The following is a 144179-nucleotide window of genomic DNA, read 5'->3' as shown; positions in this document are numbered from 1 at the left end:
GAAATCGACAACTTTCACAAGAGAGAAATATCTGAAAAATCTACTCGGCTAAAAAAAAAAGAGCAATTTCCCAAATCCATGTGTTTTTAATATTAAACCATACCCCCCCAAAAAAAAAATTAATAATAATAACAATAAAAGAAAATCCCACATTTAATGGCCGCGGCCGCAGATTAAGTCGTTTTAGTTCAGATTTCGGGGATGGCGCGGCTGACGAGGACGGTTGCTTGATATTTTATATTATTTTTTTTCCTTTCTTTTGCACGTTTCCATCCCGGTGGCGCGGCCGCCGTGCCCAGGCGGTAACGCTCCGGCGGCCCTGACTCTTCCGATCGTGTAAATTTATCGGTGCTCGGAAGGGCCGGGCTATTAAAACATTAGAGCAGCCATTACGCTCGCCCGCTCGCCGGCTTCCGCCGCCGACTAACATATGCTTCCACGCCGATGCCTAAACTCTTATTTATGGATTTAATTTAATATGCGGAAAGAATTCCGAATTGAATTTTGTGTCTGCCTCCAGAGAGTGTCGGCGTATAATAACATGCTAATTTTTACACATCTTTATGAGAAATGGGAAAATTAATTCTTTCTGACAACTTGTAATTATTCGTCTTGGAAGGGCTTGCAGCTGAGCGCTTTTTAGCGTCTGTTGTCTGGTGTTGCGTTCGGAGGGGAAGACGCGGGACGGAGATATATTCCGCGTCGGGGGGGGGTTATATAATAACTCGTGACATATCGGCCCTGGAAGCCGATCGGCCCTGGAAGGGGTCTTCCTTAAAACATACGTAAGCGGAGGAGCCCCGACGCGCCTCGCGAGGCTCCTACAAGCGGACTCTCCGCGGAATTCACGCCTTTCACGGATGTCTTCGCTTCTCAGGCTTTGGAGGGGAAATAAATTCTGAAATCGCGAATAACGTTATTTTTTCTATTTACAGAAAGAGTGGTGGACGCCAGCATCAACCTCCCAGGGGTTGGTCTTGAGAAATAAGGGGGTATCTGGCATGAGGATTTGGGTGATATACAGATACATTGTTACCGATTACATTACATTTATTGATATGGCGCCCGCAGGTTCCGTAGCGCTGTTACAAGTAAAGTTACTTATATCTTAGAGCCCAATGAGGTGTCCGCTACGGCCCCCAACATGCATTACACGCCTGTGAATTCTCGTTGTGACTACCAGGGGCAGCTCTAGGCTCTTGGGGCAATAAATACAAATATTCTTCTTAACTCCTCGTCTTTAACACAAGATATAAAACTCAGTTGTAGGGCTTTTCCTGAGTTCCATGGGAGCCCCGGGGGGCAGTTGATTTGCCCCCTGACCCCGTCCTGCCCATTTCGTTCTGTCCCAGTTAACACCTGGTTAACTGCTTTGGATAATAAAGATACAGCGATGCCAGAGATCCAGCTCGGCCACCGTGAGTTTGGATTTGCCCCAGGAGGTGACTGCGAGCATTCCAACCCAGCTGGATCCTTTTTGTGCTCCCTCTCCGGGCTTCCTCCATCGCCGTACGAGCCGCTGCCACCATGTGCTTTACAGAGTTAATCGGGGAGATCTCCAAGTCCCTAAAGCTGATGAGGTCCTGGTTCCATCCTGGGCTCCCCCCCCCCCGTGCTGCCTTCGGCCTGGAGTAGTGGGAGTTATGAAGAAAGTGCCAGGAAAACAGGCTGCTCATTAAAAAGATTTCTCCGCAGAACCTGAGAAATGATGTCACAGCCCGGCCTTCTAGAATAACAAGTTACTGCACTTCTCAAGCAGTTGAGGAGATTTGACGTCCCAATTATCAGCTCGTCGGGGGATTATTTATTGCGTCATTTTGTGACATCGCCGGGCATCGCGGGGAGTCGTGAAAAGACTCATTTTCCTCGCCTCTGACATCTTTCCCCGCTTGGCTCAGTTTTTCCAGCGGATCGGGTTATTTGTGTGTTTATCGTTCCGTTATGACATCGTCCGATGTAAACGCTCCGCTTCCCTCGCGCAGGTGCAGAGGGGCGAGGAAGCGGCTCAGGCGCCCGGTGACAGCGAGGACGTTCGGATTCAGGGTAACGCCAAGTGAATTATGATGGTTATTTTGCGAGGGCGACTCGGCTGCCATGTTCCTGGCACTCAGACCCCCGATCACCCCGCGGGGCGGCGGCTCAAGCGCTCGCCGTATTTTACGAGCTTTCAGGTGTTTTTTACGTTTTTTATGGGTGAGAATTTCCGATGTCGGGGGAGGAGGAACGAGAGGAACCCAAGGGCCACTGGTCGGGTTTGTCTTGTAAGGTTACGTGGCTCCGTGGCAAATTGTAGTTAAGATAGGGCTCCGCGCACAGTCAGAGGTGGAAGGGAGTATGGGGGGGGGCTGGATCGGAGGGAGAGTCCGTGTCCCGGTTGGGATGGAAGATTCGCCGTGTTTTTTTGCCTAAATCTGAATTTTCGCACCGGTTCAGACGGAGAAAGCGTCAGGTGAAAGTGTTGCTCGATGCGCGGGTTTTAAATAAACTCAGGTGAAAATGATAAACGCTTCCTCCTCATTCACGCCGATTTAATTCTGTTGACAGATAACAAAGTAACGAGCAGTCGGCATAAATTCACTCGCCGAAGCACTCATCTCTGCGCCGTTTGGAAGCTCGCGATCCGCGTTTTATTAAATATTTGTGCTTTTGGGGGCCGAGGTGGTGGGTTTTTATTCCAAGTGCGAGGTTCTAGATCCTTCTTAATATCGGGGCGACAAATAAGCCATTATGGATGGGTAATAAATGGGACAAAGTGGGGGGATGGGGCTAAAGTGTCGCAGTATCTGCCTATCTCCCTGCCCAACGCGCCAATCCCGACCTTGGCTCTGCCATCATGGACGCTGCGGGACAGATCTCCAGGCGGACAATACGGCCCTACTGGACCCCTGAACAAGGATAAACCTCGAGAAGCCTCTGCCCGTGGCCGGCGCTGTAACTTTTTTGCTCTGCGCTGTTCACATGCGCGCTGAATGAAGACGCCATCGCGGTTTAATGTAGGTCGTGGGAGCCGCCGAGCCCCGTCCCCACCGCTCAGTGCCGGATTCGGGTCATTACTCTCTAAACGCTGCGTTGGCCTAATGGATCCACCAGGCACCCCGTTAAAGAGGCTTGAAATTGGACAGACTTTCCTCGAACCGTTTGGAGCGGCTCTGCGGCAGATTGGGTAACGTCTCCTGCCCCCCCGACGGGGACCCGGCGCATCCCCCAAAGCCCCGCCGCGGCGCTCTATCCGCCATCGCAGGTTTCCGCGCCGTCTCTCTCTCTCCAGCTCGCTGTCTTCCTTTAATGAGTTTCTCAGACATTTAGTTAACGCAGCGTCCTTTAGACCTCCCCGGTGGCTGCGTCTCCATTTTGGTCGCCGGCCGGGAATCTCCAGCTCTGGCTTGCAGCGAGGTGAAGGTCATGCGCAAACGGTTTTCCTTTCAATCCTTTGGCTCCTTGGCGTGACCTCCCCGGCATTGTCTCGCTCCCTCTCTCCCTCCTGCGCTTTGAAGTGGCTGCACACCAGGTGTTCCTGTTCTAAATTACACATAAAAGGGCCTCATCCCCGCGCTAATTAACCGCTGAAACCCCCCCCCGCCGCCTCACGCTGAACCCCCCCCCCCGCCGCCTCACGCTGAACCCCCCCCCGCCGCCTCACGCTGATCCCACACTCAGAAAGCCTTCCTCACCGAGGGCATCGCCGGCGCGTCAAAAAAGAGAGATCCAAAAAGCGGAAGAGACAGATTATCCGCCCGGAACGCGGGACCGGGGTCGGAACGGGACCGCCGAGCGCCCTCCCCGCTCACAAGCTCGATACATTGGTACTGATACGTCGGGGGTTAATGCTTTTTAGTAACAGAATTCTGTAAACGTTACAATGTTTCAGAATCTCTCACGCGTATTGCTGCGTGTGTGTTTTGTCAGCTGATCGGAATGTGAAACACGTGAACACGAGAACATGTGAACACGAGAACATGAGAACACGAGAACACGAGAACATTATAACACAAGAACACGTGAACACGTGAACACGTGAACACGAGAACATGAGAACATGAGAACAAGAGAAAGTGAGAACATGAGAACATGTGAACACGAGAACACGAGAACCCGAGAACACGTATGATCATGCAGCTGAATGCCGGGGATCAAGGAGCCGTCGCAGGGAATGATATCTCCGCTGTGAACGCTCCCCGCCGGGTCATCGCTTCTGTGGGGCAATCGGCTCGTGTTGATACAGAGGATCCCCGCAGTAGAATTGCCCCATCTAACTGCCCCCTCTGTGTTACCCACAACACACCCCGCCCAGCTAATTACCATACAGAGGTTTTCACATGTTGACAAAACATAGACATGCGCGTCTACACCCGGCGTCTCCCAACACCCCAATGGCATCGGATCAGGAAGCGAAAATACGACCTGGTTTCACTATTCATATACTATACAGAAACCCCCCAGATCGGCCCCATTCGGCCCCCGTCTACTCGCCTGTTTCTCTTGCTGTAAAGATTCAAACCTTAATCAGTCGTTGGTCTCGTCTTAGATTCAGGAGCCGTATGTCTATCCCATGCATGTTTAATCCCCTCACTGTATTACCCTCTACCACTTCTGCTGGGAGGCTGCTCCACTCATCTACTACCCTCTGTAAAAAGTTACAATAAGGGTCAGTGAAAATATTTAAAACTTTGGCACGCATTAAGAAGAGGGTCTTGCTCTCGTGAGCTTACAATCTATTGGATACCTGCTCCCTCTGCAGACGGTCGGCGTGGGCTGAGGGTTCTGTAAGGGAAAGCGGGTGACGCGGTGTCCGGACGGCCGCATTGTCCACGTAGCCGACACACACATGCGAAGTGTTCAACGTCCAGATCATCCTGAATGGAGACTTATGTGTCTAAAAGACTCGCCATGGAACAAAAGAGGCATTGACTCCGCACACGGTGTCAGAGAAAATGATTTCAGACGCATGGATCAGGGGCCACGGCTACCGGGTGCCCCCTGTCTGCAATTAACCCTCCAGGGAAGCCGAAAACTACAAAAATAAACAGCGCTTTTAGTCTGAATTAGAAATAATATATATTTTATTTATTTTTCTGCATTTTGTATTATTTTACTATTATATTATTATTTATTTATTAGATTTATTATATATTTCGCAGTTTTAATGGTTTTTTTGGCGATGGAGCGACGGCTGCGTCATCAGCGTCTCGTTTCTGTATCTTCTACGAAGGAAGGAAGCGGGGTTTTGTTCCCCCGAGGGGGTCCGGGAGGTGGGGGAAGGGTCTGTTATTCCTGCTGAGAACCCTTAATGCCCCGATAGAGGATAATATCTTAAAAGTATCTCCCCTTCAGGGTGCAAATGTAACAAATTAACACCTACATCGGGGGCACATGTGCTGCCGGCCGCAACCCCCCCCCCGGCACTGTCCTTTCTGCTGCCCGTCGGGGTATGACATCATACTCCAGAAGGAAACGATGGAGGGCACCCCGATCTCTGGGTCCGGAAGTCTCTATCTCTCGCGGACAGAAGTCCTTTCCTCTGAGGCAGGGGTCCCGATCTCTGGGGCCGGGGTCCCGATCTCTGGGGCCGGGGTCCTAAATATTGTCTCGGCCCCCGGTGTGAGACGTCATATCTGGGTGAGAAGTGATGGATGGAGTAAGAAAAGATCTCATGATCGCTGGTGATCCACGATGCGGTATCCTGACCTCTCCGTGCGACCCCCCCTTGATAATGTGGCCCTTATACCTGCGCGGATTCACAGAACATCAGAAATGTGTTTGTTTTTCCCAATATTGGGCTTTTCTCCCCGTTTTTGGTGATGGCTGCGCTTTTCTGCCTCATTCTGCTGCTTCTCGATGGTTCGGCAAAGTTTTTTTTGTTTTGTTTTTTTTAGAAAAAGAGCGTTTAAAGCGGCCGATTTATCACCACAGAGAATATAAAAGAGAAAAACAATTCCGAGATCAAACGAAGAAGACAAAACAAATTATTCATAATGAGGAGAGGACGGCGCTAATCAGAAACCCGAAAGGGAATAATTCATGTTGTGACATTTCAATAAATAATAGATATAGGTTCAGAACATGAAAAGGACGGGGAGGGGGTCCTTAGAAACCAACATGGGGGGCAGGTGAGTCCGGGGGGGGGGGGAGGGGGCCGGGAGGCAGCTGCTGATCGCACCTTGGTGGGGAAATTATCACCCACGGGGATGGCGGACGAAGAATTAACCCCACGCGGTAACATCGAATATTCTCATTTTTACAAATAAAACCTCTTTACAATTTAGGGGGAAAAAACAAAAAAACAGAACAAATCCGGTGCGAAGAAATCGGAAACTGGAGACACGTTTTTTGGAAAGATTCCTCTGGTTGCTATGGTGATTGCTCCAAATTGTCGTGAAAAGGGGAACCAATATGGGTAACAAGTGCCGGTTTTTCTATCCCGCCCATAATTTACAATAAACGCGCCCGGCAGAAACTGCTAAAAAAACAAAAAAACTGACAAAAACTCTCAAATTATAAAAATGATAACAAACTGACTTTTGCAGGAGTTCCCTTTCTTTTTTATACATTTTTAGGACGATGTAACAAAGACCATTTTGTGCCGAAATTGTACAAATTGAGGGTTTATTGGCCGTTCTATAAGGTTAACCCGTTCTCTGCTGGTTTACTTCCAAGCTATTAGCACAACTGATCACGTCGCGGTAACGCGGGGGGAGTTAAATGATTTCGTTCGTATAAAACAAACTTTCAACATTGTTTAGTTTTGAAAGAAACCGAATAGAAATCTGTATTTTGGGTTAAATATCGAGGAACAGGAGCAGTAAAATTCACGAATTCGATACTCATGCTAACGGCGGGAGCCGATTCAGACTCCGTAGATCTCCGGCCGCGGAGGGACGGGGTCCGCCGGTTTCGCGGTTTATTTTCGTTCAGTAGCCGCTGTAATTAATTGAATTTGCACAGAATGCGCAGCTATTTTGCATTTTCCCAAACGGCGCCGTTTAAAACCCGTAGTGCTTGGAAATGAAAATAATTCCTAAAAGCGATAATGCAAACGAAGGCGCAACGGCGCTAAATAAAGAAAAATCGCATTAGGTGTAAAAAAACATCAGAGCTGGGAGCCGCCAATCATCGTGAGATTCATTTTTTATTTAATGTTCCATTTCTACGTTTTTCTGATTTATATTTTTCAGCTTTGACTCCCAATTAGGGGATTTTATAAAAAAAAAATTCCCATGATGCCTCAGTGCAGAGTATATCGGAATCCTCCTGTCAGCCTGAGCAGGAAGTTAGAAGCCACTTCCTGTTCTCTTCCGTCAGCCCGAGCAGGAAGTTGGAAGCCGCTTCCTGTTCTCTCCCTGCGTTGTTTTAGTGGAGGACGCAGGAGCCTCTAGCGCTAGAGATTGTTTCCAGCCGCGCAGGCAGTGGTGGATTCTGGCCTAAGCCGACAGCCCGCTGGTCCAATGGGTGGCAGCCCCTATGCCACATAACAGGGAGCCATTTGCCCTATTGGGTGACCAATTAAAATTGGGGGGCTTACGGTTTTCTGAATTTAACACAGTTGATGTTTTTAGAATTTATTTTAATGTTAAAGTGAAAATTCCGAAGCCCAAAGGATAAGAAAGACGCGGAGACCCCGCAGCCCGAGCTCATTTTTAAAACTTCGTAATGCAAACTATTTACGACTTCTCCGGGTCCGACAGCCACAATTCCAACAAGAAAATCATTCAGCGTAACGCGCGGCAAACAATAGCAATCTTTTATGGCTCGGCCTGGTTTCGCGGGTCTGTTGCTGGGGTAATAAAGTGAGGAATATAAGGCCCGACTGTTGAGGCCGCATGCCGAGGTCTGTCTGCGGAGAATCCCGGGCCTCGCACACAAAGCCGTCTTGGACGACACGGATCCCAAAGGCCACGGCTTCTGGCCACGAAACCAGAAATGGCAGACGCAGCTGTCCCCCGGCTTCTGTGTCCGGAGGAATGCCATTGTCTCCGCGTCTTCCATTCCCTCACTAATTATGCACAGAATTAACAACAATGTTGCTATTTTGGACCCGACCGGAGTTATCATTTTTCCTTTTTCCGTCCCCGGGAAGAAAATAGAGACTCTGTTTCCCAAATTCAAGTCCGGCGTGAGTGAGTGTGCGCTCAGAACCAAACCAACGCTCATCGGGACGATCCTCTGTGGAGATGTCTAATAATCTGTATATGATGTAATGCTGAGGATTCTAAACGCTTTTGCTGTCTAACCTTCTTGAACCGCCTGCTGACGTGAAGACGTGTGTAAGAGGGAGTATCATACGTGATCCGTGTGCTAAAGACTTACAGAGCCACCAACATCCTATCTCAGACCCCCTGTTGAGATTAAAACTCACCAAGGAACCAAACTATCCCATAGCGCCGCTCGTTCGCATAGCAAATGACAATAATAAGGAGACCGTTTACCCTGCGGACTCCGACGAAGCTCCGCGGGGGAGGGACTGGATTCAGGGGCGGTAACGTTTTTAAAGGAGTAACGCGGAATAAAATGTATGGCTGAGTAACCCAAATCTTATAAACTGGCGCTGAAAGCAAAGAGCGAAAAGGATCATCCGGGAAAACGTGGCGCGGTCTGTACAGAAAAGTTCCCCTCGCTTGAAACTGGAAGGTAATATGCGGAATTAGGGAATGAGATATTCTAACATTTTAAGAAATTCACAAATATTTGAAACTAAGCGTCTGTCTGGCTCCAGGAGTCCTTTAATTTCTCGACCCCCCCCAAACCCCACATTTTCTCTCTGCGCTCCGAGCCCCCGTGATATTATTTGTTATTACTGTACATCGGAATATTATATTTACTCTCCGCAGCCTTAAGCCTGTTTTGGGGTTCGCTCGCCGTTCGTGGGGGGGGTTCTCGCTCATTTTCTTTATTAGTCTGTAATTCGGGACGCAGAAATCCGTCTCTGTGCCTTTAACGGCGTTTCTAAATAATGAAATGATAACATGGAAACGTATCTTCCAGCGCAGTAATTTAGTAAACAAACAGCGGTTGCCATGGAAACGTACACAGAGGCCAGAAATAGAAAATGTTCAATATTGTGATCCGTGGTTAGGAGCATAAATTTTATGAAATATACAAAATATCTGGTGGCTGTTCGGAGGCGGCTGGGGCTTCGGGCCGTCGCTGGTTTTTTTCCATGTATCCGGGTAAAACGCGCGGGTCGTAGGCGGATTTACAAATAACATGCGCTGGGATCGCAGGAGCGACCGAGACGCGACGGGTTAGTAATGATTAATGAAATATCCAAAATGGAAAAAAAAAATGTGTTATGATATAAACAATTTTATTGGAAACGCTGCTACGTCTTGAGAGGTCGGACAGGGAAGACGCGGCGTCTGCTCTCTATAAGCCGCGGATCTGCCGGTAGTGAATATGGAGGGAGGGAAGACTGCGCATGTACTCATAGTACGCAACCACGGCGGAAAACACTTAATCTCCACCCTTTGGGATTAGAAGCAATTTGGGTGAAAACTCACTAAATTTATAAATATGCCACCGTTTGCTTATTTTTGATCCAGCAGTAAACTTCTAGATTGTAAGCTCTTTGAGCCGAGCCCTCCTCGTCTTTTGTTTCTGGAGGTAAAATGATTATGTGTTGCGTTAATTGTTATGTCCTGTTTACCCATTGTACAGCGCTGCGGAATATGATGGTGCTATATCAATCAATCAATAATTATGTCTGGACTGGGGGTGGATTTCTCTGTAGCCGAGGACTGACGCCGATGGATTCTAATCAAATAGAATAATATATAGTATATGAAACCCCCATAATTTAAAAGTAAAAAGATAATAAAAATGAGGTTAAAATCACCTATTTTTACCAAGAGGCCAGAGTTTGCACGGACGCCTACGAGGATTTTAAACCTGCTGTTCCACTTCTAGCCACATGGGGCGCTGCAGAGCGTGGTGCAGTCTTTGCTATGTTCTTTCTGAATGGTTAAGGAAAGTTGCTCCGTCCTTAGAAGTGGCTTCCTGTTACAGATGTGATGTTGGTGTCATTAATACCCCCCGGGCCACCCCACGGGCTCTATAAGAACCCCGAGGGCTCTTTGGGAGTCCACTCTTCCCTACACAGAAATGGCAAATCCTTCTGTTTATTACAAAGACTTGCGTTGGGACCCCTGGTTGTACTGTTTGCCAAATCCCATCACGCCAGCCGACCCTCCCTTCCAGCGACACGCATTCTTACGATAAAGGAGACGAGTGAGCGGCCGATAGGTAAATGTTTATGGAAATGGCTTTACCGATTCTCCGATTCTCCATTGTCTGTTCCGAGTTGAAAGAAACGCATAAAAGATGTAAAAAACCCATCTGGGAATAATAGATAAAAGGAGTATCGCCCGTGAGCGGTCACGCTGGGCACAGCCGCCACTGTTCGCTCCGTATCCCCCCGGGGGGTAAGTAGTAGGTAAGGGGGGGGGTGACATTTGGAAGTGTTTAGAGAGGTTGAGAAATAGTGAAAAAAGATCCCGTTTTGGGCGCGCGAGCGGAGGAGAACAGACTGCGTTTATCCGCTAAGTCCTGTAATTGCATAATTTGATGAAGTGCAGCGGCTCGTCTTATTCACAATGCGCGGCAGCTGGTTGCAATCTTCAAATACCTCGACCATGGGTGGGCACATCGGGGTTCCTCAAAGCTCTCTGGACTTTAACGTCTATCAGATGGGCAGTGGATGGTGTCAAAGTACAGCCTAACGAGCTTAGACTGCTATCCTCAAAACACATCACGCCTCAAAGCCCCCCGCGGGCTGCGTCCTCTACTTATCCGGGGTCTTCCTTTCAGGGTTCTGTCTCTGAACTCCAGAGTTCTAGATTAGAACTTCGCATTAGAACCCTGTCTGTTCGCCTTCTAACATCAGCTTCTCCGCCAGGGCCACTCGAGGACGGGTTGATTGAAGCGACTGGGTCTTCCGGGGCGATCTTTCAGATGCTTATTCACTAAGCAGAGCATCGGCCGGTCCGTCAGATAATACCGCGTCATGTTCTGTGTTAAAACCCCCTGATTGATTAATCTTTGTGTCTGCGTAGCTGCCGGGGAGATGGCCTCACCCCTGACATTTCGTGACCCAGACGTGTGTCTTTTCCACTTACAAGCCATCAATGTCTTCACGCTGTTCCTGCGCGGTGAGCCGTCGGCTCCGGTCGGGATGCAGTCGCTTCGACCTGCATTTAAGTTTTCTTTAAAAGCGTACCTGCCGGATTCAAACTGTGCGAGAGGCGGAAGTCCCGGAACGTGCGCGGCTTTTAGGTGGGTTTGAAAAATCGCTATCCGCAAAAAAAAAAAAAAGTTTCCTCTAAAGAAACGCGGAAAAGGGGCCACCACCACCGACACAAGACGACAATCAACGGACACAATGTACCCGACACCCAACATCTTCTCTACTCCGGAACCGCCATGTCCCGGCTTCTGGGGCTGCGGACGGCGAGCGAGGAGCCCCCATCCGCTGATTATCGCTAAAAAATATCAATATCAATAAATATCGATTCACAATAGTTTGGGGGCTTGAAGGGGCGTGAAATATTGCGAAATTATTTTATTGAGATCTCAGCAAAACGCGAAGCGACATCCGCGGGCGCGAAAGCCTCGGCATTCCTCTCTTTACAAAACACGGACTTTAGCTTACAAAACATTTCCAGCGAGAGATTTATTTGCTGATAACATCGCGAAGAATCCCAAGCGGGACCCGTCGAGGCCTGCGGGGCCAGGCCATTGTTTTCCCCTAACAATGCGACTTATAATCACACTGCGGCCGCAGACGATCGCGCAGGGACGGAGGCTTTTATCTTCCGCTTTTGTCCCGGATCACACCGGTTGACATTGAGAAATCCGATCCCGGATGGCGAGGGTTCCCTCGGACCTCCGTCATTCCCTCCCGGCAAATTCCCTTTATCCTAAAATTCATTTGAACGCGCCGGCGGTGGGAACGTTTACTCCGAATCTATTCTTTTAAGGGGGGAACGATACAAAAAAAAACAAAAAAAAAAAAAACAACAAAAACAGGAAGAATGGACTTTGTCATGTGCAAATATGGTGGCCGCCAATGGCGCTGAAGGCTTTTCCCATTGTCTGGCAAGTTGGGCGCTTAGAGAAAGCCGCGGAGAGCGGAGAGAAAGGCACATTTGATAAAGTTGTGAAGAATGTTTGAATGGCGATTGCGTGTTGGGAATTGTCTCGCCGTGACCTCGATTTGGTACTGTAGGGACCCTTGAAAGCACTGTCTGAAGTCACAATACCCCCATTCTTCTCCGTTTAGAAAGAGGGATTAGTTAAGAGGGTGACATTCCGTGCATGGAGTTCCAAGCGTTCGAAGAAACAAAGGATTCCCAAATGTTTTTGAAGTTATTTTTAATTGAGTTGAACTAATTTAATAAAAGGTCCCAAGGAAGGAGAAGAAGAAGAAAAGAAGAAGAAAGAGAGAGAATGCGATTGTTTTCTGATTTCTTGCAGATGGAGTCGCCGTACAGAGAGCCGTCCGCGTTTCCTTTTCACCAGAACAGTAGGAGCATTTAGAGGCCCCGCGAGCGAATTCAAACTGCTCCCAAATGAAGTCTTTCAAGGGGCTGACAGCTTCTAAATAAATCTGTCCGGAAAAAAAACGGGAAAAAAATAAAAAAAACACGGCATCTGCGGCTACTTTGCCAAAACGAATGCATCTTTTAATTGAATGTAGCAGCCGAACATATTTAATAAAGAATGGCCGTCTCCTGGTATTAATCAAATCACCGGGAACGCCGCGGAAACGCGTTTCATCCGGAGATTAAATGGCCTCGTCCGTGTGATGTAGAAAGGCCGTGAAACAAACAGGTAGAGATCAGGCGGAGCGCGGGCGGCGCGTTTCATGTCGAAATAATTAACGGTGTCGGCGAGGATTTGTCGGGAGATAAGGCGAAGGGGGGAAGCGGAACGAGGATGGGGTTAAATCTGGCCGCACGAAGGGCGGAAAGGCGCGTGTGTTCAGTGCTTTATTTGACGAAAGAGGGGTTAGGGTTACAGATCTGCCCCCCCCGGGTGTCTCCTCCATCTGGCTTTGGAGCCCCGACGCGTTCCGCTTTCCGACTAGAACATCGGTGGGAGGCTCATGTCTCCTGGTATCCAATCAGAATATTATTATCATTTATTGCTTCGTATAGCACCGTCGTATTCCGTAGCGATGTACACCGGGCAACAGGACATAAGAAGTAGTGCATCACATAATAACAAAAGGTAAGGAGGAGCCGCAGTGTACCCCAGGGCCAGACTGACTAAACAGCACACCGGGCCGGCGGCGGACAGCTCCACACACTCACCCAATCTGCCGATCCCGCTATATATGGCGGCCGCTGCGCTACGTGATTGTGAGAACATTGTGTGCATGCGCGCATATTCATTGGCTGCAGCTGCATCATCAGGCGGCCGCTAGCTTTAAAGTGCCAGCCCCCCTGACGTCGCTAGTACCCCAAATCCATCAAAACCCCCCCATAACACTCTAAACAACCCCCCCTCTTTGTTCTCTTTGCCCCGGCCGGTGGCAGAACCAGAGTCTGTTTTGGTGTGCCGGCAGCCGGGTTATTTATAACGTTTTCCTCTCATTAGTTTGACGCTCGGTGAATGATTCCCGCTGAACCAAATTTAACATTTTTCAGACATTATCTCGTCAAAGTGACGGTCGGACGCGTCGGTCATTAATTCTTAAAATGGTCTTTTTCAAGCTGAGTTTGAGATTTCCTCCCCGCTAAACGTTTGTCTGAATTTGGAGAGAAAAAGTTCTGAAATTCCCAATTTAGACGCTCGCCCCCCTCACCCCCCCGTTACAAACGTATCAATTAAAGTTCACTTTTTGTTTAGAATCTGTCGTTAATCTCGTCCGTGATAAACACCCTCAGCCGACGAGTCCAGCCCAGATATAACTACTTATTAATATATCACTGTCATACTCCGCAGCGCTGTACAATGTGTATTATTATTATTTATATATCGCCGTCATACTCCGCAGCGCTGTACAATGTGTGTTATTATTATTTATATATCGCTGTCATACTCCGCAGCGCTGTACAATGTGTATTATTATTATTTATATATCGCCGTCATACTCCGCAGCGCTGTACAATGTGTTATTATTATTATTTATATATCGCCGTCATACTCCGCAGCGCTGTACAATGTGTTATTATTATTTATATATCGCCGTCATACTCCGCAGCGCTGTACAATGTGTTATTATTATTTATATATCGCCGTCATACTCCGCAGCGCTGTACAATGTGTGTTATTATTATTATTTATATATCGCCGTCATACTCCGCAGCGCTGTACAATGTGTGTTATTATTATTTATATATCGCCGTCATACTCCGCAGCGCTGTACAATGTGTTATGTGGGGTAAAAACCCTGAGAATCTGCCTTTTTACCCCAAAAAAACAGGGGTAAAACAAAAACAGAGACGCGGTTTTCCTCAGTTATTTCCGAGCTTTCTCGTGTGGAGTTTGTGGCTCGTTGTATCTATTTTGGTTAGTAACTGGTGCAGGACTCTGGACTCCCCACAGACACACGGTTACTATTATATGTGATATGTGAACATGTTACAGATGTCAATTTCTCTGCCGAGGGATCGAACGCGTTGTTGGGGAGGAATAATGCGGCTGTTAATACTTTTTTACCCAAAACCCCGGCCAGGGAGGGTCCTTTTAAAAAGGAAATTATTGAGATAATCCTAAAAAATGTCTTTCCAGCGCAGAGATTAGAAGAAAGCGAGGGAAGCGTGCAGGGAAGGATTCGGGAGGAAGCAGATTAGTGATAAAGATGGGATTAGAGATGTAAGTAGCGCTCAGAGAGCAGAAAGGCACGACGCGGCGACGGCACGGAGACAGGAATACGCGGAATTATCAAAATTCATAAAAAAGACATCAACATCCGTAGAAATACCCGGGGAAATGAGAAGGAATTTGGGTGAATTCATCAAAATCCCAGGAAGATTCCCCAGAATAACCAGCAAAACCTGGCACGAGATATCATTTCTAATATAACGCGGAACGCGTGGAACCCCAAGGCTGCCGCCGCTGCGATCCTTCACAGAACGAGATTATTTTATTTCACTTTATCATGTATTATTCCTTTTTAAGGCCTTTTACTTTGCCGAGATGAAGTGGAACAGCCTCCCAGCAGAGGTGGTAGAGGGTAATACAGTGAGGGTATTAAACATGCATGGGATAGACATACGGCTCCTGAATCTAAGACGAGACCAACGACTGAGCAGGACTGCCCCAGGTATCACAGGGATGCAGGGAGTCCAGCACCCGGCCCGTCTTCCAGTTACATGTTTGGTGTAACGGGGGGGGGTGTTTTTATTTGGGTTGATTTATGCGGCTTTTGGTCTCTCTGTGCACCCCTCGCTCTGCCAGTTTCTGTTATGATCCACTGCCTGCCAGAGACTTCCTCGATAAATCCTTGGCGCTCGGCCATTTTCCCACAGAGGACATCGCGGATCCACCGACTAATGCTCTGTCTGTACGTCTGATCCGGAACGCACCCCCCCCGGCCGCTCCGCGTCTTCCTAACGCCGTACCTCGTATAAAACACTTCCAGATACTGGGAGAATATCGACCCTTTATATTGTATAGGCAGGTTGCTATGGTAACTATAAACACGATAACGCCAGCTGTGTACGGACACTAAAAAGTCCCAATCTCACACGTTCTCCCCTGAGATCCCAGGAGGTGCCCCCCAATCGGCAAAGTGTCCGCGGATTCGGATTAAGCGCGGCGTCTCTTTCCCGTCTAGAAGCCGCGGCTGATTCTCCGGCTTCGCCTGCGGCCGATACGTTTTCCGAGAAAGAAGAAACTCGTGTGTGGTGTCTGGCGATTCGGTTCTTATTCTCCGATACAAAGTAACCGCAGATTCGATACAGTGGCTTCTAATCTCATGTATAGCACAGTTCGGCAGAGTCTAGAACCTCTAGAACATCTAGAATGTATACATCGTAGGAAAAGGAGTGATATTAGAGCATGGGGAGCGTCTGTTCTGCCTCCGCCGCGGGGTTCTTCCTCTATATAAGGCAGGATCGTATCCGGAGCCTCGCGCACGACTCACCGAGGGAACGGATTTGGATGTAAAGTGAATCCGTTCCGTTCGGGATAATGCGATGTTTTGTTATATAGAATATGCTGAACATATGTTACGTTCAGACACAAATACTAAAGCAAGCGCAAACCCAACGCGGGCTTATAAATTACCGAAAACAATCTGCCAGATCAGCCGTATATTTTTTTTTGTCCCGTTCATTGTAAATATTGTACAATTATCATATTTTCACACTCTGTCAAACTTTCTTTTTTTTTTTTTTTGTCGTCTTTATGATTGTTCCGGGATGATTTTAAAGTCGTTTTTTTTCTAAGGTATTTGAGCGCATTTGTCGTCCACGTTGACTGCATTTAAATTACAGGAATTTAGAGATTACCCCCCCCCCAAAAAAAGAAAATTTATGATTGTATTACTTACCTAAATCATAGCATTTCAAATTTATTCTTACTTTTTAATAGTTTTTCTTTGTTTTTGTTTTTTTTGTTTTTTTTTATGATTTCTTTTCACCCCTTTTGATTTTTTTTTAAATATTTGTTTTGCTCTATGATATTTTTGAAATTATTCTTTTTTTTATTTTTGCTGCTGGATTTATTTTGGAATATTTGTTTTTCTCTTAGGATATTTTTTCAATTTATTATTTTTTTATTTTCAGATATTTTTGAATTTTTTTTTTTTTTGCTTTTTGGATATTTTTGAAATGATTATTATTATTTTTTTTGGGGGGGGGGGATTTGTCGGAATGTCTGTCCGTGGCCGCGTGGATTCAGCGACAATGAGCCGGGCCTCACGGTTTAAATCTCCATTTCTGCAGAAAAGTCCTGCGTTGATTGTCTTGTGATTCATTCCAGACAAGTCTTTGACTGCAGAGGAAGTGGGTGAGGGGACGCAGAGTAAACATATATACAGCGGCCCACGCCATAAAGAAAGGCATCTTTTGTTGGAGGCAGCGGCTGTAGACGCCCCTTGTTGCTGGAGATAGTTTGGGTAGATTAGGGAAGCCGTAGCGAGGCTGACAAAGGCGTGTTGTATAAAGCAGGGTATAAAGTAACCCCGCAGATTGATCCAGTGCAGGGGTTAATTCTGAGCACTTTTGACAGGTGGTAATAGCTGTTTTTGGTAAATGCTGCCTTTTCTCCAGTCTCTGATTTGTTTGGATAATTTAGGGTGATTTAAGGAGAATGGACGGGTCTTGTTGTAGAGCAATTACAGCGAAGAAGGGACCTCTGTGGTCCCGGCGGCTCACGGCGCGTCTATGAATCCGTATCACTTCCCGCTAAGGGCGCCCAGTAACAATTCCGCGTTCTAGATGTAGAATTTAGGGGCCAAAAACCGACAGCTCGGAACGTTAGCCGCGCGCGGTGATACCTTTGTGTGACATCGCTCCTGTGCATAATGATGTCATAGTAATAAAAATACTAATTTTACACTTTAAAAAAAAAATTGAGGTTTCATGACTTAACATTAATGATTTCGAGTTTTCTTTTTGTTATTTTATTGCTACGTTTATACTTTTAATACTTAGCAGTGAGTCGAGTGAGAATTGATGTCGAAGGGACAGACATGAAAACAAACTTTGCTTCCCCGGCGTGTCAGCCGAAGGGCCGAGCGCTTTGACCGATCTGCGTGGAGTCCGGGCCAGAAAAACATTTATTTTAGTTTTGCAGATAATCCGGGCTGGCGAGGATCGGGCGATTTGCCAAACGGTAAAACATGAAATGATTTATCGTCGTTTTCCCGGGACCCCCGGAGGAAGACAGAACTGCATTTTTCCATAATTTTAGTATTTTACATTCTTAAATTGTTGTTTTTTGATGTCAAAAGGAATAGACGTCAAACGTCGCCCTTAATGCACAATGAAGTCAAAATTCTATCTGTCAGAAAGACGGCTCTCAAAAAATATACATTTTCCCAAAACGCTTTAAAAAGAAACGTCTTGAGCTCAGGAAGCAGGACCGGCCAACCGGCCCATCGGGCAAACGCCGACACCGCTCCGTACACACCGGATCCGCCACTCCAGCGGCAGGTCGGGTGATTCGTTGTCCCGTCACCGGCTGGACCCTGCCGAAGTTATGTCTTCGGTAGCTGCTGGTCTTAAAGTGCCACGGCCGCCACGCTGTCCCCAGTCTGGCCCTGTCAGGATGAATCGGCCTCGGAACCCAAACCCCGCGTATCGTTTAGTTGACATGACCCCATGTTTCTTCTTGTGGCCTGAAGCAGGACCCCCACATTCTCGGGGCGCTCAGCAGACCCTGAAATCTTCACCTTTTCCCCCAATGCCCACCGGCCCCTCGCACCCGAGACTCTAAAACATCGGGACGCGGGGAGACGCTGTGTTGCTCTGCGGCTGATAAGCGCATTGTGAGCTGCAAATGCCTCACGAGTGGATGATTTGTAGCTCTCGATATTATCAAGAGATGAATAAACGCGGAGATTCGGCTGCACCGCGGATTCCAAACGGAATTTCTGGAGAGCGAGAATCGGGGAAAATATTTCAAAATATTAAAGGGAAATCTGAAAAAACCCACAGCGCACGTCTCGGGGGTCTGTCGGGGGGTCTGTCGGGGAGAGAGAGGCATCAGTGAGGACAGAGGGGCTTCAGGGGAGGACAGAGGGGCATCAGGGGTTAGGGTACCTCAAAAGAACCCTTAAAATGTCTTGTATTGCCGAGTTCGCTGTTACCTAATAAATGGAAAACGCTTGAATGTTAAAGTTACTTCCGCTTGGATAATAATAATTACTCCAGAATAATGCTCACATCCCTCCTTTATTCATCCCCATCCATTCCACGAAGAGTTAAACTCACATATTGGAATCTCAAGTTTGTCATTCGGTTTGTAAAATTATGCGAGCATCTGTCAGGAAAATGCGGGAAAAGAGCGTTTTAATTACCGAAAATCACATATATATTCCGGAGCGAATCTCCCGCCAAGAACTTCTCCTCACAAGATGAACCGGACCGGGTCCACGGAGGAAGAACTTTCTACCGGCCGCGCCTGACGGAGGAGTCCACATTACCGTCATCCGGGACACAGGCCAGATGTGGCCCCTGGGTGTTCACAGGGCCCCCAATCTCCCCGAACCCCCCGAGATTATAAAGCAGAAAATCATCCACTTAAAAGGCAGGTGGCCCTGAGATTAAACCCCCTCCTTGTTCTATATCATTACAGGTACCGGGGAACCGGGTTCTAGACTGTTCTAGAATTTCTCACCCGGGAATCCGTTATTATTTCATTTACTTCGTTATCCTTGGGAAGAAGATCTGAGATTTGCGACGATCTCCTGGCGATATCCATCCCTGCTTCCAATTCAGGATATAAAGAATTGCCCCAAACCAGGGCAACTCTCGGCATGTTACAACAATAGATGGATGCTGACCAAGCCTCCCAACATACAATGACTGCAGAGAGGGAGCACAGAAAGGATACTGCAAAAAGGAGCAATTCCTCAAGGTCTAAAGACCTCTAATGGGGGTAGTTAGTGGGGTTATAGCCCCGTAATCATCCTAGAGAGGCTGTGGGGGTAAAAAGTCTTTGCGTTGGTGTAAAACCCTAAATTAGCGCACAAGATGCCACCGACTCCAGGTCTCACAGCTGTTATTCTGTTTATAGATCCAGAATCTTAATGACTCTCCCGACGACTTTTAATCTCTAAATGACACCTGAAAGGTTTGTCGAGCTAAATATAATAAACCCATTTAAATCAACATCACACGATCCCCTTCCTTATCCGGCTGTCGTTTATAGAATTTCCAGTAATAAATTCAGTCAATATGGGTGTATTTTTTTATCATTATTCCTCCCCGCAATCAGAATTTAATATGCATAATTGCTCATTTCATTTGCCTTGTGGAACACAGAATAATGGGAATATTAATTCCTGGTTTTCTGGATGGGGGAAGCAATTCTCCGGTGCGCCCCTTATTTCCTGTTGTGTTCAGGAATTGCCCCCCCCCCACTCCAGCATGTAAACAAAAACCATGCATTTCTTAAGATTATCTAATTCCTTTTTTTAATCACAAATAATTTAAAAATAATGATTTATTTGTCAGATTTGACTGAAGACACAAAATGATTTTTCATAGAACGATTTCACCCCAAAATGATTCAAATATAACAGAATATACTGATTGTGGTGGCCGGCGCGCGGCGTTCGGAGACTCGGAGCGCGGCACCTAATGGTGTTCAGTAAACGTCAGTCTCGCGTGAGACGGGGGGCCTGGCCGAGATATCCGATGTTCACAAATTATATAGGAAGTCTCAAATTAAAGACTATGGTGCTCGCGTCTGGCTGCGTTAAGATGGGGATTTTCAAAGGTTAACCCCGTGTGAAGTCTATGCCCCTCCCCCCCGGGGGTATCCAGAACACCGATGACCCATAATCCGTGGTGCCTGATACTCACGCTGACCCATAGGGCGATGCTATGTTCTTCTACCTATCAGAACCCACTGAGAATGTGATAAAAAGGGGTTAATAGTTATATAGTTTCTAAAATTCCCAATAATTTAAAGTTTTTTTTGTAAAAAAAGGAGCCTGAAATTGCCGTTTATCTGTCGGGTTGCTCGCCGGAATCCATTGCGACCGGCAGCTCCTTGTCCCCTGAGTGACTCCGGCGCCGGGCGTGAAGTGGGCTCCATTACTTATCTCCAGTTAGAAGAACGGCGTAATTAAGGGCTCCGTGACATCTTCAAGCGATTGTCTGCGAGTCTCGCAGCTGCAGCGCATTTAAATACCCGCCGGCTTCGTGTTTTTCCCATATTCACCGTTTTCCAGCAAAACGAAACCTAAATACAGAGCGGCGTCTGTTTATTCGGCTCCCGCATCAAACATAACATTAATTAATAAAGATTGTGTCGGGAACGCGGTTTATTCCAGAGACTCACCCCAAACATACGCATGCAGCCCTCCCCCTCCCCCCAAACATACACGCGCAGCCTCCCCCCAAACATACGCACGCAGCCTCCCCCAAACATACGCACGCAGCCTCCCCCAAACATACGCACTCAGCCTCCCCCAAACATACGCACGCAGCCTCCCCCAAACATACGCACACAGCCTCCCCCAAACATACGCACTCAGCCTCCCCCAAACATACGCCCGCAGCCTCCCCCCAAACATACGCACTCAGCCTCCCCCAAACATACGCACGCAGCCTCCCCCAAACATACACGCGCAGCCTCCCCCCAAACATACGCACTCAGCCTCCCCCAAACATACGCACTCAGCCTCCCCCAAACATACGCACGCAGCCTCCCCCAAACATACGCGCGCAGCCTCCCCCAAACATACACGCGCAGCCTCCCCCCAAACATACACACTCAGCCTCCCCCAAACATACGCACGCAGCCTCCCCCATACATACGCACGCAGCCTCCCCCAAACATACGCGCGCAGCCTCCCCCCAAACATACGCACGCAGCCTCCCCCCAAACATACGCGCGCAGCCTCCCCCCAAACATACGCGCGCAGCCTCCCCCCAAACATACGCGCGCAGCCTCCCCCCAAACATACGCGCGCAGCCTCCCCCAAACATTCGCAGACAGCCTCCCCCAAACATACGCGCGCAGCCTCCCCCCAAACATACGCGCGCAGCCTCCCCCAAACATACGCACGCAGATATCTTCCTCTTATCCAGCTTTTGGGTCCCTCTATGATTCAGGTAGCCATTTTTTTATTTTAGTTTTTGGACTCCCAGGGGCCCCTCTCTGGCCTACTCCCCCCAGGGGTCTCTGGTAGCTCAATTTACAAAGATTTTATGGGTTAAAAAGTCAAACATGTCCTCCACTTATAGTTGAGAGTCTCGGGGCTGTCATGTCGGACTTACACTCAGCGACGCAATTATCTTCTGCACCGCCCTGGGGCTTTTAGGGCTGTTGAAACCTGCGATCCCCTCATACCCCGCAAACATTCTGACCTCCTAGAAAAGAGGGGCATCAGGGGGGAGAGAGGGGCATCATGGGATGGAAAAGGGGCATCAGAGGAGGAAATAGGGGGACAGGTGTTTGGGAACCGGAGAAGGACTGGCCGGGGACACTTGGCAGTTATGCACAACTAGGTCTCAAGACACAGATTTCAGGTCACTTCCACCCCATGAGGCTCCCGCTATTTACCCCTGGGGTATATTTACAGGTCCCGGTGAAGTATAACGCAGGGGGCGCCCCATGAGGCTCCCGCTATTTACCCCTGGGGTATATTTACAGATCTCGGTGAAGTATAACGCAGGGGGCGCCCCATGAGGCTCCCGCGATTTACCCCTCGGGTTTGTGGGAGTTAAATCCACATAAAGTTCCGTCTGCAAACTTCCTCCGTTGCATTTCTGTGTATTTCTAGTGGACGATTATTTTGGGGGTTCGCAAACTCGTTGATTCGCAGCTTTTTTTTTCCCCTCCGCAGCAGTTTGCTGGTAACCTTCGCAGAGTCACCAAAATTCATCGCATCCCAAACAGCAAGTGCCGCGCTCAGCAAGTCCAATCAGAAGCGATTGTGTCCGGGCAGCGCCGGCGCTCAGCGCTTTCGCCTGCGTTCGCCGCAGATGTTGCAGTCGAAGGTCACAACTGCAAGAGGGAACGGGGAGGAAAAAAAAGACGGAGCGGCTTTTCCGATGTATAGCGCAGAAATAAGACACAATGCTAAATAATGACAGACGCACAAAGACGGTGATTTCTAAATATACTTCAATCAGCCGACCCAAAACAAAGTTTATTTGCCGAGAGGCATTCGGTTCCCCGCAGAAAGACATCTGCGCCGCGGGCGGCTTAAAATACTTTCCGTGGAATGGCTTTTTTCTTAAAATGTTAAGGGAATCGATCGGCTTATTAGAAGTTTTTGTAAATGAAAGGAAAAAACGGGAACTTAAGCGCTGACTCTAACTCACATAATGCTCAGCCGGCTGACCAGAGAGTGACTCCCCGGATGTTAAAGAGGATCTCCTACCGCTTTTTTTTTATTCCATAATACGTTTTCTGGCAGCTGCATAGTTATATACTCCGTGTTATCTCTACCCATTGTACCGCGCCACGGAGTATGGCGGCGCTATATAAAACGTATAATGATAATATATGGGTAAGGAACCAGAATAGTGCGTTTTATGGGGGGGGGTTGGAGGAGAGAGTCAGCTCAGAGGGTTTAAATGCCACATGCGGTGTATACTATCGCCCCGTCGGACAGCGAATGAAAGAAGGACTCCGGCGCGGTTCCTCCGCTCAGCATCCACATCTGTAATTGTCATCAAAGAACGGCCGGGGAGTGCGTTTCTCGGAAGGTGCCGGAAACAAAGGGAGATTTCATCCGACTCGTCTTTCGGGCTCCGCCGCCCGCTCCCATCGCCCGTCTCCGTTTAATTACGAGAGGTGAGATGTGGAGGGATCAAGTCCGGGAGGATATTGTTCGGATCTGTTGACATTCGGGGTCTTTTTGCTGGGGAATGAGTTACCCACCTGGAGAGGATTCTTTTTTGGGACTCAAAGTTCCCGAATTCTGCGCTAAAATATTATATATTTTTCTATCTGTTCTTTAAAAAAAAAAACGTTAGTTACCCCTCGGCTCGTTGGCCAAAACGGAATCGTCTAAACCCAGAAAGGAGACGTTGTGGAGAAATCCTCGCCGCTGCTTCTCTTGGGTGTGGTAAGAAAAATACTTTTCACACAAATGGAACAATCGCAGTCATTTTAAGTCAGAAAACCTTGGAAAAAGGCAGAATCACGAGTCTTTCTGGTGTGAAAATGGCAAACGTTGCGTTCCTGCGGGTTTGTGAGTCAACGCGGAGCGCTGTTCAGCAGCTCGGGCCCCGCAGAGCTCGGAGACGCGATAACGCCGACCTGCTTTGGTCGGATGAAACTTTCTGCTGAGATGCACCGTGTAGGTTTGATGTTTTTTGGTACGTTTTTCTGGTATTTAGAGGTTTTATGGCATTTTAGGTGGATCGCCTTTAGAACGCGTCGTCCCCGTGATTAGATCGGAAGCGGCAACAAAGTAACCAGAAATGACATCATCAAAAAAAGCACAGGCGTAAGAAAAACGCCGTTATCAATGTAGGAAGAGAAATATTTCTGCTGTAGAGTGGAATTCTGAAGCGTTCTGCAGACCGGCCGCTGGGCAGAGAAGGGAGAGTTTGAGACTCGGGACTGGCTGGCAGAACAAGGGCAAACACGTAGCTTACACTCGGAGCTCCATTTCTGGTCTCATACAGTCGTTGCACATTTTATTCCATTCCTTTGTGCCGGGGTCTTTACTAATATATTAACATAATAACAATAATGGAACGTCTTATCGTCATAGTAACGGGGGCGTCTGTTACATTGTATCCATCCCATGAGGAATCTACCATCTGACGATTACACGAGGGGGTTCTGGATTCAGTTTAATTTACTTCAGGGACATGAATGAAGATCCTTAGAGCAGTATGGCTGGTGCTGGAACCCTCTGGGGTCCCTCGCTTGTCCCACGGGGGTCCTGCTTGACCGTCGTAGAGCAGAAGACCGCCGAAGCCCCACATCTATTGTTTATATCCGCCGCGGTGGCTTCCGGCTCGAAGCCGCTGGAACCCGTGCCAATAAACTCCAAAAATGAAAGTCGACTTGAACTTTTTTATCCGGCGCTGGGGATCGGAATAATTATTTTAAAAGCAATTAGTATAACGAGGCTGGAGGGGGCTCGGGAGACTCGGTTACTTCGGAGCAGGTGGTGTCGAAGTGCATCATAAAGTAGAAATATCTCCGTCCTGCGAGGTTGGGACTGGAAGTGGCCGCTTGGCTGTTAAAGACGACTCCGGTTAAATTCTTTTCTAATGATGTAATCAGTGTCTGTCTTCTTTATTTATCCTTCACGCCGGTGATAAAACTCAATGAACTGCACGGCTTGGTTTCCCAGGATATATCACGGAACGGCGGATGGAAATACGGACCGCGCGCGGAGGTAATTTTTATGCCGCTCCGGGGCGGCCGTAGGTTTTTTGGGGGTCCCATCCTGAACGCGAGTAATTAAAAAGAATAATTAACGCGAACACTGAGGAGAGCATTAAAGAAGCCGTTCCCGGTGATAGAACTTTCCAAAAAGAAACATATTATATTTATTTACATCGCACCGACAGATTCCGGAGCGCTGTACGGCCGGAGGGGGCCGATCTGCCGGCAGGTTCTGTGTTTCTATATAAGAGTGAATGTCCATTTACGGCCTCTGTAAATCCCTGATATTCTGCTGCTATGGCTAGGACCAATCACCATCCGATGCATGAGTATGGAAATCGAGGGTCACAGGTTCTTTGGAGCAGAAGCGTCCGCCGGTCCTCCAGGGTCAGAGTTTTCAATCAGCCGATGGACTGGAAAGAGCCGTTTGTCGTAAAATGATTTAGAAACGTCGACAGCGCAGGGGAGGTCGACGGGGAAAAGGATCCGAGAGCTTCGCACCCCCATTCATTATAAACAGTAAAAAAAGCCAAGAAAAATGCCCGACGTTAATCACTTCTTAATGCGTGAATCGCGATGGCAAATCTATTAATCACTTCCGATAAAATAAGCAAACGTATCGGGGGGGGGGGGATTCCTTCCGTCCCGGGCCATCCCTTTTCCATTAGATTCAAAATACAAACGAAACGCATTCTGATTTTCCCACTTTTTTGCTGCAACCAAAAAAATGGAATAATGGAAGAATTGAGGATTTTGGGCAAATAACCGGATTTGCGATGGATGACTGAGGTTTCGCAGACACAATGAAGGTCAGTGTTCGGCATCCCGGGAGGCAAGCGGTTACGGTAAGAGTAAAGCGTATGACCGCGCAACAAAGAGATGCATTTACCGGCGAGACACGGCGAGGGCGTGTGTCCACATCTATGTTACACGTGTGTAGAAGACGTGATCATTCAGGACCTGCGCTAACCGCCCCGAAGGACTCACGCTGCGTGTTAAATAATTTACCTGATTGTTTTTTATGTTTTTTTTCTCTTTTGTCTGTTTTTGGTATGAAATTAGGATTTGAAATTTTTCTGATTATTGAATCATAGAACGTGTCACCTTTGCTCACCTTTCTGCACCTCTAAAGCTGCGTGAACGCGTCAGCCAAACCCGGGGACTGAAATGAAAGGTTCAGCACAGAGTGATGCCTTGTGGGAAGGTCGTGGAACAGCCTCCCGGCAGAGGTGGTAGAGGGTAATACAGTGAGGGGATTAAACATGCATGGGATACACATACGGCTCCTGAATCTAAGACAAGACCAACGACTGATTAAGGTTTGAGTCTTTACATCAGGGGAAACGGGCGACTAGACGGGGGCCGGATGGGGGCCGATCTGCTGGCGGACCCTGATTTGAAATCTATACTTCATACCACGCTTACACCTCAGAAGGAAGGCAGACCTTTAGTCTTCGTGGTTTAGCCCTCCAAACAGAGAGGATCCGATGTACATTTAGGATCCGCAGGGGTTGGACCCCAGTGGGATGGACTTTCATCCAAGGGGTGTGTCTTATTTAGCCACACCCACAAGCCTAAGCTGTAAGACTATTAGGAGGTCAGAGTTGTTTAATGGATGTAGGTATGAAGATTCATTCCACTGACCTAAAAGGGAGACCCTGACAACTTCTCACCTAAAACTGCAACAGCAGGACTGGCTTTTAGAGGTTTGTCGGTAAAAGAGACATTCCGCGCTGGATTACCGTCAGGAGAAATGGGCGTCATCCCTGTAACCGAGACCCAAATAATACTCGACAAATGAGTCTTTTTAGAGCGTTACCAAGGCCGGTCTCCGTGGGACCGTTTACAACAACATTCTGAACATGTGACGCGAGACGCGCATCTGACTCCCGGCCTTCATTGTATCAGAGAGAGATCGGAGCATGTGATGCCACCGAGTCTAAAACCTTCACCATCGCATATAGCGGTGCCGAGTATCTCTCTGCACTCTCCTTATTATCACTTAGGCGCTAACATATTCCACAGCGCTGTACAATTTAACTACGAGGGGTTAACAAACACATAAACTGTACGTTTACAGATACAGCAGGAGGCGAGCACCGGCCCAGTGAGCTCACAATCTAACCTTGTTCTCGTACAAAATGATGGGTTTCTGAGGACCCCGCTCGTGAGCTTCCAATCTACCATCGTGTTACAGAATGCTTTAACAGCGCTGTACACCGCCTGAAAGCGTAACACAGACAACCCGGGCAAGCAACGGTTAAAGATATTAGAGAAAACTTAAATATTTCCCCCAAAATGCTCATTAATACAGAGTTCCCCTTAAAAGAGAAAGTGTGTCAGCTTTCCGGTTGTCAGCAGACATGGCCCTTTATCTGCTTGGAAGCTTTCAGGTTGTAACGGATGGGATTTTTTTACATTGGGGGCAATTTGTACTCCTGGTCGGGGGGGTGGGGCAGATTCCGGTCGTCAGTTTTTAGAAGGGGGTAAAAGCGGTAATTGTTTCGGGGTTCCTTGGCGTACAGAGACTCGGTATCGGGGGATATGATGGAAGCGCTTGATGTGTTTGGGGATTATGAGATGCAGCACTCGGGGGGTAATTATGGATCTTTATACCCCGCCTGTGGTCTGACAGCTCCAACGCGGCACTTAACCACAAAGCAAGCTGTCCCCGGGGTCTCTTTATACCCCAGCTGCTCGCAGTCCCTGGGGCCGGCCGTTCAGTTGCCCTTTTATTGCTCTCTGAAGGACGGTCCAGATCTGCAGAACAGATAATAGCGAGAATGCGCGGCCGCGGAGCCCAGACATCGGGATTCTTATTCGCTATCGCAGCCGGCCGTCACGTCCAATGGAAACGAACGAGGAGAGGACGCCTTTACTGCAGAAAGAGACAGTCGGAAAGAGACACTTCTGCTCTGTCTTTGAGCATGGGGGGTCTCTTAAAGCATGGAGCTGTGGGGGTCCGTGTGCGTCATGTGACCAGGGGTGGTTGATTAGAAATCTAGCAGGAAATCCGAATGACCGGAATCTCGCGCAAGTTTGTGTCTTTTATTGTAAGGTCTGTAACTGGTCTGTAACTGGTCATGTGACCGCCAATCCAGAGCGCGAAGAGTTAAACTCAAGAAACAGAAAAAATCCCATAAAAATGTGAAGTTTGATGACATTCATCTCTCTCGCCCTCTGTCTCTCGCTTTCTATGTCTCTCACCCTCTCTATCTCTCTCCCTCTGTGTCTCTCGCCCTCTGTGTCTCTCGCCCTCTCTGTGTCTCTCTCGCCCTCTGTGTCTCTCGCTTTCTATGTCTCTGACCCTCTGTGTCTCTCGCCCTCTGTGTCTCTCGCCCTCTGTGTCTCTCGCCCTCTGTATCTCTCTCGCCCTCTGTATCTCTCTTGCCCTCTGTGTCTCTCTCGCCCTCTGTGTTTTTCTCACCCTCTGTGTCTCTCTCGCTCTCTGTGTATCTCTCGCCCTCTGTGTCTCTCTCGCCCTCTGTGTCTCTCGCCCTCTGTGTGTCTCTCGCCTCTGTATCTCTCTTGCTCTCTGTGTCTCTCGCCCTCTGTGTCTCTCTCGCCCTCTGTATCTCTCGCCCTCTGTATCTCTCTCGCTCTCTGTGTCTCTCGCCCTCTGTGTCTCTCGCCCTCTCTGTCTCTCGCCCTCTGTGTCTCTCTTTTAGAGCGGCGGATTGGCTGAACGTGTTGACGGTCAGCAGCTCGCTGGGCAATTGCCCGATGTGCCAGATGGCCAGTCCGGGTTTGTGTCCGGCCACCAACTTATCCTCCTGTCTCATCCCCTCTTAACCTCCTTATAGATTGTAAGCTCCTGGGAACAGAGCCCTCTTCTCCTCCTGCCCCAGTCTGTCTTATTGTCATTTGTAATGTTATTGTTAATTTTCACAATCGTAACAGCGCTACGGCATCTGTTGGCGCCATATAAATAAATGCCATACAATGTAACACCGGCCCCCGGCCCACGGACCTTCGGCTGCCACTCAACAAACCTTCTAGAAGGAATGGATTATTGCGGCGGAGCAGTCGCCGGGAGAGGTGGAAGGCAGCCACAGATAATTGTTACCCCCCCCCAGTAAAGCGTTTATTAATACCTACCCCACATGGTTACCAGATGTGATGGGAACGGGGGTCCGAAGGCACGGGGGGGGTAAAGGGCCAGTGCGTTTTTAACCTAATAATCTCCCTTTTGTTTCCGAAGCTATTGTGTTTGAGGAAGGGGGGCAATGCTTGGGGGGCCGCTGGAGCTAAAGTTCAGCCATTATACCAAAAAAGATGAATGGAACGCTTTGTCTTTCCAGAAAACAATAGCGGCTGTTGATGGCGAAGGTTTTTTCTGTTTTTACGGCAGCGACTTGTAACGCTATTGGACTTAATTGACTGTCCTAGGAAATTTAGAGACTAAAACAATGACTTTTCAGACGGTCGCTTTTCATCTGAACTCCCAGCCCGCCGAGATAAGAGCATCCATTTCAAATGAGTGTCCGTGGGCCCGGCGGCCCTCCGCGTTCACAGAGCGCGTATTGTTATCCCGAAGAGCTGACAGTTTTTTTCTGTCTCTTCAAACAGAAGATGAAAGAATTCTCCCCGGGAAATCGCTTTGTTTCGCGTTAAAACGTTCCGAATCTCCCGTCTTTTTTGTATTTTTTGAAAAAAGAAAATCTGGAAATGGGATTTCATCCGACGGCAAAGAGAGAAAAAAATTCCACCAAATGTATTGTAAAGATTTCGGATTTTCGGAAAGACCCAAGAATGTTACTTTTTTTTTTGGAGCCTTTAAAAAGTGAATAGAATTCAGTGAAATAGAATGGAAATAACGAAAATCCCAGGATAGGGGGCCGGTGATAAATCTCTGGATTTCTGGATTATATCTTCCTGGAAATGGCCACAAATCTTGGAGAAATGGCAGAAAAGCTCGGATTCGCTCGCTTTTATATATCGATTGGAAACTCAGAATTAAAAATAAACCCAATCAGACTCCAGAATTACCCTCATTGTTTTCCATTTCCCGAGCTGGGTTGGCCGCTGACCAACAGTTGCCTCTCGCCGTGCCCAATTTGATCGAGGAGCCGCCGAAAGGGTCACGTCTGAGTGTTGGCGTAACTACAGGAGTGCAGCTGCCCCCCGTGCCTTCTCTTTGGTTAGATATAAGTGCCCATTGGCACCAGCGTGTCCTCCGCTACCCCTCTGTGTCCTTCACAGACTATACCCAACTTTCAGGACTTTTGAGAAACATGAAGAGAACGTTTCCTCCTCCATCACACGGACAGAATAAACAAATTATTCACAAGTAGACCACCAAAAGACAAGAAAAATGGGAGGATGTCAGGGATGGCAGGAGAAGATCATTACCCAGTAAACAGGAAAAATGTCAGGGCCGGCGGCACAGGATCAGTACCCAGTAAATGTGGAGAAGGTCAGGGCCGGCCGCACAGGATCATTACCCAGTAAACATTGAGAAGGTCAGGGAAGGCTGCACAGGATCATTACCAAGTAAACAGGGAGAAGGTCAGGGCAGGCAGCACAGGACCACTGCCCCATAACTCGGGTAAATTAAAGGCAGGCAGGATTACTACACAGTAAACAGGAGAAGGTCAGGGCAGGCAGCACAGGATCATTACCCTATAACTAGGGCATATTCAAGACAGGCAGCTCAGGATTATTACACATTAAACAGGAGAAGGTCAGGGTAGGCAGCACAGGATCATTACCCTATAACTAGGGTAAATTAAAGGTAGGCAGCTCAGGATTATTACACATTAAACAGGAGAAGGTCAGGGCAGGCAGCACAGGATGATTACCCAGTCAGGATGAGAAGCAGGCAGGCCATGCGTTGTTTGAGCCTCCTGATATCACAGAACAGTAGGAAGCCGTCAGCCCCCCGTCCTCGCCATATTCTCAGGGGGTCGGCCTCCCCCTGCGGCTTTCACTGCAAACCGACTTTCTGTTTTCTTACATGAAATCTGTCAGATCGTCCCAATTAAGGTGATGACATCAGTGAGACGTTTGCAGGTAAAACCCATCTGCACCTGCTAAATTCTTAATCTACTTACTTTTCTCTCCAGAACGCGCATGAATATTTCATCTCGGCAGCCTCTTTACTAAAGTGATTTGTACACAAACGCAACCGAAGGACGCTTTCTGCCTGTTTTAGAATTAAAGCAACAATCAAACTGTCTAACGCGTCCTAGCAAGCCTAGAATTACCCGGCAAACAACGTCTGATCCGTTCTCCCGCAGAAGAAATCTAGATCATCTAGAACACCGGTTCTATGTTCAACTGTTAGAGAAATATATTTTAGAACAGAAGGACGTCTTTTTACCAGCGGAATAATAGCGGTTATTATTTGACTTCTTATTATTGGCTTCTATTTTCTGAGCATAATGAACATTTCATCCTTCTCCAGAAAAGCACCAAGAAAACCTTGTATCCGACGCGTTTACCCCCGTGACAAATCGCTCTCCACGTATCCTGCGCTGGAGCCGCCTAATTTCTAAGTCAATAAGAAAGGACTCTACAGAAGTCTCCGTCGCCCTGGATTGTTGCAGCCGCGTTACTCAATCTCTGAGTCAATATTTATATATCTACCATATCCCCCCCCCAGTGAACATACGCGACTCCTGTTCACATGTCATTTTGTCTGACGAGGCCCTTGACGCCGCACCCGAGACCGCAGCCAGCAGCAGACAATGGCCCCTGAACAATCTACAAAATGTTTTTGGCCCCCCGCTCATTCTGCTGATTGGGGTCAACAAGTCTGTTCTAACTTTTTCCAGATGTAAAGTTCTCGCAAAACTAACGGTTTCCAGGTACAAAAAGAAAACAAATATCTCGGCTACTGAAGAGAAACGGCAAAGAGGGTCTGGTGGAAGAGCGACGGACCGGTCCTCTTTAGACGGCTCCATGTTGGGTTTGTAGGGATATCGGCTGCTGCTTGTTTTTGGACAGCTCAGCGTGTTTCTGGGTAAATCCGACGCACGCGACGCATCTTATCGGCCAATAAAGTCGCATCTCAGGCGTTTGCCGTAGAGGTGTCGTCTTCTAATTCGACCTCCGCTGTGATTGGGTATTTGGTGCGGCAACCAGGACCGCCGTAAAGTTTTCGCGCCACCAAGACTTTTCCCGAAGTTGGTGCAAGTTTGGTGGAATTTATTTAAAGATCTTCATAGAACTTTCTGTCTATTTTGGATACATTTTGCTCGATACGTCATTGGTTAGCGAATCACCTCGATAAAACAATCTGAATTTACATGGAACTGTTTGGATAAACGCAGGGCAGGATCAGAAATGGAAACGTAAGAATTTCCACCCAAAGACCACCGAGAAGCTAAATATATTTGGAATCCTATTCCCTGTTTGTGGATCAATCAATCTGGAAATTGTTTTCCTTGCTGCTTCCTAATCGGGAAGGCACTTTCTGACCAATCAGGAGACAGGAATGGCAGATCGGTAAGAGTTACCCGGCCGGATGAGACTCAATGACCAAAGACAAGTCCGATGAGGACGTTTTTCACCCAAGTTATATTTCTAGAGATATTAAAATCTAGATCTTAAACCGGCCAATGGGAATCGCTTCATGGATATGATTTATGCCGTTCCCAATGTCCGCAGTTACATTTCCATGAGAGTCACTGAATTTCCCATTATTTAGCAAGCGCTATTTTGGAAGGCATCTGTCCAAAGCAAATTCCGTCGGTGCCATTTTTAAAACAGATTATAATGGGGCCGTCAGATATTTGACCGTATATGGCGTTAAAAACACGAAACTCCCCAGCGTGCCTACCCCAGTGATCAGAATGTCTGTATTTTGGCCAAAACAAGCATAACAATGGTCATCGTTTTGTGTGATTCACTGGACTGGGGGGAGTCATGGCCCCCTATGAGAGAATTTGAGGGTTAAAGTTACCCCCACTGAATTGGCTTTACCCCCAATCACCCCCTCTAACCCCAAACAGGTGTACGGGGCAGCAGAATCTACGTCTAACGCAAAGTGTTAATTAATACAAACATTTTGCCCAGGAAATGCAGATCTTACTGACTTTTTATTGTTCTTTTTTTGGAGCTTTCACATTTTTTTTAAAGTTATTTTCTGAATATATTCTGCGCCTTTTATTTGGAATTACGGGTAAAATCTGCTGGTTTTTTTTTTTTTTTTTTTTCACGTTAATATTTTCTAAATGACCCGGACTGTTTAATTAAAATGTAATTTATCCCAGAATGCACCAGGACTCTTCTCCCTGATTGGCTGATCAATTTTTAACAATGTAACAAAGCGATGAGTGTTTTTTATTTTATTTTTTTTAGGACGGTAAAAATCTATAAAAATATTATATTCTAGCTCAGGAGAGGCTCCGCTGCAGTAAATACAAATACAATATTTTTTTTATCTGTTATTTTAACGGAAATAATATTTTCTATTATTAAAATAAATGTAACCGATCCGTGAGCGGGAATTTCACTTTCTGATCTCCCCTTTTTCTTTGTAATTCTTTTTATTAAATTATAGTTTTTTTGCCTTAATTAACCGGATTTTACCCCAGAATAATACGCAAGATACAGTCACAAAGGGGAGTGAAGAATTTCTAGGAAAAGCTATTTCCGCGTAAGAACCTGCAAATTCTCCCAGCATCCCATAAACATTCCATCTGGCGTGAAAGCCGCCTCGGCTATTGTGCGGCCGCGTGACATTCGATGTTTTATTGTTGATAAGAGAGATCAGATAATGTCGCTTTATTGGTTGTTTGAGCACAAGGTCCCGCTTTATGCTCCAGTAAAAAAAAAATACTCGGCAAAAAACATTCCAGGAACAATAAGCTGTAAAGCGGGTAAAGTCAAAGTATCTGAAACTCGTGGCGGAATATTTGGTGAGCGGCGCGTGCGATCGAAGCCGCCGGCCGAGACGGTCATCGCACGCCGCGGGGGTTTTAGACCGCCGGGAATTCAGGGAGCTCTCCTCCGGTGGAATGAAGAATTCTGATTGGGTATCGGCCTCGTTGGCAGTCACTTTACGCTCCGAGTCACCGCGCTTTGGAAGGTTCTGGAACCGGGAACCTCTTGTCTGTTCCTTTACCGACCGTTTTAATCAGTAGAATATGGAATCACCGGCCCTCCCGAAAACATCGACGGAGAGCGGCTGAGAGCCCTGGGAAGCGGCCTTTCCGGGGGGAATCTCTCCTTAAATTAACAAATCATTTATTTTTTCAAATATGTTCATTATTAAAAACTTTGGGAAATCCATAAATTCCGTGACGGCCCCCCGGACCCAGAGCGTGTCTTTCCTTACATTCCAGCTCCTTGGGGTGCTTCGTATGTTTGGGTCCAAATCTACGTAATTATTTGTTTCTAATTCACTGAAATTAATAGTTTTTTACCACTAAAACCATCATTATTCTGCAGAAAACACTCCGGCTTCTTTTTTGGAAATATTCCCTGTTTAAGTCTTTGGGGATTTTATATTTTTGGGGGGTTTTGCATTATTTCTGCTCTTTTCACATTAAAATGACGGGTAAAAGGTACTCGTACAAACTCAGCAAAAGTGCAAAGTTCAGAAAGTGTTATTTTTCAAAGTGAACAGGGGACCCAAACCGTTCTATTGTCTGATCTTAGCAACCTTATCAGTAAATAATGCTAAAAGTCACATTCCTGCGCAGGAGCTCGGCCTCCACATCCAACATCCGCGTTTTACCCCCGGGGGGGGGTAATGAATTCATTCTTCCAGAATAAACCCCCCCCCTTATTATCGTTACGCGGTTTTCTATGAGTTTACGGCTCGATCGCGATCCGCGGTGAAGAATAAATGAAACATTATGAACGCCGGACGAGTTTGGCTGAAAATCCCAGGTTCTAGAAGGAAAACAGGCCACAGACTGCACGCTATTGATTAACCGGGGCGCGGGGGCGCGGGGGCTACGGAAGAATCTGTTTTACTGACAAACCCAAAGCAACAGGAGCTGAATGGGGGCCTTTCATACCCCGGAGGGGCCGTGAACACAATCAAAGCTATTCGCAATTTACACAGGTTTACCCCCAAAATAACACGGAGCCGCCTGGAAGCCCCAACAGAATCTATCGGAATGTTCTGACTTGGCACCGTATGTTTGAGCAGGGCGTACGGGGCGGTGAGCGGTGCATTGTGGGTATACGGGGTAACCGGGCGGTCATTATATTTTCACAGGATACGTTTCAAATGTGATTTGATTTGTTCGCTGCTCGGTGGCGGGATGTTTGGGTCGAATTTAACGCGTTTTTTCATGGCAGGTTCAGGAACACATATTCCGGGGCAGAGGGGGAGATCCCTGCTCTCCGTGACGCTGCGGGAGAGCCTTGGAGGAGATTTACATAGAAACCTACAGCCCCCCCGTCTAGTCTCCCGTTTCTCCTGCTGTAACAACTCAAACCTTAATCAGTCGTTGGTCTCGTCTTAGATTCAGGAGCCGTATGTCTATCCCATGCATGTTTAATACCCTCACTGTATTACCCTCTACCACCTCTGCTGGGAGGCTGTTCCACTCATCTACCACCCTCTCAGTAAAGTAAAACTTCCTTCCGTTCCATCGCAGTCTCTGACTCTCTAGTGTTAGATTCCGGTCTCTTGTTGTAATTTTTCTCCTCCTTTGGAATAAACGTCTCTCCTGTCCTTTGTTTGCTTCCTTTTTGCGTTCGCGTCTGTTTTATAGAGCGATACAGTGGAGCTAAAACCAGAAACCGGAAACAAACTGGCAACATTTGGCTACAAGGGGACGATTTATACATAAGAGCCGTGATAGATTGCAAGCTCCTGGGAGCAGGGCCCTCTTCTCTGTCTGTCTCAATGTTAACCTTATTGTCACATTTATTTATTTATTTTGTGTATTTTAATGTTATTATCATTCATTTCCACTCTCTGTTGTTGTTACAGCGCTACGGCATCTGCTGGCGCTATATAATGTATGAAATTGGTGCGCTGTGCTAGGCGTCCACAGCCAATAGGAGCTGTCCTAGGGGTCCGTAAACACCCCCCTGAATATATACGCGTCATGGCGCACGTTTCCAGAGCCGCTCCCCGCTTACAGGTCGTCTGATCTGACACGATTCGGCCATTAGCGCTAATGAGGTCGTCCCATTAAACGGCAGAAGGAGACGGCGATGGCCGGGATTACCGCGAAGCTCTCTCGCTGCTTCAGAGGCCGGGACGCGAAGCTGTGAGAGCTGCGGATGCTCTTCCTTCAGGGAGAGTTGATTAAGCGACTCCGGATGAAATTGAAATCCTGTGATTTGACCTTTGGGTGGCCGGGGAGGACGGCTTTTCGCATAACAATTTCCTTTTGTTCTTGTTTGGAGTTATTAATCCAGCATGAGCCTCGAATTAATCAGCCCGCGGAGTTTGGTATCTCTCTAATTCATGGCTGCGCCGCTCGTGCCTTTTTTAATTAAGGTCGAACGATAGCAGAGCCTTTAGTAGCGATTGCAGACATGGAGGGATAAAGAGGCTGAACGAGCCCCGAATGAGATTACCCCGCGCTCTCCCGTAATTGTTTTCCTCCTTTAGGTAAAGAGGCCGAGCGAGGCGGCTAATTCCGGAGGCTCCGCGGCTATCTGCCCGCTTCCCAAGGCAAATACTTTATGAATGAGGACGAGGGACACTCTGTTACTCTGTGTATCGATTTAAACGCCCGTCCTGCCTCCTCATGAAATAAATAACCGCCCGGACCTGCCTGAGTCTCCTCCGGCCGCTTAATGGAAAGGAAAGGATACTTTGTTGCCGATGTAACTGTCCGGCGTCTGGCGGTTGAGGCGTAGGAATGAGGATCTCTTATGATTATTGTGATTCATTCGTTTCGCGCAAATAAAATGAAAGACTTGGAGGCAGAAGGAGTTTCTGCTGCTTAGAGCTAAAAAGCAAATAATATGTTTTTCATGAGCATAAAAAACACAATTAAATACATTATTGAATTAATGAGTGTTTATTAATTAATGGAGTTGGTGGCACGTGGAACGCCGGCGTTTCTGCCCGGCACGTGGGTTTTTGCCCCCCCCGACTCCAACATCTGATGAGACCCGTTATACAGAGACTCACAAAAGAAGCCAATAACCCTGTGATAGCTGACTGCCTTTGGGGGTATTAGCAGTGTTTAGGAGAAGTCGATACTTTATATAGGGCTGACATACATAAAGTTATATAAGCTTTAGGGACCTCCAAGGTCTCTTCTTCAGATGGAATGGCCGACTAAGGAGTCTCAAATAAACATGGATGCAGGGGATAAACGTAAGTGGTGCCTCTAGTGGAAGTGGATCACGCCGGACGTGTTCTGGGGATGGTTTTTTTGGTCTCGTGTGTCTGTTATACGTGCCGTCCATTCGTCGTCTGCTGTCGTCTTCCATGTTGATGATCCGTTGCGCTCCTCCTTCATCTGCTGGCCGCGTTCATGGTCTCCGTTAGAATGGAGATGGCTTTCTTTTCCTGGTGCTGAGGTTGTGGGTTTTCTTCTCGTGAGCTTTCCCAAGGATCTCCGACCGCGGCCGTTAGCGGAGTCAATCTATGCGACTGTCTAGGCTGGCGTTGGGTCCATGGGTGGTGTCCAGTTTTGGGGGTCTTGTTTTGTAGAGCACCGGATGTTTACTTCTTTGTCGGAGGAGAAGTATTTGGGACGCGGTCTCCTAAAGCAATCTCCAACCTCACCGATGAGCCGAATTCTATCCGCTCTCCGCGTGGGGTAAATGATGAACGATAGTCCATTAGCCGGAGCAGATGTCTCTGCCGGTGAGAGGCGCTGCGCGGATGCATTGAGGATAGATGCTCGGTGTAGGGGTTTTTCGTGTTGTGAGGGGGGTACCATGTCGGAAGGCGTAACATTGTTACCTCGGGGGTATTGGCAAAGCCACGGCCATTTATTTACCTTCATTGGATCCATCAGAAAAAAAAAATAGGAAAAGCCGATGCTGGAGGACCTTCAGCCTCATTACCCAACACCACAAATTAGTTAAACGCTGATGACGATGGCCATTGTTCATTTGATGATGTCATAGCTCACGTCTGTAGAACACTTTTAGCGATGGCGGAACTTTGAGAGGAAACTGGCTGCGGGTCTTTATTTTATTTAACGCCGGATCCCGCGCCCGACCGCTTTGCCCTGGCCGGGGTAAACAGCTGTTTATTGACAAACACGCGACCCCTGCTCTGCCGTGGACACGAAGCACAGATAATGGCTCCTTGTTCCATCTCGGCGGCTCCCCGTCTTATCACATTGCTTTTTCTCCCCCGGCGGATAATAGCCTTTGATGTAACACAAGAGCGTATTGTTGGATAACAGCGAGGGTCCGGCCGCCGCTACATGATAACAAACGATGCCCGTCGTGCTTTATCAGCTACCTAACCGGTACCGGACTCTCTGTGCCCGCCGGCCGACGGCGTGAATTAATAAAAAAACAAAAAAAACATAAAAACAAAAAAGATAAGCGCGGGGAAGCAGAAGTAAAGGCTCCTTCGCTTTTCCCCCTTTCTACGGATTTTTGCCCCATTGTCTTGTAAATGCCCTTTTCTTCCTGGGCCTGTTCCGCCGCCAGGCTGCCGGCTTCGGCTCGGCTACGTTTTTCCCAACTCCGTATAGATTAGCGCAATAGAGATCATTATGTGGTCTGTATTTGAGTCATTTTTATTTAAGATGCCAAACAATACTCCGTTGATTGGGGGAACAAGGGGGGGACAATACCGTCCCCCGTCTCATAATACGCCACCATTTCCAGCTTTCCTGTAAAAGGGCTTCCTTTATTGTTTTTCTATAAAAATGGTTCTTAGGAGGAGGAATATTTTGCTGAGGTATGTCATTATTTTGCAAATTTCTATTATCTCATCATGTTGTCTTCATTGTAAATTGCAGCTAATTAGGAACCTAGTTAGAACCCTTAGCTTTGAGGCTGGCTTTTTTGTGAAAAGAGTCCACCGATTACCGCACTACAAGAGAGGAAAAGGATAGAAAAGGGAGATTAATATGGTTACCTTGGCGACACCAGCTTCCATCTGCGAGGAACAATGCATTTTTGTTTCGTTGGCTCGGTTCAGATCTGTTTTGTTTAGAGGAGAGAAGAAGAAGAAGAAAAAAATCAAGAAAAAGAACACAATCCGCGAAACAATACCGAATCGCGTCTAGTCCCGGCTTACCGGCTCCCATTGGCGGGGAGGATCGGGGGTCTCCGGGGAACAGAGACATGAAAGGGGCCACCGGCGCCATTGTCACGAGTCTTGACCTTGCCGTACAAAGCCGGCGGGGTTTCTGCCTAAATCCCCCTCGCTCTAAAAGTACTTAATGAAATAATATACTGCGGCTCGCCGCACCTCCTGCCTTTATTGGCCATACGGACCCCCAGATTGGAGGTTTTAGGGGGTCTTTGAGCGCTTCTGGTGGAGCCGTCAGGGTTTAAGGGTTTGTATTCTTTATCCTGGTGTATGTACACGTAAGGAGCGTCGGCACTGGAGTTACAGGCGGCGGACCACAGGGTCGGATGATTTTGGGGGGCATCACAAATATTGCTCTAAAGTCTGAAGTCACATGAGTTTAATGTGTTCAAAAATGGGGGGATAAATCAGAAAAAGCTACTGATAGATATAATACTGCAGAGGGGTTTAGGCGGTGGGTGCCCGGCTTTATCTGCACATGGGGGGTAGATGGAGTAACTTTACATACACCGGGGGCATTGGAATTATTACTCCCCCCTCAATCCTAAAGATATTTCTGTAGCCTTTCCCGCGGGGCGGAATAAATGTTTTATTAAAATGAGCTGATTCTGGAAGCAGACGTTGGTTCTTTCCTCACTTAGGTTCTGGACGTTGGCCCCAATCGGGACACCAAAGGAAGCCAATTATCCAAGGGACCCCGAGAGTGGACCATGAGGGGTCTACGAGTTCGTCACAAGTCCCATAAAGACTTTCCCCAAACTCACTAAACCGAACTCACTTCGCTTCTGCTGGACCCAGCGGCTGAATCCGGATCGATGCTTTGGCCGCTCCTGAGTCCGGTGTCCGGGACCCCCTGATCCCAGCAGGAGTTCGCAGCTCCTGGAGACCTTAGATTTATCTCAGTGGCTTAGTAAATAGAGATCCCTCTAAACGGTTGTTTCGGTGTCCAGGATCTACATGATTATTCCTCCCCATTACGTTATAGCTCGGCTGTTGTTAGGTTGCTGCTCGTCTGTAACGCTGCTATCACAAGTATTACAGGGCGAGTTATACCCTGTGATGGGGCAGCAAGGACAGCGGCTCCCGGACAGAGCCCAAAGGGGGTAACAGAGGGGTTTGGAGAATAATTGCCCCGGAAACATGATTACCATGACGGAAATGGGTGCAGGAATGCGGCGGCTCTGCGGAGATTTCTTTTGGAAAGGGACCTGCGTTTTCTGGGAGTTCCGGAATATTTTGGGCGCCGGCAGCTGAAAGATGAAATCTGGCAATTAGTCCCGACGCGCTATCCATTTATGTCATTTTTAGATTTTAATAAATGCTTAATCGCTAAATGCGTCTCTCCGGCCGCGGCAGGCAAGCAGCTCCGAAAAAAGCATCTGAAATGTTTCCATTTAATATGCATTTCACACTAAAAAACGTGACCTGCTTTCTACCGGCAGTGCAGACTCTGTTACCCCCATAACGAGCGGGGTATCACCTCTGCCCCGAGGAAGGGGTAATATGATAGCGGCCGCCGCGTTACATCCCGCTGTGTTTCTGGTAAAAATTATTCCGTCCTCATCCGGCAAAACCCCCCGATTTCCAAAGCGGACAATTTTGTTTTAGGGGGTGTGGTTGGGGGTTAGAGGGGGAGGTATTTGTGTAACTGGGCGGGGCATTTAGAAGAAGAATAATGGGGTTTCTTAACCCATTTAATTTATAAAGCCATTTCCTGCTGTTTTTAGAAAACATTCTGAGCTCCGACAAAAGAGGGGAATCAGGTGAGGAAAGAGGGGAAGAAGAGGAGGAAAGCGGGAAAGAAGAAGAGGAAAGGGAGTCAACAGCGGAGGAAAAAGGGGAAGACAGGGAGGAAAGCGGGAAAGAAGAGGAGGAAAGGGAGTCAACAGGGGAGGAAAAAGGGGAAGACGGGGAGGAAAGCGGGAAAGAAGAGGAGGAAAGGGAGTCAACAGGGGAGGAAAGAGGGGAAGACGGGGAGGAAAGCGGGAAAGAAGAGGAGGAAAGGGAGTCAACAGGGGAGGAAAGAGGGGAAGACGGGGAGGAAAGCGGGAAAGAAGAGGAGGAAAGGGAGTCAACAGGGGAGGAAAGAGGGGAAGACGGGGAGGAAAGCGGGAAAGAAGGGGAGGAAAGGGACTCAACAGAGGAAGAAAGAGGGGAAGACGGTGAGGAAAGCGGGAAAGAAGAGGAGGAAAGGGAGTCAACAGCGGAGGAAAGAGGGGAAGACAGGGAGGAAAGCGGGAAAGAAAAAGAGGAAACGGAATCAACAGGGGAGGAAAGAGGGGAAGACGGGGAGGAAAGCAGGAAAGAAGAGGAGGAAAGGGAGTCAACAGGGGAGGACGAAAGAGCCCCACACGGAACACTCACAGGTCCTGATACTACTGCATAGAATGCGCCCCTCGCACCAACTACCACTCACACTAGCAGCGGCACGTGGCACTCGCTAACTCAATGTATTCCTTTGCGTGTGAATGACAGCGTTTGTCTTGACAATAAACATGTTTTGCCTTTATGTGGGTCAAATCAAACGATTCTCCGCGTCGGGGACGCTCGAGGATATCTGAAATCTCATTAACCCCGCGTAGATTTATCACATTCTATTCCTGTCTCATTGAAATGCTCAGAATCTCCAAAGTGAGACAGCTGAGAGAATTTAACTATACAGTATACAGGGGGCCGGCTCGCTGATTTATCTATACATTATACAGGGGGCCGGTTCGCTTATTTAACTATACAGTATACAGGGGCCGGTCACTGATTTATGTATACATTATACAGGGGGCCGGTTCGCTTATTTAACTATACATTATACAGGGGGCCGGCTCGCTGATTTAACTATACATTACACAGGGGCCGGTCACTGATTTATCTATACATTATACAGGAGAAGGAGAAGCTCATGGGGGGGGGGGCTCATCATCATGGGTGGTGGAGTCACATTCTGCAGACTCCCTGTTTAGTGAATAGGCTCAGGGTCAGTCACACGCGAGATATTTTTCACCTGGGGCGTTATTATCAGGTAGGGAGCAGAGACGTCAAGTGATTGGGCAGCAAGAAACGCAGCAGAAGATTGTAAACTCTTTAATATCGCGTTTATAATTAGAATAAATATGACGTTCGCAGCAGATGGACTATTTTTATAAAAAGTTTTATGAAGCGCATTGAGTAGCCGCAGAGTTGCGCGTCCGCCATGAATAACGTGTTATGTGACAGCAGCTAATTATCTGCGGACGCCATGTTTGCGGTGCTCCGTGTAAAGCGCCGGGATTACGTGTCGTCGTCGCCGCGCAGAGTGTGACTTTAAACCTAAATTTAAAAAAGCAATTAAACACATTTGCGTTAATAAAACAAAGGACTGAGAGCATGCGTTAGAATCATTAGCAAAGTGTCATTATACGGCCGGCGGCCTGAAACCAGCACCCAACCGATAAACAGAATGCATTTATTCCCAGCGCTGACACGGAGCATCCGCCGAGCATCCGCCGAGCGCTCTTACATTATTAATGACATCACGGCATTGGTCTCCGGGGCCGTTTGGCGACACGGACTTCTCTATGGGCTGACGTTAGATTTTTCATTGAAAAGGTAAAATATGTCAACTCTTTAGAGGTTATTTTAAGAAACCGATTTCTACATGAACGGCCCCGTTATTCTTTCGTGTTACCGGCCAGGCACCAAGAGGGGGTTTAACCCTCGACGAGCCCCCCCATTCAGAAGTTTGGCAGTACATTTTAGAGATGAAGCTTCACCAAATCATCAATACTGACTGAGCGAATGAGAAGCAGTCCCAGGAACACCGATTCAGTGCGGGATAGAGCCCAAAGAGTTCAGTGTCAGTGCAGGATACTCCCCAAAGAGCTCCAAGTCAGTGCAGGATACTCCCCAAACAGTTCAGTGTCAGTGCAGGATACAGCCCAAAGAGTTCAGTGTCAGTGTAGGATACTCCCCAAAGAGCTCCAAGTCAGTGCAGGATACTCCCCAAACAGTTCAGTGTCAGTGCAGGATGCAGCCCAAAGTGCTATGAGTCAGTGCAGGATGCAGCCCAAAGAGTTCCGTGCCAGTGCAGAATACAGCCTAAAGAGTTCAGTGTCAGTACAGGATACTCCCCAAACAGTTCAGTGTCAGTGCAGGATGCAGCCCAAAGAGCTCAGTGTCAGTGCAGGATGCAGCCCAAAGAGCTCAGTGTCAGTGCAGGATGCAGCCCAAAGAGCTCAGTGTCAGTGCAGGATACAGCCCAAAGAGTTCAGTGTCAGTGCAGGATACAGCCCAAAGAGTTCAGTGTCAGTGCAGGATACAGCCCAAAGAGTTCAGTGTCAGTGCAGGATACAGCCCAAAGAGCTCAGTGTCAGTGCAGGATACAGCCCAAAGAGCTCCGAGTCAGTGCAGGATACACTGTGAGCCTCATATAAAGAAGCTGTTGTTCGCGGGGATCATATGCTTCCTTAAAATGTGATTTGAATTGGGTCCCGGCCGGACAGCATTCTTTTTATTCTCTATTAGATCACAAGCTCTTCTGTACGCTCTAGATTTGCGTTCTTTGCTGTTTCTTGTATTTCTGTCTTTATTGTTCTGAGAAATGAGATTCCGGCAGCAGCTCGAGATTCCAGCCGTGTATAAATAAATGTGTCATATGTATCACTTTAATACCATCGAAAAAAAAGACCACTTTTCAGAAAATGCTGTTTTTACGTTTATAATAACACTTAAAAATGAATGATTTCCTGTAATTGTATCTTTTTTGATAAATATAACTGCCGTGAGATGCGACTTGATGCTGACGAGCGTTTCAAATGAAAAGTGCATTCTGTTTTCGGGCGCGCTCAGATACACTTGACATGTCATGTTTGTTTGCTTCTGTTAATTAAATTGATTATAATTGCTGCTTAAAATACACCTCGGTGAAATATGGAAAATAGCGATTCTTGAGCCGGTCCTCGGGGAACGGCAGTCAATCCAGATTTTGGAAGTAATAAGTGAATTGGCAGCAACACCTGCAGACTCTCAGCTCCAGCCATCGCTGCTCTCCCAGAATATGGTAAGAGAGCTTAACCCTTCACAGCCTGCACCGGCCAGCAAACAGTTAAAAGTTCCATGCAAAAAATGTTTTCTTCTTGATCAGCTCTGTAGATACAATAATAACCCCCAGCGCTGTATACGGTAATATAACCCCCCCAGCACTGTATACAGTAATATAACCCCCCAGCGCTGTATACAGTAATATAACCCCCCCAGCACTGTATACAGTAATATAACCCCCAGCGCTGTATACAGTAATATAACCCCCCAGCGCTGTATACAGTAATATAACCCCCAGCACTGTATACAGTAATATAACCCCCCAGCGCTGTATACAGTAATATAACCTCCCAGCGCTGTATACAGTAATATAACCCCCAGCACTGTATACAGTAATATAACCCCCCAGCGCTGTATACAGTAATATAACCCCCAGCGCTGTATACAGTAATATAACCCCCAGCACTGTATACAGTAATATAACCCCCCAGCACTGTATACAGTAATATAACCCCCCACCACTGTATACAGTAATATAACCCCCAGCGCTATATACAGTAATATAACCCCCCAGCGCTGTATACGGTAATATAACCCCCCCAGCACTGTATACAGTAATATAACCCCCCAGCGCTGTATATACAGTAATATAACCCCCAGCGCTGTATACAGTAATATAACCCCCCAGCGCTGTATACAGTAATATAACCCCCCAGCGCTGTATACAGTAATATAACCCCCCAGCGCTGTATACAGTAATATAACCCCCAGCGCTGTATACAGTAATATAACCCCCCAGCGCTGTATACAGTAATATAACCCCCCAGCGCTGTATACAGTAATATAACCCCCCAGCACTGTATACAGTAATATAACCCCCAGCGCTGTATACAGTAATATAACCCCCCCAGCACTGTATACAGTAATATAACCCCCCAGCGCTGTATATACAGTAATATAACCCCCAGCGCTGTATACAGTAATATAACCCCCAGCGCTGTATACAGTAATATAACCCCCAGCACTGTATACAGTAATATAACCCCCCAGCGCTGTATACGGTAATATAACCCCCCCAGCACTGTATACAGTAATATAACCCCCCAGCGCTATATACAGTAATATAACCCCCCAGCGCTGTATACAGTAATATAACCCCCAGCGCTGTATACAGTAATATAACCCCCAGCGCTGTATACAGTAATATAACCCCCCAGCGCTGTATACAGTAATATAACCCCCAGCACTGGATACGGTAATATAACCCCCCCAGCACTGTATATAGTAATATAACCCCCCAGCGCTATATATAGTAATATAACCCCCCCAGCGCTGTATACAGTAATATAACCCCCAGCGCTGTATACAGTAATATAACCCCCAGCACTGTATATAGTAATATAACCCCCAGCGCTGTATACAGTAATATAACCCCCAGCACTGTATACAGTAATATAACCCCCCAGCGCTGTATACAGTAATATAACCCCCAGCGCTGTATACAGTAATATAACCCCCCAGCGCTATATATAGTAATATAACCCCCAGCACTGTATATTGTAATATAACCCCCCAGCGCTGTATACAGTAATATAACCCCCCAGCGCTATATATATAGTAATATAACCCCCAGCACTGTATATTGTAATATAACCCCCCCAGCGCTGTATACAGTAATATAACCCCCAGCACTGTATACAGTAATATAACCCCCAGCACTGTATATAGTAATATAACCCCCCAGCGCTATATATATAGTAATATAACCCCCCCAGTGCTGTATACAGTAATATAACCCCCAGCGCTGTATACAGTAATATAACCCCCAGCGCTGTATACAGTAATATAACCCCCCAGCGCTGTATACAGTAATATAACCCCCCAGCGCTGTATACAGTAATATAACCCCCAGCGCTGTATACAGTAATATAACCCCCAGCGCTGTATACAGTAATATAACCCCCAGCGCTGTATACAGTACTATAACCCCCAGCACTGTATATAGTAATATAACCCCCAGCGCTGTATACAGTAATATAACCCCCCCAGCTCTGTATACAGTAATATAACCCCCAGCGCTGTATACAGTAATATAACCCCCGGCGCTGTATACAGTAATATAACCCCCAGCGCTGTATACAGTAATATAACCCCCAGTGCTGTATACAGTAATAACCCCCCAGCGCTGTATACAATAATATAACCCCCAGCGCTGTATACAGTAATATAACCCCCAGCGCTGTATACAGTAATATAACCCCCAGCACTGTATACAATAATATAACCCCCCCAGCGCTGTATACAGTAATATAACTCCCAGCGCTGTATACAGTAATATAACCCCCAGCGCTGTATACAGTAATATAACCCCCCAGCACTGTATACAGTAATATACCCCCCAGCGCTGTATATAGTAATATAACCCCCAGCACTGTATACAGTAATATAACCCCCAGCACTGTATACAGTAATATAACCCCCAGCGCTGTATACAGTAATATAACCCCCCAGCACTGTATACAGTAATATAACCCCCAGCGCTGTATATAGTAATATAACCCCCAGCACTGTATACAGTAATATAACCCCCAGCACTGTATACAGTAATATAACCCCCAACGCTGTATACAGTAATATAACCCCCAGCGCTGTATATAGTAATCTAACCCCCAGCACTGTATACAGTAATATAACCCCCAGCACTGTATACAGTAATATAACCCTACAGCGCTGTATACAGTAATATAACCCCCCAGCGCTGTATACAGTAATATAACCCCCAGCGCTGTATACAGTAATATAACCCCCAGCACTGTATACAGTAATATAACCCCAGCGCTGTATACAGTAATATAACCCCCAGCGCTGTATACAGTAATATAACCCCCAGCACTGTATGTTCTGTCAGTCGGTGACAAAATTCTGGTTTTATCTCACTTTTTCCCCAAAAAAACTCCCTTTATCTGCAGACCTGGAGCCGCCATCCCTGATGCTTTATGGCGATGCTAATGAAGTCCGTCCCTCCATAGACTTTCATTAGTCAAAGAGTCCGGAATTTAGGAGTCCGAAACTAGGAATCAGAAAGCCTTTTCTCAGACTTTTATGTGACTTTCTGCCCCATTCCTGGCTATTTGTTTACCTGAACGAGGCATTAAAAAACTAAGTAAATCCAAAAGACAATTTTTCACATTGTAACTAAAAATCCGGAATCCTAAATTATCCTGAAACGCTCGCCCCCCTTTCCAAACAATGTGTTTTTTAAAATAAGGGTCAAATTAGCTTTTTTTTTATTAAGGGATAATCTTGGTAGCCGGCGAGCTGGGGAGGATTATTGACAAGTTTATATATAATTAGTGATTTACTTTCAGTGATAGGAAATGATTATATTATTAATGGCTGGATGTGTTGTTGCCCGCTAGGTTTTTATGCTGTCAGGCATATCAAGTCGCTGGCCATGCGCTGCATCACCCGATCTACTGCCGGAGCGGCAGAGTAGGTGAGCGTGTGGAGCTGTCCGGCGTGTGTTTGCCCGGTGTGCCAGATGGTCAGTCCCAGCCTGACGATTGCCTTGGTTGCTATGGTGATAAGACTTTTAGCATTTGTAGCATCCCTTCGTTCCACCTTTAAATTCCCGAGAAGTGTCCGGTGTCTCACGTGCTTTCAGACGGTTAATATCCGCACGCACCGTCTCCTGTGTGATAAATAAGGAAGCTGATCGTGTTCTCTGTATCGCTAACATAGACGGAATATTGTGAATAAAAAGCCCCTCGGTCCTGGATGATTTCGTTCCGCAGGTAACAATGTATCCTCGTATTCCCTGTGATGGGAGTTGTCGGAGCCGTGGCGCGATGCAGTGATTCACAGCCGAGTCCGATGCTCTAGGAAAATATTTCTAATACGGCAGTAATAATATTAGTCAGAATCGCGCAGGGACGTGAGATATGCCATTTGACACTTTCTGGAGGGGGTTCCGGGGGGTTGTCCCAGCCCGGTGGCCGACGTCTTCTGTGTTGAACGTGAGTCATTTCGGCAGACAGAGGTGGGTGAATTCTGGAGCTGAACTCCAAAACACTCCAGCAGCCAGAACAATATGTACAGTTTCCCTAATGATGCCTCGGAGTCATGCGCGTGGCTTCTGGGCGCTTCACCGAAGCCCATGCTGATAGACGGACATGGCTGCACCTACCACCGACATGAGTACGGCCTTCACCGTCTACATGGGAGGACACAAGAACACGAGTCTGCTCCAGTCATTACCAGAAATGTATCTTTTGGAGATCTCAGCTTTTACCTTGGAAGTTAAGATGGAAAGGGATCAAGGGGTGCACTTTAATCTATTTGATCCATACATTGTGCCGCCCGAACTGGGAGCAAATCAATAGATACCAAGATAATTACATCCAAGGATCTTGCTCTATACCTTCATTCTGTAGCCACGTGAATGACACCTGTGCCAAAAACCATTGTGCCAGAAGTGCATTGTGGGGATTCCGGTAGTGATGGTGCTTCTATGGCACAGGGGGTACCCGGGGTATATCACCCGTTGTTGGCGCATCTAACCCACCCGTCAGAGCTCACCATGACCTGACTGCTCGCGGGATTACCGCGTTACCTCTTTTCCGGTCTTCTTGGTTGGTTAGACGCGGCATCGAGTGGTCCGTCGCACTAAACTATACCGGTTGGTTATGTGATTTATGTACCCAGAATTGTTCTGGTCCAATTAGCAGGAATGTTCTATTGGTTGCTATAGTAACATCACCGCTTCCCACAACAATTGCTCTGTAACCCCCATTATCTGCCCACTCGAAGGTAAGATCAGCTCGGTGTGGCAGGCCCGTCGGCGAATGCCGAAATCTGGGGCTGTCAGATCAGAGACCGGATCAGCATTCAAATCCTGCTCTGCCTCTGTGTACTGGAGTTTGAGCAATTAGAATGTAAGCCCTTGGGGCAAAAAAGTTGGAATGTTTGAATTACTATGGGGAAAATATTCCCCTCTAACACCGAGGGTCCTTCGCATCCCCCGTCTAGCAGCTTCCGCCAGCATCTAATGGTTACGGTTTCTATTCGTAATAACTTTTTCCCTAATTCACGAAGCGCTGAATGTCCGGGGTTTGCAGGATCCGCGAAGTGTTAATAGCTGCATGAAAACGACTCAAACCAAACCCCCCCCCCCCCCCCCAAGTCGCCGTAAGGCAATTAGATCCCAAATTATTAAACCTCTCCGCCTTTGGATACGGCTCAGAAATGATGCGTCAGGAACCAGCGCTCACCGTAAACAACAGACGGCTCGGACCGACGAGGACGCTCCCCTCTGTGGCTTTTACGTCCTCGGGCTGCGTTATTACATCACTACTCCCATAATGTTGGCTGAACGTAGTGGGAGTTGCAGTCTGAAGCCGTTCCAAATAAAAGACTAACCATCTTACCCTGCGGCAACAGAGCCCCGGCACCCGCGGGGTTAATGACGTGTTTGTGTCACAATCTCCGCTCCGTCACTTGAGATTCAATCAGATGATATTTACAGTTTAAAAAAAAAAGAGGTTTGTGTAACTTCTAGCAAATATCATAACAATGACTTTAATAATAACAATTATAACAACTTCAATAATAATAACAATAATAACTTCAATAACTTTAATAACAATAACAACTTTAATAATAATAACAATAATAACTTCAATAACAATAATAATAGTTGCTGGATATTTTTTACAGAAAATTATTTATACCTTTTATATACTTTTCAGGCTGGGGTAGTTGTCACAGCGCCTGAGGTCTCAGCAGCTGGAAAATGAACTGTAAGCCTTTGGGGTAAGCGATTTTTTGCTCGGCCCTCCAGCACTTCGAGGGTTTCAATTTCCCCATAACTGTAGAAATATTTCCTCTAGAATGAGATAATTAGGTAAAACCTGCAGCCAATCCGCTGGCCCGAGGACGGCGGTTTTAAGTCTTTGAGCTGTTTTGGGGCGTAAAGGTGTGAACGCGGCACAGAGATCACATTCAGAGTCTTAAAGGGTTCCACACCTTAAAAACACCATTAATCATAATTAACCACAATTACTGCTGAAAGGCGGACACCTGCAAACTACACGCTGCGGGTCAGCGACAAGATCCGGCGTCTCAGGGGCCCATCCGGCCCCCGTCTAGTCGCCCGTTTCTCCTGCTGTAACGACTCAAACCTTAATCAGTCGTTGGTCTCGTCTTAGATTCAGGAACCGGATGTCTATCCCATGCATGTTTAATACCCCCCCACACTGTATTACCCTCTACCACCTCTGCCGGGAGGCTGTTCAGTGGATGTGACATGTTATTTAATCAGAAGAGACACGTCCGGCGTCACTCGCTAACTCCTAGGGTACCAATGACTAAGAGAGACATCCCTCTGCTAGGATTCCCACCCCTATCACTCTTGTACTCAGAAAGTAAAGACCATTTAAGTGTCATAAAGCTCAGCCCGTGGCTATAAAGCCCTCACCCGGGGGGAAAGTGGCCGTGCCGGTGGCTGGAATATACCGGGAAGGGCCGCCGATGTTTTATATGCTGGAGTTTGACTCTCATCGCTGCTTCCTGTTTATATAATTTAATATTAACCCCGAGCGCTCATTACCGCCTACTACAAAAAAAACTGAAATTATTTTATTCCAAATAAAAACTTCTTACAAAAGGCAGCAAATTATTAATAGGGTTAGGGCGCATGGCATGGACAATGATTGCAAGCTCTTTGGGGCAGTAGCGCCTGTTTACGTTAGGAATTCAAAGAAGAAAATGACTTGGGTAAAAATGCAGAGGGCAAGCTGTGAGTGAACCCGCCGGCACAGAAGGGGTTAATGACAGGAAAGGTCTCCTTATTACTAAATGTAACCTCACCGGCGCTAAAGGGGTTACTGACAGAAAATGGATAAAGGCTAATTTAGTGTTCTTTTACTGTGAATTAACCCCACTGGCGCTGAGGGGGTTAATAGGTTTTCACCCCTGCCTGGCCTTGTGGTCAGTGACCCCCAGACTTCTCGCCTCACACATTTATGTTTTGCCCCCCACATGTAACTTGTAGTTGCCCTCTCTGCCCCAGTAATCGCCTCCTCTCTTCTCTCCCAGCCCTACTACTCGCCCTCCATCCCCCTGTTCCCGGGTAATTGCCCCCTCTCCTCGGGTAATTGCCCCCTCTCCGGGTAGGTCAGCCCTGAGGGTTACAGTGCGCGAGCCCTCGCTGCCCAGTAGCTGCTGCGCGCACACGTTCTCCCTCCTGTGCACGCGCGCCCTCAGCCTCCTGTCACGGGTTCTTTATTGCCCGAGGCGGTGGCCCCCGGGACCCCGCTCCCCTCCCGAGCGTGGGCATGGAAGGGGTTAATTGTCATGTGGATCCGCCGGGAGCTGGGGCAGAACATCCCACCCAGGGAGGCTGAGTGACCCCACAATGACTAAACAGGTTTCCTAGTTGCCCCTGCCAGGAGCAGAGGTGACATCACTGACCGGCCTCAGGGGCTTCTGAGGCGAAGGAGGTGGCAGTTCCTGGCTGTGTGCGCGCGGGTTGGGGCACATTCTCTGTGAGGTAGTCTGGGGTGGCAGGTCCCTTGTATCTTGGGGTAGTTCGTAGCGTTGTGTGAGGGGCAGTCTGTGGTGGCGGGTCCCCTGTATCCGGGGCAGTTCCTGGCTCTGTGTGTCTGAGGTGGCTGGTCCATTGTACGCGGGGCAGTTCGTGGAATCGTGGCTGTGTGTGCGGGGCAGTCCCGGGGAGGGGGCAGTTCGTGGCTGTGTGTGCGGGGCAGTCCCGGGGAGGGGGCAGGAGGCTGAGCTTCCCATGTGAAGGGGGAGGAGGGGGAGGAGAAGGGGGGGTGAGAGCTGCTCAGGCTGCGGTCCCTTTAAGGCTTAGACCCCGTGCAGAGGAGCCGCTCGGCAGCCGGGACTCGGTGACAGCTCCAGCCGGAGGAGGTAGAGGGAGCCGGGCTGCACAGCAATGCTCACTGACCCCGACTTACCCCCGGAGTTTGAAAGGTAGGTGCCCTCGTACCCCGTGCAATGGAGTGGGACTGGGGCAGCTCTGAAGGAGTAGTGCTTGCAGAGTCCTGGGTGTCTGCTGTGCGAACGACCAACGTCCACTATTCCCGGCGAGTGTCTCCTTTCCCTGTACCCCAGCCGGTGCCCTTCTCCCTCTGTACCCCAGCCAGTGCCCTTCTCCCTCTGTACCCGAGCCAGTGCCCTTCTCCCTCTGTACCCCAGCCAGTGCCCTTCTCCCTCTGTACCCCAGCCGGTGCCCTTCTCCCTCTGTACCCCAGCCAGTGCCTTTCTTCCTCTGTACCCCAGCCAGTGCCCTTCTTCCTCTGTACCCCAGCCAGTGCCTTTCTTCCTCTGTACCCCAGCCAGTGCCCTTCTCCCTCTGTACCCCAGCCAGTGCCTTTCTTCCTCTGTACCCCAGCCAGTGCCCTTCTCCCTCTGTACCCCAGCCAGTGCCCTTCTCCCTCTGTACCCCAGCCAGTGCCCTTCTTCCTCTGTACCCCAGCCAGTGCCCTTCTCCCTCTGTACCCCAGTAAGTGCCCTTCTCTCCCTCTATACCCCAGTAAGTGCCCTTCTCTCCCTCTATACCCCAGCGAGTGCCCTTCTCTCCCTCTGTACCCCCAGTAAGTGCCCTGCTCTCTGTACCCCGGAAAGTGAGTCTCCCCCAGTGAGTTGGTGACCCCTTTCTCTGCACCCCCAGTAAGTGCTTTTCTCCTTGTACCCCCGTATATGCTGCCGGTTATCTGCCCCCTGCGCTGGAAACTTTAATTCCCGTTCCCTGCCGTTAATGTTATTACTCTGTGTGTTTCGGTGCGGGCTCCGGCGTGGGGTTATGATGTGGGGGTCCGGCGTGGGGGTCCGTGTGTCCGGCTCCTGACAGGAGTCCCCCAGAAAAGTTTCTTGTTTGTTATTTGCGGATTCCTCGGCTTTTTGGGGAGATTTTTCTGTCGCCGGAGAATCAGCAGCCGGCAGGAGCCGCTCGGCACGGAGATCGTTTCTTCCCCGTCCGTCAGATTCAGAAGATCGCCGACCCCCCCCCCAATCCCAGCTTTCATTATTGTGGAGTATTACGCTTTCCGCACTTCCACGCTGGGCTCCCTGGCGTTTAGTGATATTTTTGTAGCGTTTTGGGTGAAATGCGGCTGTTTTTATTCCGGTTGTTTTTTTTATATATTTTTATGGGTCTTAACGCGGAATGACGGGCGAATTCCACATTTTACATTTTTCCAGCGTTCAAAGGTCAGCTTCGGTATCTGCTCGCTGACTGATTTCCTGCACTTTGGGACCGAGTTTCTTTTCTGGGTTTTTTGCTGTTTTTTTGCCGTGGTTTCCGTGGATATTGGGTGGATTTTCTCTGTTTTAACGTCTGCGGATTACATTCAGGGCTTTAAACCTCATGAAGCGATCATGTGCTCTGTGATTGTCACATATTGACAGATAGCTGAGTAATAATCCCAGGCGCTCGCATGCTTTATAATGCGGTAAATACCCGCCGGGGGCATGACGGGGTCTGTGCGGTGCCTGACGTTTGGATCTGGGGGTCCGAGATAAGGCGCTGCCGTGTTGGTCGGACGTCTATCCCTTCGCTCCCTTTTATTCCGGGAAAGCCCGGTCTCCACGTTATCCGTCAAAAGTGTTTTATTTCATGTAAAAAATAAATAACAAACGCACCGGGGTGTGTGTGTGTCTGCGTGTGTGTCTGCGTGTGTGTCTGCGTGTGTGTCTGCGTGTGTGTTTGTGTGTTGGGGGGGATGGGGCATTTGCACGCACAAAGTTATTTATTTCTGTTCGTTATTGAAAATCTCCCTGTGCAAATAATGACTTTTGGGAGCCGCGTTCAAACTTTGAACAGCCCTCACTTTGTCCCTCTGCGGCTGCAGCCGGGCCCCCACGATTTGCTTTTCTGTTTGATTTTTGCGCGCCTGCAGCCCTGTGTGAATTCTCACACCGTCGGTGGCCCCCGCGGGCCGGACGCTGTGCCGGTGGGGCTGCCGTGTACTCGCTCGGGTGGTCTGTGTACGGACGCGGCGAGGAGAGCTCTGCTGGGTTCCCTGAACCGAGGAGCCTCTGCGGAGAGCTGTGTTTGGTGGCGGACTCCTTGGGGCTGTCTCTGTGGCCGAGTGGGGCTGCCGTAGCCGTGGCTGCCCCTTCCCTCTCCGTATATTTCACGTCAGTCCGTCCATTTCATTAGAATCCCCCCCCCCGATGCATGTGATTTTTGTTTAAACTTTCTGAAATGGTTAAAAGCTGTTAATGAAAACGGTTAATGCTCGTGGAATGGGAATTGAAGGGTTAATGCGCGTGGCATAGGAATGAAAGGGTTAATGCGCGTGGAATCGGAACCCGTCCCGTCACTTTTTCCGTCCTTACAATAAGTTTTACGCGGAGCGGAACCCGCAGGCAATAAGTGGAGAAAATCTGGACCGGCGGCTTTGGCGGCTCCCTGCTCCGAAGGGGTTAATCTTTGGTCATTGTTTGGGTACAATCGCCGGCTTTTCCCACATCGCGAACGGTGCAAACGGGCTCTGCGTTAGCGGCCGGGGGTCCCGAATGTGACAAAAGGGGACGCAGGGAAGTGAAGCCCCCCGGGAGGGAGAACGCTTCGGAGGCTGAAGTATGTGAGTCGCTTTAAGCTGCCGCTGAATTTATTTTGGGGTCATGGCAACGCGCTCCAAATCCCGCTCTCCCCCTCGCCGCAGCGGCCGCCGGACCCCTCGGTTTTGTTTGGGACTTTAATCGTCTCCAAAGGTTCTCTTTACCTGCTCACCACGTCTTCCCGTTCTCCTAAATTATTCTCCTACCGAGAGACCAAACGCTCCGCGGCCGATGTTTTAGTGAATCCGCTGCGCAAGCCGGGGTCAAACGGCCCCCAAAATAACAATCGGGGGCAAAATGCAGCGCGAGATCCAGTGCGCGGCCCCAGAACCTGGAACGCATATGGCTCCCGGGGCCCCGGGCACCTCAGGGGTTATATAACCGCAGCGCTCGCTTGCTAATTTGTCGCACTGTTTGCCGAGACAAACAATTTCTTATCGCGAGATCCTTTTTAGAAATAGAGATATTTTGGTGAAAGTTTTCGAGCTGAATTCTGGAATTCCTGTTATTTACCGGTTAACCCTTTCACTCACTGAGAGCTTTTTGTTTTGTTTTTTTAATTCATTTCACGTCTTGCGTTCCCGGTCATCTTTTTCTTGGTTGAAATTCCCCCAATTTATCCGAAAGTCTCTGACAGAATAAGTTTTTTTTATTTTTTTTTGCGGTTTAGTTAATACTTTAAATTGTTGCTTCTGCATCAGACCCAAAAAGCCATCTGGAGATAAACCCGATAAGGCGAGAGACGCAGAGCGGCTTTCGGGAGCTCGGCCTCCTTCATAGCAGTTAACGGATTTTAAAATCAAAGAATATTAGTGAAATTTACTATTTATATTTAATAAAAACCGTCATTATGCAGGAAACCCAGTTTTGTGCGCTTTGCTGTCGCGTTGAAGCCGTTTAATCATTTATATTCATCAGCAATCTGTCTTATTTTTTTTCTTGCGTTCTGTCGTCTGTTTTTTTGCACACGCATTCACCGCGGCTCCGTTGCTTTAAAATAAACAATTTTCAGAGGGGTTTTTCTTCAATTTTGTTTGTTTTTTAATTTTTTTTTAACTCTTTTTTTGTAAGCTCGTAAACAGAAGCGAGTTTTCGGCAGGTTGTAAAGCGCGGCCTCCTGGCACGCGAGGGGTTAAACCGAAGGCTGGTGTTTGTAATGTTCGCACCGGTGGGGGTGACCTCTGCCGCGTTCTCGTAAATATGATTCAGCCCCCGATCTCCCCGTGATAACGGCGCCCGAGAATCGCTTAGCAGATCAGCCTTTTGCTGAATAAAGAGAGAGAGTGGGCACCTGATCCGCGCACGGGCGCCACATGCTCGGCAGATGTGCGGCAGACAGCTGGCTCCGTCTCTGCTCCATCACACTGGGGGGGGGGGACGTGTTTTTGGCTTTCAGGGTCTCTTCAGTCCGCGGGTTGTGATTTATTCCGGGATCTGATAGAATATCGGCAGCGATTTACCCGTCAGATTCCGAGGCGCGCTTTGTTTTTGTGTTTTTAGTGTTTTTGTTTTTTTAGTGTTTTTGCCCCCCCTTTGTTCTTTTATTTAATTTTTGCTTTCTTATATATTGTTTGTTTGGAACCCGGACGCGGATAAAGCGGAGGGAGGCGATTACACGGCGAGTGAGTGCGCGCGGCATAAAAGCCATAATTATTATTTGCGATGATTCGCTGCTTGTGGGGGCAGATGGGATGAAGTGACACAAGTTTGGTGTTTGGCGTAATCTGTCACCCGCTCCGATACATGGCAGGGTTCGGGGGGGGGGGTTGGCGGGGTGCACATCGGTACCGAGTAACCCTTCCTCGGGTCTCCCGGGACCCCCGATCTGCGGCCGGGAGCCGTCCCTCAAACCCCAAAGTGTTCCTCGCTCCCAGAATCCTCCTTGCCATGATATCGTTGGTAATCTCTGCCTGCGCGAGGCGGACGTGTGAAAGGTGTCACACTGGTGTTGTGGCAGAATTCACACAAAAAAGTTTCAGATAATCTGACTTCGCATTCAGCGGCGAGCGGCACATAAATCCGAAGTGTAAGCGGGGCTGGCGGGGCTCCAGATCGCTCCCCGTTCTCTCTCCCGATGCGTATCAATCACGGGGTAATTATCCGCCGAATAACAATTTGCTTTTGTTTTTCGGTTGCAGCCATTCTTCCCGCGGCCGGCCTGTTTCCTTGTGTACTTTTCTATGTACCGAGCGCTCCGCTCCCATTGTGTCCCGTTCTGCCTGCTGATAATTTCTCACAAACTCACTGGGCTGAGACTCTCCCCGAGCAACAGAAATACCTGGGAAATGTGGCTGTTATTTGCTGCGAGGTGCGGGCAGGGCGCCTTCGCCCGGCCGCCGCTATCTGTTATAATGTATCAGAGACTGGGCTTCTCCCCGATACAATGTGTCGTTTATAGAATATTATCGTTGGGCTGGAGGAACGCTCCGTTTCTGGTTACGATGTTTCCTTTATTTATACTCGGTGTATTTAAAACGTATCGCTTTTGCGCGTTTCTCTTCTCGGCGCGGCGGCCGTGGGGGGCACGGGAATATATTCCTGATTTACGCGCAGTTTTATTTTAATGTTCGGTGATTCCAGGTCCCGGTGGGTTAACCTCTTAAGCCCTGAAGCGATACACATGTCAGAGCACGGTGCGTCCTCGCCGGCCCTCGGCATTACACGGCGGAGACGTGTCCTCTAAGCCGTATTAACGCTGTATTTATTGGCACGGCGCGCTGTCCTTCATAGCCTGAAAGGGATTTTCAGAGGATTACGATAAATTTGGACCCGTAGCCCCCCTCTTTTTTTTTTTTTTATATGTATTCGGTCAGAAATCTGTTTATTATATTCTTATCAGACCTCCCTGACCATACTTTGCAGATGGTTTTCTTGTTCACTTTTGTGTGATTTTTTCCCCCTTAGATGATTTTTTATTATATCTTTAATTGTCTGGACGAGGGAGCCAGGCCGGTTTCAAAAGGGGATGAAAGAATAAATGAAAAGAATAATCAAATCCCAAATTGCCGTAAATATTGACCCGGTTTATGGATCTGCAGCATAAACGGCCGCCCTATTGTCAATCGGAGAAGCCGGATCGAATCGTTAACCCTCTGCTGCCCGCTGTACGCTAATGCCGATGGCTTGTTACCGTTAATGTATTTTGGCGTATTTATAACGGTCTGCGTTCTCTTTCCTGATTGGTTGGGCCGTTTGCCGCGTGAAACCTTACGGTTTATAAGCTCTCAGGCCAAAGGGATATCAAAGCGCTAGCAGCAGCCTTTAGGCTGATGGGAGTTGTAGTCCGCAACATGCGGCAGTGCCAGAGGCTGTTTTAGGTGATTACGCAGCGGGATTACTCTCTGTAAAGTCCACTTTAACACTTAAGCCAAGTTTAAAAGGTTTCTGTAAATGCCTTTTAAAAAAAAAAAAAACTAAAAAAAACTAAAAAAACCTCTTTATTCTATTAGTGGCGATCTGTAAACCGGGGGGGGGGGGCTGCGAGATGAAACAATTCTGTTATTCCAGAAAATAAAAACAAAAAAAGGAAATCTATTCTTTTTCTGCCTCTATTTCGTGAATATCGCGTACAGAACCAAATCATAAAGTCTTACAGGTTTTATTCCGTTTTAATTAACCCTACAGTTGCCAGGAGGAGTTGCTTGTTGCCGTTAAGTCAAAGTTCTGAATTGTGAGTGAAAATACGTTGTATTCAGACAACAAAAAATCCTAATTTCTGGATAAAGTTATTCCTGGTGAAATAACCGGATAATAAATAATCTAAATAAATGGCCGCGTCTCTCCCGTATACCAGGTCCTGACGAATTCAACGCGCCAACATACACCGCAGCGTCGTACAACACGGGTTTCCTTATCTGGCATATCGCGAACGCGCGTGCGACGGATCTTTAATCTGTGGAAATGATTGGAATATAGAAGCTCGCGGTTCTCCCCGTGCGATTTACACCGGCAATAATCCTAATGAGATGCGGAAACGTATAGCGGAGCCGCCGATCGCGCCGACGTTTCCCCCGCACCCGAAACGGCTCGTTCTCAACACAATGAAGCCGTTTATCATCCGCGTTTGGTGAACTTCTATTCTTAGAGAAACCTGGAATATGTGATTGGCGTTCTTCGGCCCTCTTGTGCTCGGAGGATTAATTAGTGAAACGTTCTGTTTTCTGTAACACCTTTGCACCTCCGGTACCTGCCCCCTCTTTAGATATCGCGTGTCCTGCGGGCCGACGGCGCTTTACATTCATTCATACGGTTTAATAACTGCCGAGGGTCTCGAAGAAGGGGCTGAGAGGACTGATAAAATAATCTATGTATATAATCTGTATAAATACCGAGCGGTGTTAAAATAACGTAACGTGGAGACGTATTTTCAGATTAGTCGGAGGAGTCGGCGTTTGGGCAGCAAAAGGTGAAGCTTCGAATAAATAGAAAAACCCCAGAAAACCCGCACCGAGTGTCTTTTTAACGGCGTTATCAGATCCCGGGTCCATTATATAAATGAATTCCGCCCGGAATGTAAACCATTTGGTTAATGCAGAACGCATCGACGTCTGCGGGGAGGCAGCTCATTAATAGATTGCAGTCTCGCTGCGCTTGTTTATTTTAGGTGCTTTCCTTAAATTCATGAAATGATGTCATTAGCGGCCGGACCCCCTCCTGTGGACCGCGCGGGGATCCGTTAGCGTGTTCTGGCCCGGTAGCGGCCGGTGTTTAGCCGGTGTCTGCGTAACGGTTTAATGTTTTCTAATCGTCTGTTGTTAGAAAGCGGGGAATGTTTGTAGTTTTGCCGTCAGATGTTGATCTCCTCGAAATGGAAACCAAATGTGTTACTGTGTAGCGGCTCGTAATGCTGCGGCTTCCATGCGTCGCCGTCTCCCCTCCGGTCCGTACGTTTAGCCAGCTGTACGTTTTTACCCCGCGTCAGCTGCCCCCCCCCCCGACTCCGTGGGATACGATGTAAATAAATTGGTGAATAATAACTTCCTACGCGTTCCACCTACGGCTCTCCATATAAAAGTCTTCTCTCTCCCGCCGGGTCGCCCGGATTCCGGCTTCTATCAGAAATGCCCCATCCGACCCAGGTCTGTGAGCTGAGGTGATGAAGCAGGGCCCTGCGTAATGCATAGTTTAAATAAGCGTCACTGATTTACTAATGCTTTGCAGGTAAACGTCTGGGGGGTTGGCTCTTCAGAAGGAATAGTTAATGGGGTGACGAAATGTTTTATCTCACGATTTAGTGAATAAGCCCTTGGATGCCTTCTAAATAGCCATCATCTTCACGTTGTGTGCCCTCTACCTACTGTAGCCTGTGGCGGCTGGACCCCTCTTACTGTATACCCCAAGCAGGGGCTGCCCGGCGCCCTTAGGGAATATATCAGGGGAAATAATTCCAATGAGATGATACGGATTGTGGCAAACGTATGCCCGGACGTGGCGCATGTTACCGCTAAGCGCCCCTTTTCCTCCCCGTTTGCGCTCGGATGGGTGGATCGGTGTTCAGAGCCGTCCTGGTTTTCTGCACATTCCTGATGCGTGGGTTTTACGAGAGCTCCAAGCGCGGCGGATTGAATTACTGGGGGCCGCGGACGGATCCTGCCCTGCATGTGTGGAGCGTTAGAGCCGAGAGGTGGTAAATCCCAGGAATTCCCGTAAAGGCGTTTATTGATTTCGGTTGCGTAACGGGTTCTGTGTCCGGGTCTCGCGGTGTAAATAAAAGGAACCGGTCCGGCAGAAACCGAACCCCGAACCTCGATTTAATTCTTCCAAGCCGGGGCATCCGTCCCATCCTCTGTATATAGCAACGGGGGGCTATTATATCATCAATAAACCCGTAACGCTCCTTATCTCTAACCGGTCGGTGAAATCTCAGGTCCTGCCGGTCGATGGCGGGCTTTGGCACGATGTCTCGCTGAGAGAGCCCCGCTTTCACCCCGAGGGCGATATTCTCGGAGTGCATTGGCTGAGAATCGCCTGGCGAGGGACAGATTCTCCGGTCATCCTTCAGACTGTAAATACATAAGAAATATTAAAATGGCCGCGCAGCTTGGAGGAGAGAAGAGAGAGAGAGAAAGGGTATGGGAGAGAGACATTTAAACGCAAGAGAGAGATTTAACAAAGTACAGGAGGGAGGAAATATTACAAGAGACCGGACAAGGAAGTTTTTTTACTTTACTGAAAAGGTGGTAGATAAGTGGAACAGCCTCCCAGCAGAGGTGGTAGAGGGTAATACAGTGAGGGGATTAAACATGCATGGGATAGACATACGGCTCCTGAATCTAAGACGAGACCAACGACTGATTAAGGTTTGAATCTTTAGAGCAGGAGAAACGGCGACTAGACGGGGGGCCGATCTGCCAGTGGGCTCTAGGCTTCTATGTGTATATATATGTGTGTGTGTATGTTTGTGTTTGTATATGTATGTATGTATATATATACGTGTGTGTGTGTGTGTATATTATATATATATATATATAGTGAAAATGGGTTAAGCCAAGAGGGTTATTGGTTTATTTTTCTGTGTAAAGTGAGTGGCAGGCAGCTGTCGCTCCAGCGCTGTCTCCTTTCGCTGGTCTCGGTGGTCTCTGTTAGGACGTTTATCTCCGTGTAAGGTGCGCGCCCGCGTGTGTCGTCGGTCACGGGGTTAACGCGTGGGCCGCGCGGTCAGCCGGAACGTGGATCCTGCAGATATAGAAACCGCTTGGCTCGATATATAAAATCTCAGCGCCGTTCCTTCTGCTTTTTCGCAGGGTTTCCTTTTTTTCCGGATTTCTGGGTTTTTGGGTCTCTGCCCGAATTTCAGGTATTTCAGTGCTTTTTGCCGGTGGCCCCTGCCGGACGGGGAAATTTCCCTTCTTACCGGGGAACCTGCAGGATCTCACGTGTCGTAAATACAATGGCTGCATTATTTCCAGCCGACGACGTCTGGGATCCTTTTGAGTCTCGGAATCGGTCAGGGAGAGAGGAGGTCCGCGCTGTCACATCTCGTTAAATTTCAATAAATTAACCGAAATCTGGGTTTTCTTAAGAAAAACAAAGTTCCCCTGCGCTGTGCGACGGACCCTTCTTTCCCAAATACTTAGCGGAGCCGTCTTACCCTGCATTTTGCCCTAAAAGTAACGAAGAATGTGTAATAATTGCCAGTTTGGGGGCTGTTTGGGGGTCCGTTCTCCATGCGGGAAAAAGACTTGTTTTCCATGGAATCCGTTTATTCGTATTGAAAGGGACGGGAAGCTCTAAATATGATAAATATTTACTGTTAAAAACGACCATTTATGCCGTCACCGTCGCATATTAACGCCTAGATTGCAAGCTCTTGGAGCAGGCCCTTCTTTACCTCGGATCGTCACGTGATGCGCTATTTATGTCCTCTTTACTCGTTGTACAGCGCTGCGGAATATGAGGGCGCTATAGAAATCAATAAATAATGTTTTTGTTTGCGGATTGCGGACTTTGAAGCACTTTGTTCTTTATTTTCTGAATAAAACCGATTACGGCGTCCTCTGCGCAGGTTGTCTCTGAACGCACGGCCCCTCGGGCCGACTCTTCGCTACTTTATACCCAACTTGATGTAAAGAAGTCGCCGCGCAGGTTGCCTGTCATCCTCAGAGAAGCCGCTTTTTTCTATACTGCCTGCGTCCGACAATAAAACGTCGAAATGTTCCAGACAAAAGCGGCGAGCGAGTATTGTCTGGAAAGCAGCGATCTGTCACAGCGCTGCGCGTTTACGCCGCCGCTTTACCTGCTCAATAAAGACACCAGAACTCCGTGTTATGAAAGGTGTCATTTTTTTTATAAGAAAAGAAGTTCTCTATTGTGACTTAATGCGCTCGATTCTAGAGCGTCAGTCATCATCAAATAAAAGAGAGGCTCTCGAGTGCCACCCATTATTCTCGGTGACTGGCGGCGCGGCGATATACTCCATACTGTCATGTTCCGTGGCGGTCTCGTCTTAAAGGGGTCCGCTGACAGCTTGCGTGATAAGCGCAGCGTGTTATTGTGACAGGCGGCGGGGCTGGTGCGATACTTCGTGGCGTGGAGCATATGCTCCGCTTTCTCGCTCTCCGGGATGAACCGTCTACAATGTGACTTTTGTTAAGGTGCGGCGGTTGGGGGTCCGTCCGGGTGGAGCGCGCCGGGGACCCTGCCGAGGGGAGCTCCCCAGGCTGTCTGGGGTCATCGGCCTCTGAATGGGGCTATTCTTTACTCCGCAGCCCGGGGAGCAAGCAGACCCTGCGAACACGTGAAACCTGTCTGCGCGTTCCGGGTCGCTCGCGAGTGAAGACCGAAGCCGCCATCGTTCTAGAATGATCCGATCGTTCGCGTTCTACCTCCAAATGCTGCGTTGCATGGAACCCTTCATCCAAGCGCAGAATGTTACATTTATTCAGCGTAAAGCGCGCCGGCCCCGCGGGGATCGCGAAAGATCCCCGGATCTCAGATCAGATTTCTAGCTCGTTACACGCCGTGGTCTGGGATTCTCTGCGCAGGTTTATCCGCGTTATTTGTGCAGGTTACAGGCGAGGCAATGAGAGTGAGTTCTAAGTGTCGTGTAGTCGGGCCGTAGTGAGCGACGCATCTCGCGTCTGACCTCTGTTTAGCTGTTTGTGCCCCATCCGCAACAGCAGTATGTCTTTTAGATTTTTAGATTGTAAGCTCCTGTGAGCCGGTCCCTCCTCGCCTTTTGTTATGTGATGCGCTGCTTGTTATGTGCTGTCTACCCGTTGTGCAACGTTGCGGAATATAAATCGGCAGATGCGATTAGAGGAGTTGGGTGAATAATTTGCCGTTTTCACGTTAATTTCATGTTTTTTTTAAGGAAAGCTCTGAATTACCCGCCCAGGACGTGGCATGCGGCTCGGGCCTGGAACATACGTGTTACATACCCCCGTTCTTATCGCCCTGCGTGTAACCGGTGGAATCTGTAAGCCTTGTGTGGCGGTGAAATTAGGTTATTCCGGGGCATGTTGGGTATCCGACGGCACAAAGAGCCCTCGTTCTGCGTCAACCACAATCCGCAAGCGTCCTCAATCCAGAAACCGAAACGTACGGGGAGGAAAAAGGGGAAATGACATGAAGAATAAACGTTGTGCGAAGCTCCTGTAACGGCTTGTCCTGTTCCCGGGTGTTTGGAGAGCGGCTGTGCGTTTAATGCACAAAATACAGAATTTGGATTTCGTTTTTGCTGATTTTTATTCTGAATGCCCCCCCCCGGCGCGTTTAACGCATTAAATTCTGCGATATCTGCGGGGGGGGGCTGCAGCTCGTTTGCACGCAGCCATCGCTTCTAGACCCCCAGATTGCTCCTTTTGGTAAAGAATTACGCGAGATTTAAGTTGTTCCGTGACAGGCGGATTAATCCGGATCCCAAAGCCTCGGGGTACCAATTACCGGATTATTTTTAGTTTTGTTTTTATGATTTTTTTATTTATCTCGCATGGATTTACATTTCTTTCAAAAAATTAATTATTAACATGAAAATGTAATTAGTGCCTGCGAGCGCGGCGGCGGCCCGCGTTACCCGTTAACTGAAATATTATTTTACTACACTGGGTTCCTGGCAGCGGAGCTGACGATCTACTGCAGGACTAGGTTTCCAGAATCGTTTTCTTTTTAAATCTGTTTTCCATCGCTTCTTCCGAGTTTGCACAGCTGTTATTTTATCGTTTCCCTCCAAAACGCTGCTTTTCCTTCCCAATAAGACTTTTGATGGCTTCTGGATTATCAGCAATTTTAAAAGGATAAAAAAGGGATATTGTTGGAGTTTTTGGGTAACCGGGCAAGCGGCAGAACGATACCGTTTATTGGACTCATAAACTACAGAACGTAGCATTCAGCACGGGGGGGTTTATTACGTGGAGTTTCCCTTTTTTATTTTTGAGTTCATTGTTTTTTTGTTTGTTTTTTTCTGGCTTTTTCCAAAATGGGTTTGCACTGAAAATCCAGATAAAGAGTTAAATTTAAATCCAAGTTAAAACATTGAGATTTTTGTGAGGGTTCCAAGTGAGACGGACGCTAAATATTGCCGGGACCCTGCTCACCGAGCACAGGAAGTTGGTGTTAAACTCCGCAGGAAGTGAAGTGCGCGCAGCAGAATGGCTTCCCCCCAATCCTGCATTAAAAATGGCGTTTGTAATTTTTCTGACTTGGCTTTTAGGTCTGTCGGCACCCGGCAGAATCTCGCGCATGTCGTTGCTAATTGTTTATTGGAGTGATTGATGCCGGATTCCCCCTTTGATGAGTCCAGAGGGAAGATGTTTATCTGCATTGGGAACGCGGCGTCGATGTTTTCAGGCAGCCGGTATCTGTTTGCCACATGCTGGCCCGGGACGCCGCGCCGGTCTCTAGAACATAAGTATCTCGTGGCCTTTTGACTTCCGGCTGGTTTACAATTTGGCCCAAGAGGGCACTTTTCTGGAGCTCCAACAACTTTTCCACGAAGGCCTTTAAATGAGAACCGTCTGTAACGCGAAGCGCGTGGAACACGTGACTTATTTCACTATTACGAAACACGGCGCCTGCCTTCCGTACTGCGCACGCACACCGACCCCCACCTACCCAGCATGCCTCGTAACCGGACCGGCTCACCCCCTGCGCGTTTATTAATTTAATCTCGTAAAGCAATATCAAATTATTCTACAGAAATAAAACCGAGAACAGCTTTATCATCAACATGAAACAAAGGGTTAAAGTCCAAAATCCAAGAAAAACGGCCAAAAAGTGCGGACTTTGCATGTAATTAATAATCGGCCGGAATTGACCCATTAACGGCCGGTGCCGTGTAGAAGCAGAGCGGGGTTGGTGGCCGGGCGTGTTGAGTCGCTTCGCGTGTTTGAAAGCCCGGGTCCCGCGGTCGCTGTTCATTTCTCGTCCTCCGCTGAATGATTTCGGAAGATAATTTTTATGGCGACTGCTTCGCTTTAAGCTGTTTATTGAGGGAAGAAACTACAATTTCACACCGGCTTTGATGAAATAACATTTTGTGACGTTCCCAGATAGATATTTGTAACAGTTTCTATTTCCTGGCAGATAATGAGTTACTCTTTCCAAGAGATTTCGGGGCTAATATTCTTGGTTAGAATCTTAACTTCCTGCCGTGCTGACGCTTCCTGTTTACAAAATGCTCAGAGAATGCGGCGCGTGTGACGGCAAACGTCTTCCCCCGAGTAAAACTCGCTAACGCTTTGAAAGTGGGATCTGATAGTGAAGAAGCAAATGCACAGAAGTCGTTTCACTGCTTCAAATCGTTATTGTTACCTTTAAACATTATTTATTATTATTATTGTTGCTGTTGTTGTTATTGTTGCTGTTGTTGTTATTATCGTTGCTATAACGTAGCAATGGATAAACAGGACACAACAGGGAGGGCTCTGCTCACAGGAGCTTACAATCTAGAAGCCGTAGTGTCTATTATAATGTTTTACGCGGTGCCGGGAAGTCACTTTATATTCAGCGTGTTTTTAGTTAACCGGCAGAGAGTTTTGTGCTGATTTATGGGAGCCGATGGTTACTTTTGTATCACTTTCTGGCTCTAAAATTCTCCTTATTTGTGATGTTTTATGGTCTCCTGCTCCGGGGAAGGCCGTGCGATAAACCGGGCGCGGGCTTTAACTGGTTAACGCAGCGCTTGTGCTGTTTGGGCTTTAACTGGTTAACGCAGCGCTTGTGCTGTTTGGGCTTTAACTGGTTAACGCAGCGCTTGTGCTGTTTGGGCTTTAACTGGTTAACGCAGCGCTTGTGCTGTTTGGGCTTTAACTGGTTAACGCAGCGCTTGTGCTGTTTGCTGTATATATTTGGCTTTCTAGCTTCTGGTTTACAGAGGTTTGGTGAAATCGGACTCCTTGTGGTTTTAAAAAACTCACCTTTTTACTGCAAAGAAGGCAACGTTTTTTTCTAATTAAATAATCAAACAAATCCTAAAAATCTAGAACCCGGATTTATAGAAAAATCTAGAACCCGGATTTATAGAAAAATCTAGAACCCGGATTTGTCGGATTTGTCCGATTTTCTATGATTTACATGAAATCTTTGGTTAGGTCTCTGGGTTCTGGGATAGTTTGCGCGCTCTCGGCCCACGTTGTATTTGTATTTATTGATCACCAATATATGGAAGTTTAAGGAATTTTCTGATTAAAGCTTTTTTTTTGTACTTTTTTTTGTGAATTTTACCTTTTTCTTGTAAAGCTTTGATCGGAGCTGGAGATCCCCAGTTAGACAGATAAAGGCTGTTCCGGGGGGGGGGGGATTTGTTAATTAAAAGAACAAAAAAAAAAAGGGTCTCAGCCTTGTGTTGGGGGAGGAAAAACAAACAGCGCGTTAATGGGTGATTTACCTCTTCTGGTGGTGGGGCTTTTATCCTCGTTGTCTCAGCCGGCGCCCCGGACTCCGCCGTTTATACAGCTGGGAAAAGCAGCAGAACGGCCGACTTTAACCCAAACGCAGAATCTCCCAGGATCCCGCTCTCCCCTACTCAGAACGCGCAGCTCTCCCGGCCCTCGCGGAGGGGCCGCTCTGCCGTTCAGTCTTCGGGTTCAGCGCTGGCTCCGGTTTCCCCGAAACGCTGCGCGTCTCCAAATCAGAGGCCCCCTTATGGCCATTTTCTGTGTCCTAAAACTGTACCGGTGGCTCTTAACTTTTAGTGGTGCTCCCTACCCACCTGTGCTATCGGCCCCATCCGGCCCCCGTCTAGTCCCCGTTTCTCCTGCTGTAAAGACTCAAACCTTAATCAGCCGTTGGTCTCGTCTTAGATTCAGGAGCCGTATGTCTATCCCATGCATGTTTGAATCCCCTTGCTGTATTAGTATAAACCACTTGTGCCGGTACGCCATTCATCTTATCTACTACCTCTCTCTAAAGTAAAACTTAAGGAAGTTACATGTAAGCCCCTGACCGTTCAGTTTTGGACACCTGGCAGCGCGGCCTGATGAGGGTTTCCGCACCGTTAGCGTGTGGGCCGTGTCAGAATGATCGCTCACACGTTATTCAGGTAGCATTCGGCTATTTCATGTTTTTGCGTGAAGGAGAGCTGCCCCCCCCCCACCGAGCCCTCTGCCTGTTTGAGTCGAGCCCCGGACCCCGGCCGCCGTGGTTCCTGCCGTGTGCCTCGTGGGGGCCGAGATCCCCCCCCCCGAACGCCGTCATTCAGAAACTACGTGAAAAAACCCAGAAACGCCTTCCCTTTCAGCGCTGCTTCACCTTTTAATTCCGATGTCTTCATGCGCAGATAATTGCGCGGGAGCCGGGGCGGCGGATTAAAAAACTCGCACAATAGGCAGGGATTTATAGTTGGTTAGGAGCCCCGAGGTTTAACCTGCGCGGAAACGTTTTTGTTTTAATTCCCCGTCGCCTCGTTTCGCTGTAATTTCCCTTTTCGTGTCAGGTAGCGATCGGCCTCTTTAATTGGAAAATCATTTTCAACCAAAACGGTAATTCCAGCGATTCTTCGATTCACTCCGTTCCGCTACTTTTAGGTTTACGCGGATTGGTGCGATTTTACCCGGAACCTGAGCCTTTGGGGGCATTTATTATTATTTATTATTATTATTATTAATTATTATTATTTATTATTATTATTATTTATTATCATTATTATTTATTATTATTTATTATCATTATTATTATTATTATTATTTATTATTAATTATTATTATTTATTATTATTATTATTATTATTATTTATTATTATTATTATTTATTATTATTATTTATTATTATTATTATTTATTATCATTATTATTATTATTTATTTTTTATTATTATTATTATCATTATTATTTATTATTATTATTTATTGTTTATATAGCGCCATCATATTCCGTAGCGCTGTACAATGGGTAGACATAACAAGTAGTATATAACGTAACAAATTGACTAACAGAGACAACAGGTGAGGAGGGTCCTGCGCACAGGAGCTTACAATCTAGAGGGATTAAGTCCTGGGGGGGTTTGGTGCATTGATGGCTGGGGCTATTAATGTAATCGTTCATTCAGTGTCTTCTTACCCTACCGCCAACCCCATGCCCCCCGACATTCATGCGTGATCTGCCCCCCGATGTATCCGCGCATGACGTTATTATATATTATACTTCATTTCAGAAAGGTTGTAAAAGTGGTGCAATCACCATAACGACCAAGGAGTGTTTCGATTGGCTGCGCCGCCTTTATCACTTTGCGCCGGAATGATATTTTACCTCAGCTTTGTCCTAAAATGTGGGGGTCACATTGGCCTTGATGGGTGAGAATATAATGACTGGGGTAGTAGCGGCGGGTTGGGGGGTACCGGCGGGAGGCTTGTTCTCCCTGTCCCCCCTTCTTTCTCGCGTCCCGGACGCCGCGCGCTGATATCTTTAAGCGCCTCTCTTTAAATAGTTAACCGGTGCTCCGCTTCGCTTTGGAACCCGGGAGAACCAGTTTGTGGATCTCTGGCTGATCACGTGATCTTAGGATCCAGTGGATTCCATGCAGGGAGGGCTCCTGCTGATAACGGCCCACGTGGCCCTGGAGAGCGTCACAGAGCCGGCGTGATGATCTCTCGAGGAGGCGAAAGGTCCCTTAAGTGTCTCCTTTATTCTCTAACGGAACAGAAGGCTCTGCCGACGGCCCCTGCAATCGCTGCTGTCACTCACACTCTCTCCGCGAGACACTTAATACCCCGATGGAGCGGATACTCGGAGCGTGTCACGGAAAATCAATACGGCTCATCTGCTCTCCCGCGCTCCTCGCTAACAGCGTGGCGCTGCCACAAGATGCGTTCATTTGCCACGCGGTGTTTTAATTAGAAACGGCTCCTTTCCTCGCTCGAGCATCACGGCTCCCGCTTTAGCGTGTTTAACCCTTGCTGACCTTATTGATCCCCGGATATCTCTTCATTGAGTTCCCCGTTACCAGGAGTGTTTAATAAATACCCGCTTGATTAGATGCGTCTTCCATGGTTCGTGGACTCTGTTAAACGCGGTCACATTGTCCTTCCTATCGCGCATGCACGTGGGAACGCTACGTGTGTTTAAAAAAAACCCCCGTTTTTACCCAATCTTACACTTCTATTTCTAGTTATTTTTGTAATCTTTTACATTCTTTTCCAAGCCGCCATCCAGTCGTTTCTCCAAAGCCTTACCGTGTTTGATACAAGCGGCTGTGTGTTTAGCGAATTCCGTATCTTTACTGCCCTTACTGCATTCTTCCGCGTCCACCTGAGCTATAAGTCCGCTTCCGTCCGCCGTGGCCCCCGCCGTCCGGGTAAATACCGCAGTCTACGTGTTTCAGAGCCGTTCCGATTGGTATCTCGCGCACGTCGGCGCCTCTTCCGTAGGGAATGCAACCCGCGGCCCGGCGATTGCTTGTACCGACAGAACGTAGACCTGAACCCCCCCCCTATATCCGGCCGAGGATTTCATCCCCGTAGAATGTTTCATTTTTAAGGTGCGACCTGGTTTGTTCGCCTGGGTGTGCGGCGCGGATATCGGCCGGATTAAAAGTAAATAACATTTCCCAGATGACGGCCCCCGGCGGATAATGTTTTATAGGTGAAATTTCTCGTTTCGGGAGCCAAAAAAGAACGAGCCATTAGTTGATTATACTTCTAACCAGCGAGACGTGTTCCATCGCTACCTGCCTGGCCATTGTGCTGGCGGCCGCCGCGTTGCGGTGGTATTTGGACGCCTTCCTGCTCGCTGCCAGCGCGCACACAAAAAAAAAAAAAGCCATTTTTGTCACAATGGCCCCTAACGACACAATGACGGCATTAAGGATTTATGTGGAGGTTTCATTATTTTCTCCTCTTTTGTTCCTTGCAGGATGTCTTCCAAGCGGCCAGCCTCTCCGTATGGAGAAGCAGATGGAGAGGTAGCCATGGTGACAAGCCGGCAGAAAATGGAAGAAGGGGAGAGCGACGGACTGCCAGCGTTCCACCTTCCGCTGCTCGTCAATTTCCCCAGCAAACCCCATTCCGAGGAGTTCCAGGCCGTGTCTCTGCTGACGCAGGAAGCGTGCGAGCGCAGGAGTCCTACGCATCCGCACCACAGCATGGTAGGCGCTCGCCGCTCCCCCTGCAGATACTGTTACTGCCGCCGTCTGTAATATTTATTTGCTTTCGCGTAGCCCCCCCCCCGTCACCCCCCCCGTCACCCCCGGTTTATCGCGACGAAGAAAAAAGATTAAGAGCAAAACTTAAAAGCCGCACGGAAAGTCCGATGAGTTTAGAGAAACGCAGAAAATCCGGAAGATTTCCTCTGCGGGGCTTCAGAAATAAATCATCCCCGCGGTCCGCCTCGCTCATCAGGGGCAGTCGCTATGGAAACGTTTACCTGGTTTATAAATTTGGCCAATAGCTTTTTGTAAACTTCTATAACTTTTTTTGTTTTTAGTTCCAGAAAATCAGCTTCGCTACAAATTCAAATGATTTAAATTCTGGCGAAAAGTTCTAAAAGTGAGTCTTATTGCCTTAGCAACCAGTGGATTGTTTCAATCAGATCATTGGTTGCTATGGGGATAAGATTTGGCCCGAAGTCACTTTTTATAGATAAATCCTGTGAATCCGCGGGCCCCTCTTGCCGTGTGTGGTGCCCCCGCTTGCCGTGCGTGGCCCCCTCTTGCCGTGCGTGGCCCCTCTTGCCGTGCGTGGCCCCTCTTGCCGTGCGCGGCCCCTCTTGCCGTGTGCGTGGCCCCGTTTTCCCCTTGGCTTTGTCAGTAAACGTGTGATTACCGTCCAGGGATGTGGCACGCGGTGATTTTTCGTCAGCGTGGCCGATAGATTTGCGGGGATTGGGTTAAGTCCGGCTTACACACCATATGTGCGATGCGGCAGCGCTGATTGCCGTTGGGCCGCGTAATTCCCTGCATGCGATTTCTCGCGTTTTATCCCCGGCGAGGTTTCAGCGAGCGATAGGCGCTCTTATCCGGAACGCAGAGCCGCTCGCGATGCGCTTGGATTTCAGCTGTCATGGCCGGTTACGCTGTGTCACACGGAGATTATTACATGCTTTACAGGGCGGCCTGACACGCTACATGATGGAATAACACGTGTAACGCTTACATCCCTTTCTGTGCTCAGAACCCGCCGGCACATCGGCCCCTGTCGGCCCCCGTCTAGTCTGATATCTGTAGAATTTAGGAGAGATTTGGGGCAGAACCCGGTCTATGTAATGTACTTTTTGGGTAGTGATTTTCTGGCGTTACCTGCTCGTTGGAGGACCTGTTGCGCAGGTGAGACCCAGTCCTGCCCGCTGGGGACGTCATCGCTGTCTCTCTGGAAGGAGTTACTCTTTAAATCTCCCCGCCGTTACGTGTTCGCCGCCCCGGCCGCTCTTGTTGCGTTCCCCGCGCAGGACCGCGGACAGCCCGCTGTTTTTCTGCGTTTTCCCTGGTATTTAGCGCTCGGCCCGCGGTTGTCTCCGATAGTCGGCCGCTGGGGCTGAATCGTTTAATTTGTAACCAAATGACTGCATTATGAAGTAACTGTTACTTTCTTACAAAGACCGCAAGGACCTGACGTCTTCCCGGACTCTTATTCTCCCCTGCTGGCGGCCGGCGGCCCGGGGGGCTTCAAAGGCCGCTTGTATTTAGGATTTAGTTTATGCCGTCGAAGGACACGGAGCTCGGCGACACAATGGCGACAAATGACGCTCAGACATTTAAACCGTTACCAGCATCCACGTTAACGGCTTCACAGCGGGCTTAACTCTTTACATGCCAGAGACGGGGGCCACGTTTCAAAAGAAAAGACTGAGATCTCAATACGTCCGACTTGCGGGAGAGAAGAGAGAGGCAATAGGAGAGAGACGGGGGGGCTGAAGTGTTACTTTACTGGGAGGGTGGTAGATAAGTGGAACAGCCTCCGAGCAGAAGTAGTAGAGGGTAATACAGTTAAACGAGAACAACGACTGATTTAAGGTTCGAGTCTTTACAGGAGAAATGGGCGACTAGACGAGGGCCGGATGGGGCCGATCTGCTGGCAGGTCCTGGGTTTTTATGCTTAAATTGAGTTAAACCACCGTCCGCGTTTTCATTCTGTTGCCGTAAAGCGTTGTGGAAATCCACGTCGCTGGCGGTTGGATGAAGAGAGTATCGAGTATCAAGCGGCGGGATTTTACTTTGCGTTTTCCTGACGTCTCTCCGAGTAAAGGAGCCGAAGCCGCCGCGGAGCGCCCGATGCCTCAGCGAGACCCCCGATGCCTCAGCGAGACCCCCGATGCCCCAGCGAGACCCCCGATGCCTCAGCGAGACCCCCGATGCCCCAGCGAGACCCCCGATGCCTCAGCGAGACCCCCGATGCCTCAGCGAGACCCCCGGCTGCGACTGCTTTATTCATTTTGCGGGGCTCGGGGCTGCTTTGCGTGACGCGATGCGATGTGAAATGTCGGCGAGGCGGGAGATAAATGCGACGCGACGCTCGGGAATTCTGACATATTGCTGCTAAAGTCATCTCGCTAAATCAGGCTGACCGGCGATATTCCCGACGCGCTCGGCAGACAAACGGCTCTTTCCGGTTCTCTGTGGGATTCGCTGAAAGCCTTTCGCTGGATTCCGTCTCTTAATTCGTGTCCTGGGGCTGGCGCCGTTACCGCTCTGCCTGACCCCACGCCGGGCGTCTCGGGGAAAAGCACTTTCTGTCTTTCACTGGTGAATATTTCCCGCGGCAGCAAATAAAATATGCGGCCCCGGAGAACGTGACGGAAAGCGGGCTTTTTAGCCCCGTAAATCCTCGCCTTCAAATAGCGCAAATTATTAAAGATCGCTGATTCCCCGGCAAATGCCGAAAGGGGTTCGGGATAATCTCTGAACGGAGCCCGCGAAGGCTTTGAAAACGATGAGACCCAGAGGGAGAGAGCGAGAGAGGGGGAGAGCGAGAGAGAGGGAGAGAGAGAGGGAGAGATGGGGAGAGAGGGAGCGCTAAGTCTCCGTGAACATGAAACGTCGCTCCGTTCTCCCGCGCCGTCGAGTCAAACGGCAGATTGAGAATCTCCAAGCCGATATGGAGCGGGGATCAATGGATTATCCGAATGCTAAACGTCTTCTCCTGGGGAAGGTGGGGGGCTCGGGGTCCCGGCGCCGCGTGTTAGCTGCTAATGCGTGCGCGGCGGTCTGACTGGCGAGAGATTTACGCGAGAGAAGTCGGGGAGCTGTCACGGCAGTTGTATGAAGTGATACACGGTGGGAGCGGGGCGAGCGCGTCCCCGGAGAGCCGCGGCTTAGGGCCGCTCTGAGCGCAGATTAGCGCGTTATCTGTCACAGTGAATTACGGCGGCGGCTCTCGCTGACCTCTTCATCTGCCTGGAGGAGCCGCCGTGTTTAAGACTCTCTTCCTCGTTCTTTCTCTTCCGCTTGCGTTGTTTATTTATTCATTTATATGCAAATATTCAAGCGCACCGGCGGGGGGCCGTCTTTTAACCCTTAAGAGGTCTGGCGCGTGCTTCTGTCTGTTCCGAGCCGCGTCGGGAGATCATTTGAAATATTTTTTTACTTAAAGATTTCTCGGTCTGTCTGACGGCTCCGCCGTTCTATAAATAATTGATATTAATATCTCTTATATTCACCTGCCACCTGGCAGCGCAGCGCATGCGCGGGTCGTCTTACTCTCCGCCGGACGCTTTTTGGTCCCGTATGGCGGGGAATCCCAGGCTTTGAAGCAAATTTCACAGGAAGCTTTTTTATTTTATTTTCCTGCGTGTGAGAAAATAAATATAATGTACTGAATATAGTAATATATCCCCCCCAGCGCTGTATACAGTAATATAACCCCCAGCGCTGTATACAGTAATATACCCCCCAGCACTGTATATAGTAATATATCCCCCCCAGCGCTGTATACAGTAATATAACCCCCCCAGCGCTGTATACAGTAATATAACCCCCAGCACTGTATATAGTAATATATCCCCCCCAGCGCTGTATACAATAATATATCCCCCCCAGCACTGTATACAGTAATATAACCCCCAGCGCTGTATACAGTAATACAACCCCCAGCACTGTATACAGTAATATAACCCCCAGCGCTGTATATAGTAATATCCCCCCCAGCGCTATATACAGTAATATAACCCCCAGCGCTGTATACAGTAATATCCCCCCCAGCGCTGTATACGGGTCGCGGGGCAGCTCTTGGTTCAGAGGTTTCTTCTGCCGACGTTAGGAGGCTTCGTTTACCAAATTGATACATTATATTTGGTTATTTGGTGTAAATACCCCCAAAATGTTAGTTTCCAGAATCCATGGTTATGAAGTGGCCCTCGAGATGGCAAATCGGTGAGACCTGCGGGACCCAGACATATTGGGACTGTCCAATGGGCGAAGGGGTATATTGTAACTTCTATACATGTGGGGCTCGTTGCCTGCGCGTGGAACGTTCGTTAAGCTCTTGCATTGTAACGAGACGGAGTCTGAGAGGAGACTTCATTTTCTAAGCTGACGGGTAACTCGCTGCCGCGCGGCTTCTCTCTGCGTTATGAGCTTCTAAGTGTCTCCATAGGAGCTTTTTAATGATTTTGCTCTGTTTGATGTTAATGAATGGGCTGCCGGACCCCCGATACGTTAGCCGCACGGTACCTGCTTGGTTTCCCTTGGCTGATTGAGGTTTAGGAAGATGGCTCCATGAGGTCACACTCACTGAGTGAAGCTCAGGTTCTGAATGGAAAATAGTTTTATTTCCAGTCACTTGGGGGACCTTGATAGACTAATCACAAAGTTAATTTGTATTATACATACTGTGTGTGTGTGTGTGCATATAATATGTATGTGTGTATAGATAGTGAGAGTGTGTGTGTGTAATATATATATTACACACACACACACACACGCATTCACTATATATACACACACACATATATATGTGTGTATAGTGAATGTGTGTGTGTGTATAGTGAATGTGAGTGTGTGTATGAATGTGTGTGTAGTGTGTATGAATGTGTGTATAGTGAATGTGTGTATAGTGAATGTGTGTGTGTATGAATGTGTGTGTGTGTATGAATGTGTATGAATGTGTGTATAGTGAGTGTGTATATGAATGTGTGTGTAATATATAAATATATATGTATGAATGTGTGTATAGTGAGTGTGTGTGTATGAATGTGTGTGTGTATATGAATGTGTGTATGAATGTGTGTATAGTGAGTGTGTATATGAATGTGTGTGTAATATATATATATATATATATATATATATATATATATATATATATATATATATATATATATATATATGTATATGTGAATGTGTGTGTGTGTGTGTGTGTATGAATGTGTGTGTGTATATAAAATATAAATATAATGCAGTGAAATGACGTCTCTGGTCCTGCTGGAAAATTGTCAGTAAATAGATTTTTTGGCCGGGCCTAAGTTAATGTCACAGAATTGTTTTACATGAAAACATTTAGTGTTTCCCTATATTTGTTTTTTAAAGAAAAAAATAGCGATATTAGAGAAAGAAAGGCTGCGCGTTTATCCTGTAGAACGGCACAAAGAGTATTTGCCAATTCATCGAGCGCCATCGCTAAAGGATAATTCACTTTCTCTTGAAATGTTTTTCAATCTAAGGCGGTAAACAAAGATCTCTCTCCTTGTTTGCATTTACTTTCTGGGGAGATTATCCCACACACTCCACATATTATATGTTTACAAAACCCGATACATTGTGCCGCACAATGGATCCTGGAACAAAGCAATTCTGCTGGAATTATAGGTGGCGGACAATGCGGCCTGGTGAGCTAGCAATTACTCGCAGCCTACAGACCCTTGATAGCTAGCTAATTTTCCCAAGAACCCTTCATACTTTAGCTAATTCCAGGAATTCAAGTCTGCAAAATAATGGAGTAGCGCGGGTCACATGACAGCGCTCGCCTATTAACCATTTCATCCACCTGAGGAATAAAAATGCTTTCTGTTAGCCGGGAATGAAAGCGTTTAGTAACCGGCGTAATAACGTATAGCGACCCGTGCCCAGGGCTCCGCGCGTCTGGCGTCTCGGACCGCTCCGCGTGTAAGGATTGCGTGTTCTCTGAGGCTTCGTGTAAATATGAGGTGATCGGCGTGGGTTCCGTGCGCCCATCGTGGGTCCTGCAATCCACACCCAACACCCGAATTCTGAATCGGGCCGAGGAGCTGCTTGAGAAACTCAGAACGTCGGAAAGTTCCTGGTCTTCGTTGGGTTTCTGCAGAGCGTCTCGCCCAACGATTTCAGAACGGCCTGCGATCTGCGCCAAGCGCTCGGGGTTTAGCTGACCGGGGAGAGAAATAAACAGACGAGGCTCAGAACTTCCAGTCGTGAGGAGTCTTAATGCCCACACAGACGGTGGCAGCGCTTCGACCCCGCAAGGTCTTTATAGAGGTCTTTATGAAGCCCTGGCGGTGAAACCCATCGGCGCCGCCGTGAGCTCGTTCTGTAGATACATTATTGGAACGCGTGTAACGTTTGTAAAAACTGTAATAATGAGCACACGGACTGCACGTTAACGTCACGCATGTCCCTATTCTTCACCTTTAGAAGGCGATGGATTGTCCATGGCGCTGGTTGGTTTGATCTGCCCCGGAATGAGGACTTTATGTCGGGGACCTGGGCAGAGCCGTTACCGAGCGCCGCGACCTTTACCAGATCCGTTATAATTAATTCTGATAAATACCCGACTTTGGCGAGTTCCTGCTCGGGAGCGGGGGGTCTCTGAGCCGCGGGTTTGCTGGATCTCCGGGGGAGTCCTTGCTGTATCCGGAGTATCCGGAGTAACGTCCGTCTAGTTTTACTAGTTTCATAGATTTTCTATTTCATGTTACGGGGAGGGTCCGGCTGCCGGTCAGTCCTTTATATTATGCTTTGGCATGAACATGCGCGTATATATATATAATATAATGTCATATGTGTGACAGTTTGACCCCGGTCCTTTTTGATTTACCCCCCCGTGTCTTTTTATCTGTTGCTCAGGAAGTTGATGGCAATAAGATGATGTCTTCATTTGCTCCGCACAACGCAGCTACCTCACCCCTGAAGGCCGAAGACGGCATGCGCCAGAGCAGCGACTCCAACACCGGCCTGGGGACCCCCGAGCGGCGCAAGGGTAGCCTGGCGGACGTGGTCGATACACTGAAGCAGAGGAAAATGGAGGAGCTCATTAAAAGCGAACCAGAAGGTAAGGAGAGACGCCTCGGAGATAACTTTTCCTCTGTCTTGGCTCCGTCCCCAGCGAGTGGGAGCGTTTGTCAGGAGGCGGCTGGAGTTTGAGCCCGGCCGCTCGCTCGCACTCGCTTCGTTTATCTGCTGTTCCATCGCTCTCGTTGCTCTGCGGTTTGTGTTATTTGTGACGTATCGCATTGTGTTAAGTAACAAAAGGAATAACATTGTGGTTTGTGTGCCTGTTTGCTCTGTGAGCGTTTGATTTGTGGCTCAGCCAGGGCATGGACCGACTCGCTCCGTTTAGTCAATGATTGTCCAACTCCGCAGCAGATCCGCCGTCCACTTGGTCCTTCGTAATGGCGGCGAGCGGCGAGCCGGCCCGGAATCCCTTTCCATTAGAGACGTTACTTTGTGACAAAGAAGAAGTGAAAGCCAATACATTCTGATGAAGGCTTAGAATATAAGAACGTCAGGCAATTCTCAGGGGCAGAAGGTCGTGGGGGTGATTGATCCCGCTCCTGATGGCTGACGTGGGGGGCTTTAAATATTCTGTGTTAGGATGGTGAAGCCCCTCAGCCTCCGTTATACACCTCAGGCAGGCCCTTTCTGGACATATCGCCGCGGCCGCTTCCGTGCTTCCCGAGATGATTTTATGGGAGGTGTCGGGTTGGACGGATTTTATTACCGGAAGAGAAGTCTTTGTTGCGTTTAATGCCGGTTGCTGCGCATGTGGCTCTGCAGTTTGTTAATGTTGTTTTCTTTAACGCACGGAACTTTGTGCCCGCGACATGCGCCGGCGGAACCCCCCCACCCGACGCAGCGCTGCGCTGGCGATAATACAGAGCAGAACAATGCGAGGCGCATGAAGAGCGGGATTTAAGCGCGAGGACGGCTCGTGTTCCGGAGACCCCATTAGCAAAGGTTAGAGTCAGACTTTAAAATGGTTCCCCGGTCCGCGCATTATCTCGGCTCTGCGAAAATCTACAAACAAAAGATCTCGGATTCTTTGAAAATAAGAGGGAGAGAGAAGAAAAAGCCATCCAATGCGTGACTTTCTCTCGTTTTTTCCCCTCCTATTGTTCTATTGTCTTGCAAAGGCCATTAAAATGAACAGCGGGTTGTGATGAAAATTTCATTAAGCCTTTGTTAAGTCATTATGAAAGTGCCATATTCATAGCTCCGCTTCTCGCCATCAAACCAGGGGAGGAATAATGGTGGAAACGCTGTTTTATTTTTTTGTTTCGATCCAAACGCGTGAAGGAAAGTTGAATGCGAGAGGGAATGATACGCGATGCGGAAGGGGTCTTTGGGGTGAAGCATTCTCCGCTGCTAAAAGGGGTCTTTATAATGCCCCTCTGCGCTAACAATCACCCTCTTCATTTGGATTCTACGTACTCCGATTTGCCCAAATGCCCCTGGCTTTCTGCATTATGCTGTAAACACCCCCGAGCCGTTTATCGGGGGTCTCTCTCTTTCACTTCATTTTAAAGTCTGTTTTCTTAAATCTTATTTCTGCTGAGCGCCTGGAATATAATTAGTAAAAAGAGAGGGTTTGAAAAGCGGTTGCTTCTGTCCGGCCGTCGGGGGGTTAACAGGCGAGAGATCTCCGTGGGATCTGGAACCGGAAAGCGGGGAATCCTCGGCTACCGTCCGGCGGAAGGCCGGCGTTACTGTAACAGCTCGGCTCTTGACCTGAAACGGGTGTCCGAAATCAGACAGAGGGGCCGGAGAGCCAATGATTCTCCAGTCGGGGTTGTTTAGGGAATTTAAAACTGCCGGAGACCGATATTCCCAGAGAAAGTGCCCGGCTTTACCGCACAGGAAGTACGTGGAGCGAGATCGGCTCCGGGCGGCCCTGATGAGGGCCACGACTCGCTGAATGGTTGTGTATGAATTGGCAGGGCTTCCCTTCGGGGTGACGGCACATCCAGTCAGCGTGAAATTTGGGTGATTTCATCGCGTTCGTCGTAGAAATCTATACACAACTTTCTGGTAATCGGCCCCCGAGGGTCCAAAGCACAGAACTCGTTTTAATGAACCGGCCGATGAAGCTTCTGCATGACGAGACGCCCCGTCCTCCGATAACGTCGTTCCCCGCGGCGTGCGCTGCGTCTGCCGGCGGCCGTTTACAGGGAGCGGCGTTTCACTGTTATTATTATAAATAACAGGGGTTATTGCCCCTCAATCGTGGGGTGCGCTGGGGACCCCCACACCGCTCCCGACAGCCTGATCTCCCCGCTGAGCGTCTGTCGTTACGGCTGAGGGTAGTGTGATTGGCGCCGGTCAGTTCCTACGACTTCTTTAACGTCTCACCCGAGGAGGCACAAAACCAAGACGGCTGTAATTGGCCGCGGTTCGGATTTCCTTTCGTCTCTTTAACTCCAGCTTTGTGTCCGCGATCCCGGCTTTAATCAGCCCCCTCCGATTCCCGGCACTTTCCAGTCGTGTTTACACGGCTGCGGTCATTAGAGACGCTTCCAGTACACGGGGAGGAAAAAGACGCCGTAAATACTCTTATTGGGACGCGGCCGCTAGTGCTGAACATTCTGAACGAGAGCCGATACTGTAACGCGTTTATCAGGAACGGACGTCCCTCTCTGTGCGGAGAGAGAGCTTCTAGAACGAGCGCAAACGCATCCTCCGCGATACACGCAGTAACTAACGCGGCCCCGTCCCTCATCGCGCGCTTTACTGTTATACAGGCGGTTTACGTTGTTTACATCCCATGCTAAATAAGAAGAAATTTTATTTTTAGTTCCAGCCGTCTTCGATGTTACATTTGCTTTCAGAGCTGTGTATGAAAAGAAGTTTTACTTCGCTGAGAGGGTGGTCTATAAGTGGAAGAGTCTTCCGGCAGAGGTGGTAGAGGGTAATACAGTGAGGGGATTAAACATGCATGGGATAGACATACTGAGAAATGGGCGACTAGACGCGGGCCGGATGGGGCCGACAGGTTCTGGGTTTTTATGATGTCTTCTTGGGTTGAGTTGTTCTGTAAAGTTTGGACCTCCATCCGGCGTTAAAGATCTCGAGTGGCTTTGCGGGGTCTGTTTGCAGAGGGTGGGCCGCGCTCTGCTCCCGCAGCTATAGACGAGGGTATATACATGAAGGGTCCCTGTGCCGCCGTGCTTACCGTCGACGTGGCGGGGTTGGGTAATAAGCACTTTATTTATGGATGCAGATGAGCCAACCTGCTATAAAACACACAGGGAGGACTCGGCGTGCCAACCTCCATCCCCGAAGCCGATCGCGAAGCTCTTGTTCTGGAGTGAAGAAGCCGCCACCTGTTCCTGAGGCCTCTCAGCCATAGTATGAAAGGTTTCAGACCTTGGGTGAATAATAAGCATCCAATCTGGCCGGGGGGCGTCACGTGGGTCTCTAACTGATGTATTAGGCTCTAGAAGGGCTGCTTCTCACCCACGGGGCTCGTGCCATGACCGCGCATACTAAGCCGTCTGAGTGACTGCGGGAGACGGCGCTTTTATTTGTAATTAAATCGAGCAGCTTGTTGGGTTTGAAGAGGATCGGCTGCTGATGAAGGAGACCCGGATGGCGCTGGGCGAGTGGAGAGATCTCTTCAGAACTTTCTGTGCCATCTGCGTCCGGATCCTGAGACCCGAAGAGCTCCTGTATCCGGCTCAGAGTCGTGCGGACTCTCCTCCGGCCCTCGGGCCGTCTAATATCAGTAGATTCCGCGTGGGGGTAATATTTCCGCTCTCGGGCTCCAGGGCCACCGGCCTCGGAACATCTCAGCCGCGCAGACTGCGGCTCCAGTGCTTCCTATCCGCAGACTCCGCGTTTCTGGGTTACTTTTTGCAGAATACTTTTTCTGTTAGGACTTCATGCGGGCGACTAACGGGTGACTAACGGGCGACCAACGGGCGATTCTGGGCAGAAAGTAAAACTTAGAGATACAATAGAACCTTCTTTGTTTCTTTGTTCCGACGATTCCTTTAAATGTTGCAATTTGCCCTGTTTTTGCACCGATTCACCCTTCGTGTAGCCGGCCCTCCGCGTTCTCTGGGTTCTAGATCCGGCTGATAACGTACGCAGAAAGTTCTAGACTAAGGTCCCACGCGGTTATAGATAAAGGTTTATAGATTAGATTGTTACTTTTATTTATGAATTTATTTTGACTCCCTGACGGTGACCGCAGGCCACGCGGGGCTCGAGTTTGGTGGCAGACATCACACCCGGCCTCTGTATATCTTCCTCCGGCGCCTCGCGGTGTCGGCCCGTGCGGATTGGCTGTCCGGGGGGACAATGCGCGCTTTATGGTGGGTGTAACATGAATGGAAACAAACGGCGAGCGAGTAAATATATCTTTCATCGCCGGCTTTGTCGCCGGTGTTTGCCGTGTGCTATTCCTGGACAATGCGCTTTGTTGGGCGGTTCTGCCCGGGTGAGAAGCCTTTTCTTGAACCTTTGTCCTCTCCTTTTGTCCCCGTGAAGTTTTCTGCTTGGCTTTTGTTTTTTCTTGGCAGTTCTTCAGGTTGGTGATCCGGCATTTGAGAAATGCTATTGAAACGGGGCCTCCTCCCTCGTCTTACATGGAAATTCCACAGATGTGAGAGTCGCTCGTAGAGATATGTGTTTTAACACGACCGAGATAACATCTAGAGCGCGAGCTTCTGTGCGACCGTCGCCTCGGGCCACGCAGTGGGTTCGCTACCTAATAACAATAGCCTGATTTACATGAGGGGTCTCTAATCCAACGTATGTCAGACGTCCTTCTCACCCTATGGAATAAAAGCAACTGGGGCATGAAGGGGGCATGTTACGATGTGGAGGGCCTGAGGCAAGAAGGGGCATGGTGGGATGTGGATGGGGCATGGAGGAGCTGGGGCATGGTGGGATGTGGAGGGGCATGGTGGGATGTGGATGGGGCATGGAGGAGCAGGGGCATGGTGGGATGTGGAGGAGCAGGGGCATGGAGGGGCAGAGCCATTGTGGGATATGGAGGAGCAGGGGCATGGAGGGGCTGAGGCATGGTGGGATATGGAGGGGATGAGGCATGGAGGAGCAGAGGCATGGTGGGATGTGGAGGGGCTGAGGCATGGTGGGATGTGGAGGGGCTGAGGCATGCAGGGGCATGGTGGGATATGGAGGGGCTGAGGCATGGAGGGGGAGGGGCATTGTGGGATATGGAGGAGCAGGGGCATGGAGGGGCAGGGGCATGGTGGGATGTGGAGGAGCAGGGGCATGGTGTGATGTGGAGGGGCTGAGGCATGCAGGGGCATGGTGGGATGTGGAGGGGCTGAGGCATGGAGGGGGAGGGGCATGGTGGGATATGGAGGGGCAGTGTGAAGTGTAGAGAGGCTGGGGCATGAAGGCACATGATTGGGTGAAGAGGGTCTGGGGTATGAAAGGACAGAGGCATGGTGGGGTGTTGGGGGGCAGTTCAACACGTTTACATGCAACACATTATTAACCAGAGGTGACTGGACTCCCGGAAACCTGTAGCCGGGGTAAATTGGATTGGGGTTATTAAAGAATCACTAATGGATTGTGAGCTCTTCAACCCGTTTAACCCCAGTATCATTGGATCATGACTTGGTCTGGGACTTTTCTCTGGCCTTCTTTAACCCTTTATCGCTCACACCGGGGGGGATGTTAGAGGTCTTTAGTACAGAGGCAAGAAATGGCAGGTGCGGGGGCTGCCCGGGTTCAATGTCGTTGCGTTGCGTGAAGCTTTTGGTCGTAAACACTTGAATTTTATTATTATTTATTGATATTGTGGCACCAAATTATTCATTTGGCTTCTATTTGGGAAAACAGTGTTATGAAAAATAATGGAAACGGCCGTTTTCACAGCCAGATCTCGCCGGTAATTATATCTCCGCTTCAGCGAGACGGCGGCGGAATTCATCCCCAAATCCGTCTCCTCGGCCCTCGACTCGCGCACCTCTCAGAAACACTCAGCGCCGATTTCATTTTAATTTGCAAACCGTCCTCCCGGTGCATTAATAAAATGTTATCGTGAAACGCTGCGTCCTGCGATTAACGACGAGAGCCGGGGGTCAGAAAACAGAAAGGAACCGGATCTCCATCGGGTCCAAACGGGAGCCTCATACAGAACTATTGTTATGTCCGGTTATTTTAGCCGGGACCGCATTAATTCTTCCTTTTATTAGTCCTTTTTCACTTCAGCGAGTGCTGGGGATACCAAACTAGTGCAGGTCGGTGGCTGATTTATTACCTGAGTCTTGACCCGGGAGCTACTGTAAGACAAGACAGGAAGTGAGGAGAGTAACGGAAAATTCCTTCCCCCTGCTCAGGAATAATGGTTGTAACGGAACCTTCCGCCTCTTGCGTGGATAACTGTGGATGTTGCTAGGGGTCTGGTCAACCCTGTTTAACCCTTGTTTGGCTGAGGATCAGTACTCGTGGTTAGAATTCATAGTTATCGATTACTCCGCTATATTTACATTTTTAGATTATTATTAATGAAGGTTAAACACAGGGCGCTGTCAGACGGTGACACTCCGAGGTCGGACGTGGGAGGTTTGCGTTCCCCCTCCGGACGAAGTCGTAGTTATTACAGTTTCTTAATAGTTCCTGTCGGGTCGAAGTGTTAAAAGGCCGGGTCGGTTTGACGAGGAAAGATCGCTGCGTCTTCCTGATTGTTCACCGGAGCCGAGCGTCGGCGATGTAGACGTTTCTGCCGCTAACCCAGCCAGCAAACTGCAGCCGTCCTGCTAATTAGCCGGCGGCGTCCGAGCTTCCGTCCTCTGCCTGTGAAGCTGGAGGACAGCGGGTTTCCCGTTAATGATTTTGAAGGAGGAATGCCTTGGATTTAATGCACTGGATGAAACGGGGCTTTAATAAATTCTTCTGTACTCCACACTCGGGGGTTTCTCTGCGCTCTTTATTACCTCCGCAGTATACGGCTCTATTATGAGTATACGGCTCCGCGGCGTGTGCTGAAAGGAACGATAAGGGATGAAATCCTCGCATTTACCCCCTGAACATCACCTAAGGGCCTTTAACCTTTTGGGGAAACTGCCCCAGCTGCCCCTTCCAGGAGAGGGGTGACTTCCACACGTTAAGGTTGTGTCTGGCCCCAAACTCTATACTCTGCGAGGAAGGGTTGGACAGCCCCGGGGTTCATGCCATCGGGCCGGTAGATATGTACTCTCGCTGTACAGCGCCACGGAATATGTTGGTGTTATAATAATACAGACATCATCCTGAAGACTCGTTTCGCTGCAGGTAGTAAACTGACAGGCATTGGAGCTCAAACAGCCCCGTCGGTGTGCGGCCCGCGGCATCTGAACGAAGCGCTCGGTTCCTATACCTGTCACACGGCGGGCGACCCGCTGCCCGTCCACTGAAACCCCCATTTCTGAGGAATTCCTCGCCGAGCCGCCTGCATTGTCTGCGGATCGCGGTAATCCCGCTCTTTGGCCGGGCCCCTCTTCAAATAAGAATGAAAATAGTTAACAAAAGTTTTTTTTCCCCTTTTTGTTACAAAACCTTAATCACATCTCGGCAGAAGAGCTTGTAAGGACTTGCCGCCGGTGTAAGAACTATGCTTTTCAGCTATTGTGCGCGTGTCAGGAACGTGTGACATGATATGACGGAGGAGACGCGCGATGCGGAACGCCTGACCCCGATTCACTCTTATCTCCCACGATCTGCCTTCCCGTTCAGCGGGGGCCGCGCGGTCAGCGGGTTCAGGGGTGCCCCCCCACACACACACAGTGATTTTAAACTCCCAGGATTTGGTTACAGAAAGCGCGTTTAACTCTGAAAGGGTTAACCAGTTAGGGAACGCAGCATCGCACCCCAAAATATATAGGTTTATTATTGCTGGAGCCGCAAGTGCTCCCCGGCCCCTGCTTTGAGGCTGACGATCCTGCCCGGGGACTCGGTGTATTCAGCGTCAGCGAGTCCCCCAACTTCTGCCACAAACTGAGTGCGCGCTCGATACTGTTATATAGCTTAGGTAGTCTGCAGTGGGCTAGGGACGCGCTCCCCCCGGGAACAGCCAATGGCGGTATCACTATAGACTGCGGCTCAGATTCAATGCCCCCCCCCGGTGGCGAGGGCTGAATGATCTGCCCTCCAGGAGCTGCCTCCTGCTCGCTCCCCACCAGACAGATGGCTCCTGGCTTCGCTCGGCGCGTGGGAGAGAGGCGGACGTCCACATGTGAATTTTACCATTTGCTAGTAATTAGTTTGTTGTATAAATTAACATTAACTGAGCCGTTGGGCGGCGTTGTCTGTAATTATCTCCTCGCATTGTGGAAGGAGATAAAACCCAAGGACGGAAACAACGAGAACAATCCGTCATCAGCCTGAACGGGACGGCAGTCCGTACTGTGCGGCCCAAACGGGCGAAGCGTTCCGGTGACGGAGATTCCGCTGGATACATCGCTTCCGGAACTCGGCCACAATGTGTCCTAAACATGTTCCGGGGTACCGGGTACCGGCCGCGCACCGAAACAATAGAATGAAACGTGAAGCTTCGGGGTTTGGGGAGAAGACGTCATGAGATCCGGCCTGTGATCCGGTCTGTGATCCGGTGATCTACGGTCTATTTACTATAAATTCCACAATGTCTGGGCGTAAAGAAGCCGCCTTAATATTCAGCAAAGTTTTCTCCGGTTAATAAAAAGGAGGAAGTGGTGACAAAAATGAGGGCCTGGTTTGCTTAATGTGTTGCTTTCTCATTTGGATTTTTGGGGTTATTGCGTGGAACTTGGGGTGATGTCTGGGGCCTGCTGAGTGTTCTTTTGGTGCCCTTGTATATCGGCATTTCGGGATATCACAATGTTGGGTGGCGCGTCGTGATAGACCGCGTGTCACAGGAATGTTCCCCAGATTCCGGGATCGAGTCCCGCTGTGTCGTTTCTCTTCTAGACGCCGCGTCCAAAAACGCTTTGTTCCTCTCTTGGCGCTGACGCCTGATCATCCAAACGCTTTGTTTTGGGCGCAGAGGGATCTGGCCGTGCGGGGACCCCCGCTGCGGCTGCTCTGCCAGACCCCCTGGAACCCGTCCATGTCTCTAAATCCTCTGCGGGAGAAAATCGCCGCCCCGCCGTTAGAATAAAATCTGGAACCCAAGGTCTCAGGCCGGGGGGGTGGGGGGTTCACCCTACCACAGCCGTGCCTGCAACGAGACCGTTTCCACGCATGTGCCATAAACCCGTAGCGTGTAGTGTGTAGCCGTGCAGAAGGCTTCTACCTTCCCGGGCCGCCCGCGGAGCAGCGTGTAGAGCGACATTTCTGAGTCATGCTCGCGTTATTTAATTAAAGTGTTGCAGATGGGAACCTCGATTAATTAACATGGAAAAATCTGACTAACCAACTGAGCTCCAAACAATGGCCTCCGCCGCACAACGCCATTCATTACACTTCACTGGGAAGAGAGGCCGCCCGGTAACCCGGCTCACATTCATTCGCAGCGACGGCATGCGGTCCGAGCTAATTGTGTTTTTGCCTAAATGTTAACAAAGGAAGCATTTTTTTTTTGTTTCTTTTAAACAAACGATATTTGGAGAATATGTAGGAATGGCCGTGCATTAACACCCCCCCCCCCATACCTGAGCTGGTAATGGGGGTCCCGGCACTTGGATCACTTTTACCGGCAACTTACTAGGTGGTTTTAATTGGGGAACGGAAAGGCTGGCTGAGGATGGTAGGAGTTGCAGCCCAGTGAAGGTGTGATCCGTTCCTGCTGTAAATCCCCCGACCCCCCATCGGAGCTGATGATAAGAGAATGAAAATGAATCAGTTTTGTAAAAACTACCCCAAAAATTTCTAGTTTGGGGATTATAAAAATGTTGCGTTTTCTCTGTAGGGTTCGCCGATTTTCCCACTTTTTTTTTTTCCACCACCGGGGAAGGGTGAGGGAATGTGACCATTCCTGACCGGTCTGTGGTCAGGACGAGGGGGGGCAGGAGTCTGCAGTAAATGTGGGCAGATGGTCTGACAGCCCCCCCAACGCATTAAAAAATCCGCTCTATTCTATCCATAGGTTTATCATTAGGGGGGGGGCTGGATTGTGTGCAGAATGGTTTATTTTTTTTGTTTTTTCCATTGTTTTTTGGCCTACCTTGAGGAACGGCCCTGAAACACTAAACAGGTGTTATCTACATTTTGATTTCACTGCGTTTAAATTAATCCTGTCAGCTCAGCTGTTAAAACAACTGTCATCTCCAGCTGTTTATAATTTTCAACTGGGCCCTCGCGCAGGTTGCCAAGTCCCGCGCGCATCGGCAGGCTGCATGAAAAGCCGGAACAGTAGCAGTTTGGATGGGGCTCCGGCACAGAGGACTCGCGTGGCTCCTTCTTACTGTGTTCCTCGTTCTACGTGCGTGTATTAAGCCGGGGATTAAAGGGAAGAATGCAGCAGGCAGGATCCGGGAGGCGAGCGGCGCAAACCCATGCGGGCTGCTCCATACTGTACGCCGCAGCTGTGTGAGACATGTGCTTTCCTTTCATTGTATTGCAGATAAGCGAATATCGCGCTCTCCAATACCGGCTCTGTGTGGGGGCTGCTTCTCTGGCGACCGGCAGCCATACTGCGGGAATCTCCCTTCCATTTAACCACTGGTAGTCGGACAGTTAAGAGCATTTGCCCTTCTGACTCAAATAGCAAATGAGTGATATGCCCTGTATATAATGGGTTATAAGGACGGGATTAGTTATATGGGGGGAGAGTATATAATATGAGGAATATACAGGATATAACGGGTTATAAGGACGGGATTAGTTATACGGGGGAGAGTATATAATATATAATATGAGGAATATACAGGGATATAACGGGTTATAAGGACGGGATTAGTTATACGGCCGGAGAGTATATAATATATAATATGAGGAATATACAGGGATATAACGGGTTATAGGGACGGGATTAGTTATACGGGGGGTATATAATATATAATATGAGGAATATACAGGATATAACGGGTTATAAGGACGGGATTAGTTATACGGCCGGAGAGTATATAATATGAGGAATATACAGGATATAACGGGTTATAAGGACGGGATTAGTTATACGGCCGGAGAGTATATAATATATAATATGAGGAATATACAGGATATAACGGGTTATAAGGACGGGATTAGTTATACGGGGGGAGAGTATATAATATATAATATGAGGAATATACAGGGATATAACGGGTTATAAGGACGGGATTAGTTATACGGGGGAGAGTATATAATATATAATATGAGGAATACACAGGATATAACGGGTTATAAGGACAGGATTAGTTATACGGGGGGAGAGTATATAATATATAATATGAGGAATATACAGGGATATAACGGGTTATAAGGGCGGGATTAGTTATACGGCCGGAGAGTATATAATATATAATATGAGGAATATACAGGATATAACGGGTTATACGGACGGGATTAGTTATACGGCCGGAGAGTATATAATATATAATATGAGGAATATACAGGGATATAACGGGTTATAAGGGCGGGATTAGTTATACGGCCGGAGAGTATATAATATATAATATGAGGAATATACAGGATATAACGGGTTATAAGGACGGGATTAGTTATACGGGGGGAGAGTATATAATATATAATATGAGGAATATACAGGATATAACGGGTTATAAGGACGGGATTAGTTATACGGGGGGAGAGTATATAATATATAATATGAGGAATATACAGGGATATAATGGGTTATAAGGGCGGGATTAGTTATACGGGGGGAGAGTATATAATGTATAATATGAGGAATATACAGGATATAACGGGTTATAAGGACGGGATTAGTTATACGGCCGGAGAGTATATAATATATAATATGAGGAATACACAGGATATAACGGGTTATAAGGACGGGATTAGTTATACGGCCGGAGAGTATATAATATATAATATGAGGAATATACAGGGATATAACGGGTTATAAGGACGGGATTAGTTATACGGCCGGAGAGTATATAATATATAATATGAGGAATATACAGGATATAACGGGTTATAAGGACGGGATTAGTTATACGGCCGGAGAGTATATAATATATAATATGAGGAATATACAGGGATATAACGGGTTATAAGGACGGGATTAGTTATACGGGGGGAGAGTATATAATATATAATATGAGGAATATACAGGATATAACGGGTTATAAGGACGGGATTAGTTATACGGGGGAGAGTATATAATATATAATATGAGGAATATACAGGATATAACGGGTTATAAGGACGGGATTAGTAATAGTGCCGGAGAGTATATAATATATAATATGAGGAATATACAGGATATAACGGGTTATAAGGACGGGATTAGTTATACGGGGGGAGAGTATATAATATGAGGAATATACAGGGATATTGGGAATCCATTCTTTTCTGTCGCGTTCTGATTTTTCCCGCGCGCTTGATGCCAGCGCTTGACTTTTTGCGCACCCGCAGATTGCGGTGACAGACAGAGCTGGCTGCGCGGAGCGCGTGGGTGCGATCGAGAAACTTAGCTCTGCAGCAAACCCTGCCCCCCCCTCTGATCAATGCCTCGCTAATGACGGATATCGGGGGAATATCTTCTGTTTCTCTTCCCTGCATTTATTTGATATTTTGTAACCGTGTGGATTTTGTGTTTTATATATATATTTGCTTTGACAATAATCAGGGATTTTATAGAGATTAGAAAGTTAAAGCTGCTTCTGTTTCCAAGAATGTAAGGAAGTTTCCCTTTACTGAGAGGGTGGTAGAGAAGTGGAACAGCCTCCCAGCAGAGGTGGTAGAGGTAATACAGTGAGGGTATTAAACATGCATGGGATAGACATCCGGCTCCTGAATCTAAGACGAGACCAACGACTGATTAAGGTTTGAGTCTTTACAGCAGGAGAAACGGGCGACTAGACGGGGGCCGGATGGGGCCGTTCTACCAGCAGAGTCCGTGTTTGTAGTGTTGCGTGTTTTGTTGTAATAAACATGTATGTCAGGAGTATCTGTGTTCTCCGTGTGTTCTCCGCGGTGGGGATTTGCAGGATTTGGCCGGGATGGGGGGCCGTAAATCCTGGGTTTATTGGAAGGGCAGAGTACTCGGGATGCTGCGTGCGTAATGGCACCAACATGCCGTGTCTGTTCTCTCTCTGTAAACACACTTCATGGCAGGGCTGCGCATGCATACCGAGTGGAGCCCGCAGCGAGCCTCTGACCCGCGCGCTGAGCCCGTTTTACGATTTCCCGGTTCAGTGTTTGAAAAGCTGTCTCCAGCCGGCGCGTTTGAGGAATTGCTACCTGCTTATTATGAGCAGGAACCCCTTGGAAATGTATACATCCCCGCCGCGCATGCCCTCTAATCATTTTTTCATTGACAGATTTTTTTCATTCCTTTGAGAGGCGCAGGGGGCTGTTTATAAACCCCCCCCCGACTAACTGCCCTCACCTTTACTTGTTTCCCAAGGATCCGGAGCCGGGGAGTGCAGAGCGTTCTCGGTCTTGCTGCTCTGTGGTGTCCAGTAGTGAAGCGGTGCTCTGCCTCCCAGTGTATGTGGTAATCGGCCTCTCTGGATACTTTGTGACGTTGTGCTGTGCGACTGCTTAGTGTCCCTGGAGTGTGTTTCTCCTTCATGTTACTTTGTGTCCGGCGACCGCTGCTGTCTGGGTGGTGCAGTCATTCTGTGGAGAATGGGGGCCGGTGACCGGCCCCTGGCCCCCGGCCCCCGGCGCTGCCTCTGAATGTTATTACTCTGCCGGCTGATGAGATCCAGGCTGCGCACCCGGCTCGTGGATTGTTTTAGAGCGAGGCCGAGACGAACACCTGATACTCCTTGGCAGATATTTCTGGGCTGCAGGGAGTCTCCTTCCGAGGCAGTAATTATTATACATGCGCCGGGGCTTTACCTGGCACAGAAAACATTGCCTACAGGTGTTAAAGCTTGGCCCCCACCACGGCCCCCGAGACCCGAGCAGACGCTGCCTCCTGTCTGTTGGTAAAAGTTTGGTAACCCTGATTATTGCATCAATTTCCGTGCGTTTCCTGACTCTCTGGGTCTCTCCGCTGAGTACTGGGTGCAGGGGGGCTCCATTAGTTGCCATGGCGATTGTTCCACTTTGTGTCAGCATTCCACTTCATATCTAACCCCTGCTGCGTTTCGCGGCCTCTCTGTATGTTTGCTGACGTCTGCGTTGCTTTCGCGCTGCGCCGGTGTTCTGGGAGTGAAACGCGTTGGCAACTTTTCTCGCCCGCACGCGGTTTTATTTATTTTGAGCTTTTTCTGGTCTTTGGATGCGTTAGAATTTGAATCGGAGATTTTTCTTGTGTTTTTCTTGTAGGCTTCGCATTCTCCATCTGCAGAGAGCGTAATGGCGCCAGCGCATGCGCGGATATCTCTCAAAGCGGGATTTTGCTTATTCTGGAATTATCTGATCAAATGGTTTAACCCGCGCATAGATGTAGGTGCAGAATGATGAGGTCAATCTGAGGACTGACCTTAGAATCCCTAGGGTAGTTGGTGGCTATGAGTAGGAAGCCACACCTATACCGTTGAATCAGCGAATCCCGCGTCGGACTCGTTACCTGCGATTAGCATAAAGAGAGGAATTATCCGACTCAATTTAAGCTGCGTGAGGGAGAACTTCAATCTACCACCGAGGGGCCGTGGAAACGCGTCGGCGCTCGCACCTGCCGTCCTCCCAAAGTCCTGAAACAAAGGGGGCTTCAGCGAGCGCCGTTTAGACGACGTGCCATTTATTAACCTTTTTAATGGCTTTGTGCGATAAAATGACAAGTAAATGAGGCCCGAGTGGAGATCTGACACGGATCTGGAGCGGGATGAAAGCCGCCAGCTGTAGACTCGGCTATTAGAACAGTTTGCAAACGTTGGATAAAGTCCGCCAGCGGCTGCGGAATCCGCTCTCGGTCCCGGAGCCAGGAACACCGGGACGCGCTGCCAATTCCAGTGAATGCAGCGACTGTGCTCGCCGCGGCCTAAAACTGGAGCCAGTCCTTTCCTGTGGGCCGCTTTCCACCGCGTCTGGGGCCGGCCCGGGACAGTGGGCCTTTGTTATAAGAGGCTGCCCCGGATCCCCCCGCCCCCCACCGCCCCCTGCTACACAAACACGGGGCAAACGCGCTTTGTGTTACTTTGTGACCGGTCCGCGTTCACCAATATGTACCCGCCGCTGAAGACATGCGCGGCCAGAAAGAAATATAATCTTCCATTGTAGTGACGCCGAGGGAGCGGAGACCCCCAAACGCCTTCCTCGCGCAGGTCTCCCCGTCTGGTCAGAGGCTCCTTCGTTTATTTCTACCTTTTACGTTAATCGCGGTTTCTTTTCAGTAAATGCTTTTCCACCCCAAGAAAAAGCTCCGATTCCGTCATAGAAACGTTGCGTTGCGGTTCGCGGCATCCGGTGATAACGGCGCCAGAATGTACCGGAGACGAACAAAATGTTTCAGAAAACAAAGTTCTTTCTGTTATGAAGAGAAAATTATTTGATGGATATTTTATTATTAATTATCTGTTTAATAAAACTCCCTCAAGGAAAATGCGGGGTTAACTCCGGGGGCTGATCATGGGAATGAGGGGAGCCCCGGCGCAGCGTCTGTACCCGCAGCCATGCATGAGAGGAGACCCCGCGCAGGGTCTGTACCCGCGGCCATGCATGAGAGGAGACCCCGCGCAGCGTGTGAACCCGCAGCCATGCATGAGAGGAGACCCCGCGCAGGGTCTGTACCCGCGGCCATGCATGAGAGGAGACCCCGCGCAGCGTGTGAACCCGCAGCCATGCATGAGAGGAGACCCCGCGCAGGGTCTGTACCCGCGGCCATGCATGAGAGGAGACCCCGCGCAGGGTCTGTACCCGCAGCCATGCATGACGGGAGCCACGGCGCAGCGTGTGAACCCGCAGCCATGCATGACGGGAGCCCCGGCGCAGCGTGTGAACCCGCAGCCATGCATGGCGGGAGCCCCGGCGCAGCGCCTGTACCCGCAGCCATGGTTTTTAGGGCTCGGTTATTACGCCAGCCGGCTGAGATAATCGCCCGTTTTGCTCTTTTGTATTTCTGACCCAAGACGAGTTTTTCTGCATTTCCAGAAACAGCCGCAGGGTCCGGTGTCTTAATCCATGTACAGCCTGTCCTAGCGGGGCAGTTAATTTGAGGGTCATATTCTCACACTTTGGAATAAATTACCGTCTCCTCTGCACGGCGGATTCGTACAGGAAGTTGATGGTAATTGATAATGTCGCGTTCTGTCACGGTTACCGATGTTTTAAGGGGATGTGATGGGATTAGAGAGCAGCCGCTTGCTTCGAGTTCCAGAGTGTGGAGATTTCAGGTTGTTTCGGGCGGAAGGTTGGATAATCTTCCTTCTAATACGACTTTAAATTCAAACTTTGTAAAAGCGTTTCTGATCTGAGTAAATCCCGCGCGTTCGAGGCGCTTCCGAAACAAAGGCTTCGTGTTCGGGGAGGAAAAACTGCAACCTGCTTCCCCATTTATCTGTGGACTAGCAGATACGTTTAAACATCTATACATCGCTTAGCCGCTAATCCGCTGTGGAAATAAGAAGCGGCTTTTAAAGATCGTTCGTTTTGGGAGGACATCTGAGGAAGGAGCGACTCGGATCCGCAATCTACCCCAAAAAGATGCCTTTTAAACGCGCCCAACGCGGGACTTTTAGCTGCCGGGGTCCTGATCCGCGGACGCGTTTCTAATATACTTTCTTTAAATGCCCCGTTGGTGAGCGGCTGCCCCTGGCCTTTAACCCCTTGGCATGTGAAAGGGTTAACGCTTGGTGCTGCGGGGATGTTTCATGCCCCCCCAGGCACTGGAATGGTTAACAGAAGGATTATTGTTCCCATAACAACACAACATGTTTCTGTGAGATCACGTTACATGCCACGGGGAAATGACCACGAGGGCCGGGGGGGCCGTTCCCAATCACTTCCCGGGAGCTCTGTGTTAAATGCCCCGTGGCGCGCATGTCCGGCTTCCCCGGGTACAGTGTTTGCAGCGGCCATAAAGCGCCCCCCCCCGCTTCTTCAGTAAAGGAGTAAAATACAAAAACAAATATTCTGTCGCTACGCGTAGAAAAATAAACCTGCGCCTGGCGGCCATTAAACAAAACTTTATTTAAAAACCTCTTCCCTTTTTAACGCGTTTAGATAATTGTGATCCCGTGGAAATATGTGCGGGGGGCAGGGTGTCTAAACCCCATAGTCTCTCACAGACAGAAGAATCCGCACGTGAAAGGGTTAATCCAGCCCTAAAGCTGTGCGCACCTTAGAGTAACTCTGTGCGGTTACGCCGGGACTGGATCCCGTGACCGACTCGCTCTTTCGTTAAAGTGGAGTTTTTGTAACAATTTGGATAAAATCTTTTGCTACTTTGTTCCAGCGAACGTTTTTTCTCTCTTTCTAAAGTCCTCTGATTGGGGTTAGGGGGGGGGTAGCTTTGCGGGTTAACCCCTTGAGTGCCAGGGAGCTGTGTGAGACGTATTAATTAGCAAGTGATTGAAAGAATGAAAAGAGAGACCCTGTAAGCATTCCTAACCCGCATCGTTATTTAGTGAAAAATGTATTCATTCTCAGTGGTTTTTCCTGTTGGTGGCAGGCGGGGGGGGGGCAGGGGGTGTTAATAAATACCAAATAATCACCGCGAGTCCCTTTGGTGACCCGGAGAGAAGCGCCCGGCAGACCATTTGTTTCCCCTTTTCACTTGTCAGCTATTGTTCGGGCCGGTAATAACACCTGTCGGGATGGGAGCGAGGCAGCTGTCGGCAGAGAGGGTTAAAAGAAAAGGCTGCTGTAATTAAGAGCACAACGTGTGGTGAGCTCGCTGCCGAGGGGCCGTTATATCTCCAGCGGGGAACAAGGCGTCCCTCTCCCCAGCGGACCATGGACCCCTGAGTCCTCGGAGGGTGCGGGAATGTCGCAGGACGAGAGGAAGCGGCGGCGGCGCATGGTCATTCTCCGGGAAGCTTGTCACGCCAGTAAAGGTTTCTCCCTCTGTTTGTAGCTCGCCCTCTCTGGCTTTGGGGGGGGGGGTTCGCGCTCGGTTGGCAGCGGCGTCCTGGGAACACGCAGGCTTGTGATTGGTCCGGCGCGGCGTCCGGAGCGTGGCGCTGATTTGTCTGGTTGCGTTGTTATAAAGTCGTTCTGATCGCTTGTGTTTTGGGTCCGTTGTGGACGTCGTATGAAAATTAATGATTTTTCCGTTCTATTGTTTTTTTGTTTTTTTTTTTTGGAAAAGGGGTAGTTTAACCCACAGGGTGCGATTTAAAGCTGACAGCTGTCACGCGCCAATTGGGAAAGTCACATTTCTGACCCCGTTTTGCAGCTGCTGGGGCTTCGCGCTTTCTAATGGTTTTTCCGAGTCGGTATTTAGAATGAAAGAGTTACAGAATTAGGTGTTGATGAGGCAGTAAGCGGCGCATGGAAGGAGCGAGCCGGGCACATACTAATAATGAATTAACTGCGATGTAACAGCGTGGATACCGGGGGCTCCAAGCTTTATCGTATAGATACGTCACAAAATCCATTCTGCAAAATAAACTAAAATCCATTCAGCCTCCCAGCAGAGGTGGTAGAGGGTAATACAGTGAGGGGATTAAACATGCATGGGATAGACATACGGCTCCTGAATCTAAGACGAGACCAACGACTGATTAAGGTTTGAGTCTTTACAGCAGGTGAAACGGGCAGGGGCCGGATGGGGCCGGTTAGCGTGCGCAGGCATCGTTATCTCCGCGTATCAGGAATACGGACGCGTTAAAAGCTGCCACCGTTTCTGAATGGAAAATTGACATTTTTTGCAGTAAATGCGGCGGGTTCCTGGCGCGCGGCGTGTTTGAGAATCACAGAATGTTGGCGTGTGTTAGCGGGTCACATTGTTCCAGATGAAGGAATCAATCTTTGGAGTGCTTGGCATGCGCAGCGTCAGAGAGCGGGGTGTGAGAGGCTGCGTGCCGGAGCCAGCCGGCCGCTTTAACAATAGTTGGCGTGATTGGGAAGTCGTTTGCTGGCGGGCATCGCCATCGGCGCTGATGCGAGGAAACATATGCGAGGAAACAAACGGGCGAAACGGGGAAATAGGCGGAAACGGGGCGGAATTAACCGGTTATTGCTTCCCGTCCCCCCGCACGGTCCCGTGTGTCACCCTGTTTCCTGCCTTCGCACGTCGCCCCGTTCCCCCTTTTGTGCGTCGCCCCGTTCCCTCTTTTGTGCGTCGCCCTGTTCCCTCTTTTGCGCGTCGCCCTGTTCCCTCCTTTGTGCGTCGCCCCGTTCCCTCTTTTGCGCGTCGCCCCGTTCCCTCTTTTGCGCGTCGCCCCGTTCCCTCTTTTGTGCGTCGCCCCGTTCCCCCTTTTGCGCGTCGCCCCGTTCCCTCCTTTGCGCGTCGCCCCGTTCCCCCTTTTGCACGCCGCCCTGTTCCCCCTTTTGCACGCCGCCCCGTTCCCTCTTTTGCGCGTCGCCCCATTCTCCCTCTCTGTGCCCCCCAAACGGAAACTTGATAACCGCCGCTTTCCCCGGGACCCGGACACAAGTCCTGTGTGTCTTACAGAGCTCGCTGCAGGGGGAAGCTTCGTCACGGGCTCCTCAGACAATAGACGTAGGAGTAAACGCTTTGTTTGGGGGCCCCGGGGGCTTTTGGGGCTATTGTTCCTTCACAATGAATTTCTGTAAGTGCATTCCTGCCGAGCAGAGGTTTCCCCGGACTGACGGCGCGTTTACCCCGACGCGCTGCATTCCCGGGAATTATTATTTTACACGAGATATAAAAAAATCCAAAACCCTCATTGTTAGGAGTCTGTAAAATGAGAGCGGCCCCCGGGGCGAGACGGCAGTCCCAATAAAAGTGAAGCGTGTCGGCCCTCCGCGTAGATCTTGTTAGTAAGCGGAGTTCAGAGACCGACGGCTTCTGTTTCTAAACTGCAGAGAAAAATGCAGAGATTCCTAATAATCCTAATAAGAACCAAAGATCCAAATATAGAGGAGACGCGCATTCTGGGGACTCCAGAGGAGACGACGACCGGGGGACGCACCGCGGGGTGAAAACTATCACCAGACACTGAGGGATCTCAATAGGTTTGGGAGAGAGGGGAATGGAGAGAAAGAGAGACGGGGAGAGGAGAGAGGATGGGGAGAGAAAGAGAGATGGGGAGAGAAAGAGAGACGGGGAGAGGAGAGAGGATGGGGAGAGAAAGAGAGATGGGGAGAGGAGAGAGGATGGGGAGAGAAAGAGAGACGGGGAGAGGAGAGTGGATGGGGAGAGAAAGAGAGACGGGGAGAGGAGAGAGGATGGGGAGAGAAAGAGAGATGGGGAGAGAAAGAGAGACGGGGAGAGGAGAGAGGATGGGGAGAGAAAGAGAGACGGGGAGAGGAGAGAGGATGGGGAGAGAAAGAGAGAAGGGGAGAGGAGAGAGGATGGGGAGAGAAAGAGAGACGGGGAGAGGAGAGAGGATGGGGAGAGAAAGAGAGACGGGGAGAGGAGAAAGGGGATGGGGAGAGAAGAGACGGCACATTAGAGAAGTTTATGATGATGTAACAGCTGCCCCCCCACTCGCTTATCGCATGGAGCAGTAATGGCGCCTCCATTTTTACCCAATACCGCGTGGATGGGGAAATCGAGGACATTTCCCGGTTTAGGGGTTTTTGAGCCCCGGGTATCTTCTGCCCCTTCCTGTTTTGTTTTTTTTAGGGTTAATTAAGTGACTGAAAAAAGTCTTAATGTCCCTTTATTAATAAATGATGCAATAATTAAATGATGAAATCTCTAGCAGGAGATTTTTTTCTCGAACCGGAGAATTAATTAAAATAAAATGTGAAATAATACTTTGTTGTTATTTTGTGTAACCCATGATGGGGGGACCTGTCAATCAAATTGTTAATTGCATTGGGGGAAAGGGGCAGTTACATGAATATTGTGCACATTTAACCATAAAATTGCCGGAAAGCTTTGCGGGTGGAATAGCTGAGCATTTATTGCTTTATTTGTCGTGTCCTGAAATCACCTCTGGATTAGATCCCTCCTTAAAGGGACCGACAGATAATTATCCCTTTCAGTTTCTCCAACTCGCCGGGGCCGACATTTATTTATTTACTTACTGAAGAAGGTCTCTTCCTTTAACTGGTTAATGAGATGAAACGGTCTTTTTCCAGGGTAGTCACTGATACCCCTCATAAAAGCCCCGCTTGCGGAGAGAAGGTGCTCTGAATTCACGCTTCCCTTTTATCTTTTTCCGCAGAAGCTCCGAGTATCGAGAAGCTCCTGTCCAAGGATTGGAAAGACAAGCTCCTCGCCATGGGCTCGGGGAACCTTGGAGACGTTAAAGGTAAACGTGGCGGTAATTCGCCCCCCCCCGGAATATTTCTTAATGACACAATGTAGCCGCCGGGCGCCTCGCAATCCGTTTAAACTGTTGGGACGTTTCTAGACGGGGTTGGCGGAAGGTCCATCAGCTGCACGTTATGGCCCAGCGGGGACGAGGGCATCTTCGAGGGTTTAATGCCTCTTAACCCTTTGTCAACGGGGTCAACAGTATGTCAAAAAATATCGGTGTTTCATAAATGATGAACGTTATTCACCTCGGAACGTAAAATACATGAGCTGCAGGAATAACTCTTCTTGCCGCCGACAGGATTTCTTGCTGTCGGTGTTCTAGAATTCTCACTCGCAGAGAAGTAAAAGTGCGACTTGCCTATAAGCGAGCGCACAGCGACATTTCTCGGGGTGATCAGCCTCTGGCGGAGTCGGGAATCCTCCAAGCAGCGCACATGACTTCAGTGAGAGGGCGTGGCAGGGCCACACGTCCACCAATCAGAGAGCGGGAGGCAGACCGCTTCCGTAGCGTTAGGAATGTTAAGAGGTCGTAACGTTTTTACACCCAGATCCTATCTGCTGGTAACATGTGCTTTCATTTAAATGTGTGACGGCCCCTTTAAGAAGGGAAGTTTATTCCTCCTCATTAAAGAACCACATCAAAGCCTCGCCGTATGGCAGACATTAGCTAGGACGGGAGATAACCACCGACTCGCACACAGGGGCTCATTAGTGACGTCACAGGGATCGTGCATAGAGGGCCCAGAAATGTTTGGTGAGGAGGGCCGGGGAGATAAGAACGGCAAACGCCGCCATATGGAAAACTTTATCCTGAGCTCCAGAGCCAAAGGGCCGGATTGCTTTGATGAGTTTTATTAGCGTCGCTGCGATGGAGCCTCCGCCGCTGACCATTCTTAACATTTTTACGCAGCCTCCTTCCGCGTTTTCTGCCAATAAAAACTCTATTTATCCACATCTGCCAGTAAGCCGCTCCGTATCAGCGTCTGCTAATAAAATAATCTCTGTCCATCCGACAATAAAATATTCCATATCTGCTAATAACATTCCCTAGCTCTGTGTAGCCGGGTGGTCTCTGCGTGTATATATATAAATATATGCACGGTATATTATATATGTCACATGTTACATATATCGCCTATAAATCTACCAGGGATAAAACGTTTTACAGGTTATTATATTCAGTTCGGGGCAGAAGCCTCTATTTCTCCAATACCCCAAGACCTTGAAAAAACTAACTTGAAAGTAACTTGGTTCTGAAGCAATTGGTGAAACATGAAAGGAAGGAGATAATGGAGATAATGGTGATAACGGTGATAATGGTGATAACGGTGATAATGGTGATAACGGCCGGTTATTTCTTTGTTTCCAAACATTTCAGAAACAAATGTAAGCCGCTGCTCACTGCGACTGCTCGCTTAACCCGGACAGTATCCGTGGTGGGCTCCCTTCCCCCCTGGGAGTCTCGGGGTTAAAGTTAATAGACATTAACCCTCGTCTGGCGCTGTTTAATGTCACTCTGTCATCATTACGCCACGGCTTTCCCCTTTCATTAAAGCCCCTGTCTGAACGCGGGAGAAGCCGGGTTAATGGGGGGTAAGAAGGTGTCGGGAAGCTGCCGACCAGACCTTCCCCGACACTTACGACGATTGTCTATTGTGAGCGGAGGTTACAGAGGAGCCTCTTCCTCCGGGGTAAATGAATTTAACTCACAGGTTCCTTGGGGGGTCGGAAGGGCTGATAATTTACTGCCGGAGAAGGAGAGGACAAGAAACAAAAGCTCAGCTGTGGGGCAGCTGTATTTGGAGAGACAACAGGCCCGGTGTGCGCACGTTCAGCTGTCACACAATCGCCGCATGGAAAAGACATCTTCGCTCCGGCTCTGGGGGGGGTTGAGTTATTTTCACCCTCCCGGAGTCCCTTTAATTCCTGGGAAAGCCGTTCTTTTACCGGACGGCCGGATACAGTTTTGTGTAATTAATTTGTGTGAAGTTTTTTTCTAAGTTGTATAAATTGCCGGTTGGATTGGTGACTCTGAAACACGCGTGACCGTGTGAGCGGATGCCATCACGTGTCCCACAGCCCGGCGTGTAAAGGCTCGTTACACATATTTATTGACAATCATTTAATAAGAAGAGTATCTGACTCTTTGGTTGTTCTGGATCAGTTTCCGTGTTCGCAGTCCTCCTGTTTACATTTGGCTGGATCTGTTTTACGCTCGGCCTCCGATGACCGCGGAAGATAATGGCGTTCTATTAATTATCAACTTATAGAGCAATCTGATTGGCCGGCCAGGCTTCCTCTCCGGGAGTAGTTTGCGTGTTCCGTATCTGCTCCGGATCTTACGGGGATTCCCTTCTGTTCTAATTGAACGTTAAATGGATCCACTTATCCCTCGTTTGTTAAGCGGTTAGTTTTATTCGCGTGGGAAGCCCGTCTAACGCGTCCGCTGACGATTCTTCCTCTTATCTGCGCCACATTGTGACAGACGCCGCGGCGAATCCACCGAGATTATTCCCCATCCTCGCTCGCCATTCATCGTAAGATGTGTTTTCATTCTCCGTTCTGCGTCTTTATTCAGCATTTTTTTGGCTGAAATGAAGCGGAGATTTTTGAAGAATAATGCCGTTTATGTGCGGTTTCCCCGATTAAAGTGGATGTTTCTGGATTTGTTGCTGTGATTGGCTGCCGGCCGTCGGATCCGCGCTGGTCCGTGATAATAACTATGTCAGTGCTGGCTGTAAGAGCTCTGTGACGGGTTTGGAGTTTAGTCTGCAGGGAGCGACTCGTTTGGGTTGTTCCGGCTGCATCGTTGATAACGTGGACCCTTTTATCAGGTTGAATAATGTTTCCCGTTAATGAGAGGAAAGGTGCCATCTATCTCGCCGCTCGGGAACATTTCTCTCCATCGATGTCGCTCGTGGAGTAATTGGTGGCGGCGGTGTCACAAATAACACTGTTACCGCGGATACCGCGATCATTCAAACTAAATGAGTCTCTGTGACCGAAGGAACGCGCGTAACGGGCAAAACCTCCTCGCAGGCGTTTCCCGCTATTTATATACATTATATGTTACAGTTTTCCTAAACTCCTTCAAATAACGTAATAAATCATTTCAGAGCGCTAAGAAGGAACACGCGTGTCATTCACGGGTGCGTTTCCCGGTCCTCGCGGCTTCATCCCGTGATGCTCTTATACGTGATCTTATGGCGGCTTCCGTGTCATCTGTTTAGAGGTCGGAGCGGCGGATAAATCTCCTGCCAGGCCGTGGATTTAGAGAAGTAATCCATTCAATGATCAAATAGCTCGGGAATAAAAGCATATGTTGTGGAGCGGTGATGTTGTGGAGCGGTGGCGTTGCGGAGCGGTGGTGTTGTGGAGCGTTAATGTATGGATTAAGTGGGATGAGGGTTTCGGTGACACGGAGTCTTGAGATAAATGAGAAATGTAGATTCCGCTGGCGGATTATGCAGAATCGGGACACGCGATGTAAATACTGAATGACGGGATCCGCGGAAGCTCCAGGAGCTCTCAGGTCTTCTGAGCGGAGATTTGGCCCCCGTCGTAGGCATTAAATGGATCTTTGCCAGAGCGGAGTGTTAAGTAGTAATTAATAATCGCTACAACTTTGCGTTTTATACTAATTCCTGTGTCCATGTGCTACGTTTCAGTGTTTGGAATACATTAACGCGCGCAGGCGTCGGAAATGTGCGGTTTGTGTTACAGTAATGCGTCTGACCTCCGTGCGACAAATCGGCGCGGGGAAAAAATGCCCCATAATTAGAGAACTCGGTGTCAATCGGTCAATGTATTCCACGGAGGATAATTCAATATTTTTCACAACCCGCTCTCTATTTGCTGCCCCCTCCGCTCATTTTTTTCCATTTTCACACAATTACAGACAATGGGTGTATAATTATTATTTGAAGCTTTTAAGCAGAAGGCACCGGGATGGCGGAGGATCGTTACCGACGCGGAAAGGCTGCCTGGATACGAGCGAGAGATCACACATGCAGTGCCTTTTAGGAAGCTTTTTGTCCTAAAATCCCAGAGACCTCATTCCGTGGATTCCGTCTCAGTAAGAGGCTGGATTGATAAACGGTAGTCACAGCGACATCAGCAAATCAACAAGGCCGCTGTATAGGGGGTGCTATATTCTGAACTCTATTAAACAGATAAAATAAACATTTTCTTATTATGGGTAAAATTTATTTTTTTATATCCGCCCCAAAAACGCTTTGCTCCGTGCCTCACAAGCCGCCTTTTGTTGAGTTTCCCTGGACCAGGACTGGTTTACTCACCGCTTCAATCATCTTTAATGTTCTCCTGACTGTCTCGGCCGCGGCTCTCGTGTAAAATGTATCGCTTTGTTTCCAGGACCGCATGTTTGGGATGTTTATACCGCGTAACGATGTCAACGTTACCTGCTAATGTGATGTCATCAGTTATGAGGAGCTGGATTGTAATATTATTATAAATCAGCAATAAAAGGTTTCATTTTCCAGGAGTTTAGAACTCGACGGAAAATGAAAAGTAAGAAACAGGCTGACTTTGTGCTGCAAAATTTCCTTAAAGTGCAGGATTCAGCCTCGAAATTCTGGAGTTACAATTACTGAGGAAAACCTGTGAAGAATGAGGTCATTCAGGAAAGCCTTTGACTTTCTCACTGGGCTCGTTGTTAATAATCGTTCGTAAACCAAGCAGCGGAGGCAGCCGGACCTAAACGGGAAAATCGTTCTTAAACGAGGCTTAGACGTTCCTCGCCCTGAAGACATAAAGTTTGTTCTGAGAAGAAATGACTTTATTCCTCTGACAGGACGAGGGACTCCTCCATGGTTCCTTTTCCGTGCTTTTTACCAAATTACGTTTATTGCGGATTGAGATTTTCCCTGAAACTTAACGTGATTTCAGTGAATTTACTGAATATATTCTAAATAATAAGATTATGCGAGAGGCGGTTTCCTGCCGTGAGATTCTGTGAATTTCCCGCGGATGACTCCGGCTCTTCCCCGAGGATCTGCGCGGTTACGTGATGACTCCGGCTCTTCCCCGAAGATCGGCGAGCGGTTACGTGATGACTCCGGCGCGCGGTTACGTGATGACTCCGGCTCTTCCCCGAGGATCTGCGTGCGGTTACGTGATGACTCCGGCTCTTCCCCGAGGATCTGTGCGCGGTTACATGATGACTCCGGCGCGCGGTTACGTGATGACTCCGGCGCGCTGTTACGTGATGACTCCGGCTCTTCCCCGAGGATCAGTGCGCGGTTACATGATGACTCCGGCGCGCGGTTACGTGATGACTCCGGCTCTTCCCCGAGGATCTGTGCGCGGTTACATGATGACTCCGGCGCGCTGTTACGTGATGACTCCTGCGCGGTTACGTGATGACTCCTGCGCTGTTACGTGATGCCTCCGGCTCTTCCCCGAGGATCTGCGCGCGGTTACATGATGACTCCGGCGCGCGGTTACGTGATGACTCCGGCTCTTCCCCGAGGATCGGCGCGCGGTTATATGATGACTCCGGTGCGCGGTTACGTGATGACTCCGGTGCGCGGTTACGTGATGACTCCGGCTCTTCCCCGAGGATCAGTGCGCGGTTACGTGATGACTCCGGCTCTTCCCCGAGGATCAGTGCGCGGTTACGTGATGACTCCGGCTCTTCCCCGAGGATCAGTGCGCGGTTACGTGATGACTCCGGCTCTTCCCCGAGGATCAGTGCGCGGTTACGTGATGACTCCGGCTCTTCTCCGAGGGTCTGTGCGCGGTTACGTGATGACTCCGGTGCGCGGTTACGGGATGACTCCGGCTCTTCCCCGAGGATCAGTGCGCGGTTACGTGATGCCTCCGGCTCTTCCCCGAGGTGGTTACGGCGAGGCGGACGCGGTGACATGACGCTCGCCAGCTTCATTATCTTGATTTGTTCTTTTAACAAAAAGCAAACTCTGATTTAAAAACACGAAAAGCGAAATACGGTGACCTGCTTCCAGACAACAATGAGACGGAGCGTAATTACCCCTGCGGTGTTTGGTTAACTTTCCGGGTTTCTTTATCTTTCTGGGCTGTTGCTGAACTTGAAAGAAAATATTTCAAATCGAGATAAATGGGGAACTTATTGTGTCGGAAAAGAACATCATTTATTTTATTTTTTTCAATGTATTCCAAAAATCAATCATCGCAAGAAATGTGAGAAAGAGAAGGGGTTTCAGCCAAGGTATCGACGTTAATTACTCGTCTCTCTGACTCCGTCCCTGCAGTAAAAGGACCGGCGAGTCCTCGCAGGTTTAACACGACGTAAAACTTCATACGACTTTTCATAAACTTTCCCCTAAACATTAATAATACGGGAATGGATGAACACACGGGGTATACCAGAGACCTTAACCCATATAAACCAGCCAAGGTACCTAGGCCCATGTGAAGAGCGTGGTAGATAAGTGGAACAGCCTCCCAGCGCAAGCAGTAGAGGGTAATACAGTGAGGGTATGGGATAGACATACGGCTCCTGAATCTAAGATGAGACTAACGACTGATTAGTGCTTGAGTGTTTACAGCAGGAAAATGGGGGGCCGGAGGGGCCAATCTGCCGGCAGGTTTCGATTTAGTGCGATTTTTACAGTTCGCTGGGGAAGGAATATTGGGTGGCACTCCATGTACCGGAACCTCCGTGGTCCGCAGTTCTAGGAGCGTAAACAGAATTTGCTTCCCCTGAACGCTCTCGGTGGAGGGCAATAGAATGCGTTCTGGAAACATTATTAAGTGTATTTGATTGTTTTTGGGATGTTTTCTTTGGTTCTGTTTAATGAGCCGAGATATAAATCCGTGTAATACAGGATATAACGCTGCCAAAAAAGTTCTAATCTGTCGTATACATCGGCAATTAAGGTCCTGACGATGTATTTGTACCGTTTCGGGGACTACTAATTAGTAATTTGTAATTTTTCCTCCAATCTGTTTTTCGTTTTGAGTCATTTTTTTTGCATTTTATCGTTTTTTTGTAACATGACTCGCAAAGGAAAATTACAAAAAATGTTTTATTAATCGACGGATTTCCAACGTCAACCTTTATGCTAATATTAACAAAATCATCAATAACTGAATCATTTTTTTGTAAAATAATCTCTAAACCATGGAAAGGATCCCAGCTTTTAGGGGTCCGCAGCCCCCCTCAATGGGTGCAGATTGCTATATTGAGTGAATCTGCCGTATGTATAAACTTCGGGATTCTTTAGCCATAAATTGACGAACTCGTCCTCTCCTTGTATTTGCAGGAACCCCAGAAAGCCTAGCGGAGAAGGAGCGCCAGCTCATGGGGATGATTAATCAGCTGACCAGTTTACGGGAGCAGCTTCTGGCCGCACACGACGAGCAGAAGAAACTGGCGGCATCTCAAATAGAGAAACAGCGGCAGCAAATGGAGCTGGCCAAGCAGCAGCAGGAGCAGGTGAGCAGGGGGCGGGGCCTGCGTGACCAGTAATGGCTGCCCGCATGACACCAACGAGTCCAGTTCTTTAGGTTAATACAAACCGGGGGGGCATTTCTCATCTGATCGGTTTTATTATATTTATATTATAGGATTGGAAATGTTATCGTTCCATCGCCGTAGCGCTACTCGCTGTCTGTTATTAAAGAATAATTTCACTAAACATCTGACATTAGGTTTGGGAATACCTCGGGTTACGTTCTAATAAACACAGTCTGTAAAGCGGCCTCGCTGACCCCTGGAAGCCCCCTCCCGCAGGGTATCATTAAAAGAGGAACTAAGTGTCCAGGAATTCGGTGTCAAAGGTCAGATGACTTGACCTCCCGGACATCTGAATAACTCTTTGAAAGAGCCGTTAAACCGGTCCTGATGCCTAATGACGGTCCGGGCTTCAGGAGTTACTTTGTCCCCTCTGTACCATTTAAACACAATCTGTATAAAAGTTTGTTTGCCCGGGAGGCCCCCGGGGGCCGGAGCGCTGCGGCTCATCATAAACATAATAGTGGATTTTCTTTGCAGATCGCGAGACAACAGCAGCAGCTCCTCCAGCAGCAACACAAAATCAACCTCCTGCAGCAGCAGATCCAGGTCAGAGATCTGCTTGTTTCTTTACTCGTCCTCTGCATGTCCTCGTCGTGATGTCATTCATTAACCCTTTGGGTGTCGGTTGAGCAGCTCGTTGCGTTATTGGGTAATTGTTTCGTTTCTGGTCTTGCTCTTGATTTTTGGGTCAGGGCCGGGCATTTAGGTGACTTTTTCCAGATTCTTCCCCCCGGAAGGACATCCGGTTGGCCGAGCGCTGATCCCGTCGGGGTCTTCGGTTTGTAGCCTCACGGAATTCCATTGGATCTAGATGAACAAAACGAATTCTGTGTATCGGGGACCCCATTCCCACCTGGGCTCATGAATACCAGGAATGGGATCCTGACTCCCAGTAATCCCAGCCGACTCCAAATAATAAAAGAAATCATGACTCCTGCTTATCTTGAGGAGTCCCCCTCGTAACGCACCCGGCCAGACTTCTCACGAAGGAAAGTAACGCGTCCGTGTATAGAAGACAAACCGCAAACCGGCCCCCGCCAAGACATTAACACCCCGTTCACCGGCAAAAAAGCGCCAGCACGATAACTTTATTCAGCGTAATAATCGTAAAGCAGCGATAACCCCGGCAGCATCGGAGGAACCGCGTTCTGCAGGAACCGGAATCGGGAGAAGCAGCGGGAACGGGAGGCAGCGGCGGCCCCCGTCGTAGACTTTTTACCTCAGCAGACCTAATGCCCCCCACCAGACGCAGCCGGCCCCCGAGCTGTAGGTAATCGTCAGGCTGCAGCTCTTGGGACCCTGACACTGAATAATGAACAGGGCCGACGGGAGACAAAGGCTTCATTATACACGGACTCGGCCCCCCGGGCAGCTTGCTGATTAGGTTAAAGGGACCCCTGTTAGCGTATTGTCATCATGTGCTAAGAATGTTACTGAAAGAGACTCCAAAACGTTGTGGGTTTGGTTAAACGCAGCTAAAAACCTCAGCTTTCCCCCCAATAATTATTACATTTAGATTTTTGCCCGTTCCGAGCGTTTTTTCTCATTTATTATTATTATTCGCAGGCGAGGGGGCCTCGTCTACTCGGCGCAGCCAGGAACGTTTTATGCTTCTAAGAGCTTTGAGTCTGAGCTGTCGCTGTACTCTCCATATTTTTGGGGTAACAAAGGAGTATTCACCCCAAGTGGGGTACAGAGCCGAGCATCCCGTCAGACGGAACACGGAGCAGCTGCTTGTCTGAATCGCAGGACACGTCCCGGCGCGGTTCCCATGACTCTGCAACCTTTTCCCAAACAACTGAGGCTGCGGCGGGGATCGGCGATTGTTTCTCAGACGCAGAGCAGCTGATCCCTTATCATCCCGGAGCCCACCCTCCCAGCACCGCCTGGGAACACAGGGGGCAGCAGAGGGGGTCCGCTGCCGGGATTAACCCCTACGTGGCCCGGCTTCTGCGTTTAACCCTTGCTGGGCCTGGGCGCAGTGATTAACCCCTGCCTGAACCAAGCTGCAACGGTCAGCAACTATACACTATAGGCTAATAAACCGAATAATAACAGGAAATGCAGAATTAACCCCTTCCTTGCCTGCCACAAGAATCACTTGGTAGAATAACCTGTGCATTGCAGACACGTGCGGCCCGGCGGAGGAAATCGCACCTAAAGGGCCTTTCTGCGCAGGCTGGCACGGGGGTATAGGCTGCGGCCCCTTCTGCCCTTTACTTAAGAGGTTTTAAAACTGAGTGGCGAGCAGTGAAACGCGTTGGCTTGAGAAATGCTTTATTGGCTGATAAAGGGACGAGTCGCGAGTCACCGAGCAGCGTCCTCCGTCAGTCAGAGTCGCGCACGTTTAATGTATCCGCGTGAGCCGAGACGTGTTAATGGAGGGAATCCCCGGCCAGTCACCCTCCGAGGCTCGAGGGGACTCGTGTTTTTAAAGTGTTCCTCAATGGAATAATAACCAACGTGGGGGACGGAGCCGCCTTCATGTTTTTTGCTTGTATACAAGAAACGCACAACACGTGTAATGCACGGAAGACACATGCGTGTGCAGCGCTCCGCTCTCATGTGCTCGGTGCCTGCGTTATTATTAATAACAAAATCATTGGAATGCCGCCGAGTCGCCTCGAGATAAGAAGCAGGAAAAACACGGCAGGTAATTATTTCTCCCGTAAGAAGCTGAAACACGATCAGCCAAACCCCCTCACTGTATTACCCTCTACCGCTTCTGCTGGGAGGCTGGTCCACTCATTTACCACCCTCACAGTAAAGTGAGAATAAATGTTATGTTATTTTGACGTTAATTTCCTGGCGCTTTGTCCGGCCGGCAGACGGCGGGTGTGATGTCACCGCGGCCCCCGACACCCGCGTGTTTGGTCTCCGGATAATTAGGGATCTCGCTTCTGGTTCCTGATACTTTGGGAACATTTAAGCAGAACTAGTTTAACCCTGTAGTGACTCTTAAAGGAGCGGCGCGGGTCACAAAACCATTGTGCGCTTTCTGCTAGCCGAATTACAATCACGTTAAGGGGATTGGCTCCACCCTTTTTGTGTCATCACCAGACTCTCCTGTATGCAAATACATGGCTTCCGTATAAAGTTAATTTGCATATCATGCTGCAGCACTGGAACCTCTGGCGACTATGCATTCAGTGCCCTGGCGGCTGAGTGTCTTTAGTGTGAGAGCAGACATGAGGAACGTGTGGCCGCCGGAGCTTTCTGCAGCTTCTAGAAACTTCTGGCCCGAAAACGTTCCCCCACCCGGTCCCGGCTGCCCCAGAACGTGCACATTGGTCTCCATTCACTCGGGGTTTCTCTGTCGGGGGCAGCCGCTGTCACTCGCTGCGCTGATTGGCCGCGCCGTTCTCTCGCTGAGGCGCCTGTCGGCAGCCGTTAACGTGACATATATGCAGATCACCGTTTGGAGCGCGTTATCTCGGCCTCGCCGCCGGCCGGCCCCTCTCTTCCAACAATGGCGTGTTTCATCATTTTATTCCTGGGTATAACAGGTGTTTCTTTCATACATGTCAGCAGCAAGACAAGGACTCTGAGCGTCTCGGCCCTCGGGGACGGCGAGTAAACGGTGTTACGATGAGCTGCACATCGAGATCTAGGCGCGCGTCTCGTTTGCTTTCCTGCTGCTCTCTTCCGGCTCGTGGGATCCACTTTATTAAACGAGACGTCGCTGCGATCCAGTCCTGCGGTCTGAGAGATTCTGCGCCAACGCGTTCAGGACCCGGAGACGTGTGATGTTAGGAAGTTTTATTTCATGGGAAAGGCATAGGACTCCTGAATCTAGAAAAGTGGAACAGCCTCCTAGCAGAGGTGGTAGAGGGTAATACAGTGAGGGTATTAAACATGCATGGGATAGACATACGGCTCCTAAATCTAAGAGGAGACCGACGACTTTACAGCAGGAGAAACAGGGGACTAGACGGGGGCCGGATGGGGCCGATCTGCCGGCAGGTTCTGGGGGTCTCAGGGGCACAGCACGGATCTTGGGTAATCGGGAGCCTTTTGTGCAGGGCAGGCCAGGGTTGAGAAGCGTCCGGGGCGCCTGCCGATATCTCGGGTATTTCTGTAATTTACAAATCGCTTGGATTATCCGAGGATGAGTGGAACGAGACGCTCTACATCCGCGTCACCCGGGGTAACAGATGGGGGTAACAGCGAGCAGGAGGGGCTTTTGTGTAAATAATGTTTACTAAATGTACCCCTACAAACAGCACGGGGTCCGTAAAAGCATCGTTTATTTGTTGGATATACATCTGTCCAAGGAAACCATAGCAACCGGCATCCATCCAGTAACGCTATGGTAACGTGATATCCGATGGTAGCCGATAACCTTATTGTGTCAAATCCCCTCTGCGCTTTCTAGAACCAATCCCTGCACGGAGCGGGACGTTGGGGGTCCTGATGCAGAGAATTGTTGGGGGTCCTGATGATTACTTTTTGGGTTCCTGGTGTGGAATATTTTTGGGGGTCTTGATAGAGCAGCTGGTGGGTCCGTGTGGTTTGGTCTTAATGTGGGTTATTCCCGGGGTCAGTTGGTGCCCGTGTGGATTTTGCCCCTCTGTGGGGTGGGTCACCCGTGTAGGTATTTCAGAGCTGGTGGGTCCGAGTGATGGACGTCTCCTCGCCGCCCCCCCCCCCGGGATTTACACTCATTGTTCCTTCTATTTGTGACAAAATAATTACGGCAAGCGAAGCGTGGAGCGAGAACAATGGCTGCCTGCGGACAGCGCGCGCCGCGAATCAGCGCAGATTAATGATCGATTTGATTGCGCAGGTCGCAGGAATATTCTCAATGAACATCCTTAAACTCGGCGACCGGGAGGAAAGACAGACAAAAGTGTAAATTTACGTTAATTTCCCAATTATAACAAAATCGAACGAGCCGATAAAAATACCAAAATCCAGCAGGGATGCGGCGAGCGCTCGGCCCTCGGACTCCGGGCTGGAAGATCGTGGCGGATCGTGGCGGAGCGTCTCTGACCGCCAGAAGTGGAAACTTTCCTACGTTGTATCAGATTGTTACGTGCGCTGTGTTTGCGGATTGCGTTCTGACAGCGTCCATTCCCAAGCATTAACCGCCCCGCTGGGGAGGAATAAATTCTGCGCAGATAAGATCAGCTAATGAAGTAACATCGGATGACATTGTCTGAAGATTTAGCGAGGTGAAGCGGCTTCCCGTGTATCTTCTCCGCGCGTTTCCGTTCGCTCCCAAAAGGATTGTTCTCGTGCAATTAACAGATTTTATTTTAATCCCGGCTCTTGGTCTCCGCCGCAGCCGTCTGGGGATGTTTTTCTTGTCAGTTTGCTGAAGGCTCCACGTTAATGAAACACCTCTTTCCATTCAAGGAGAAGCGTCTGGTTTTTGGGGCTGCGGAGACCTTTTCTCCAAGTTCCTTTTTTCTTTTGTGTTGTTTTGCGCCGGAACGTTCTCTCCCGCCGCCCCGAGCCGAACATCCTTCATCTTCGTGACTCTCGGTCGGCACATTCGGGGGGGGAACCCGCGGGTTTCGGGGGTCTATTAACATTCTGGTGCTGCGTCCCGCCCGGGTATTTAAAGAGTTTATTTCTTCTTGTTTTGGTGATGATTCTATTAATTACTGTTTTTTTATTTACTTAAATAAGGAGCCGTTAGAATCTGGAGCTGCGTCGGCTCGTTTGAACTTGGTGACTTATTAAGATGCATTCTGCTCGCAATTATCCGATTCCGCGCTGCTAATTATAACATTGTAAGAGCAGAAAAGCATTAATTGTGGACGGTAAGAGATGAGCTTGAACCCCGTCCAAAAAAACAAATTCCAGACCGAATTGTTTGGAAATTACTCCTTTCAAAGTTCCCGAGCGAACGCACTTCTGGCCAATGGCGGGAGCGGAATACGGAGGAGAGGAAGCGGAATACGGAGGAGCGGAATACGGAGGAGCGGAATACGGAGGAGAGGAAGCGGAGGATCCGGCGTTGGGCTGGATTTTGGCCGTCGATATGGGGCTTTGTAGCAGAACCCAGTGGCCCAGTGGAGGTAGCAGTGAGGTGGGTCAAGGGGCATCAGCAGCTCTCGTGGGGCCGTGCCGGGGCGCGCATGTTCCTCCAACCAGCTGTCTTTTGGATATCTGGAGAGACTCCTTGCCGAGACGCTCATCACGAACACCCACAGATAAAATGTACCTTTTTATTATTTATTAACGGCCACGGAGGAGACCGTTATCAGAATGAAGGCCGCTCGCTCTGCAGATTCATCCCCGAAGGTTCCGCTTTTGCGCTCCATGAATCCATCTGTAAAGCGGGAACTCCGAGTGCCGTCATTAGATTACGAAGACGTACCCCCCCTCGATGTTTCGCGCTCGGCTCTCCCCATCCCGGGGCTGCTGTACTCCGGGCCGGGCCTTCTTTGTATTTTTCTTCTTAAAATAATATTCCTCCTGTAAGACGTCCAGAGCTCGAAGGGAACGGCCGTTCAGCGGCTCCTCGGCTCAGTCCCCGTCGGTTTGGGAAGATGCCTCCTTGCGTTTGTTCGTAACGTTAGAGACGAGGCGCTCGGTGATTAGTAAACTCCGAGCCTCTGATCCGAATCATGCCGAGGTCGGTGACAGGAGCTTCAAACATGTTCCGGGTCGCTGGCGCCGGCAGGTGGATCGCACGGAACCTCAAACAGCTGTTCAGTAAGAAGATGAAGGGCTGCGGCGAGACATTGATGTCTCCACTTGGTTACCGCGGACCGGTGGGGAAGTAGCGAGATATACCCACCTATATTGGAACACAAAGTACCCCCGATGACCCCTTAACCCCCGAGTGTGCACGCCAGATTAGCGCGATTACGCTCATCATTCGCTTTATTCCACACGTATGTAGCGACCGCTCCATGGTAACCTTCCCACGTGCGCAGAATATTTCTGGATTCCGTGGGCAGCTCCTCCGATTCTCCGTCGCACCATCGGGACGGCTACTTAATAAATCTTTTTATAACGCGCACAATGCGTATCTGTAACCGGCGGCGTCCCTGTGCCGCCGGCGCCGTATCCGAGGCCCCCCGATTCGTGGCTCTCGCCGCGGAGCTGCCGGATTCAATGTTTCCAAGAATGTATTGTTCCGACGTGACAACAGGTCAGAAAGATTCCGCATTAATTACTCCAACATATGGTTATTAACAGAAGCGGGCTCGGGGAGCAGCGCTCTACAACGTTATCTTCCACATAGTCAGATGTTGGACATATTGAGAGTGCTGGCAGTCATTGTTCACTCATTTACTTCACAGAGCTAATTACTCCCTAATAATAACTTTACCTTGGAGTTTTTCACTTGCTTTTGCCAGCAAACCTGTTCACACTACATATGCTAATTATTGGCACTCGTTCATTATGTTAAGATAGCTTTAAGTTCAAGCTGTGCCGCCTGCCTTTCGCGAGGAAGCCAGCTGGCTGCGAAGTTCCACCTTTTTTAGTAAAGTCATTAAAAGTTTTAATACGGGCTCATCGCGTTTTCTGGCTTTCAGGAATTTTTAAACAAGGCTCGGCCCCCGGGCGACGGCGGCTTCCAACGAGGGGTATTTGTGGCGCTGCGGAGAGACGGCGGATATCGGGGAATTGTTACATCTCGCTTTTATCTAAATACGGCTTTTGATTACAGTTTACGGGGAGATAAATCAGAAATGAATTGCACAAAAATTGCGGGAAATTCATGGATTTCCTGCTTTTCCTTTGCATTAAGAAAATTAATATATTTAAATAAAATGCAACAAAAGAAAGCAGTATTTTGGTAAAGTTGCCCCCTGCCAATTCACTTTGATTTGCCCCACGCGGCCCCCTTTCGTGAACGGGATTATCACCTAAGCGCAGCGTCTTGTATTCAGGTCCCGCGGCTGCGCGGCGATTCGTTCTTCCCTGAAGTTTCTGTCCCGATTGTTTCCCGTCGTCTCCTGTTTCTATTTAAAAGAAATATTTGCCACCTTTCGGGGGAGATCGGGGTTTGATTTGCCCCAAAGCCGCCCTGGCTGTGTGGCGGCTGCCGCCGTCTGCGTTTAATGCGTTTCTACGAGGAATTGTTTCAGCTCCGACAATGACTTCTCAAAGTAGGTTAGCGGTGAAATAGTGCGGATCGCGCATGCATCGCGGGAGCCATTCAGACGGCTATTATGCTCTACAAATTGAATGAGAGTTAAGTGCGTTGCTTTTTGTGGCGTGAACTCGTTCCTTTCCCGGCTCTACATCAATGTTCATCTCTCGCCGCGCCGCCGGAGCTTTAACCCCTTCCCTTCCGTATAACCAGCCGAGGTGATAAACCCGGGATGTGGGGAAACGTGTCTGCGGGAAGCCGGCGAACACCCTGCAACTCGCGCATGTAAGCAAACCGGGAACCCAATAACCTTCCACCGCAGAAGCCCCCGTCTCGTTACCGCCGATGGATAATTAAACCGGCTCTGCTGATGGAGATGAAGTAGCGGAGAAAAGTCTGTTGGGCAGCGGAACATGCGCGGAGAGGGGGCTGCCGGCGGCTTGTGTCCCTCCGCGGGCCGCGGGCGTTTCTGGTTAACCGACATCATCGGGTAATTGTTCTGCGGTTGAGAACAAAATGCTGAATTAAACCGTTCCCAGCGTTTCTGCCGCCGGCCGACGGATCCGTCATCGGGTTCAGCGAACAGAAGAAACCACAAGAGCCGGAAAAAGATACAAAAAGGGGGGATTTCAATCAAATTCTCATTCGGATTTTCTCTTAAGGGGCGTCTAGGAAGCGGAATCCGTAAAATCCCAACTTTACGGCCGGGCTTGCGTTTCTCTCTTTAGGATGTCGTTCGGGAATTAGACTAAATTTTCACTTAAAATCTTAGAGAAGCTTCGCCGATTCTTCCCGAGGTTCAAATTCTGACGTTTTTTGGCAGAAAGACAGAAAAAGTCAGATAATATTTTGTGGGAATTATCATGAAACAGACAATCCCGAGAAATGCGCTAAAAGAGCTTCACGTCTGTCGGGTTTGGGATCTGACTTCTTCAAAACTTCATTTGGCTGCAGAAACCCAGAACCCCCCGGCAGATCGGCCCCCGGCGGCCCCCGTCTAGTCACCCATTTCTCCTGCTGTAAAGACTCAAACCTTAATCAGTCGCTGGTCTCGTCTTAGATTCAGGAGCCGTATGTCTATCCCATGCATGTTTAATCCCCTCACTGTATTACCCTCTACCACTTCTGCTGGGAGGCTGCTCCACTTATCTATGTAATATTATATATTCTCAATTTCATTTCGATCCTTTATCCGTAACTGCAGTCTCAACATGCGCCGGTTGCTTTAGGGAATCCAGACATAAAGCGGGACTCGCTGACTGGGTCACCCCAGAAGAGGGGGTTCAGCGATGGCTTCCTGCTGCGTGTTCTTCGCCCTCGGGGGGGAATAAATCGGGTGTTATGAGACCAGCAAGCGAATGTTCCCTGTTTGTGAAACTGGAATGTAGGAATTTCTTCTGGTTTTCCAAAAGCTGAGCCCGGCACAAAACCAAAAACCGTTTCCTTGGAAACCAAGAAAACACCAGGAGATGGTTCCAACCGCGTTGTGTATTTTGGACCGCAGTGAAGTGTCATCTCCCGGGGTTCTCCAGGAGCCGACCCGCTCCGGGACTTCTGATGTTCAGAGTCGGGTGACGTTGTTCTTTTCACAATAAATATTTCTAAAAATACATCGCGTCTCCTCGGGGCCAAAACCTGAAGGCAGCCGCTGAGGACACGAAATCCGAGCAGAGGGAACCCCGTAACATGCGCTCTTTAACTTACTTCTTTATGGATTTTTATAGCACCATCATATTCCACGGCGCTGTACAACAGTGTTTAAGTCCAAAGACTGATTGAAACGGGCAACCCGATGGGGGCCGGCGGGGGCCGATCTGCCGCGGGTTCTGTTGTTGACATGGGGGGCCTCCTGTTTCAGAATGTTTTATCCCCCGGCGCTCTATTCCTCGTGTGGGAACGCTCCGGGGCCGACGGCTTCCTCGCGTGGAACGCTCCGGTGCCGATGGCTTCCTCGTGTGGAACGCTCCGGTGCCGACGGCTTCCTCGTGTGGAATGCTCCGGTGCCGACGGCTTCCTCGTGTGCGAACGCTCCGGTGCCGACGGCTTCCTCGTGTGCGAACGCTCCGGTGCCGATGGCTTCCTCGTGTGCGAACGCTCCGGGGCCGACGGCTTCCTCGTGTGGAATGCTCCGGTGCCGACGGCTTCCTCGTGTGCGAACGCTCCGGTGCCGATGGCTTCCTCGTGTGCGAGGTCCCGGGTCCCGACGGCTTCCTCGTGTGGAACGCTCCGGTGCCGACGGCTTCCTCGTGTGGAACGCTCCGGTGCCGACGGCTTCCTGGTGTGGAACGCTCCGGGGCCGGGTCCCGCTGAGGATTTGTAGGATATTTGGCGTTGGGGAATAAAATGTTTAACCGCCCGCCGGCGTCTATCGGAGATAAACCTATTATTTAACCGGATTCTCCCGGAAACGCGTTGTCATTATTACTATTATCACTAGTAATTATTACTATTATTTTTATCATTATTACTGGTATTATTATTATTATTTTCCCCGGTGTGAATTCCCGCGGCCCCCGTCTCTGGCACGGAGTCCGTGTTTGGTGACGCCGCCATCAGATGGGGAAGGTGACCGCGTCCACGGAGCGACCGCGAGCCGCGCTGGCAGCCATCACAGGACTTTACACTCGGCTTCAATAACAACAATTTTATTTTTATTTATTTCTTTTTTTCTGCCTTTCTTGGCAGCGATTCTCTCAGTGGAACCATCTGTCTTTCTATTAGTGTTTTTGAGCCTCTTCTCTTGGCAAAGTCACTTTTATCCTTGGAAACCATTAAAAAAGTTTCGTGGCTCTCTGCCGGAGACGCCGCAGCCGCATCACCCAGCTGTTCATTTCGCGTTCGAAGAGAATATTCATACTTTGGAGTTTTAAATCGCGGCTCGAAAGACGTTCGGCGCCCCGGCTCGTCGGGCAACTTAACGAAACTTTATTAAGGGACCGTTTTTACCCCGGCGCCTGCGCGCCCCCCCGCCTCCGTCGCGCTGATTACGGGGAGTTTTACCAGCAAGTGTGTCAGTCTGACCAATGGGAGTCGAGCCGCACAGGAAGTACCGCACGGTCCGTCGTCTGCGCGCTCCTCCCAAACTGTTACACGCTTGGCGAGCAACCTTATTATTACTCTTGTATAACTATTATTACTAGTACTATATTACTACATTATTATTATTATTATTACTTTAATATTACTATTATTATTATTACTACTATTACTGTTATTACTATATTACTACATTATTATTATTATTATATTACTATTACTTTAATATTATTATTATTATTACTACTATTACTACTTTATTATTATTATTATTATATTACTATTATATAATTATTACTACTATTACTGTTATTATTACTATATTACTACTTTATTATTATTATATTACTATTACTTTAATATTATTATTACTACTATTATTATTATTATATTATTACTATTACTATATTACTACTTTATTATTATTATATTACTATTATATAATTACTACTATTACTATTATTATTACTATATTAATACTTTATTATTAGATTATTACCACTATTATTATTACTATTATTTCTACTATTTTATTATTGCTATTACATTATTAATATTACTACTTTATTATTAGATTATTATTACTATTATTGTTATTACTTTTATGATTATCCTTTATTTATTAAGCGCTAACATAATCCACAGCGCTGTACAATTTAAATATTGGGGTTAGTAAATACATAAGAGATACTGATGTCGTTTTTTTTGTCGTCCCGATTTATTTATTTGCATCGTTTGTGTTTTTCAGGTTCAGGGTCAGCTCCCCCCTTTGATGATTCCAGTGTTTCCCCCGGACCAGAGGACGTTCGCAGCCGCTGCGGCCGCTCAGCAAGGATTCCTCATCCCTCCGGGCTTCAGCTACAAGGCTGGATGCAGTAAGTGAAAGTGTTTATCACACAGACCTTACACAGAGGGTAGTGGATAGGTAGAACATCCTCCCAGCAGAGGTGGTAGAGGGCAATACAGTGAGGTGATTTAAACATGCATGGGATAGACATACGGCTCCTGAATCTAAGACGAGACCAACGACTGATTAAGGTATGACTCCTTACAGCAGGAGAAACGGGGGCCGGCGGGGGCCGATCTGCTGGCGGGTTTGGGTTTCTGGGGCCGCAGTCTGTGAAATCCCTGTAGATGCGCAGAATGAAGAAATAAAAAAATCCACGAGCAGAAGTCCATCTAAGAGCAGTCCTGGCTCCGAGTCAAAACGTTCTTTCGCATCCAGAAAACAGCGTACGTTGTTTGCGAGGTTCGGCGGACGGCAGACACAACAGACAGGGGGTTTCTGCGCTCTCCCCGCGGCGGCACCGGCAGCCGGCGGCACACAAACACAAACTGGGATGACAGCGAGAGCGAAAAGGTCCCGCAAGGCTTAACGCTGTCACCAGAAAAATCTGTTTTTTGTGGCAGAGCCCGCTGAGCTCTCTGTCTGCGACTTCTGGAAGACAAAGAGAAATGTTTGGGAAACGGCTTCGCGCTGAAAGCTGCCGCGGCTTCCCAAAAACTCCCTGAAAGTTGACACAGAAGGGATGTTTTGCCAGAACGGGGCGAGTTTTGGCTCCCGAGCGCGGAGTTTTGGCTCCCGAGCGCGTTTTATCCATTTTTAGGTATATTTAATGATTCCGCTTTTAGAGCAGTTTCCCGGTTAACCCTTTTAGAGCCGTTGTGGTTGCACCGGCAGCGTTTGTGGCCCCCCCGGCGACTGGTTATTAACCCCAGAAGCGAAACGGCCCCTGAGATTCAGGGATTCCATCAGGAGATATTCTTGGCGAGGCTGAGGTCGTGGCCGCGTTACGTTGGCCGAGACCCTCGCTAATAATAATGAAGAGATTTGGTGTTTCTCCTTCAGTGTCACAGTGGGGTATTTGAGCTGTAAATACCCCCCCCCCCGGCATTGAGTCGTAGGTGTGGTGGCCGGCGGCTCGTGAGCGCGGAGCTCGGTCTGTAAATGAATCGGAAACGTGGCCGCTGCCCGCATCGGTGGCCACGAGAAACGACATAAAAAAGTCCCGATCATTGTGCTGACCGGCAGCGATCCTTCCGCCCCGCGAGAAACGGGCAGATCAGGGAATCTCGGCTCCTTTACAGTCATTTAGAGTTTTGAAACGTGTCTTTTTGTGATTTCTCTGTGAATAGAGCCCCCGGGGCCGTCTCGCTTCCTTTTAAGGGCCGCCCCGGGGAACAAAATGTTTGCTAAAGACGACCCTGAAAACAAATCTCGCCCCGAGAAGCATCCAAAGTATTTTTCAGTTGCGCAATCTGCAGAAATGAAAGAAATATCCGGGAGGATTTCTAGGAATTAGACGACACCGGGCTGCGTCACCTCCGGGAGCTGGCATTCGGAATTCTGATACCGAGGCTGCTATATTTATTGGGTTAATCATGAAATGATCAGAAAGCACAGAGAAACTTCTCACCCCCCCCCCCCCCCCGTTGTGAATCTGTGGCCCTAAAGAGATCTTGACCCAAAGGAGAATCTCATGTCACTTAATGTTATTTCGGCTATTGGGGGCATCACATTTCCGGCGGTCATTTGTCGCAGGACCCCATATATGGTGGGATCCATGAGCGTCCGCTTGCTCCTCGGTACCGCGTATCCCCCTGACTGACCTCGTTGACAGTCCTGCCGCAGGCGTATCGGAGGTTTTGGTGTTTTGTGGATATACCCCCGGCCCCCTCCGGCCCCCCGGATACATCGTTATGCCGTGTCCTGTCTGCACTCGTTGGTCACATTAGTTCCGTTATTAAGGCTCGTTTCCGCGTTTCTCCGAGCGTGCATGCGCCCCCCTCTGCCCCAGATATTAGGCACGGCTCTTTGGGTCCCGGGCTGCAGGAATCGTTGTCCCGGGGGCAGTTTGTGGGTTCAGTTTATTAGTTTTGTGCAGATCGGTGGTCCGGATGCTGATGGGCTGGTGACCCCCATTAAGTGAGCGCAAAGACTTTATACATTCTGTCATTCTGCTGGACGGTTACTGTATCTGATTGCGTCTCTGATGTCATAAACGTTACAGCGGAGAACCCGGCGGCTTCAGGGAAATTATTTCATGTTCTTACTGTGGTTGGTTTTTCCAGGAATTCAAAACCCACCGGCAGATCGGCCCCATCCGGCCCCCGTCAAACCTTAATCAGTCGTTGGTCTCTTCTTAGATTCAGGAGCCGTATGTCTCTCCCATGCATGTTTAATACCCTCACTGTATTACCCTCTACCACGTCTGCTGGGAGGCTGTTCCACTTATCTACCACCCTCTCAGTAAAGTAAAACTTCCTTGCAGTACATGTAAAATCTGGAATTATTCGGGTCCAAATTCTTTTTATATTCGGTAAATATCTGTATATCTGTTAAATTGCTGTGTATTTGTCCCCAAGTGAAGCCGCAGGTTCTCGCTGACTGTTGCGGCGCGGTATTTACAAACAGCGCCCCCATAAGACAGAGACAGAGACTCCGCGCATGTAACCGACTCTATCCCCGATTTTATCACCGTAAAGCTGAAGCCGTTCTGAGTCAGAGTTCTAAATATGGAGCAGTTACCATGGAAACCAAACCGATGTCCCTGCTGATTGCTTCATATGTAGCAATTTGCACCAGAATAGCTGACTATAAATACAGGAGGAGGAGATGGCGAGCGGGATGCTTTAAATTAAAGTTCATGTAACATTATTAGTAACATTATTACTATTTGTATTATTAGTCTTTATTTATTAAGCGCTGACGTATTCCGCAGCGCTACAAAGCCTTTGATTACTTCGGTCGGCTGCGATCGGTCTCTACTCTCTCTTTTTTTCTTTCTATTTCCCTAAGTACATCGTGAAAATCCAAGGGATGAGGTTTCCGCCTTAATTGCTTCGTTCTTTTCAGACATTCCTCTCCCAGCCGGTGCGCTGAAAAGAGTTTGGACAATGGAGCTTTTCATTAGGGCTCCGCGCGGCACACAAAAGGCGGCTTTGGGGAGAGTGAATGCGGAGTTTAATTTGCAGGTGGAGAGCAGATAAAAGGTGCTAACGCCTCTGTTATTCTCTTACTTAGGTGACCCATACCCCGTTCAGCTGATTCCAACTACCATGGCAGCAGCTGCCGCAGCAACCCCCGGCTTAGGACCGCTGCAGCTACAGGTACGTCTCAAACAATGCGAAGACTACGAGGAGGGGGGAGCGGCGGGGGGAGAACGCAGCCGCTGCGGCTAGAGAGCCCCTTCAAGTGACGGATGTGTCCCCAGCGCCCGTTAGGCGCGTTCTCCGGGTTCACCGGCACCTTTCACCGGGATCTTGGCATCTCTGAATGAGGTGGATCCCCCCGCGCATGCACCTACCAGTTATTGATTTGTTCATAAAGCACCAACGCTCCGTAGAAGAGACGGAACCTCCGATAACGAGTTACATTAATTACAGTCCCAGAGATGAGAGATTATCGTACAAAGCGTTGCTCGGCTACTTTGTAATGAAAAGGTTAAACGCGGTGAAGGCGCGCGGCAGCTGGAGGGTTAACCTGATAAATATTGAGCTTATCAGCAACCTAAGATTTGCTAACAATGCGCTGCAATCATTCACCGGCCGCAATATCCGGAGCAGAACGCGACACGCGGTTATCGCGGCGACACCAAACAACCCGTTCACCGCACGAGATCCGGCCCACCGGCCCCCGAAACCACCACCTAGCCCTGCGCATGGTGAACACCCTTTAAGTCATGAAGCTTAAATGGACGGGGAGGGTAACGTGACCCCCCAGCTCTGTGATATCACGCGCCAAGATCCATTATCAGCCCCCACATGTATATATCAGAACATGCCCAGGCCCCGGTACTACCCACCCTGCGCCCACTACCTCCGCGGTTGCTATAGTCATTTAATATTGTTATAACGAGTCCTAATCCTCAGATATTTCGAGCAAGTATCCCCTCAACAAAACCCCTGAACATGCGCGGGGTCTTTTTAAAGACCCCGGTTTTGGGGGTCACTCTTCCCCCTCGAATGATGTTTATTGAGCCGCGATATTGAATTGGCGAAGCTTTTGTTCCCCGTTTCCTGGCCGATAGTTTGTTAATCGAGTAACAACAATAGCTCTGATTAATTGGCGTTAATACAAATCCAGCGAGGGTCCGAGGGCCGGGAGCCGATTAGCAGCTGCGAGAGCTTTTCAGATCCCTCCGAAACAATCACAATGAGATTTCATACAAATCTCCGGGGTATCCGTCCCGGGGGGGGGGGGGGGGCGTCTCGTGACTATCGCTCCGCAGGTAAAGGAGCCGCTTTCCAACCTGCACTGCCGGGAGCCCCCCATCCAATGCCACCCGGTTACCCCATCACCCGCCGGCAGAACACCCCGCTTCTACTTGTTATGGGAAAAGTGCGGGCTAAGGGCAAAATGTGCATTTTGTTTCCTAATAATTTCCCCAAAGATGTCCTCGGGACAGAAGGGTTAAAAGTGCCCTCTTAGGAAATACCCCGATGCCCCCTCTGTACCTGCCCCATCTGATGGCATTTGTACAGGTTAACAGCCTGCCATGCGCACGATCCTGCCCCGGGCCTGCGAGCCACGCGTTTGATTAATGAGCCCAGCTGCAAACATATTAATAGAGGCAAAAACAATTCAATTAGATAAAATCCATTCTGCCGGAGAGCGCAGCCGGAGCGGCCCCAAGCCGCGCACCCCCTTCCCCGACGTCGCCGAGCCCATATGGGTTTGAGTGGATGCCCAACAAGAGCTGTCCGGGGGGCGTTCAGAGCCACTGACATGACTGTCGTTACCCGGCGCGGCCCCCGGGGCTCCCTGACATTTGGACAAAAGAAGCAGCAAAAGCCCCGAGCGCTCTCTCCCCTCCCCCGATCGCATATTTCCATTGTCTCCGTGATGATCGAGCTCCTTGTACACCGAGCGCCGCGGGCCCTTTCCTCTCCGACCACCGGCCGGGACAACACCGCGGCCCCCCAACAAGCGTGACGCGGGGGTTACAATCAGGCGGCTCCGTCCGGGGTGCAGATCCCGCGTTTCACTCTCTAATCATAACTACCGAGTGTCCTAAATAACAGGCATCGCAGGACTAAAGCGGCGAGCAGCGCAGAAAATACATAGACGGTGGTTTCTGCCTCCGCTCGGGCCTAGCCCCCGAAAACCTGCGCGACCCCCGACCTCCCCAACAGTGGCCGTTACGCTCTTTGAAACTCCCCCCAAGGACCTGCGTATCTGAGAAGCGGATTTGGAACGACGTCGCGTCTTCTGAATAGCTGGACGGCTTCGGAAAATCTCTGCCAGCTTTCAAATATTAATGAGGAAAACGCGCCAGAAACTGTTGATTAGCGAGCGCGTTGCTGCCGTTTATTATGTTCTGCATTTAATGCTTATTTAAAGCTCACGGACAGACAAAGAGACAGAGCCGCGTGCGCCTCCCGTGTGCGTGTCCCGCGTGTATCTCCCGCGTGCGCCTCCCGCGTGTATCTCCCGTGTGCGCGTCCCGCGTGCATCTCCCGCGTGCGCGTAGCGTTGTGTGCACACACAGGTATACCCGCGGATAATGGTAACTATAAACATTCGGTGCGTGGGCGCCGTGACGACCGGCGGCTTTAACGCGCTCAGTAATTGCACGCATCTCCCCTTTTCATTAATCTGGAGGCGCCGCGTCGCAGGTAATTGGAGGTCTGTTCGCCGCGTACGTTTAGAGATGATTAAGACATAAGCGAGGAGGAAGATTCCGGCACTTCCACGTAGTTAGTGATTGATGACCCGAGGACGGGCCGAGCGCGGCGTCTTCTCCCGCGCTAATGATCAGCTATTCCGGAGCCGAGTAAAGAGGGTCAGTCGGACGGGTCGTTCATCACACGGAAAGGCAGATGTTGGAACATATTGTGAGAGATTAGTGACAAGCGCGTGGAGGGGGCGAGTGGAGGGGGGGGTGATAAAGATATAAAGCATCCGCCGGCTTCTCCGCGGAAAGAGTCAAAGCGTCGGATGGTCGCCGGGGACGTGTAAATCCGCTGCCGAGCGGCAACCGGGCGCATCCGAGACGCGCTTCCAGAGAGACCCGCAAACCCCACTTACTGCGACGTCGTGGATTCTGAAACATTACGACCACCAAGCCAGTGTGATGTCACGTGATGTCATACCCCAACAAAACCTCTTAATTGAACAGTAATCGGAAACACGGGGTCCGATCATCGCTTTTGCCGTTTTCCTTTGTTTTGTGACATTTTTGCTGCTGTATTTGTGAAATAATATTTTAAATTAAAAGGAAATAAAATAACGTCTTTCCCGTCGCTCGGAAGACGCCGCGCTCTCCGGCTGTCGCATCGCATCAGATCCTCAAAGTGATCGGACGCGGAGAAAACACAAAAAGCCTTGGAACCACCCTAAGAATCAGCACGTTTACGGTTTAGCTTTCAGGGAAGATTTGAGTTCTCTGGCTCGACCCAGATGTTCCCTCCTTCCCTGAGTGTCTCTTTTCGCTGCAGTCTCTCTCGGCTTCCCCGCAAGGCAGAAGTGTCACATTGTTTTATCATGTGTGTCCGGGAAGGGCCGTTACATGCCAGCGCTCTGTGCTGCCGCGCATGGTCTCCTGCGGAGTGAGTGTCTGTCACTGTCTTGGTGCCGATATCCAGGTCAGTGACATGAAATACGTTCCGTGTTCTGGCACCGAGACAGGAACGCCGTGACCTTCTTTTGGGGGTCTGTCCGGGACGCGTTTCATGCTCGTGTTAAACGGGAAATTCAAATCAATTTCAGAGTCACTTTTCAGTCCTTTCCAGACAAGTATTGGACCCGTTTCATTAACCCTCTTAGTACCAAGGGGCAGAGAGCGCATTGGGGCATTTGAAGGGGTTATTTAGACCACACTTAAATATTTAGTATATTTTTAATATTAGTTAAATCTAATATAATTCTGCAAAATATTTTGCCACTTACACACGGGTGACAAAACCATATCAGCAAATATAAATTGTTCGCTCGGCTATTGGTCTACGGAGCCCCGCTGGGTGCTGGACTGGCCTTCGGAAGTCTGATACGTCACTAGAAGATATTACATTGATGACGTGTGTTCCGGTAACAGATGGACGCTTAAATGTTCAGGGCCCCGAAATCTTCTTTCCGCCCCTTTGCTCAGATCTCTGGCGGAATTTCTTATATTGGTACATTATCTGGAAATGGTAATTTTCCGGTTCTGATTGACACATTCCAGGCCGCGGGTCACCGAGCGCCAAGCACCTGTTCCTTGTGGGACCGCTCGCCGCGCACCTCCATGGAATAAACGCTAAATCCGCTATTGTCCCGGCTAATCCTCCGTTCCTTACGTTTAGATAACTTCGTATAGCCGCGTTTTTAATTAATTTTCTGCAAGCTGCGGCTCCCTTTTCAGAATTTTTTATTGAGTGGCTCAGATGCCGGACTGCGCTCTGAGAAGGGGGTTTTCGCGAAGCGTCGGCCATTGTTATGGGCTGCATGTCCTCGGCAGACCATCCCCGGCACGCGCGCCGTCTGTCATTCCTCCCCCGAGAAACAATTCACAGAAGTTAAGGTGGCGGCCCCCGTCTTGAAACGTTCCAGCAGCTCTCCCCATCGGAGCGGAAGCCGCGCCGCTCACTCACGCACGTTTCTCCTCTTCTCTTGCAGCAGTTGTACGCCGCGCAGTTGGCCGCCATGCAGGTCTCTCCGGGAAACAAGTTAGCAGGCGTGCCGCAGAGTAATCTCAGCTCCTCCATGTCCCCGACCGGCATGCACACGGAGAAGAGCGCCAGCAGCCCGCCGCCCAAAGCCAAGGTAACCGTTTATAGATGATGCCATTTCCAACCGTTACAAACGACGGGGACGTTTCTTTTACTGACGAATGTTTTGGCGGCATTAAAAATAATAATTTCTATAAATATATTCTAAAAATCCTATGAGGAGGGAGCGATGTTAGTGCGGCCGACAACGTGGGGGCCAGACAGGCATGCTAATGGAAAGGGTTAATGGTAAATGCAGGGTATTTTGCCTCATTTCTTGCCCTTGGAGGAGAGAACTCGCATTTGCAAATTGCAGGAGGAGAGGAAGGGGCCGCGGCGCCAAACTCTAAAAAGGCAGTAAAGCCGAGTAGAGCGCGAGCCGTCTGAGACCTGCTGTGTCCAATCTGCCGCGTGCCGCAGGAGGCTCCGAGCGAGGCGCAGAGATAGGGAAGATAATGCCGGGAAATGACAGAGCGGCTCTGACCTCCAAACTCAGCCTGGAAATCCGAGACATTGATTTCGCTCGGCCTCCCGCTGACGGATCCGGCGGAGTTCATCTGAAACAGGAGAACGAGATTGTCTCCTAAAGCCGATGACGGATGACAGACACGACACCCTGCGCGGCGGAGCTCGCTCCGAGCAAAGGTCCATGCGCAAAGTGTCGCCCCTGTGATGCGGTGCTGCGTGCCCAGGACCCCCAGTCACTGCTTCCGTCACACGTCGTGCCTTTTTTCAGGAATCATACACTTTGCAAGCCACCGGTTTTTTTTAAAGTTTATAAGAAATGTTTTTATAGCAGAAACTGGAGATTTTGTGTTTTTCATATTTAAAAATATGCTTTTATAGTAAAAAAATTATCCAAAAAAGGTTTTTATTCACTGCCCAAAATCATTAGGCCCCCGGCACCTGACGGCTGAGAGGTCCAATCAGTGTAAATATACACGTATTCCTGATACCCCTGCATCCGCGGCGTTACCCCCGAGGCAATCTACCCCTACTACCTTTCGGGTTTAAAACCCGATCGTTGGGGCATCTCTGCTGTTTATATGAAGCCCAAACTCCCGCGTTACTCGTGTGACGCCGCGCATGTTACCTCCATCTGACCCGTTCTGTAGCGAGCGATACGCGAGAAAACGGCTTATTATTAATATGCAAATCCATGGATTACTCTGTTAACCCTTCGCTGTCACCGTTAATCCCAGGCTCTCCGCTGAGCTTGTAACGGTTACGCGTTCAGAGACACAGACTGTCAGCGGTCTCAATCGTAAGAAATAAAATAGACATTTCCTTCGCCTGTCATTCTGCCAAAGACATGACGGATATCGAGACATAAAACCGCTCTCGGACGCTCTCGTCAAGTCTCCGACCGCCGTCGCGGTGTCTCTGCTGATGTCGTCCTGAGAGTCTCGGAGAGATGTTGACATAAATCAGAGTAAATCGGCCCACGGGTCACCTTCCGCGCAGCAGGGGCCGATTGAGATGCGCTTTCGCTGTGTCTGTTGCCTTTGGTCAAGCTTCTGCCGGACAGAATGTCCCCCGCTGTCCGTCTCGGGGTCTCCGCGTCCCGCCGCTCCGAGGCTTCGTGATTTTAGAACAGGCTGGAAGAGTCGCCGGCGGCCGCGTCTCTCTTGTGCTGCGGAGAAACTGCCTCCTTAAAATGTTTTTGGGGTCTGTTCGGCCTTCGCGATGTAGGCCAGCTGTCTCCTTTAGCTGACGGTTACCTTATTAACGTTAATTTGAGCCACAGTTACAGCGGTAGATTCACTCGCGGGAATCACCAAGTTATTAGGAAACGGAGACAGAGCCTGCTGCGTTATCTCGTAAAGAGTCAAACCTTAATCAGCCGTTGGTCTCGTCTTAGATTCAGGAGCCGTATGTCTATCCCATGCATGTTTAATACCCTCGCTGTATTACCCTCTACCACTTCTGCTGGGAGGCTGCTCCACTTATCTACCACTCTCAGTAAAGTGAAACTGAATTACGGATATGTGATCCATCAAGCAGCTGAGTAGCCCCCTTTCCCGCGGTGACTCGATGTTCCATCATTGCAGCTTCACGAGACCCTCTCATGTTTTCTTTACATTTACACCCGTATTGCCGGTGGATTTTCTGGGGGGGGGGTTTGTTATATATACATTTCTGTAGCACGTCCCACGTCTTTATTGCGTCATTGGAACTAAATTATTACGATGTAGACAGAAATTACCAAAGTGACTAAAGTTACAGCTCGGATTTCTCCGGTTTCTGCAGCATTGGGATAAGTTTTATGTTCAATAAACCCGCGTTTAACATGCGCGGCGTCATTAATGAAAATGTTCTGGGAGAATCTGATTTAAATAGTTTGATTCTTCGTTTCCCTCACTTTCCGGAGACAGATCTGGGTTGATAAATGACTTTGACGCCTATTAGTTATTTTGTGTAATTAACGCATCGATTTCCTCGAGTCATTAACGGCGTTTCATATTTCTCATCGGTGTCGATCCCGGTATATAACCGCCGCGTCTGCCGGCACCGCTCTGCCGAGGCCGGACGTTCCCGTTCCACACGCAGTACACGGCTCTGTCTGGTAAAGATTTTTGGGTTAATGTTTTGAAAAGAAACGTACATTTTTCTCTGACCTTTTGGTTCCTTCGCTGCCGTCTGATCCCCACGTCGTGTGATTTTGTAAAAAAGGCTGCGATTTAAAATTACGTCCGACTGACCTCCGTCATCCCGATACGGAGAGGAGACGCTAATAAACGCTGTTACCCGGCCTGACATTATTTCACGTTAATAGAAATTACGCTTCTTGCCCTTCAAGTGATCAGACCTCGGCGCGCGGAGAACGATCTGTCTGTGCCGCTCTCGGACTCCCGGTACGAGTGTTGGAGCGCGAGTGCTTCTGACGGCCTCTCACTTTGCATTTTCATTAGTAACAAGTAACCGGGGGCTGCAAACCTTGTCCGTTCATCCTTGAGTCAGGGCAAGACGTTCTCAGCCTCCCCTCCGGCAAACACATATCCCAGCGTGACCGAGGGATTAGCATCGCAAGCCTGTCCTTACCGTGTGCCGTAACTGGGGGGTCCGCTACACGGGAGACACACGGCTGAGCCTCCTGTAAAGAAACCGAACCCGTTTTAAGGGTCCGCGGAGGGACAGCCGTTGTCCGCCAGCTACCGGCATCCATTACATTTATTATTTTAATGGCGTAAACATTTGTATTGGCCCCAGTTAATGCGGATATTAACCCTTTGGGGGGGGGATTTCTCATATAGTGAAATAATGTATAAATGTTTAGTGTTAAATCCTGCGCATCGAGCCTCTGTCCTGGCCGTTGTGTCGTTGAATGGAATCACACAGCTCTGATTAGCAGTAGTGAGCTTTGAATGGGGGGCTGTAAAATGCGTTATTGCCCACCCATGTGGGATTATTGTATGGTTTTGCTGACGGGGGGGTAGTTTGACATTGGTTGATAAATATTTGACCGCTCGCTAACGCATTCGATATCTCTTCCCTTGTAGGACGACGGGGCGCAACCCTTGAACCTTTCAGCCAGACCCAAAACATCGGAGAGCAGATCCCCCGCGTCGCCCACCCCACCGCACACCCCAACTTCGAGGATAAGCGGCGGGGGCAACTCACACAATCACAAGCCATCGATCCCCTCGTCCCTGGCCAGCTCCTCCGTCAGAGTCAATTCAATAGGTAAGGCGCGTCGGACATTAAACGCCAACCTTTATCCCTGGGAGAGAAGGGCAGAAGTGTTTGTAGCCCCCTCTAATCCGTGAAGCCCCCATTACCGCCCTGAACGTGCAGCTTTTCTGCGCTTTTGCTCGTTTTCAGAATACGAGCTGCTGAACATCACATTTTTTTGTGGTCTCTGCTAATTATGTTTCATGAAAATTACAACGATTTCGAGCCTCACTTAAACAATTAGGAGGCTTAACTTTTTCTGAACGACATCGCAGAGAGGTGTTAATTCTCTCAAGCTGGCTCGGCACGGAGATTCTCCCGCAGAAACACGGAGGAATCTAAACATACGATATCGCTCGATCGCGTGACTCCTCATCGTAAAGTAAAATTTAACGTGTAACACAAGCAGCACTAAACTCCCATTCCGTCCGGTTCTCGGGGACATTCTGTAGCCGATACAAATTGGTTCATTTTACGGTTTAGCAATAAGGAACTCATTAAGCCCCAGCGGCAATGAAAGGGTGTCCAAGAAAGTGATTCTCAAGGGGGAACTTTTGGAGAATAAAGTTAACCCTTCCTATTCTGTTCATAAGAATAACAATAATCAAACTTTCTGCCCAATAATCGTTCATGGAGTTTGACGATCTTTAATATTGGGCAGCCTCAGTCCGGCTGATTAATTTACTTTATTAAAGATTCCATTCATTTCTGCCCGAATTGTGCGAGCGCCGCCGTCAGATAGTAAAATACCCCTTCTGGCTGGGCTTAGCTGGACTAATCTGTCACCGGCTTCCGTGCCGCAGGGCTGGGAGCATCAGGAAAACGTTCCGTGTTTTCTGGCAGCCGTCGGATCCGCGTCCGGCTCTTCGCCGAAGTCCGACGTGATTAGAAAAGGCTGTTTAGGGTAAAAAATAAATAGACAAGGAGACGGCCCCGGCATCCTCTGCGCGGCGGTTAGCCATTTTATATTCCCTTTCTGTAATCTTGGTGTTTTTCAGCAAATCATAGGAGTTAATGGCGTGTTTTGGCAGATTAGAGACTCACGAGCCAGATGTTTTTTGTTCTAAAAATGGATTAGGGTGTAAGGTTTGCAGGAATCCACGGAGCGTGTTGGGGCAAGCCGGTCGCTGAACGTGTGATTAGCGTGTGCAGCGGGTCCCGCATTCCCCCATCTGTCACGCGGCGGCGCAGGAATCCCGGGACGTTTGCTTAAGGATTCGCTATCTTAAGGCTGTTTATTTTCTTTCTCCATCTTCTTCCTCTAAAGCCCTAAACGTTTCTCCTGGAGGTATAAATAAAGCCCGCCGTCCAGCGCGGTGGAAGATCACTCATTGAAAGATCTTTTTATTTGTGACGGGAAGCTGTAAGGTCGCCTCGCGCGCACGTTTTAGTGTAATAGATCAGTTTGCTTCTGGGTCGATGTTTTCGGGTAGAGGAGATGTTACCCGTTGCGTTTGTTACATAGATCCTGCTGGCAGATCGGCCCCATTCGGCCCCATCCAGTCTCCCCGCTGTAACGACTCAAATCGTAATCAGTCCAAATAGATTGTTTTTTTAATTTACCAAATTTCTGTTTATTCCCCCCCAGACATTTTGTCCTCTATAACGTCGCCGAGTTACCTGAATGACCACGAGGCGGTAACCAAGGCGATCCAGGAAGCGCGGCAGATGAAGGAGCAGCTCCGGCGGGAGCAGCAGGTCCTGGACGGGAAGGTGGTCGGCAGCCTCGGTCTGAATAACTGCAGATCTGAAAAGGTGACACCAATAGCTTTAACTCTTCCTCCCAGATCCCACCTGTGCCGAGGCAGGGGGTCCCCAGGGCACATCCGTCTGGCACTCAATGAGTTCATATTTACATGCGCTTCGCCTTCTCCGTGAATCCCTTAAGAGGTCTTCTGCTGTGAATTCTTTGGAATCGGTTGGATTGAGGATAGAGGGATCCCCCGGTTACCTGGAGCGGGATTTGGGGATATTCACATCTCTAGGAACATGAACTGAGCCGATCCCCGGGCCGTTTCGGGTCATTAGAATTTTGTGTCTCTGCAGACAGGGGTTAATTTATTATAATGACAAACAAACTAAAACACAGAATTTACCGGAGGCTGCCAGGTATATCTGTGCCCCCTCGTGTAAGAGACCCCCGAATACACCGTTAAAGTCTGTAATCCGGCGCTGGATCGCTGCCCCCCCCCGCATGCTTACAAGCTCAGTTAAAAGTCCTCGTAGCGGGGGACGGCGCATGCTGGCTCTATCCTTTTAAGTGCGATGAGTGTTGGGGAGAAACGTGTCAGATTAGCAGAGAAGTGATCGGGACACAAAGGGATTTATATTCAAATATTTAAGCATTCTTGAAAGTTAGCTGGGAGCAGAAATCCCTCTCTCTTCGCTCTCGCGCAGGAACGGCTTTAACACTCAGCCGGACGCTGATGCGAAGTGACTGCAGCCCGTCCTCGCCAGTTAAGTTGGCGTCGTTTGTTAAGTGCATTGAATTGAGCTGCGGATACAGCGGCCGCTCGCATTCACCGAGCATCTGTAGCTTTCGTTTTGTTAATCCTCCAAAGGAAAGTCAGCCGGCGCTGCGCTCCCTCTCGTCGTTTGCGCATGCTGGGAATTGTCAAGCGACAACCGGCCAAATCAGCCGTCACCCCGACGTCTCTGTCCCTGGAAAGCTGGCCGGATCGGGGGGCCGATGAAAGCATTTCATGGAAATCCATCTTATACGGGAAAGCAGCGAAGTAATTGGGGGCTTCGCTCGGTGCCGCAGAGGGTTAATCCCCTCTTAATACCCATCGGCTGCTGCCCCAACACATGACTTTACCCCAGATTTAGTAACTCTGCCTCCGTGTTCATTAAGCGCGCGACCATCTGCGGAGTCAATCGCCCCGACCTCCTGGGCAATTAATACTTTCGCTGTAACTAATCCTCAGCGGAACGGCATTTACTTCCCATTCCAAACGCCACTGGTTATTGTACTGGTTAGGATAAGGAGGGTGGTCACCTAGAAAGTGCCAGAGCGGTGCAAAATGCCTTATCCAGCATCGAGAGGGTTAAGCTTCTCGGAGGAAGCCGTTCTGTTTCAGTGGAAGCTGCGTTTATTTTTGGTAGATTTTTTTAATATATTTATATTTACGCCCGCTTGGCTTATTTTCACAGATGGTCAGGAAAATGTGTTTTTTTGGTGATTTCGCCCGTTGCCGTGTTTGTCCCCAGACATGACGGCTAAAGAGCGCCCGCGCATGCCGCAGAGCGTTCAGGGCCATGCGGTGATTTCACTTTCATTTTCTAACAGCAGAAACATAGAGAAATATCAGCACCTGAGACGTAAAAACACCGTTATTTGTTATTGCAGCCTTTTCCATTTTAAAACTTGGTTTAACCTTTTGAATGCCAGAGACTTTTCAATAAGAAAAAAAACGTGTTATTTCCTGGTGACTTTGAGCTAAATGCAGAGCTGACCGCCTCCAGCAGTGAATGGGTTAAGCACTTAGAGGGAGCAGATAATGTCACGTTATCTACAGCCCATTAATACGTTGCCCGTAGGGGTAAATAGGGGTTTCAAACACCTCCAGCAATAAAGGGGTTATTAGATGTATTTTCCTGCAGATCTCTGATGGTCTTCCGATAGAAAGTATATTGCCGGGGCCGATCTACCTGCGATCAGGCGCCGCGGGGTATGTAACCCATCTTCAAAACGTAGACATAATATTGCCCCTGTAATGATAACCCATCAGAAATAATGCCCCAGCGCAGTGGGAGATGATTGGCGATTTATTGGTTCGTATGGCACCCTCATATTCCGCAGCGCTGCTCATAAAGTTGCGTGGATGTTATTGCTTTTGGGGCTCGTCGGGGGCTTCTGTATTTTTGGGGGTAAATGATTCGTGAGTCGGGGGCAGATCCTGGGAGAGACTTCAGTATATGATGCGGGGGGGGCGCGGTATTAACACACGTCTCCTGATTTCAATGCAATAAAAAGACAGCTAATTAATCATTAGACTGTCAGGAATATTCTTTCATCTCCCCCGGCGGTCTCTGCCGCTCGCTGCTTTTATTGGTAGAATAGAGATTTATAAAAGCGCCACCCGGACGGCGATTCCCGAGCCAAACGTTTACAGCGTGTTTTATTTCACTCGCGTCTCCGGGTATCTCAGACCCGCTTAAGATTCCCTTTTAATCCTAGATAATCAATGCTTAGATTCTGTGATTTTGGGGAATCCGGTACAAAGAGCACGTTTTCTGTAGAGAGTAAAATGTTTTTTTGTTGGTTTTCTTACACGACGCTTTTTACGTTTACCTGCAGGAAAAAGCATCGCTGGAAAGTCTGAGTCAACAGCTCGGCGTGAAGCAGAATGACGAGGGCAAGTTCAGCCATTCTATGATGGACTTCAACCTGAGCGGAGATTCGGACGGTGAGCAGACTTCCTCCGAAACATGAAATATTTCTCTGTAATTATATATATTCACCAAGCTTCCGCTCGTATAAAATGAATGTGTAGAGCGGTGACGTCATCGAGGAGAGGCGCTCCGCGGGAGTGACATCATACCCCGCATTTCACCTTTCCCGGTGTGAGCGCCAATGGAGCGACGCCTCAGGCGCCCCGTTTGGTGACCCAGGTGGGATTTGTCTCTGATTCGGGTGTTTTGTTCCCAACAGGCAGCGCAGGAGTGTCCGAATCCAGAATATATCGGGAATCCCGAGGGCGCGGAAGCAGCGAGCCGCACATTAAACGTCCCATGAACGCCTTCATGGTGTGGGCGAAAGACGAGCGGCGGAAGATCCTGCAGGCGTTCCCCGATATGCACAACTCCAATATCAGCAAAATATTAGGTAGGGAGCGCGATAACAAAAATTCTTCTTAAATAACATTAGTTTTTTGTTGAAGACACGTGATTCCGGGTGATATTTTTGTCACCGTTTATACCCCGGCGCATGCAATCTGCTTAAAACAGATACTTGAGTCAGTCTGACATTTGTGGTCTCCGGGGGGATCGCGCTGACATTTTAAAGAGCTTCTAAGCGTTTTACAATATTCTGCGATCTGGTTTTAATCAGCCGCTTCCCTGAAATTGTTAACATGAGGAATACCCTGGCCGCTTGGCCCTCGATCAGCGCGGACATCTTTATTTCATTACAGTAACAGTAGCTGCAATTCTAACAAAAACGTGCAAATCCGTCACAGATCACAAACAAGTGACAGTTGGGGGAGCGAGGGAGCGACGCGGGGGGCCGCCCGAGAGTTACTAAATTCAACAGGAAAGAAAAACAGGATTCTGGGGAAAACATGGATCTTTGTTTATAGGAACGTCTCGTTTTTATTGCTAAATAGATTGAGTTGCATCATCTTTGGGTAAACATTAGGAGTCTCGTTCGCATATCGCAGAGTAATTTGCTGTCTGGTCTTCGATAAAGAACCCTGTGAGTCCTTAGCAGGTCCTTGTCTTCTGGGGTCTGGATAGACCTCTTATATGTCAGGGCCTGTGAGGTTGACGGCGGTCTTGCGCATGCATTCCGCACGCCGGCACCTTATTGCACCCCAGCCCCGTTGTTCTGCAGCGAGGTGTCTTCAGTGAGGTTATCTGTCGATCTCCCGCCAGGTTCCCGCTGGAAAGCGATGACGAACCTAGAGAAGCAGCCGTACTACGAGGAGCAAGCGAGGCTCAGCAAGCAGCACCTGGAGAAATACCCCGACTACAAGTACAAGCCGAGGCCGAAGAGAACCTGCCTGGTGGACGGCAAGAAGCTGCGGATCGGAGAGTACAAAGCGATCATGCGCAACAGGCGCCAGGAAATGAGGCAGTATTTCAACGTCGGGTACGTGGAACCCACTGACGCTTTTCTGTTTTGGTTAAGTGTAGCTACACGGCACCGCCATGCAGGGCAAGTCAATAAAATAAGTGAATTTTAAAATTTAACATAAATATATCTGTAAAAAAATACATTTTCTGCCAGCACCGGTAAAGTTCTGATCATCAGATACGTTGTAGATGAATATTTGTGGGTAACTATGTGCCCCGTCCAACATTAAAGGCAAAGGAACCCCCCAGCAGCTTTCTGTAATTAAAAAATAAGTTAATTGCCGTGGATCTACTTTCTTTTTGTAAACATTCCCAAACATTGATGGAAATGTCTTATTCTGTGATCGCATTTCTGCACTTGCTTTCCTGCATCTATTTTTCTCTTGCTTCGAATTGCCGATACTTTAAATATTGGGAATGTAGCGATTGTCGCGTTCGTCGTCAGAATCTCTGCTCCGCGTTTTAGAATTTCTTTGCTGCTCTCCACAGGCAACAAGCACAGATTCCCATCTCCACGGCCGGCGTGGTGTACCCGGGAGCCATTTCTATGGTGGGAATGTCCTCTCCGCATCTGCCGTCCGAGCACTCGAGCGTATCGAGCAGTCCCGAGCCCGGCTTGCCGGTCATCCAGAGCACTTACGGCATTAAGGGGGAAGAAGCTCACATCAAGGAGGAAATCCAGGCCGAGGACATCAACGGCGAAACGTACGACGACTTCGAAGAGGAAGATGACCCAGAGGTAGACTATGGCAGCGACAGCGAGCATCACATCGCGGAGCAAGCCAACTGATGGCGGCCGACTCGCAAGTGACTGGATAAGCCCGTCCCGGCTCACCCGCACCAGCGGCGAAGCACATGGCCCTTCTCATACACTGACTGTTACTTTAACTCTTATTACAAAAAAAACAAAGTGAACCGTTGGGACATCGACCGACGGACAGACTCGGGTCAGCACCGGCCGGCCCGACGACGAGGAAACGATTCTCCACCAAAAGAATGAAATAAGCTATGGGTAAAATACTTGCCAGTGATTGGGCTGCCGCCTCACAGCACGGAAGTCTTACCCGTCAACTTTTTTTTTTGTTTTTCATTAAAAAAAGAAAAACTTTAAACAAAAAAAAAAACAAACTTTATGGCTGTTTGTTCTACAATGTTCTAGAAAATCTCACTCAGGTACACAGTGCCAACAAGTGGCTTGTGAATGTGTTTTGTTGTTTTGTGCTACAGTTTTAAGAGGAATAAGAGTTTTTTGGTAAGAAAAAAAATATGTAATAGATAACCCTTTGCTGCCCTTCCTTTTTTTCCTGTGCATTGCAGGGCGAATCCCAGTTTTTGTTTTTTTTTTCCTTTTTCCACCGCGGACGTCTCTTCATCAATGCCCTCGACGCACCTTTTAGCAAGTGCCAAATTTGTACTGAAGAATCCGTCCATCCTGGTCGTCTAACGCAAGGACGCGGCTTTTACGTCTTAGACAATCTCTTAACGGATACACCAGCGCTCGGTGCATTAAATCGTTTTTTTACAATGAAAAGGGAAGGCAAAAGACATGAACTAGAGATAAAAAAAAATGTATTTCACGGCTCGGGTTTGCGTGTGAGCGTGTTATGGTACTAATAATACGTTGGTCCGTGATAAACAGAACTGTGTTTTGGGACAGAATCCCGCATTCTATATGGGACCCGATGAGAAGCCTTTATTTCCTTATTGCACTTCAACTCTAAAGATAAACGGATAAAATGCAAAGGTGTCTAAAAAAAATATTTTTTGGGAACTTTGAAAAACAAAAAGTTGTTTTTTTAGAAATATGAAGATTCTGCTTCATTGTCCAAAATGGGGGGGGGGGAGATGTCGCAACATGAACAAAGAGCGTTTCCCCAAATTGTGTTTTTGACAAATGTTTTCAGTTTTTAAAAATCCCTTTTAATCTGGGGAAAAAATGCATTGTGTGTACATGTTACATATATGTATATCCATATGTTTATCCGCGCACTCGCTCACTCCGGCGTCTTGGGAAATTAGGATTGGTTCATTTGGATCCACACGGGGTCTTGGTCGTGATCCCCCGTTACTCTTGCGGAGCCCCTTATTGCATTAATGTAAGTTACATTGTATCCACACGCGAATACATCGCGTATCCTCTGAGAGGTGGCAGCCGGTCCGTCCTCTGTAGGTCCCGGTTGTCCAGCAGTACGAGGTCACGGCCGTATGTATTCAATATATATCCTCAATATACCGTATTGGCTCGAATATAGGCCGCACTTTTTTCCCCCACTTTAAGTTTTTAAAGTGGGGGTGCGGCCTATATTCGGGGTCTAGCGCCCGACGCCCGGGACATGCAGTCCCGGGCGCCGGGCAGGCAGCGGGGTTAAGATACAGATCCCCCGCAGCGGTGCAGGGGACCTGCATCCTTCTCCCCGATACGCTCAGACAGCCTCCCCTGCCAGCACTTCCCACGGGGGGGGGGGGTGCCGGCACGGGAGGTTATCTAAGCGTTTTACCTCTGCCCACCCCCGACTTACCGGAGCAGACTCCCGGGTGTCTTGCGGGGCCGGCGGGAGACATTTACGCAATACGCAAATGCAACTTCCGGTAACGGTACCGGAAGTTGCATACGCGTATTGCGTAGATGTCCCTCGCCGGCCCTGAAGACACCCGGGAGTCTGCTCCGGTAAGTCGAGGAGGGGGGGGCAGAGGAGGACAGCGGCAGCGGATCTCGGGGAGGGAGGGCAGCGGATCTCGGGGAGGGAGGGCAGCGGATCTCGGGGAGGGAGGGCAGCGGATCGCGGGGAGGGAGGGCAGCGGATCGCGGGGAGGGAGGGCAGCGGATCGCGGGGAGGGAGGGCAGCGGATCGCGGGGAGGGAGGGCAGCGGCAGCGTATCGCGGGGAGGGAGGACAGCGGCAGCGTATCTCGGGGAGGGAGGACAGCGGCAGCGTATCTCGGGGGGGAGGACAGTGGTAGCATGTTTTTTTTGGTGCTTTTTTAAAGAAAAAAAACTTTTTCTTTAAAAAAGCACCAAACTTTTAGGGTGCGGCCTATATACGGGGGCGGCCTATATCCGAGCCAATACGGTATATCCTCCACCACAGACCTTTCGATGGACTCCTGTCAGATCGCACGCGGTGCAAACGAACCGCAGTCCCTGCGCTCCCCTCTCTCTATCACCAAACAGCGAGGAGGACGGCAGAATCCCCGACAGCTTCTCCACGTTATAAAAATTCATTTTTTACATTTTTTTTGTATCTCCGACATCCTCGGATCGGTGAAATGTTTCTGCCGCTGGGTGCTGGGAAACGTTTCAGTGCAGATATACTGCAAACAGTTAGACCCTTTGGACGGGGGGGTAAATTTCCCCCGTAACGACGTTTCGTTTTAATTCTTCTTTCAGATTTGGGGGCCCCTCGTCTTCTCTCCGGTTTGATGACTCTGATTCTCATTATGCTGTAATAATTATTCTAATGTTAAGAACGGTCGGCTGCTCCCTGGTTAGTAACTTATATATAATTTATTCTCTTTTTTTTCCTACTTATTATTTTATAATATTTTGGAGGCGTAGATATTACGGGAAATCCATTATACGTGCCAACTTTCCTGGACCCGGAGCGCGTCGGGCGTACAGATTGTGGGGGATGATGTCAGATTTCTTCTCAGGGGGGATATGGCTTCACCCCCATGCCTCGTGTGTTTGATTTAATTACAGTGTTCGTCAGAAACACTTTTTAAACAAAACGAGTTGTTTTTACAACATTATATACACGTACAATGTGAAAGCAGCAATTAAGACTTTTTTTTCAATGTTCCCCGTTTTCGTGAGCAAATTAAGGTTGAGTCATGTGGGTTTGTTTCACGTTTGCTGGACGTCTTAGAAGCACAATGTTCTCTGTTCCGATCTGTGACTTTGGGCTACAGAAATACTTTGTCTAAGCTCCAGGTAGATGCCACCAGGGCAGCGCAGCCCGAGCCAAACCAAACACGCTGCAAAACTTATTTTTTCTGTTGGGCAAACGATGGCGTTTTTGGATACACCGTTTGTTCCATATTTTCCTTGGCCGGATTTTCCAGCGAGTTGCCAAAAGCTAATTTTATTGAGCCTTTGCTAGGGAGGCTGGCACACGAACGGTTTTAACCCCCGATTCAGTTGTTTTCTGTAGACTTTTTTAGCACCCTTCAAAGGGCAGCTTAAATATCGGGTCTGAACCTTCTAAAGACGCCAGGCATGGAATAACCGCCGTCTCGTTCAGGGCGCAAATCGCAAAATCTCTGGATAGTTAAACTTTAGCGAATTGAAAGAACTTCCAAAAAAATTATTAAAAATATATATATACAGATCGAACCTAAAAGAAAAAACTTCAGACGGGCAGCAGAATTATAATTTTGGCCAACGCCATTTCTGCGTTTGCTCCGTATAATCGCTCACGGGCTAGGCTCGTGGCAGTAGAGATGTTCATGCGCGGCGGCACCTTACAGCCTCTCGCAGCGCATTTTCTGCAACAATGTTTGATACGTGGAGCTTCTAACGGATCGGCCGCCACTTCAGATCATTGTTTTTTTGTGAATTTTCAAAATATTTTAAGGATTTTTTTTTAAAAAAAAAAAACAGAAGATATTTGACAGTATTTTAAATGGTCCTTGTGGGTCAGAACCGGCCTCCCTCTGAATATCGCAGCTATAACGGTACAAATCCCCCCCCCCCGGGCTGCAGCACCCGAAATAAATACATTTATAATACAAGAGAAAGAAGGCAGGGGGTCTTCTGCAGAATGGAAATCCCAGTAAATTATTTTCTTGTATTGCTGTTTTTTTATTTTCTAATATTTATGTTTTTAGAATTTTTTTTTACATGTTCGGAGTCACTTGGTTGCCCTGTTTGTTAAAGCAAGCACTGGGAATTCTATAGGAATACATATATGTAAGTGTGTATATATATATAAATAAATATAAATATAATTTTTTTAGCACTGTATGTGGGGAACGGTATTTTGGTTGCTGTGCTGCCTGTTGTTTTCGCCCACATGTTCGCTAAAAAAAAAATAAAAAAAATAAAAAAAAGTAAATATTCTTTTGGGTGTAGAAATGAGAAAATATGACAATCAGATACGCCTGGAGCTGAACGCAAAGTATGTGCTGATTACCATCTCACTTGAAATTTAATTAAGAAAAAAAAGAAATAAGTATGTAAATATAACATAGAGTAATAGAATTCTATTTTGTTCATAACACATAGTGTAATATAAGTTGTATATTTTCATGTTTTTTTTTGTTGATCCGTCATGCCACAAAAATGAAAAATGAGTTAATACGCTCTTTACAAAAAAAAAATGTGGGTTTCCAACACCCCGAGTTCCGCATTCCCTTTTTCAGTATTATTGCCCTGCAAGGCACAAAAATAAACAGCAAATGTGTTCTTTACCCGTGTGCCGTGTGTTTATTTCATGTATGACATCGTGGATACATTTATACTGAAAGAAATTTGGGGTTCATTTGGCGATTTTTTTTTTTTTTTTTTTTTTTTTTTTTAAATTTTGTCAAAGGAGAAAAAAAAAGGAAAGAGTGGTCCTGTAATTTGTTTAATGTCCTTTCTCTTTGGAGGTATTTGTGGAAACCCCACATCTGCCAATCTAGAGTCTCAAAACAAGGGGGGGTGTCGGGGGGCACCAGATGGGACAAATTATTGACAACCATTTAGGCAAGAAAATAAAAACGGATTAATTTCTGCTATCATCATGAAGACGTTTAACTCCGCAACGGCTCTTCCGTTTATACAGACTTTGAGAAAAATGTTACATTATGTGAAGCAGAAACACAGGTTGCTAATAATTTGGAATTCATATAAATTAATCAATATCATTAAATCTGGTAAAATCACTTATTAAGTATCTTTACAAAATCTGCTCGTCCCCCCCCCCTAAAAAAAAAATTAACTAATTGGTCTGAATAAATTGGCGTTCAGCGCAGTTTGGGTCCACGTTCATTAGGGTCCCCTAGGCCTGGAGCCCCCCGCGCCGCATTACTTCATATCGTAATGTACAAATTACATACGTGGAATCTTCCGCGGTTCTAGACGCTCTCGTTATGATCTCACGATACAGAAGTCGGACGCCCCAAACCTTTCTCTTTGAATATACGACAACCCCGCAGCGCCCGATAAAGGCGGAACATCCCGGCAAACACGGTAACATTATACAGCGCTGCGGAGTATGACGGCGATATATAAATAATAATAACACACATTGTACAGCGCTGCGGAGTATGACGGCGATATATAAATAATAATAACACATTGTACAGCGCTGCGGAGTATGACGGCGATATATAAATAATAATAACACATTGTACAGCGCTGCGGAGTATGACAGCGATATATAAATAATAATAATAACACACATTGTACAGCGCTGCGGAGTATGACGGTGATATATAAATAATAATAACACACATTGTATAGCGCTGCTGAGTATGACGGCGATATATAAATAATAATAACACACATTGTACAGCGCTGCGGAGTATGACGGCGATATATAAATAATAATAACACATTGTACAGCGCTGCGGAGTATGACGGCGATATATAAATAATAATAACACACATTGTACAGCGCTGCAGAGTATGACGGTGATATATAAATAATAATAACACACATTGTACAGCGCTGCGGAGTATGACGGCGATATATAAATAATAATAACACACATTGTACAGCGCTGCTGAGTATGACGGCGATATATAAATAATAATAATAACACATTGTACAGCGCTGCGGAGTATGACGGCGATATATAAATAATAATAACATTGTACAGCGCTGCGGAGTATGACGGCGATATATAAATAATAATAACACACATTGTACAGCGCTGCGGAGTATGACGGCGATATATAAATAATAATAACACACATTGTACAGCGCTGCAGAGTATGACGGCGATATATAAATAATAATAATAACACACATTGTACAGCGCTGCGGAGTATGACGGCGATATATAAATAATAATAATAACACACATTGTACAGCGCTGCGGAGTATGATGGCGATATATAAATAATAATAACACACATTGTACAGCGCTGCGGAGTATGACGGCGATATATAAATAATAATAACACACATTGTACAGCGCTGCAGAGTATGACGGTGATATATAAATAATAATAATAACACATTGTACAGCGCTGCGGAGTATGACGGTGATATATAAATAATAATAACACACATTGTACAGCGCTGCGGAGTATGACGGCGATATATAAATAATAATAACACATTGTACAGCGCTGCGGAGTATGACGGTGATATATAAATAATAATAACACACATTGTACAGCGCTGCGGAGTATGACGGCGATATATAAATAATAATAACACACATTGTACAGCGCTGCGGAGTATGACGGCGATATATAAATAATAATAACACATTGTACAGCGCTGCGGAGTATGACGGCGATATATAAATAATAATAACACACATTGTACAGCGCTGCAGAGTATGACGGTGATATATAAATAATAATAACACACATTGTACAGCGCTGCGGAGTATGACGGCGATATATAAATAATAATAACACACATTGTACAGCGCTGCTGAGTATGACGGCGATATATAAATAATAATAATAACACACATTGTACAGCGCTGCGGAGTATGACGGCGATATATAAATAATAAGACACATTGTACAGCGCTGCGGAGTATGACGGCGATATATAAATAATAATAACACACATTGTACAGCGCTGCGGAGTATGACGGCGATATATAAATAATAATAATAACACACATTGTACAGCGCTGCGGAGTATGACGGCGATATATAAATAATAATAACACATTGTACAGCGCTGCGGAGTATGACGGCGATATATAAATAATAATAACACATTGTACAGCGCTGCGGAGTATGACGGCGATATATAAATAATAATAATAACACACATTGTACAGCGCTGCGGAGTATGACGGTGATATATAAATAATAATAACACACATTGTACAGCGCTGCGGAGTATGACGGCGATATATAAATAATAATAACACACATTGTACAGCGCTGCGGAGTATGACGGCGATATATAAATAATAATAATAACACACATTGTACAGCGCTGCGGAGTATGACGGCGATATATAAATAATAATAACACACATTGTACAGCGCTGCGGAGTATGACGGCGATATATAAATAATAATAATAACACATTGTACAGCGCTGCGGAGTATGACGGCGATATATAAATAATAATAACACACATTGTACAGCGCTGCGGAGTATGACGGCGATATATAAATAACACATTGT

The 144179-nt window shown here is 48.7% G+C and overlaps 1 protein-coding gene across 1 annotated transcript; it reads left to right on the top strand.

The window, feature by feature from the left end:
• Nucleotides 1-51992: 51992 nt before the first annotated feature.
• Nucleotides 51993-137586, top strand: SOX5 (SRY-box transcription factor 5). The gene is made up of 15 exons (XM_053463097.1): nucleotides 51993-52132; nucleotides 70513-70744; nucleotides 77627-77831; nucleotides 99010-99096; nucleotides 106370-106542; nucleotides 107101-107169; nucleotides 118464-118590; nucleotides 121740-121825; nucleotides 126312-126458; nucleotides 129904-130087; nucleotides 131664-131830; nucleotides 134376-134484; nucleotides 134730-134903; nucleotides 135671-135887; nucleotides 136361-137586. The coding sequence occupies exons 1-15, from the start codon at nucleotides 52095-52097 to the stop codon at nucleotides 136659-136661; spliced, it is 2316 nt and encodes a 771-aa protein (XP_053319072.1). The 5' UTR covers nucleotides 51993-52094; the 3' UTR covers nucleotides 136662-137586.
• The last annotated feature ends 6593 nt before the right edge of the window (nucleotides 137587-144179 follow it).

The sequence above is a fragment of the Spea bombifrons genome, chromosome 4 (genome assembly GCF_027358695.1).
Source record: "Spea bombifrons isolate aSpeBom1 chromosome 4, aSpeBom1.2.pri, whole genome shotgun sequence".
NCBI lineage: Eukaryota > Metazoa > Chordata > Amphibia > Anura > Pelobatidae > Spea > Spea bombifrons.
The sequence above is the reverse complement of the archived record's forward strand: the minus strand, read 5'-3'. Positions and strand labels throughout refer to the sequence as shown.

Bases quoted from the DNA above. Each gene is read 5' to 3' on its own strand.
- SOX5 (XM_053463097.1), top strand. From the start codon at position 52,095: ATGCTCACTGACCCCGACTTACCCCCGGAGTTTGAAAG. The intron at 121,826-126,311 runs GTACGTCTCAAA...CTTCTCTTGCAG, and splicing joins TAGGACCGCTGCAGCTACAG to CAGTTGTACGCCGCGCAGTT. The intron at 130,088-131,663 runs GTAAGGCGCGTC...ATTCCCCCCCAG, and splicing joins CGTCAGAGTCAATTCAATAG to ACATTTTGTCCTCTATAACG.